Source organism: Sceloporus occidentalis, unplaced genomic scaffold, assembly GCF_023333645.1.
Source record: "Sceloporus occidentalis isolate IW3139 unplaced genomic scaffold, rSceOcc1.0.p SCAF_1, whole genome shotgun sequence".
NCBI lineage: Eukaryota > Metazoa > Chordata > Lepidosauria > Squamata > Phrynosomatidae > Sceloporus > Sceloporus occidentalis.
In genome coordinates this window covers 248,265,378-248,396,850 of record NW_028316981.1, presented here as the reverse complement: position 1 = coordinate 248,396,850, position 131,473 = coordinate 248,265,378, and the positions used below count along the sequence as shown (strand labels likewise).

At 40.4% G+C, this 131,473-nt stretch overlaps 3 protein-coding genes across 4 annotated transcripts; 2 read left to right on the top strand and 1 right to left on the bottom strand.

Annotated features, from left to right (window-relative positions):
- Nucleotides 1-18,149: 18,149 nt before the first annotated feature.
- ALDH7A1 (aldehyde dehydrogenase 7 family member A1) lies at nt 18,150-54,526 on the bottom strand. Its single transcript, XM_089491465.1, has 18 exons — nt 54,347-54,526; nt 51,576-51,629; nt 48,733-48,798; nt 44,796-44,876; nt 43,646-43,769; nt 40,523-40,655; nt 38,992-39,036; nt 37,213-37,290; nt 36,026-36,123; nt 34,072-34,113; nt 32,260-32,354; nt 30,719-30,803; nt 29,903-30,009; nt 26,075-26,191; nt 23,709-23,806; nt 23,453-23,526; nt 20,586-20,661; nt 18,150-18,912 (listed from the first exon to the last, which is right to left on the bottom strand). The coding sequence occupies exons 1-18, from the start codon at nt 54,452-54,454 to the stop codon at nt 18,858-18,860; spliced, it is 1,536 nt and encodes a 511-aa protein (XP_089347591.1). The 5' UTR covers nt 54,455-54,526; the 3' UTR covers nt 18,150-18,857.
- Nucleotides 54,527-64,250: 9,724 nt separating this feature from the next.
- PHAX (phosphorylated adaptor for RNA export) lies at nt 64,251-84,703 on the top strand. Of its 2 annotated transcripts, none has more exons than XM_089491446.1 (5): nt 64,251-64,440; nt 72,579-73,216; nt 78,247-78,367; nt 79,866-79,949; nt 84,377-84,703. In XM_089491446.1, exons 1-5 carry the CDS (start codon nt 64,336-64,338, stop codon nt 84,644-84,646), a joined length of 1,218 nt encoding a protein of 405 aa, XP_089347572.1. In that variant the 5' UTR covers nt 64,251-64,335; the 3' UTR covers nt 84,647-84,703. The 2 variants fall into 2 exon arrangements, with proteins under 2 accessions (XP_089347572.1, XP_089347580.1); XM_089491454.1 differs by lacking the exon at nt 64,251-64,440 and adding an exon at nt 65,120-65,479.
- Nucleotides 84,704-92,628: 7,925 nt separating this feature from the next.
- On the top strand, nt 92,629-101,056 carry SPMIP10 (sperm microtubule inner protein 10). The gene is made up of 3 exons (XM_089512231.1): nt 92,629-92,708; nt 99,545-99,653; nt 100,836-101,056. Exons 1-3 carry the CDS (start codon nt 92,629-92,631, stop codon nt 101,040-101,042), a joined length of 396 nt encoding a protein of 131 aa, XP_089368357.1. The 3' UTR covers nt 101,043-101,056.
- Nucleotides 101,057-131,473: the final 30,417 nt, after the last annotated feature.

The following is a 131,473-nucleotide window of genomic DNA, read 5'->3' as shown; positions in this document are numbered from 1 at the left end:
TTACAACTGCATTTCTGTTAGCTCAAAGGATACACAAGTTCAGCTTGTTGAAGAGCAGTGATTTTTTTTCTCTTCCCATACTAGTGCTTTTGTTAGCCCTCTAAAGCCTTCAACAAGCTCACACAGAAAGGTCTGTTCTAAACTCAACACACATTCAGATGTGTGTCTATCCAGGCAGCTAAACTCATATCCAATCCACACCTTGATATAAATCATTTTTCAACTTTATTGGTGAGACAATTTGAACATCAAACCAATACATTCAGGAGATCAAAGACTTAACTGTAGACGATGAGTAGAAACTTGAGTAAGCCAATATAAGCATTGAACTAAACCACACCAGTAACAATCAGTCAATTCAGGATGACAGGCCCTGAGCAGTTGCTGATGGATCTACTGTGGAGGAAATAAAGGGAGTCTACATGCAGAGACTGTGCAGTAGTGTCAATAGATCTCAGGGCCTTCTTCTCCTTGTGCCAAGGGAGAAGAATCCAAGGACCAGAGTGCTTCTTGAAAAGTGTGTTCATACAGTTAGCCCTCCATATCCAAGGATTCAACCATGGAAAAAAAGTGGGGGGGGGGGGTTAAAATCCAAACAGCAAAACTTAATTTTGCCATTTTATATAAGGAACACATTTTTACTATGTCATTGCATACGATTGGACTTCAACATCCATGGATTTTGGTATCCGTGCAGGGTCCTGGCACTAAACCACAGCAGATACCAAGGGCCCACTGTATGTTTATAATTTCTTCATTTGTTAGATCTGGTGTATTCTGTTCACTGATGGTTCATGCTTAATAGATCATGCTTAATGACATCAACAAGATCACAGGTTTGGGTCCTGAAATCCCAGTGCCTGGGATAGTCTCAACCTGGCAACCCTACTATGGGGCAATATAACAAGTATCACAGTGCTCATTGGAACATTGCAGATGGTGATCTGCATCAGGACCAGCAATCACATGGAGGCAAAGTTTAACTCTGCAATGCTTCTGTGTTTCTGTCAATCTTGGAGGAAGGCTTCCACTGACCCCAATGAGAACGCTTTTCTTGCCAAAGCCAATGGCAGTGGTGCTGTATCAATGGGATCACAGTTGGTGATGCAAAGTTTCAATCTCACTTCCTGATAATACTGCAGCCACACCCACACACACACACCATTTTCTTCATTTCTTAAAATCTAGTGCCACTTCCAGTGGCACATCTAGCATTATATTATATAAAATTATATTCTTGAGATGAGAAACATATTACACTACACTCAGGTACAGCAATCTTCTAGTTTTCCAGCAACTACCCATGGAAGGATCTTTTTAATATCAGTCAAGTTGCAGTACTTTTTATGACATAGCTATAAAAAACATTGAGTACCAAATAATCATGGATTAAATTCATTTGCATTTTATGCAGACTGTGTTTACTTCTTCCAAGAGAAGTCCATCCTGGGCCTGCACTACCTCTGATCTCTTTTTCCAAGCAGGCATTTTGTGTACTGCTTCTTGGATTGGTCTTGTTTCAAAATATTTGACTACTAGCATCTTCTTACTCCCCTTTCTCTTGCTGCAGTATTGTTTACTATTTATAGTATTAATTATCTTAGCTCTTTTTAAGGTCCCTATTACACTACATTGTTATAGCACTATATTCCACTTTAACTGCCATGGCAACATTGTACAGAATCCTGGGATTTGTAGTTGAGGGAGAGGCTTTAAACTTTTCAGACAGAGAGCTCCTTGGGCCGCACTAAACTACCAACCTCAGAATACCACAGAATGTTTCCATGGCAGTTACAGTGGAACATAACACTATAACAGTGTAGTACGGCAGGGCTCTAAGAGACAAATAGGACAAGCAAAAATAAAATGTGATTTTGAACAAGTTCTGTTTGGTACTGATCTCAGTCAGCGCTTCGTAAACAAGTTTGTTGATCTTTGACAATATAGATAGCACAGATGTAGGTCAAGATCATGAAGGCAATTGCCAGCTCCTGTTCTCTTAAATAATAGGATTTGATGAGGTAATTTTCCATTGAGAAGGCATTTTGCCAGTGCTTAGCAGGAGATTGGAAGGCAATAATTTGGTTGTGCTGCCAAGTGAAAAATTAAAAATTAACTCTCTTTGTGCTAGTCACAGATACAAAGAAAATGGTGCTTACCAATATGAAAATGAAAAAATCTGGAGTTCAGACTTAAGCACCACTCTGACCTCAGATAAATGTGGGGAATTGAGCATATACGTATCTCCTACTGTGTCAGGCCATAGCATTACACTAGTTTTGCAGGTGACTTCACCCATTTCTTTTCCCTGTATTAATCTCTTTGTCAGGAAAAAGAGCAGGTCTGTGGCTGAATTTTATTCACACATGACCCTTGAAATCAGTACTCTTTTGCTTCAGACTAGCTCACCAGTCTGCTCAGGCATTTTTGGACATTATAGCTTTAAAACAATCTACCATAATTATAATCCCATTTCATTGTGGAAGCAAAGATACTTTTAAATGGGCATAAATGCTAAACCTCTTTAGAAAAACAGGAGAAAAAAATTAAGAACACTCTAAGAAGCTTTACCTAGAGGTTATGCAGAATTCTTAGCCAAAGATTTGCTTTTATTCTCTCTAGCAATGCCCCCTTCTCCTAAAAAGCCACTATTTTTCCAACTATGCATATTAAAAGATTAAAACTCCCACCATTAACCACAAGTCTGCTACACATGAAGCTATAGCTGTTGTCCTTTGCTTTAGCATCTGGGAGTGGTTGGCAGGTCAGATGTCCACCTCTGTCTTCCATCAGAGTCAGGGCCAACCCAACACAATTTGTTACTGGAGGGGAAGACAAGATGGCATCCATTATTACACTTCCAGAAGCTGAATAATTCCACAATTGAATCTCCATTGAACATAGAGTTTTGAAAAAGTTACTTTGGACTACAGCTTTCTGAATCCCATGGCCAGCAAGCTTTGATTCAACACTAGAAATGAGACATCATTCTCTGTTGCACCCAAAGATAGGAGAATAGCTGACATGATGCAGATCAGCTTGCCTGGAACACACACAACTGTCCTCAGGAGAGGGAAATGTCCAAGGAATGACTCTTTCTGCCCCACCAGCACCACTATGTTGATCAGAATCTGGCACCTGAAGCAAAACCAGCCCTACTAGAAGGGGAAATCTAAAACAGGAGATGGTAAGTGGGCCATCTTCAGAACCTCCCAGTCTTTGGTGGATGGGATTAGCAATGACTAGTAATGATGTTTCATTATATTTTAATGATATTTTAAACTGTGGTTGCTATCCTGCATGGTTAGACATAACTACAATGACAGAGTTATATCACTATAGCCAGATCTAACAGAGTTACATCATTGTAGCTAGATCTGACAATGCCATCCTGCCAGCCCCTACCTTTTCAGCCAGAGTGCACTCCACATGAAAGGTTTTCCAAGGCATGCTAGATTAGGGTACTGGTAAATAGTGATGTAAAGAATCAAAATTCGATAAACAGAGGAAATAGCTGTCATTTGAAGCCTTCTAAAGCTTTTTGAAGAAAAGAAATTATGAGCACTTCTCGATCAACGAGTAAAAATTTTGGTTTTTAATTCGATGGCCAGGATTTGAGTATTTTGCATAAGCAAAGCTACCATTCATATTAGGTTTTTCTAGCAGAGGAATGTTATTTAAACCTCTGCCAAACTTCCTTTTGACATGCTGAGTTTGAAATGCCAGGTAATTAGTGTAAATGTTCGCTTCCTTTGCCTTTTATTTTCATTCAAGAAATCTGTGAAAAATACTTCTCGACAGGGAGAGAAAAAATAACCTTTTGAAAGTGGGACTTTTGAAAAGAATTTTTTTTTTAAATCACATCTAGTTCTCATTGGGAGAGAAGAAAAAAATTGGTTTGTCAACGCGAAGTCGAAGGTTTTCATGGTCAGCATCCATAGTTTTTGGTGGGTTTTTCAGGCAATGTGACCATGTTCTAGAAGAGTTTCTTCCTGATGTTTTGCCAGCATCTGTGGATGGCATCTTGAAGGGGTCCTACCGCAACTGTTTCTCTCAGTGCATCCCACAATTAAGAAAACTCTGCAGACTTCATTTCCCAATCCCCAATGACTTGGAAATCTTTCAGCTGTTCCTCACTGAAAAGGTAGGCCTTTGGAGTCATGTCTAGTCATGTAATGATTGTACATATGAATCCCAATAATTGTGAGGTTGTAAATCCAATTTATGGCTGTGTAACTACTGAACAGGTTGCTAGCCTGTACTTTTTGCTGTTTGGATTTTAACCCCCTCCTCCCCAACAGTGTTTAACGACCAAAATACACCTCCTTAGAGATTATTGCCACCTGAAAAAAACATTTTGGCCCATAAAAAAGTCTTTTGTTGTTATTGTCATCTTGCATTTTGCACTGTATTATATTGCTGCTGCCAGGAGAGAGTTGGATATTGTCAGTTTTTGCTATTTATTGCTATTTTGATTTGTTGTTATTTTTGTTATTATTTGCTATGTATTCTGGGGATTAATTTTAAGTTGTATTGATTTGATATGTTAATTGTTATGCAGTTTTTATTGCTATTATTGTTCTTATTTGCTATGCATTCTTCTTGCTATTTGTTATGATTGTAAATTGTTATGTTATTTTTATTCTATTGTTATTGCTATGTATTTTCCTTACTGTTGTAACCTGTCCAGATTCTTCGTGATTGGATGGGCTTCTCCTTCCTTAGAGGTTTTTAAACAAAGGCTGAATGGCCATCTGTCAGGGATGCTTTGATTTAGATTTCCTGCATGGCAGGGGTTGGACTGGATGGCCCTTGCGGTCTCTTTCAACTCTATGATTCTATGATTCTATGAATCTATAAATAAATTATTATTATTATTATTATTATTATTATTCAGGTGTCTGGGAATCCAAGGGCTACAGGGGCCTCCTCAGAAGGTTACAAGTACCTCAGAAACATGTAACTTCCATCCCTGATGTGAAACATCCTATGACGTCCTGGGAAATTTTCCCTGGAAGTGTCAGCTAGGAGTTTTTACATTTATGCTTGAGCTATTCTTGTTGCTAAAATGTATCACGTGGGTGGTACAGACCTTTTTTTATAATTACTAAGTGATCTGAAAGTCATGTTCAGCAGAGGATATGGATCATTTATATATAGAATTATCATTAGCTGCCAATCCTGCAAAAATACAGAATGTCAGTCCAAGATTAAGTTTTCAGCTTAATTTCTGATCACTAGCCCAGTCAAAGGCCAAGCAGATTGAAAGGTTAGAAGCTGATCATTTTAAAGTTATTTTTCTGTGTTTAAGATGTCTAAAAGTGCAAGAACATCCCTTGTTTTTGAAATTAGGGAAATCTTTTTCTTTTAATGAACAAAGGATTTACCATATGCCCTCAGATAGCTAGTGAATGCCAATGTCCTACTTATTTTGCACTATTCTTAAATTTGCTTTTAAAGTTTGTTAGAGTAGTAAAGGAGGAAAAATCAGTACTAGCTGGAAATGCATCATTCACTGGGGAGGGGGAGACAAAAAAATGCTTTACCAGCAGTTGTTCCACACACACAAGCAACTAGTTATTAATTCATAAACTATGTGCAATATTGCCACAGAGATGTGTCTAGTTAGTAGCATAGTATATATTCCCACAATTGGTGGTTTGAACAGTGCAATTCACATTGCCCCAGTTGGGATAAGCTTGTTCCTGTTTGGACTAGCATGGAACAAGACATGGATCCTTCTGTTGCCCCTGGGTGCTAAATACATAGGATCAGTGTATCCCTTACCTGGAGAATTCACAATACAAATCCTTATTTCTGTGAACATGATTTTAAAAAGATAATTTGTTGTCGTCCTGCTAAAGGAAGAAAATGGAATGCTTAAAGAAAGAAAGAAAGAAAGAAAGAAAGAAAGAAAGAAAGAAAGAAATCAGGCCAAGTTCCTCTGCTGCTTGAGATTAGCAGATAAACCAGTGGATTCAAATTACAAGAAAAGAGCTTTCGACCAAGCAATAGAAAGAAATTCTTTACTGAATGAGCTATTTGACAATGGAATGGACTGCCTTGGAAGGTGGTGGATTCTACAACCTTGAAAGTTCTTAAACAGAAGCTGGGTAAGCATCTTCCAGGAGCACTTCAATTTCATATTCTTTCATGGCTGAAGTTAGTGCCCTGTGTAGCCTCTTGTAACTCCAAGATTCTAGGATTCTATAATTCTAAACTGGCATCTCAGTGATTAAGATGCTATTCAGATACTGTTTTGTGCAAAAGAATTATTAGTTGATACAGCAAATCCTAGGGATACTGATGTCTTTTGACTTTATCGCACCAGCTTGCTGTCCCACCACAATTGCTCAAGTTTAAGAATGGAAGCATACTGGTTTGGTTAACTTTCTTATCACACTTTTTGCCACAATATTGCTTTGGCGATCCATCTGTTTTTTGCACTGCCAAACACTTCCAGGAGGACTGTGAACACACCAGCCAGCTTCAGGAGGCAGTTGGCAACTGAAACCACTACTCCTCCCCCCTCCTGAAGCTGCTTGGGAATTGCAAGGGGGTGGGGGGAAAGGTGCAAAATCACAGCCACTCACACCACATGACTGCCTGTGAAGCACATTGCAGCAGAAGGGACCTACTGCATGAAGGCAGTATTGGAATAGCAACAAGACTAAAAGCCTATTGACAGGTTTTGCCCATCAATGACACGGTGCATTACAGTAATGAATAGAATACAGAGAGCAGAAGGATGGACATAATGTTGTGTGATAAGTACCAGCCAAAGATGCTTTTATCCTGTCGAAATTCTACCTGTCTAGCCTTCTGTGATAAAGTCCATAGAGTGTTCTGGAGACCAGGGTTCAATTCCCAGCTTAGCCACGAAACCCATTAGGTGACTTTGGGCAAGTAAGTCACACTCTCTCAGTATCATGGGAAGACAATGGCAAACCCCCTCTGAACAAATATTGCCAAGAAAACCCCATGATATGTAGGCTTTAGGGTTGCCATAAGTCAGAAATGACTTGAAGGCACATAACAAAAACAAATGCACAACAGAAAAAATTAGCCAACATCTATACCATTGGCCACAATGTTATACTGCCCTTGATTCACACATTACAGTATTGCAGTGGCCAAGGACAGCACTCAAGACTTTCCATTGTCAAGCCTCTTAGTTACTTTTAGATAGTGATAGTGGTATGTGTCCTTAATGCTTAAGGGAGTTTGGGCCATAGACCAGTGGCTTGTAGCATTCTAAATGGTGTGTGTGTGGGGGGGGGGGGGTTATTTCAAGCAAAAAAAAACCCTGCTTTTAGTTGGTTTTTTAATTATCTAAAATATGAATTATTGGCAGGGGAAGCCTGGATGTTTTGAAGATAATGTTCCACGCTGTGGTCTAGTACGGCTTCCAATTTAGTATTGTTTATGGAAAGGCAAAAGGCAAATATTTGGAAAGATGAAATATCGAAAAGCACTCAAACTCAAAGTTATATTTTAAATAGGCAAAAATCACTGTGATGATTTCACGTCTGGTGACTTCATTCCTTCCCATCCCCTCCACATACAGTATTGTTCAAGAAAGCTTATATACTGTCCAGAAAGGAAAGAATGGGGAACAGGCAGTGTGGAAAGCAGGGGAATGGAAATTTGCTCCATAAGAACTGATTTCTACTCACTTATTTTAGACACTAAAGCCAGCCTTTCTCCATTTATCTCCAAAGATTAAATTTCCTCATGATGGCCCTCACATTGTAATTAATATATATATATATATATATATATATATATATATATATATATCCTCAAGTTTCACTTTAAAATACTAATACTAATAATATGCATTAATTTACACATTAAGTCTGAGCAACTGGGGATACCTTTAAGAGAATATTTTATAAAATGTGGCATACCTTTAGAAGAAAAATATTAACCATCCAAAATTGGAACAAACCAAGAGACGCCTGACAAGTGCAGGAACACTAGCACAATCTGCAAAAACTACCTATTGCATGATGTGAGCAAACACACATTTAAAAGGAGAAAGGAGACCTATAGGTTGGTTAAATAATACCGTGTACAGTTCACAGTAGAATATGGTTGTTAGACTGCAATTAAACTGAAACACTATTTTCATCTTACTTGTTGGAGCTGTGTGTATGGGCAGAATGATATTAATCAACTGAGACTTAAACTGAGTGAAGTAGATGTAATTATCAGCAAAAAAAGCAATGTCCCCAGCTGTGTTGGAATGTAAAGGAGCTCATAGAAGTGGAGGTTTGCATTTCACACATCTGCCTTAATGAATGCAAAAGCTGATCTATTGTGACCTCATGAGAAGAAAAAGAGAGAACTGGGGAAAGCACACTCCTCCAGCCGATCAAGGTATTTTTCTTCCCTCTGACCAACAGTGACATCTAAAGGCTACAAAATAATAATAGTCAAAAAATTCACATAGCACACTAGGCTGGTCTTCTTTTCTTCCAGGCCTGCCTTCTATACATACTATAGGTCCCTTTGCTGTTTCTTCTTTTATACAGTATCCTCCACAAAATATTACTACCACCTTCCCCAAACCTAGAGATCTACATGTGTTTAACTGCAGTCCCTATGATCCCCAGCCAACATAGCCATTGACGAGGATAGCTGGGGGCAATGAGGCATAGAGTGCAGGTTATCTGGAAGACACTAGTTTGGGAAAGACTGTGCTGATGTAATTGACTCAGTCCTGTTAAGTTGTAACGCATACAAAGAAGCCAGAAACAGCATTTGCAATGGTTGTCCAGTTTATTCCAGAGCAGCCATTGTGTCTGTCTGTTGCAATTTTTACAAAACAACATCAGATATTCCTGTGGGACCTTAAAACTAATCTTTATTATGGCATCCGTTTTTGTAGCTCAAAGGTAACTTACTGGTTTAGCATGTTTATATTTCTGTCTTTATCTGTCTTTCTAGCACACATATCTATGTACCAAAATGGGTTCATCATTAAATAAATAATAAAATAAAGTTTTTATTTATATCCCGCACCTTCTTTCGATCAGGGCGGCTTACAGTATAAAATTTCAAACAACAATACATACAATAAAATCCAAAATACATCACATATAAACAATAATAAAAAATACAGGCAAAAAAGCCCCAAAGCCCTTCCTCTTGGCCACGAAAGAGGAGGGAGGCCCACAGGATTTTTAATCGGGGAATGCCTGTTGGAACAGGAAGGTCTTCAAATCCTTCCTGAATTGGGCCAGGGTGGTAGTCGAGCGGAGCTCAGTGGGCAGCGTATTCCAAAGGGCTGGGGCAGCAGTGGAAAATGTCCTCCTTGTGGTGGAGGACAATCTAGCCCCAGGCACCTTCAGTAGCTGCTGCCCAGATGTCCTGAGGGTGCGAGGCGGAATGTACGGGGAGAGGCGGTCCTTTAGGTAACCTGGACCCAAGCCATTTAGGGCTTTATAGGTAATAACCAACGCCTTATATTGGGCCCGGAAGCGGATAGGCAACCAATGGAGATCTTTCAATACCGGTGTTATATGGCTGGTCCTGGGAGCACCAGTGACCAGCCGGGCTGCCATGTTCTGAACCATTTGCAGCTTCCGAGTTTGATATAAGGGTTGCCCCATGTAGAGTACATTGCAGAAATCCAATCTCAAGGTTACCAGAGCATGTACAACAGTTTCTAGGTCCCTCTGGGCCAGGTATGGGCGCAGCTGGCGAATCAGCCGAAGCTGATAACAGGTGCTCTTGACCGTCGCATTCACCTGAGCAGTCAGGTGAAGCGACGAGTCAAGAAGCACCCCCAGACTGCGCACGGAGTCCTTCACAGGGAGCGTGACCCCGTTCAGGACAGGTGGAACCACCGCCATTCCTGGACCAGGGGAACCTATAACTAGTACCTCCGTTTTCTCTGGATTCAATTTGAGTCGGTTTTCCCTCATCCAGCCCATTACTGACTCCAGGCACGCCACGAGAGGAGAGACCCCATCCCCAGTCACTGCATCAGTCGGAGACATAGAGAAAATTATTTGGGTGTCATCAGCGTACTGATAACCCCGCGCCCCATGTCTCCGGATGATCTCTCCCAGCGGTTTCATGTAAATGTTAAATAGCATGGGAGACAGAATGGCCCCTTGAGGGACCCCGGTTTTAAGGGGCCTCTCGTCGGAGCACACGTCTCCCAGCTGCACCATCTGGGACCTCCCAGAGAGGTAGGACCGGAACCACTGCAGCGCAGTGCCCCCGATTCCCACCTCTGCCAGGCGTCCCAGAAGGATACCATGGTCTATGGTATCGAAAGCCGCTGAGATGTCCAAGAGCACCAACAGGGACACGCTTCCCCTGTCAATGCCCAGACGGAGATCATCGACCAAGGCGACCATGGCTGTCTCAACCCCGTAGCCCGCCCGGAAGCGGGTTATTAACTTCTATTTGAACATAAAACAAAATTCACTGAGCATTAGCTTAGAGAACCAACATAGTGTAATGGTTTGAGTGTTGGACCAGGACTCAGAGACTAGGGTTTCAGTCATGGAAACACATTGGGTGACAGTGGACAAGTCACAGTCTCTCAGCCACAGAGGAAGGCAAAAGCAACCCCTCTCTGAGCAAATCTTACCAAGAAAATCTTGTGATAGGTTTGGCTTAGAGTCACTGTAAGTTGTTAATGACTTGAAGGCACACAACAGCAACAAAAGCAATACCCTATTCAGTTTAAAACATTAAAAATTTAGCGTATTAAACATTAAAAAATCCAATACAAGCTAAAACATATTAATGCAGCATAAAATATAATGCAGATTTAAAAAAAATAAAAGCTCCATTACACATGTTAAAATCATACCAGAAAAAAATGTCTCCAGTGAATAAACAGTAAATAAGCTAAAATACTTTAAATGCCCAGGAAAACAGAAAGGCCTTAGCATAACATCAAAAGATAATGAAATAGGTAACAGGTATGCAAGCTCTTGCAATGTCAGCATTTCAGAGCTAGATTGCCCTCAAAACAGTCCTACATTCCCTGGCCACCCTCCAAGTCTCAGATTGAGGAAACCCTTCAAGAGCTGCACAGGTTCCTGCACAGAAAAGTAATGGACAATGAGGAAATTTGTGTTCATTTAAAAAAAATGGTCACAACGTATTGAGGTGGTAGCACTGTTAGCACAGAGAACACATTTTAAGATCACCCATGTGGCATGCAAGAAGGATTGCAGCAATGTGCCTTGAGGGTTTCTATATCAGAGGAGAACTAAGCAAACTAGTCTTGCCCCATGTGTTCATGTAAGGATATGACATAAAGTTAGAAAATAATTCAGAGCAGCAGTGTCTGGAGACATTATTTGATGCACAAGAACAGCAAATAAGATTCTGGAAGAATTGTGGTTGTTTGCAGGTGCACACACACAATTACAGTCACACTGAGAGAGTCCTTTGCACACAGAGGGTGGTATTTGTACACTTGCTGCGTGTGCAAGGTTTCTTTCTGTAATTCAGAACTGATACTGTGCTGGGTTCCAAATCATGAGGGTAGCCTCCACAGAAACAGGCAGCTTCCTAATATAAGGGCTCTGCCAGATCAGAGCTTCTAGTCCCGCTCACACGTATAAATGCACACTGCAGACATCCCCTCTCTAAATGTATCAGGAGCTGTTTGGAAAGTAATAGGTCACTTGTGCTCTGCAGGAACTGTTGCTCCAAACATTTTCTGGAATTTTTGCCAGTATCCATAGATTATATTTAAGCAGACCCGAATTCACCATGTTTTGTTCGTTAGTAGTTTAATATGTATTTTATAGTTTGTTATGAGTAGCTGGTATTCCATTTAGATCTCAGTTTCTCAGATTGTATACTGTCATTAATTATGTACATAGCTATACTGTTGGTATTGTCCTTTCAAGTAGTTGTTTTCATCTGTTTGTTTAATCTTTAATTCCTGGCTAGTCCTTTGTGTTGCATGTGGAATTTGTTTTGTTCTGTTAGTGTTTGATGTGGAGTATCTATTTTGTTCTGTTGAGGTTTGTACATTATCCCATGTTTTTGGTACCGTCACAATGGGTTACTATTTTTAGATACGTGTTTAATACATTACTTATTGTTTCAATTATTTGTTCTAGGTCTTTTCATTAGTTACAGTCCTGTTTAGCCTCAGCTCTTGTGTCGGAGTCACCTCCCTCTTATTTTTCTGGGAATGGAATAGTATAGGGCTGGTTACTGAGATCATATACTGTATATATCCATGTATAAGTCTAGAAATTTCAGTCAAAAAATTGACCCCAAAAACTTGATTCGACTTATCCACGGGTCTATGTATGCACTTTACATTAACTCTTATATGAAAAAGGAACCATCCAGTTGGAAGACAAGAGTGTAATGTACAGTATCCTGAAACCACTGATGCCTTCTACTCTTTCATCCATTGACCCTTTAGTGTGAACACAGTTATGTCTGATGGAATTTTGTACATTCTTTGGCATAGGTTTCCTTAGATTCATTCTTCGCATCCTTTTTTAACTTCCACTTATTCACGAGTCATATCAAAATCCATAATTTTGGCTCCAAAACCTACCCTTGAGGTCAACGTATAGTCAAGCAAATGTGCTAACTCCCTTGCTGAAACAGCTTTACTGGCTACCAATGTGTTCGTGGGCACAATTCAAAGTGTTAGTCATGACCTATAAAACCCTATATGGCTTAGGTCCAGACAATCTGAAAATCACTCTCCATATGAGCCTGCCCAAGTCTTCCAATCTTTGGGGAGGTCTTTCTCTCCATCTCACCATACTCCCAGACTCACCTGGTAAGGACACAAGAGAGAGACTTCTTGGTGGCTGCTCCTGGTCTATGGAACATATTACCCAGGATGGTCTGTGCTCCATCCTGCCAGCAGGCAAAGACTTTCCTGTTTAAACAGAACTTCAAACTTGGCTGACCAGTGCAGAGTGGTGTGCAATTACACATGCTGTTTTTAGTATGTAATGTGCATTTTAAGTGTTTTAGTTATTTAATTTTTAATCTTTTAAATGTAGTGTTTTAATGAAATATATCATTTAATGCTTTTATAACTTTTGTACTCTGTATGGTTTTAGATATTCTAATTTATATTTTAAGATGCTTTGAGTCCTTTGAGTCAGGAGAAAAGCAGTATATAAATTAAATCAAACAAACAAAGGAAGACATGACCTCACTCTCTCCGTTAACACCATTATAACCACCCAAGGGGGAAATTGACAACGAACTTAGATGGAAAAGACAAACGTTTGGACAAAATTCATTAGAAATAATTCTTTTTCTTTATCCCCATAACCTTGTACCCTTAAAACACACATCCATGGATCATGAGTACATTCTTACAGAACTCCACAGAAACCTGGCTAGCCCACTGCTTTGTTAAGATAGTCACACACTGGTTGCATGTGATGCTGAATGTTTCATTTTCCTGCATGAAAGCAATATTCACATGCAGCACCGTTTGCACAGATGTTTCTTCACCTGATCACGTATCCCTGCAGATTGGTGAGAACAGAGAGTGGTTAGAAGAAAGCAGCTCCATGAGTAAAGTGGTTTAATTGAAACTCACCATTAACTATGTTTTATCAGTCATATGATTATTTTATACAGTTGGCCCTTCTTATACACGGATTTTTTATACACGGATTCAAGCATACACGGTTTGAAAATGTTCCAAAAAAGTATAAATTTACCTTGATTTCCCATTTTTTATAAGGGACACCATTTTGCTATGTCATTATATTTAATGGGACTTGAGCATACACGGATTTTGTTATATACAGGGGATCTTGGAACCAAACCCCAGCGTATAACAAGGGTCTACTGTACAAGTTGTTATCAAGTAAGTGAGCAAGGAAATCGAAGACTTTAAAGTGTCGGCTTCCACTGACCAAACTCTAAAGCCACCATGAGAGGGGGATGTTTATTTTCAGCCTTTATATTCTTGCAAGGTCACTCTGTAGTAAAACAATACACCGCCAGTAAATGAATTATTGATCATCCGTGTAATTTAACACTCAGGATTCACTGATGTTACACATTCAATGGTAATTAAGTGTATGCAACAGCAGAAGCTACAAACAACAGCTGTATTAAACTGTAAGCAGCTTTTCACAACACATAATACAGTAGCAGCTCTAGGACATTTTTTACAGCTACTCAAACAGGGGTCCTCAGGGAACAATAATCAACTAGCAGCTACTGCATGTTTATAATCTACTCAATAGCCTCTGATAATTAAACTAGAAATTAAGGAACATCAACTTGTTTACAGTATCTCTAAACTTGTCCTTTTTTTTACTAGGTCCTCATAAATACTGCTGCTCTGAATAGCTTATCTGTAACACTGGCATCCATCCCAACATTTACTAAATGTCACATGGGCTGGTTTTGAAATGGCATTTCCAACTAGCATGTGTGTGAAGGCCCAGAAATAGTTCTCAACATTGTCAAACATTGTGGAGACCATTTGGCCCTCTACATGTTCTGGACTTCAATGCCCATAAGTCTCAGTCATCACAGTCAATAACAAATACCAATAATAATAATAATAATAATAATAATAATATCCAACCTTCCTTCCAGTACAGGGAGTAATGGCACCATATCCTGTCTGATGCTGGAAGCTAAGCAGTGTCAGCTCTAGTTAGTACATAGATGGGAACTACCAACAAATACCAGGAGCTGTAGGCTTTATTTCAGAGGAAGGAATTAGCAAAACCACCTGGAGTATTCCTTGCCTAAGGGGATCCTATGAAATAGATGGGATCACCATGCTGAAAGGTGACTTGAAGGCACAGATACACATACACAAAAGGGATTTGTCAGCCAGCCCATACAGAGGGATGAACTCCCACCCCATTTTCTCCAGCTGAAGCCCATCTAAATGACATGGACTACAGTCGCCATCATCCCCAGTTGTTAGCAGGTTGAAGTTAATGGGAGTTGACTTCTGAATACAAAGATAATCTACACTACAGTTACAGCAGTCTGGTCCCACTTTAACCAGTGGTTCCATCCTGTAGAATCCTGGGATCTGAAACTGAAATGCAGCACTAGAGCTTTGTCACAGAAAATTGAGCCCCTTTCAAACTACAAACCCATAAGATAGATAGGATTCCATAAAGTGAAACTGTGAGTTAAAGTAATATCAACCTGTTCTGCAGAGTACAGATACGCCCACAGATATAGAGCTATGGATACACAATCAGATAAAAAACTAGCTTAAAACTGCATTCCTTTCAACTGTTTTAATGTAAAAGGAAGAGTGTTGGCCCTTCACTCTGAAAGATCAGATAATCCTCTGGATAGAATTACAGCTACCCTGTTTGATGTGGCTTAGGAGCACTGTAGAAATGTAGGCAACAAGATTCCATAGCTTCACCTTCGATCCATACACTCAAGCAAAGCAGCTCTAGGAACAGAAAGCAAGCCAGAATCCCTTCTTCGCCAGTTTTTTGCATTCTGGAATATTTCAGTTCAAATATTCGAAATATTTGCATGTATATAATGAGATATTTTGGAGATGGGATCCAAGTCTAAATGTGAAATTTATTTATGAGTCGACCAACTGTATTGTATTGACAGTAATGTATATTTTTATGCTATGTATTTGATATGTATTTATTGTTGAAATTTGCTGACTGCTGTAATCCTGCCTCGATCCGCAGGGCGAGGTGGGAAATAGAAATTATTATTATTATTATTATTATTATTATTATTATTATTATATCTTATACATACATATATTCTGAAGGTAATTTTATACACAATATTTTTAATAATTTTGTACAAGAAAAAGGAACGTTGGTACTTACCTGTGATATGTTCATTTCCAGAAGATAAGGTCCCAGCATCCTGAATAGTGGGTAGCTCCTCCCATTTAGCTCCTATAGCCAGGAAGACAAAAGCTGACAAGGCTATGCCTGGTCCCTCCTATGAGAGCCAGTCACCAGAAAGGCAACAGCCAAACCAAAAAATTGTTTGACTTAAAGCAACAAACTATTAACCAAAACCATAATGGACAGACAGGAGAAACATCAGTAACGATGGCATGGTGTAAGAAGAGAACTTTAAACTCATCTCTCACCAGGTGATATCTGGATACGATGCCAGCACCCAAGGGTGGGCAGGATGCTTAGACTTTATCTGCTGGAAATGAATGTATCACAGGTAAATACCAACATTCATTTTCCCAGGAGACAAGGTCCCATCCTCCTGAATAGTGGGATTTACCAAAGCCCCTCTGAGCTAGGGTGGGATGTGTGACTAGGAGGCAGGGAATCTCGATACCACCTGTTGAAGTACCCATCTTTCAAAAGCCACCTCAGCGGACTGGAAAACGTCTAGCTTGTAATGTCTCACAAAAGTGAAAAGGGACTTCCAGGTGGCTGCTCTGCAGATCTCAGCCAATGATGCAGAGGTGGCCAGGGCTGCCAAAGTCACGGCGCTCCTGGTGGAGTGGTCCACCACTACCTCCGGAGGGGACAGGCCCAGCGCCTCATAGCAAGCCCCAGTGAAGTCTCTAATCCACCTGCTAAGGATAGAGAAGGAGATCTTGGTCCCAAGGGATCTGTGGTTGAAGTAGATGAAGAGGCACTCATCCTCTTGATGTATATTACAATGGCCCTCCTTGCATCTAAGGTATGCCATATCTTCTCCAAATCTTTTTTTGGTTAAGGACAGATGTCCTGGGAGACATGGAAGGCCAAGTTCACCTTGGGGATGGATGGATATGGTCATAGCAGAATGGAATGTGTTGAGGCCCTCCCAAATCGACAGCATGTTCAACTTGGAGATGAGGCACGCCAAGGTGATGGCCATGAGGAACAGGACCTTCCAAGAGAGGTGTTTTAGCGACGCCCCCCTCAGGAGTTCAAAAGGAAAAACTATCAGTGCTTTAAGGACTGTGTGGAGATGCCAGGAAGGGAACCTGTGTCTTGTTGATGGTGCCTTGTTGGTCACTCCCCTCAGGAGCCTCTTGATGTGAGGATGTGATCACAGTCTAACTGCCTTTCTATGAGGAAGGATGGAGGTGATTGCAGCCACTTGTCTCTTGACGGTGTTTGATCTTGACCCCTGGTCGATGCCATCCTGGAGGAACTGGAACAACTCCGAGAGGGAGAAACTGGATAGATTGACTTTCTTGAGCTTGGACCACCTGCTGAAAGTTCTAAAAGTATATTCATAGATCCTGTTTGTCAACAGACTCTGGAGCCAAGATTGATTCAACCACTTGTGGAGAATATCCGCACTTCAACAACATCTGTCGTTCAACCTCCAAGTGCAAAGGTGGAGCCAAGCTGGCCCTTCCCATAGGAGGGAACAGGCGTGGCCTTGTCTGTTTTTGTCTTCCTGCCTATAAGAGCTAAATGGGAGGAGCTACCAACTATTCAGGAGGATGGGACCTTGTCTGCTTGGAAAAAAGTTTGTGTACATTACACCACCAGAAAGCAAAGGTATCACTATCTCAGCCATCCATGTGGAAAATTTTGGTTTTGGGAATATTTTAGATTTCAGAATTCCAGATAAGGGAGATTCAACCTGTATATACACATTTACATCAGAAACCTATAGCATCACTTGCATTTCATGTCCCCTGCTGACACATGACACTGTTGATGAGTGTGGTGTGTGTGAAAATAACCCGCACTTTCCTCCTAGTCCTTACCCTACATTTATCCCAAGATACAGAGATCATAAATTTCACATACATACCAACTGGTATACAGAATAAAGAAGTCTGAAATCCAATCTATATTAGCTTGGATATAAAAGACACATACACATACATGTTAGATCTAATGACAAATGTTTGAGGAAGGATCAGAAACCAGAGTGGCTTGTATGAGATAGTCTAATCAAGCTTTCCAGTGGTCAAAAGTGCTAGCCATGGTTATTCCCCTGCACCCAATACCTTTCTCTGATTTTCACCAACATTAGCATGTGCTGAAGGAAAAAGCAAGCATTTCAAAACAAGGAGGAACATTTTGCCCAGCTGGATTGGAGGAGCTTTCTTGAGATTGCCTCTGCAACCCTATGGTCTTCACATACCTTTTTGAAGCTTTTTACATTATCACACAACTCAACTATTTTTTTAAAAAAAGTCCAGAGAATTTTGTGTGATGAGAATAAAACCCAAACTGCATTGATTTTCAGCTTATCCCAAAGCAGAAATTGTTGTTTTATTGTACATACATTGTGCATACAGCTCTCCTCCATCTACATATACTGAAATATATAGGGGGGGAAAGTTTCGTCTCACACAAGAACATGATCTGGCAATATATGTCACATTTAATCCCAGGAAATTCTGGCCAAATTGAAAATATTTTATGTTTCAATGAACCGGAAGGTTAAAAGTAAAAAAGCAATAAAAAAACAAAAACCACCCAGGCATATCATAAGGTTTAAATTTTATTTCTTTGTTGTATTAATTATTTCCGAAGGCATTTGGCACCATTTTGTTGCCTAACTTTGCAGCAAGTACAAGAGGCATTTCAGAATTTTTCAGATCATAATCTAAGCTTCAGCTAAATATTTTAAAACCCTTCTTCCCCAATGAATACTTGACATGAACTCCCAAGTACACAGTTCTGGATACATTCAGATAGGTATTTTAAAACCCTTCTTCCCCAATGAATACTTGACATGAACTCCCAAGTACACAGTTCTGGATACATTATAGAAATGATAGCAAAGGTCACATAATTGCATTTTCCTGGAAGGGAACATGGTAGCAATTACAATTATCTTCAATGTTAGAAGATCTTCAGGTGCTAAGTCTGCTGGTTCAAATCAACAGGTATTTGGTTCTTAGAGACGCCAAGTTCAACTAAGGTAGCACATTCACAAGGCAATTATTGGAACTTGATCCCTTGGGCAAGAGGCAAATCCTTGCTGTAATTGATTGTACTGAAATATAAACAGAAAAATTAAATAAGCAGATCACAGAAAGTGCCCTACTAGTTAAGACCAAAGGCCTACTTAGTTCAGCATCCACTTTCTACATTGGCCAACCAGGCCTAAAAATGCTTTCACAGAAATCAGAATGCGAGGTACACTGAAACTACTTAAGCTTGTTTCTCAACTCCTAGGAGAACCATAAACATAGTGTGTTTTGACCAAGGGAGTTCCTGCAGTCACTCCAATCCAGATTCCAACCAATCCAGCTGCAGGATCCAGAATCCATGGGAAATAAGGAGTTAAAGGTTAGGCAACTGCATGAGGGCCAGGGGTCAGTTTCCCCCTCCCATCCATGGGTCTCAACAATACACCCAAATACTTCTATTTTCACCCTGTTCACTCCCAAAATAGTGACCACATCACTTTCTGCTGTGATTTTGAGGACTCTGATGAAAAGGCAGGATTCTGGGCAGCCTTCTGCATGAGTCTGAGGTGTTTTTGCACACTTTGAAGGTTCTCTGTGCTGTTTTTGAATAAAAAACACATGAAAATCATGCCCAGTTCCCAATAAACGTGGAAAGCTTGGAGAAGGGGAGCTTTCAGGTATTGGCAGGGGGCTTCAGGGCCACACACATGGTGTCCAGGAACTGCATGTAGTCCATAAACCACCGTCTGCCCACCCCAGATTAGGAATATGTGCAGATATCAGCATGGAAGCAGGAACTTTGATATGGGTCAAGTTTACTGAGAATGCAAAAGAGCCTGTTACGCAGACTGAGCGTTATCATGATTATTGACATGAACTCTGCAACTCTGCAGCACAGGTGTGAAGGCCTGTCTTCAAGAAATGATTAAGCTGAGTGAAAGATGTGAGAGATGACCTTCAGAGAAGAGTGTCAGGGTTTTGGTAAGCTCCTCAATTTGAGCATGTGGGTGAATGCAGAGTGAGGGGCCAGAAAAGGGTTCTATAAGTAGTTTAAAGAACTTGCAACTGCCTGAAACATTATGTTGTAGCAATACAATTCAAAATAAAAATTAACACTGCAAATACAGGTTTGATCCAAAGATGGCAAAAGAAAAGGGGCTTGAAAACATGCTATGCTGAAATCAGCAAGCTGGATCTGGCTCTCAAAGATCCAACAAAGGCATTCAACTTTAGGAAGCTATACAGCAAGAGCTCCCCCTGGTGTTTTGGTATCAAGCCACATACAGAATATTCCACATAATCAACTGTCGATCATCTGACCCGGAATTTCATGGAGACTTTTTAATTATTAACTATTTAGATTATAATCTGGAAGCCCAACTGGAAAAATAATGTCCTAGCTCACTAACAATGAACTTGTCATTAGAAAAACAGAAAAAAGACCTACTCTCAGTAAATGAGGAGCAAACGAGTTTAAAATACACACAAACACACATGTAATATGCCTTGTTTTTACTTTAAAATAGCACCCAGGAGAGTGGAGAAAGAAACCAACATCAATAGCAACTACATCCTGGGACAAAAGGCAACTCAGAAGGGATTTTCAGTAGGACCACAGAGCCCAGGGGAAGGGTCAAGTTCACTCCTTACATGCCATGGTTCCATACCTTATTGGTTTTCCTGGCAGTTGTGATTTTTAAAATAAACAGGGCAATTCAGAGAGTATTTAAATGGACAGAACTCCCTCCCATCTTACCATGTGGATCTTCTCATATATTGCTTCCATGAATCGCTGCCAGACTCCCTTCCACCACCAGTGTGTTTATTGCCACCTTGAAGGGGAAATCAAAATTACATTATAGACTGAAAAACAAAAGGCATCTTGCTAGGTATGTCTCAAAGCAGTTTTAAGTCAGACAGATTGGAAAGATTATACCCCTTCCATTGCTAATGAAGAGTGAATGAGCCTAACATCCACCTCTCTTGAAAATATCTAAGCTCTGTTTTATAGCTATCATGATAGCAAATATTCCATTTTAAAAACATCAAAAAGTTATTACAAAAGGTAAGTCAAGAACAGGAGCACACAGGCTGTATATATTCTGTCTACTTTTTGCACATGATACTAACTCATGGTTTACTACAGTGAGGACAAACAGCAGCAAGTTTCAGGTTTGTCCCCAACACCCTGGCACATCTGTGGAGAAGACCAGAAACTTTTACCTCCCTTTGAGATGAACCACAGTTCAGCATGTTGTCCAAATCCTAAACCATGGTTAATCTAAGACAGCTTCATAATCTGTAGTTTGTCAGGTGGTTTCTGATATGAAAAATGCTCCCAGGTGCTTTTGTAATCCCTTTCCTGGCCAAGCCAGAAAAGCAAGATGCATGGGTATCTGTTCTCTTAGCACTAAAGTGTGGTTCTTCCCTACCTCTCAACCAGCCCATAACGCAACTGCAGAATTCAGTGTGCAGTATAACATTAGAGAAAGATGAAAAAATAAAATTAAAATACTAATATGACTAGAGAACTGGAACAGCTCCCTTATGTACAAAGGTTACAGGATCTGGAGATGTTTTTTGCTTAGGGGAAAAAAAGGTGAGAAGAGACAGAATCAGAGACAGAATCATATCAAATTATGTACAGTGTGAGGAAAGATGGGAGATGCAGGAGAGAGGGGGGAAAGCACTACTTCACACAGCACATTGTTATGCTATAAAATTCATCATTACATGATTTAATAGTCACCATCTGAATGGGCTTGCAAGTGGGAAGACACTATTACACTCATGCCCTGCTTTACTGATACCGATCATGGGTATAAACTGCTAGATTAGTATCTTTGGTCTGATTTAGCATGGCACTCCTTAGACTCTAAAGCAGCAACTTAGGCTCAGTACAGACTGCCATTTTGAGGACGTCTGGGGCCAAAATTAGGGCTCGGGAGAGTGCAGCGTCCACACGCTCTGTGCTCTCCCAGTGCCATTTTGGCACATGCATGCTGAGGACGTGCCTTGTGCGCCATGTCCAAAGAGCGTGGCACACGAGACTTCACTATGCCATACCAGGGTGCTAATGGCGCCTTGGCAGAGACGCGGAAAGGAGCTCCTTTTTGGAGTGGATCATTGTGGTATCCGTGTGGTTGCCATGGCAATGATCTGGGGCAGAAAGGGTTGGCGTCTTGTCATTCCTTCCTGGCCATCTGTACAAGGCCTTAGTTAGCTCTATGAAGACTGGCCCAAAGAACTAAGATGGAGCAGAAAGAATGGAGTCAAAACATAGGAGGCATCAAAGTGACATGGCATAAGGATCTTCATGCAATTAACATGACCCACTGAGTTGACTTGACTAGTAGATAGGAAGAGAATGAAATCATTTGAAAATGTGGTGCTGCAGAAGAGTTCTGCAGATACTGTGGACTGCTAAAAAGACAAATAAATGGGTCCTAGATCAAATCAAGCCTGAACTCTCCCTAGAAGCCAAGATGACTAAACTGAGGCTGTCATAGTTTGGCCACATCATGAGAAGATATGATTCATAAGAAAAAACAATAAAGTTTAATAAGTTAGAAGGCAGCAGGAAAACATGAAACCACATTCTGGATGGCTAGACTCAATCAAAAAAGCCACGGTCATGAGCCTGCAAGATGTTAGCAGAGCTGTTGAGGATAGGATGATTTGATGGACTCTCATTCATAAGGTCACCATATGTCAAAGTTGACTGATGGCAGTTAAGAACAGTAAGACACCATCCCATGGAAACAATATGAAGAAACTAAGATACTTTGAATTTCAAATGGATTTTTTGAAAATATAAATGAACATATGTGTCCATACTTATAATATACATGCATATACAGTTGGCCCTCCTTATCCACGGATTCAAGCATTCATGGCTTGAAAATATATTTTTTAAAAAGTACAAATTTCAAATAGCAAACCTTAATTTTGCCATTTTATGTAAGGTACACTATTTTACTAGACCATTGTATTTAATGGGACTTGAGCATCCACAGATTTGTTATCCACGGGGGGTCCTGGAACCAAACCCCAACAGATAACAAGATCCTACTGTACATATAAGCCAGAAATCTCCTGGAAGCCAAGATGGCAAAACCTAGGATGTCATACTTTGGACACATCATGAGAAGGGAGGACTCATTGGAAAAAACAATAATGCTAAGAAAGGTGGAGGGAAGTAGAAAGAGAAGAAGGCCCATGCTAGATGATGGACAATATTAAGGAGGTCATTGGTTTGAATTTACAGGAACTAAGCAGACTATTGGAGGGCAGGGGTTCTTGGAGATGTCTCATCCACAGGGTTGCCATGGGTCGAAATTGACTCAAGGGCAGTTAACAACAAAACGTGTCCATACATTCCAGGTCCTTATTTCTAGACTACAGCGGTTAATTTACAGAACTCAATCACTTTGGGTCATGCAAAATACATTTGTGGCCCATGGATTACTATTTAGAGAACAGAGTGGTCCCAAAGCATATATAAGTCAGGCATCCTTGAGCTATAAGCATGCTATTTGTGGAGTGCCTGTTTTACCCAAACTATTTAGAAACAATTATTCCTGTAACACTGAAAATTATCATTAGTGCAAGAAATCAACATACCAAAGGCACCTCCAATTTCAGCCCCACTAGTTGGAATATTCACGTTTACAATACCACAGTCTGATCCTTTAGGCCTACGAAGATAGAAAAAAGTGACTACCATATCACAGATTGCCATTTTAAAAAAAGACAAAACACCAAACCTGTCTATTACCTTGAAAGTGACTCGTCTAATTGGGGAAAAATATTCAACTAGTATATAAACATTTATCTAGTATGATTTTTCCACCTTTTCCAAAAAACATAATAACCATACCCAAGCCACCGGAATATTCTGCCCAAATCCTTTGTAAAGATACTGCTAGATAGGCCTTGTTTTACTTCATTGTTCCAAGCAAAGACTTCTTCTTCTGTCTGGAAATAAACACACACAGAACGAAACCAAAATTATATGAACTGAGGGTTGAATATGCCCACCCAAAAGGCATAGATTCCTAAATTTGGGTGTATCAGACATCTTGAAGTCAAACCATTATAATACTATTAATATATTCATTTGCCACTTTTTGAATAATGTTCAAATGATTCAGTTCTACTGATTTACTCTAGTTGGGACTAACAGTTGGACTGAAGGCACCATTTCAAAGGGAAAGTGACTTGTGAAACTGCATTAGTTCTCTCTCCCCAATACAACACCATCAACATTTAATCTTTATTTAATAAAGATTAATAAACATTTAATAAACCCTTCAGCCACCATCTTGAGGGAGAGAGAGGCAGGCGAGCTCCAACTGCCTGCCTGAAGAAGAAAAGCCCTCCCTTCAGCCACCATCTTGAGGGGAGAGAGGCAGGCGAGCTCCAACTGCCTGCCTGAAGAAGAAAAGCCCTCCCTTCAGCCACCATCTTGAGGGGAGAGAGGCAGGCGAGCTCCAACTGCCTGCCTGAAGAAATAAAGCCCTCCCTTCAGCCACCATCTTGAGGGGAGAGAGGCAGGCGAGCTCCAACTGCCTGCCTGAAGAAGAAAAGCCCTCCCTTCAGCCACCATCTTGAGGGGAGAGAGGCAGGCGAGCTCCAACTGCCTGCCTGAAGAAGAAAAGCCCTCCCTTCAGCCACCATCTTGAGGGGAGAGAGGCAGGCGAGCTCCAACTGCCTGCCTGTAAGAAGAAAAGCCCTCCCTTCAGCCACCATCTTGAGGGGAGAGAGGCAGGCTAGCTCCAACTGCCTGCCTGAAGAAGAAAAGCCCTCCCTTCAGCCACCATCTTGAGGGGAGAGAGGCAGGCAAGCTCCAACTGCCTGCCTGTAAGAAGAAAAGCCCTCCCTTCAGCCACCATCTTGGGGGGAGAGAGGCAGGCTAGCTCCAACTGCCTGCCTGAAGAAGAAAAGCCCTCCCTTCAGCCACCATCTTGGGGGGAGAGAGGCAGGCTAGCTCCAACTGCCTGCCTGAAGAAGAAAAGCCCTCCCTTCAGCCACCATCTTGAGGGGAGAGAGGCAGGCGAGCTCCAACTGCCTGCCTGTAAGAAGAAAAGCCCTCCCTTCAGCCACCATCTTGGGGGGAGAGAGGCAGGCTAGCTCCAACTGCCTGCCTGAAGAAGAAAAGCCCTCCCTTCAGCCACCATCTTGGGGGGAGAGAGGCAGGCTAGCTCCAACTGCCTGCCTGAAGAAGAAAAGCCCTCCCTTCAGCCACCATCTTGGGGGGAGAGAGGCAGGCTAGCTCCAACTGCCTGCCTGAAGAAGAAAAGCCCTCCCTTCAGCCACCATCTTGGGGGGAGAGAGGCAGGCTAGCTCCAACTGCCTGCCTGAAGAAGACAAGCCCTCCCTTCAGCCACCATCTTGGGGGGAGAGAGGCAGGCTAGCTCCAACTGCCTGCCTGAAGAAGAAAAGCCCTCCCTTCAGCCACCATCTTGGGGGGAGAGAGGCAGGCTAGCTCCAACTGCCTGCCTGAAGAAGAAAAGCCCTCCCTTCAGCCACCATCTTGGGGGGAGAGAGGCAGGCTAGCTCCAACTGCCTGCCTGAAGAAGAAAAGCCCTCCCTTCAGCCACCATCTTGAGGGGAGAGAGGCAGGCTAGCTCCAACTGCCTGCCTGAAGAAGAAAAGCCCTCCCTTCAGCCACCATCTTGAGGGGAGAGAGGCAGGCGAGCTCCAACTGCCTGCCTGAAGAAGAAAAGCCCTCCCTTCAGCCACCATCTTGAGGGGAGAGAAGCAGGCGAGCTCCAACTGCCTGCCTGAAGAAGAAAAGCCCTCCCTTCAGCCACCATCTTGAGGGGAGAGAAGCAGGCGAGCTCCAACTGCCTGCCTGAAGAAGAAAAGCCCTCCCTTCAGCCACCATCTTGAGGGGAGAGAAGCAGGCGAGCTCCAACTGCCTGCCTGAAGAAGAAAAGCCCTCCCTTCAGCCACCATCTTGAGGGGGAGAGAGGCCTGTTATGTTTGTTTGTTTGTTTGTTTACTTTGTATTGTACTTCCTGTTGTACACCGCTTTGATCTACTTTGGAAAAGCGGTATATAAATAAACATTATTATTATTATTATTATTATTATTATTATTATTATTATTATTTATTCATTTCCCTTTTATATTTCCTTTTATTATACCTCAATGTTTAGAAACATACAATGAAGGCTAACACTCATAAGAGATTCCATTACTATACCTCCTAATATCTCACCTAGAAATTAATTGCTTACCTTAAATTTTAACACATACAAAATAGGAGCAAACGTCTCGGTGTGAACAACAGGTGCATTATGAGGAAGACCAGTCACAATGGCTGGTTCAACATAGTTTCCAGGACGGTCTATTACCTTGAAAGAAACAGGTCAATGAACAGCACCCATTAGTTTTAGTGAGTCAAGCTCTATATAAAAAGATGTTTTCTGCAGAAATGTGATTGCCTGTCTTGGTTGATAAAGAGGTAGCTGTCAGGCAATAAAATCAACACTTCACAGAACTTCCTTCAGTTGGTGCATTCACAGCATAGAAAGTAGAATCCATGATAGGGAGGAAACTGCAACTGTAAACATGATAGCTGGATAGTGACAACGACACTCGCATTTCTATTAATATGGTCCTCCAGAAGGTCTGTCCTCCTTTTATTCTTGGCCCTAAGCATGAAGCCTTCTCGTTTATGGACAAGAAATCCTCTGGAGATGCATATTTTTAAACTAGATTCTGAATAGTTTGGTATGTTTTAGTCTCCCTTAGTGAAAATACTGTGTAGCATATGCCATTTCTACCCCAATCGTATTTTACATGCTCAAATCATTCACATCTTCCAGCTAAGATGAAATATAAATCTTCCATGGTTGTCTTATGAAAAAGCATGCACAGGGTGCAGACTGAACCCATACTAAGCATTGTTCAGTTCTACAAAGTTCTAATATTAGCTCTAACCCATATATTAGAGAGGTGAAGAAGCAGAAAATATTATTATTATTATTATTATTATTATTATTATTATTATTATTATTATTTTAGCCCACCTCTCCCATTCAGATCAAGGTGGGTTCCAGAAAATAGCAAACTTACAATTACATAGTACAGAAATCATAAAAATCTACAATCCCCAACCCGTTCCCAACGTAAATGAACATTCAAAATACACATTCTAAAAACATTCAAATTAGAATAGCAGTTAAATTTAGATTAAAAGGATTAAAAAGACAGGTGAATGATAGGGTAGGTATAGGCAGAGGGGCAGTCTAATTTGGAAATCAATCGGAGAAGGCCTGCCGGAAGAGATCCATCTTGACTGCCTTTTTGAAGGCATCAAGAGTATTAATCTGACGGTTCTTTGGCAGGTCATTCCACGATTTTGGAGCGGCTGATGAAAAGGCCCCAATAGCCTTTTTATAAATGGTTTGTGCTTTAACCCTTCCTCAGCCTACTGCTCCTTTACTGATATCAGTAAACAGGTCTAATCTAGTCAAATCTAACAATCAAAATCCTCTCAGATGAAAACTTAACATCTGTAGAATCACATCGTACAAAGACTATGAGCTTTATCGCATTAGGCTTTAGGGCCGCTCTGAGAACGGCCCGGCAAGAAACGGAACGAGTGGGGGACGGATTTTACCACACACATCCATCCCTCACTCGTTCCATTCCCCCTCTCTTCCCTTCTCATTCCGTTCCAGAGGGAACGCTTTTTGAGAACTGTTCAGAACAGTTCTCAAAAATTTCCCCCTCTGGAACGGATTAAGAAAGGAAGAGAGGGGGAACGGAACGAATGAGGGACGGGTGCGTGCGGTAAAATCCGTCCCCCACTCGTTCCGCACTCGTCCCTGCTCAGAATGGAACGGAAGGAGCCAAATGCGATAAAGTTTGTACAGTCAGCACTTCACTACATCTTTCAGTGGAAATGTTAGGCCTTTTATTTTAAAAAAAGCAACTTCTCTCCCTATTTTAAATATCGGTCAAAAAACTTACTAAAAACCTTTTATTTCTAAAATAGATGTGCTCTAAAAGTTTCAGTGCACCCACCAAATATGTAACAAAACAGCCACTATTAAAATCATTTTAAGTGGTACAGTTAGGACTGGGTCCTTGTCACACAAATAGCTATGAAGAGAATATCAAGGGATAGGAGTAGTGGCAAACAGACCATTGCTAACTGGGCCAGAAGAGGCATGCAAAGGCTAATTAAAAAGTAATGTTTTTAAGTGGTTTGTTGTTTAATGCTTTTTTAATTAACACATTGTTTTATCATTCTAACGTGTAAGCTCAGGTCTCATGTGAGACAAAAACATGATATAAATTAAATTAATTAATAAAATATTAGGCCAAAGCTCTCTGTCACAGTACTTTTTGTTTTTTATCAACATTTTCTAGTCAGAGGGTTTACTGGCCAGACATATACATGCTGGCAAATACAGTGGCGCCTCCGCATACGCGGTCCTTTTATAGGTGGCTTTGAGCATAGGCGCTCAAAGCCGCCGGCGCGCGTGGGGCGGAAGGGGCGGCGCGTCCCATTCAATTGAATGGGCGCGCGCACCCGTTGCGCCTCGCGTGCCGCCGCACACGAGCCCCATTGGAAACAATGGGCTCGAGCATAGGCGGATTTTTTTTATACGCGGAGGGATCCGGAACGGATCCCCCGCGTATAATAAGGTTCCACTGTAAACAAATTTTTAATAAGCCCATTGAGTCCAGGGTCTAAAGTTACCTAGCTGTCCATACACAAGGTGCTGGTGACAGCATCCAAAGCCCTAAATCGTTTGGGATCCTGATACTTTCGGCACCTCTCTCTATATATATATGCCCACATGAAAACTGAGTTCTATGTGTCCAACTAATAGGAGAAATACATTGTGGGAAGGTTTAGGGCCTTCTCTGCAGTGGCACCTCAAGTTGTGGAATGCCATCCCCCGGAAGTCTGATTGGTGGCAATGTTGGCTATCATTTCAGTGTCAAGTTAAAATTCAGCTGTTTATTAGAGTCTTCAGGGCCAAGTGATTTTATTCAGATTGCTTATGTGGTATGTTTACACTATTTTAAATTGTTTTAACCATTTATGAATTGAACTTAGAAGTGATTTAATATATTTTTAGTTTTTTTAAAAATATTATTATTTATTAAGCCTTTATTAAGAAACTATAGGACCCCACATAATTAAACTGCACACAGTTCAAACATAAGGTAGGCTTAAATCTTATTCATTAAAAATAATAAACATATTTCTCCTGCTTATTCCCACATCACTTCTTTTCTTTGTTGTTATAGCCAGACGCTCTTTCTCAAATGACATTGGGTATGTTTGCCTCTTTTCCTGGCTTATCTCAGCACATGGACTGAGTTCACAATTCTCAAGTACAGCTCTAAAACATTCTTAAAACATACTAACACTATCATATCCTATTACTACATTATGGCAGGATGAAAGTATATGTGACTTCTGGCAATTGTTTTACTGTAAGCCTCCCTAAAATCTTCAGATATAGGACAGGATACAATTATTTTTTTAAATAAACAAATAAAATAAATCACTAGATAATTTTGCTTAAACACTGGAACTGTTCAGACAACTTCCCATCTTCTATAGTTCTGTCTGCTTGCACTAAATTGTTAGTATCTATTTGGAAAACATTATGTTTTCAAACTAGTGGATCATTTACAATCAATCTTTCTTCCTTTCTTAAATATCCCCTTCGTGAGCCTAGCTTGTTTTCACTCCTCAGTGGATTTCTATGGCCATCAAAAGTTATTGCTCTGCCCGGGGTATACAAAAGAGATCTTCTGCAAGTGGTAGGATATATAAGCACTATTCTAAACAGGAAGAATGTTTGACACAAGTAGGCATACAAGTGTAAGTCATGAGAAATTGATGTTAGGATAAAAGAGTATCCTGGTGTTATGACAACATCTGTAGCTATCCATCTAAAAACAGGATTAATTTTTTTTACTCATCCTAGGGGGGAAATAGCACTGTTTGATCAACATGTTCTTTTACTTCTTAAGATCACAGCTTTAATTTTGCTTTTTAAACAATCCATAAGAATAGGTATGAGAATAATCACCTTGCCACCATAGACCACAGAGCCACCTTGCTGTTTGGCCAGCCCCAATGCATCACCAAACATCTTTACGGCTTGCTTTGTGTGGAGAGGACCATACAAAGTGTTAGCTGAAAAGGGAGGAAAAAACACCATGTTTGAACAGGACCTAAAAATTATCTTTATAAAAAACCCTTTCCCTATGAGAGTCCTGTTGGACAAGACCAACATCCTTTCCCTTCTAGCATTCTACTTCCAATGGGCAACTACACACCTATGAGAAGCCCACAAGCAACAAATGAGTGTCACAGATCCTACCTACTCATGTTTCCTAATGTGACACGATTTTTTCATATCAATATGCAACTGTTCCATGGTAAACAGAGAAAAAGCTATTTGTTCAGATACGGAGCTGTTTCACAACGTGTGTGTGAATGCACAGCCACAACATGTCCGTATTTGGCAAGCCAGAAGGCAGCAGCACCCCACTCCATCAGCAAACACACTGGATGGATGAAAGCTGCAGCCTGACTGGTGGAGGAGGATGGCTTGAGTATGTGCCAGGCAGCTTGGACAGGAAGAGGAGGGTAGCGAGGTGATCAGGAGGGGGAGGGCAGACTGCATGTGCCCCTCCCTTTTTTCTGCCATTTCTCCTTCCTCTGCCCCCCTCCTCTCCCACTTTCTTCACACTATCTGTCCTGGGGTGGCTGCCTACTTGCCCCCCCCCCCCCCCATGAGAACTTGAGTTACCACACTGGGTTGCCACCAACCCTAGTTGGTGAGTGACCCCTTGGCTAAGCAAAGAACCACCACACTCTTTCCACAAAGACAAGCTCTTACCATCCCATGGATCTCCAATGCGGATTTGTGTATATGCCTTAATAAGTCTTGCTATCACTTCGTCATGGATGCTTTCATGCAAAAACTAAGAAGAAAGGAAAAACATTACCAATCACATCCTTAACAATGTAAACTTCAACTCTGGCATTATCTGAAGATTATTCAAAATGTTTTAAAGTTCAGCTGAAGTACTATTCTTTTCCTGTCATTCACACGGTTAAAGTTGTGGCAAGCAGTCTCTCCCTTCATATTCAGTGAACTGCATATTTTATTCCCCAACCAGGTGATACAAGTTACAATCCATTTTAGGGAGAACAAAATACTTCTGCAATGTCAGTATAAAACTGGCAAATCTTTTAGAAAGCAGTAGGCAGATCTTTAGCAAAGCTTAAAATGTTCCAATTGAGAGCCAGTGTGGTGTAGTGGCTTGAGTGTTCGACCAGGACTCCAGGAGGCTTGGGTTCAAATGAGTGCTTGCCCATGAAAATCCACTGAGGGATCTTGTCAGACTCTCCTAGCCTCAGAGGAATGCAATGGTAAACCCCCTCTGAACAGATCTTGCCAAGAAAATTCTGCCTTAGGTCACCATAAATGGGAACAACTTGAAGGCAAAGAGCAACAACAAAATGACCCAACTGACATAATAAAAGAGTCTATCCTTCCTATATAAGTGTTCTCTTTTACATCTTAATTGGTTTTAGATTGGGTCTGTTGACAATAACTTAAAACACGCTACCTTTGTCACTAACTGGAATAAACAAATGGAATTTTAAAAACAGAGAATGCCATCATTATGATGTAAGGTTTATTCACCAAGTGAAGTTTATGAAGGGTTTGTTCCCTTCAACATACTATTATAACAAATGGTTCAGTTTTAAGTGGCAACTTGTTCAGACAAATACATTGCCTTAGAAATGTACACACAACGAGACTGAAGCAGGAACAGGTTTTAAATACTTTCTCTTATTCTACTCACACTGAACACAAAATAAACATATGAAGAAGGAAAGAAAGTCTTTGAATGAAAACTAAGTGAAAACTGAATGTCCCCAGTCAGATACCATGTGCCTGAACAAACAGGCCAAAATAAAACTGCTTCGGGTCTCTTTGGATGTATGTTGTTTAAATGCCACATGCATCTTAAGAGGCCAGAAGCTGTGCCAAAGCTGTGTTCCAGTCCTTAGGACTGGAGCGTAGCATTGGCGCGGCTTCCAGCCTCTTGGAATGCATACATCATTTAAACAGCATACCTCCAAAGTGACCAGAAGCAGCTTTATTTTGGCTTGTCTATTTGAGCCCTAAGTTTGTGTGTGTGAGGGAAGCTGGAGGTGTGCATAACAAGAGCAGAACTCAGAAAAGCCTGTAGTCATGATTGTTGATGGATTCTGGAAGTTATAGTTTAAAAAAGAACTTCTTCCAAACTGTGCCCAATATCACTGCTACTGCTGATGCAGGTACAGGATACACATGGGTGCTAAGGGGCTGACTATTATCTGAACAGATACTATATAATAAAGAGATGAATTATAACATTTATTTACCAGCCTCCTAGTTGTTGTGCACCGCTGGCCTGCTGTCCCCACAGCTGCAAAGAGAGCAGATGGGATGACCAGGTCCAGGTCAGCATCTTCAAATACTACAAGAAATTCAGCAAAAACAGGTCAGTAACAGAACAGACATAATTTGGACAAAACAGATGCCTTTCCAGAAGACGTCAATCAAGACACATTAGGGAAAGAGGGGAAATTGGCAGCCCTGTTGATGTTAAAAACATTAAACAGCATTTATAGCCAAGAGCAAGACATATTGTATATACTCATGTATAAGTCTAGAAATTTTAATCAAAATATTGACCCAAAAAACCTGGGTCGACTTATCCATGGGTCAATATAAGTATTGCAGAGAGGTAAAAGGCAAGAGCTTAGTCCATCCTGGGAGCACCAAAAAAGCATGGATGCCCTCTACTCTCTCATCCATCCAGCCTTCAGGATAAGCACAAACAGCTATGCCTGCCAGAATTTTCTAAGTTCTTTGACATCATTTTCCTTTGCATCATCCTTTACATCCTTTGTTACATGCCTCTAAATTTACCCTCGACTTATCCACGGGTCATATGAAAACTATTAATTTTGGCCCCAAAACCTGCTCTCGACTTATACATGAGGTCGACTTATAGTTGAGTATATACGGTATGCCATGGACTCTGAGTGTGACATTTGTCAAGCAACAAAATTTTATTTTGACACAAGAAATACAGTTTCCAACAGAGCTGATGAGACAAGTATATAGTAAAGTACAGTTTGGAAAAGGATATAACGCTTCTACACCAAAACATCTCCAAAAAGAAAGAGCATCTGTGCTTAAAATTAGCCTCAAATCATACCAGCAGCATATTAAGATATCAAACTATTTTATAGGTTGCGTCTCCATTATCTGGAATTCCAAAATTTTAAAAATACACTGGTGCCTCGGGTTACGAAATTAATTCGTTCCGCCATTCCTTTCGTAACCCGAAAATTTCGTAACCCGAAAGCACTGGAAAGCCTATAGCTGCACTTTGCAGCATTTGAATTTCGCGCCGAAATGAATTTCGTAACCCGAAAAATATTTCGTAACCCGAAACAGTTTTTGCCAATCCAACTTTTTCGTATCCCGGAAATTTCGTAACCCGATCATTTCGTATCCCGAGGCACCAGTGTACTTGTTTTCATGGGTAGCTGAGATAGGATGGCTGGGACACTTTTGCTTTCTGGTGGTTCAATGTACACAAAATTTGTTTCATACACAAAATTACTTAAAATATTGTATAAAATTACCTTCAGGTGATGTGTATAATGTGTATATGAAACATAGTTTTTTGTGGTTTTTCGGGCTATGTGGCCATGTTCTAGCAGAGTTTCTTTCTGACGTTTCACCAGCATCTGTGGCTGGCATCTTCAGAGAAATCTTCAGTGAGTATATGAAACACATAAATTTTGTGTTTAAACTTGTGTCCCATCTACTGGATATCTCATTATGTACGTATATGCAAATACAGGTATTCCAAAATTTTAAAAAAATTCTGGCATTTCAGATACAGGAGACTCAACCTATACAGTATAAGGTATTACTGCAACCAGTAGAATGTTTACATTGTTCAGGGCAATATATTTTCTTTCCATATACTAGAAGGCCAACACCTGCAGCATCCTGGCTACTCCTCAGTTCCTAACATTTATCTGTAACTAGAATGAACAATAGAGTACATTCTGGCTTCTGTTCTTCACAGCCAATATAAGAATTAAGATACATAATAAAAGCTGGATGAGCAAATATTAGCATCAGGTTTAGCTTATAAAGAAAAAATTAATTACCAAGAATAGCATTGTTTCCTCCAAGCTCCAGCAAACACCTTCCTATTGAAACAGAGGAAAAAGTCAGTCACATGAATACCAGCAAAAAAATTTATTAACAAGGACTTCACCCCCTACCCTAGTGATCATCATGATTTTATTAGGACCATAAAGAAAAGGGAATCTCAACAAATGAAAGCTGCTTACATCATCATCAACATTATCATTGTTGTTAGCATTATTTCTTACCCACCTCTCCCTGTGGATCAAGGCAAGGAAAAACAACAAATTGAACATATAATACAAGCACAGTCAAAAGGGCATATTAAAGCAATACATATTAAAAACATTCAATACAAATGTTCAAATCCATAATTAAAAACCATTTGGATAAGCCTGTCTGAAGAGATTAGTGCTGTTTGAATTTGGACAGCATATGCGAGCATATATTGACTCTCTTCTGTCAGGTGATTACAAAGTCTGGGGATGATTAAAAAAAAAGGTTCTTTGAGTAACAATTGTTAGCCCAGTTCTGGCTGACTGAAGTAACTGTATCGATGAGAACCTGAGTGTAAGAAGCAGATTATATGGAGCACGCAACCCCATAGTTAACCTGGATCCAAACCATACAGGACTTTAAAGACAGCAACCAACACTTCATACCTTGCCCAAATTAACTGGCAGGGAGTGAAGTGATTTTAATATTGGTGTATAGACACTCCTCCATATCCATGAATCCTTTATCCACAGATTCAACCATCCACAGCTTGAAAATATTTTTAAAATATACACATTCCAAAAAGCTATTTTATATAAGGGACACCATTTTACTATACCACTGTATTTAATGGGACTTAAGCATCCACAGACTTTGGTATCCATGGGAAGTTCTGGGAGTCCTGGAACCAAGCCCCAGTGGATACCAAGGGCCCACTATAATATCATCACACTTACATCTACCATAGTACATACTGTATATAGTCCATTGAATACAGTCCATTCAAAAAGAATATAGGTCTGTATTATCAATGGCATGGGCATGTGAAATGGTGCTCTTGAGACGGAACAGTAATAAGAACACACTGAATTGCAGAAACAGCTTGTTGTGATACAGAGGGAAAAGGGAAAAGCTCTCCTCTACCCCTTATTGCAATAATTTCTATTACTTCAGTAGCGTGAGATGCAGCAGCACCAATCCCTTCCCTTATTATCAAGGTACACTAACTTTTAGAATAACTGGGTTAAACTTGGTATGGGAAGGAACTATAGCTTGTGATTCTCCCATACACAATCAGGCATAAGAATTGTATTATGCTAGGCATAAAAATTGTATTAGAGCAAGGAGTTGCCATTTTCTCTTACTCTAGTAAATTTGAAAATTTGTAAATACTGGCCTAAATCCAACAAAATTCTGAAACAATGAATAGCTTGATAGTGTTTAATACTTAAATTTATTTAGTTGTGTTTTAGCATTATAACTTTTTCTGGTTAATATCTGTATCTGTTTTTAATCTTCTTATCTTCATCTTCCTTCAGATTCAATCCTGGGAGAAAAGCAAGACATCATGTCAGATGTACAAAATTAAAGGGGAGCATGAACCTGTTTCTTCTTTCTCCCATGGAATAGAAGGAATCCCTCATTTATTAGAGTGTATGGGGCAGCAACAGCCTCTCTTCCACTTGAGCTTTTTGCAGGAAGTAGCAACAACAAAGTGGAGCTTAAACTTTCTGCAAATGACAGCTTAAGTGCAAATGCCATCCCCACTCTTGAGTTCTCTACAATGCCATGGTGCACTGAGAAGGGAAGAATTAGTAACACAGGCTTGCATTGTAACCCAAGCCAACGTCTGTTGATTCCGACACATAAGCAAACTAAGAATCATCTGTGTGTTTCTCCCTCCTCATTTGTTCTTTAAAGACAGAGTGGAGGGGTGAAAGAGGGAAGGAGACAGACTGGTCACGACAGTTCACTTACCAAATCTTTCCTGAACCATCAGCGCTACTTGCTTGCCCACATTAGTGCTACCCGTGAAAGATAGCAGATCAATCCTTTCATCCTTTGCCATTGCTGTGCTGCACAAGACAAGATAGAAATATTGCCAGCCAGTCAGTCATCAATCAAGTTGAACTGCAGGAAAGCAAAGGAACAGGATCTTATTTTTTACTTTTAAAATCTGTTCCTCTTATGACAGTGAAACACTTAATATTTGGTTCACATTGTATCCTTCAATCATCAACTGTAACATTTTGTTATCTGCTTGGGTAAATGAAACACTTTTTAAAAATATGTACAATCGTCCCTCCTGATTTGAAGCGGATCCGTTCCTGAACATACACACACCCCAGGAATCAGAAAAAATGCAAATACTCAAGTACCTATTGATTACTATAGCCGTGCGCTCCTGTGCGCACACCATTTTGTCCTTCCTAGCTTGCCATCCATGAAGGATCAAAACGCAGACATCAAGTCTGCAAACTGGGAGGGACAAGTTTATTATAATTGATTAGAAGAACCCATATTTTGGAGACCTTGGGATGGAACCATACAAGTTAAGATCACATTGAAGTTGTGAATGCACTAGCAATGGTAAATGTAACTTTGGCAGAAATATGTTGATTTGTTTATCAAAAGAAACAAACAATAGCTGGCAAAAAAACCAGAAAGAAAAATTAAAAGTTGATGGAAGGCAAACACTTCTATTTAGGGGCCAAGCAGAACCTGCTCCTAGATATCTAGAATGGATATTATAATACCTCACTGATGAGGGAAATAGTTTGCAACTGTATATTCATATTCCCTTAATTATATCTACATTGCATAGTTGTGTTACCTGCAGCAATATCTAGATGACAACTTTATAACTTGGGAGGCAGCCCTATTAAATCCTGTAGGATTTACCTCTGAGTCCACATGTCTAAAACTGAACTGTCAACTTCTAGTCAACAACTTCTACTCAACAAATGATTTTCTTTGAATAAAAAAGCTCACAAACTTAAAAAACATTAAATAATGACTCTTCTTATTTTATGAAGTCACTCAACAGTTTGGGCATCAGAAGCAGATTAAAAGCACTGTTAGAAGATTAGCATAGAACAACATGAACTGAACTCTGCCAGACAACATTTCTGAATTCAACATAACATACAAGCTATTGTGCCTACCCAATATCTGCTCCACCACATGCTAGAGAACAGATAGCACCAGGCAGCTTGTTAGCCTCCAAGACCTGGGCAATTATTCTAGAAATAAAACAAAACAAGATTAATTATAAACAATGGTTTTTGCCCTTGGCTAAATTATGAACAGACATACAGCTAATCAGATTTTCCTCCCCAGTTCCACACCTTCTGAAGTCCAGTTTATTTTAGTTTTCTGATAAGACAGGTATTAAAGAAAATATTTTTCTGCAGGAGTCTTCCAGAATCAAAGAGAGCAAACCAGGTAATATCAAGCAGATAATATCTGGAATTCTCCACCAGGATTCAGTTCATAACAGTTCTGATTCAATTCATAGCAGTTGCCTTGGAAAGTATTCTGACAATAGCCTTACTCCAGTTTGGGGCCTGAATAGGATACATAAATGCATGTTAAGGCCCAGACTATGTGCAACCCGATTTTTTATCACTGACAGTGCCAGATTAAGCAACAAGATCTGAAAAGAGGAATCTACTTAATTTAATCTGACTATGAAATGTATTTGTCATGCAACTGGGGAGCTTTTAACAAATGCAAGGCTTCTAAATTTAGGCAATTCCTGGAAGAACATGGGAACAATGGGTGCTGAGGACATATCCAGCACAGGCAAAGATGTTTCAAGAGGGGCCAAAACTGTATGCATAGGGGGCAACACCAATGGACACACAATTTATGTGCATCCACATGCCCTTTTCAGGCATAATGTCCAAGCAGGGCTATTGACTCTCTTATACAAAACAAAACACAACAAAAGAAAAAGAAAAACAGTCACCCCCCACCCCCAAAGACTAAGTATATACAGCAATTTCATAAATCCTTTGCTTTTGCTAGTTAAGAGTACTTATGAGTGTTTACCAAACATCATATTGATATGAGAGCCAGAGTTCCCCACTTCTGACAAGTGACTGAGGGTTGTTTTTGCATGTGGGTTGATGGTTGCTGTTGCTGTTTTGTGGCTGCATCACACACTGCTTTGGTAGCATGAGAAATGAAAAGGTCACATGGGAGAGATAAATCACAAAATATCCTTTGTTGATGTTCTTTCCACAGTTACAGTAGGACTACATATCGGTGCAAGTTTGTACAACACGGATTCACTTACATGGGTTGGAAAAGATATGTTGTTCTCTTTAGGCATTTTTCTAGACCCTCCAGTGTGATTCTATTATATGTTTTTACTGGAGGTTGGCCATACAGTCACTATGGAGGAGCTACAAATGTCTAGAGATAATACTTCATCCTCATTTCAGGTAAGAGAAATAGAATTCCAGATTATACGCGAAAATTATATAATGAGAATTGTTCCAGAATGGATCACTCATAGAATTCACAGTCCTTCTATATTGGGGGAGAATACGGGAACTTGCCATGTGATTGTCATCTCCCATGTATCCCATTCCAAACACTACTAAATGTTTGGGATACAACAAAAGAAAAACATACAAAGAGAAAAAATATGAAGAAAAGGGACAGATTGCCTGGCAATTTCCCTTGCAACCATATGTCTGTCACTCCAACCAAGGCAGGCATATCAACATGGAATTTCCCACATGATATTATGAGACAAGCTCAAGATGCAGTTGCAAGGAAGTGGCAGATAACATCACATGGGCAATATTCCTCAGAGAAAAGGAAGGAAGCAAACATTATCCTAACCCGGCTCTTAAAACAACAAGGACAAAGAAGAACAGGAAAGAGAGGAGTGCATAACTTCTAGTAGAAGTGGGAAGTAAATGGAAACTCACTTTGTAACAGCTACACTAGTGAGAGATGTTGTGGGTGCACCTTTCCTTCAGAAAGAAAAAGGAAAAAAAGTTATTTCTATTCCTAAGAATCAACCTTACAAAGGATTGTTACATATTTTCAGCTACAGAACTACTTTATTTATGGGACAGGTGAAACTAATACAGGTTGAGTCCCCTTTATCCAAAATTCTTGGAACCAGAACTCTTTTGGCTTTTGGGGGCATTTTGGAGTATTTGCATATACCTAATGAGGTATCTTGGATATGGGACCCACATCTAAACATGAAATTTGTTTATGTCCTAATAAGATATTTTTGATATGGGACCCACATCTAAACATGACATTTGTTTATGTCTTGCATATATATAGCATAAGCACAATTTTTACACAATATTTTAATATGTTTGTGCATGAAACAAAGTTTGTGAACACTGAACCATCAGAAAGTAATGTGTCACTATCTCAGCCACTCATGCAGATAATTTTGGAGTACAGTATTTTGAATTTTGGAATTCTGGATAAGGATACAGAATCAACCTGTATAGTAGTGTATTTTTCCCATCTAAATAACATATATGAAGTTTTAGGCATCACTGTACAACTTGCTTACCAGCTCAGCCCTGCATCAACACAGCAGTTCACCAAGCCTGCAAGCAGTGCAGAGAAATGTTCCCGCCTGTTAATTTGTTTCTCTTCACCAGGAGTAGCCAACTGTAACCCTCCAGATGGTTTTTTGGCTATAACTGATAGACCTGATAGGAGTAGTAGGCCATAAAAACATCTGGAGGGCCAAAGTTGTGCACTTCTAAACAAAGGAATATTAGCCATATTTAACACGGGTTTACATGAAGAAAGGCTGCTGCTATTCTCAAACAGACTGAAACTGAAAACACTATCCTAACAGTAATCTTCAGGCAACTGCTCTAAATTACCTGCTATTCAGATTTAAAGATGTTTTACTTTGTCTGCCACTTATAATGTATTAAAACTTTTGGTCATAATTCACAAATCAAAAAAAAATCATCCTCATCTTTTCAGTGTCAGGTATTAGTGAGTACAAAATGAGTACAATTTGCCCTGCAATCCAGCAGTGTCCATCTGACTCCAACAGTAGCCATTTGGTGCTCTCCATGAGAAGTATCAATGCTTACATCTTTCAGATGCTAGCATGAAACAGTAAATGTTAGAGCAATAACCCTGAGTAACAGCTACACTAGTCTGCTAATACTTCTAGATTCAACCTTCCCATGCAGAAGAGTGGGGAAAGAGGTATTAATCCAAATCATATTTAACAACAGTTTACATGAAGAAAGGTGATTCTATTCTCAATGGGACTCAGACCCAAAACCTAACAGAATTATCAATGAAAGAAGCATACTATGAATGTGTCATGACATTCAATGGATAATTCCAGAAATTTTACACATGGCACTCTTTACGTAACTGAAAGCACATGCAGCATTTCCATCTGAAAATAGAGACTACTATAATTTAGTATGATTTACCATGAAGTAAGATATATTTTCTTACCATAGGCAGACATTGCCACAGACCATTGCAATTGCATTGTTCCAGCCATACACTGCTACAGGAAAGTTAAATGCTGAGATGACTCCAACTAATCCCACAGGATTCCATTGCTCTATTAAGGCATGCCCGGGTCCTAAAAACAAATTAGAAGCCCTTTTGGTTTAGCAAACATAGAATTTCATGTCTTTTCATTTATCCATCTCATTTTTCAGTGAGTTCAGAGCATGTACATTATGTAGCATCTAATTTTATGACAAGTCTATGCAACAGGTTAGGCCAAGTCATGGAATCAGTTTATGATAGTCAGTAATAAGAGTGTGGAGATATTCACAGCAAACAGCATAAAAAGCTAATTCAGTGGTTGTTCCTACCCCAGCTATGTTCAAAATTTAGGTCTGATGTCTTGCAAAATACTGTTTGTTTGTTTGTTTGTGGGTTGTTTTAAAGGACAGGAAATATTCACATGCAGTTTTATGTAACCTGACAAGCATTTAAAAGCCTGCATTCTGAGGCACACTTAAGCACAACAATGCATGTTATTTCAAGTTACGATATACAGAGGACCCTTATTATATGCTGGGGTTTGGTTCCAAGATCCCCTGTGTATAACAAAATCCATGTATGCTCAAGTCCAATTAAATATAATGACAAAGCAAAATGGTATCCCTTATAAAAAATGGAAAATCAAGGTTTGATATTTGAAATTTATACTTTTTTGGACATTTTCAAACTGTGTATGCTTGAATCCGTGTATATGAAGGGCCGACTGTATATGAAATTTGACTGTAAACCATGACTTTGTATTTGGTGGGGTTAAGAAATTACTAGGTCTGATGCCATTTTCAACTAGAACAGATACAGTATAAAGCACCTCAGCCTGTTTCTGGGGAAGAATATGTGTGTACTGTCATCTAACCTAAATTCAATAGAAAAAGTAAAAACAATGGGCTGGATTCAGATTACAGTATAAAGTGGACTTTCCACAGCAGGGCTGTGATAGTACAAAAATACTACACCAGGAAGGAAGGCTGCTAATGAATGAGGTAGTCTGTAGTGCAGTAAGCTGAGAGGGAATAGGGATGAGAACCTGGGAAACTTTAGAAGCGGCTTTAAAGAAAGACTCTGCTGGAGATTGTGTAGAACGGGAGAAAAAAGAAGAAAAACAGGATGAGGGAGAAAAAAAAGGGTGTGGAATAGGTGCTGTACGTGATGTTTGTTCCCCATGACTCTGGATGGCACAAGAAGGAAAGGACTGATTGAGAGAGGGGGTACCCTCTGCCACCACTTCCTCCACCTGCTATTGTTGCTGCCGAAATCTCTCTACTACAGGGAAGGAGCAAAGCTGAAGAAGTGAAGAGTGCCCATGGCTTGCAGAGAATTACTCCCCCCTCCCCACCACTTCCTGCCCTCCAGATGATGAGCATCCAAACCAATTGGCACATTCTTTTGCACACGTGGCACACTGTATTGAGCAAGAAGTGCATGGAACAGCAGGAAAGCATATCCATCCATTCACCTACCTCAGGGCTTGGGGTGGGGAGGTGGAGAAGTGGCGGTGGCAGCAGCAACAATAAATTTATTTATATACCGCCTTTCCAAAAAGATCAAATTGGTTTAAAAAATTAAATAAAAATACATAATACATAAACAATTTACATAAACAAATAAATAAAATACCTAAACAGTACATACCACATACAAACTAAAATTCCATCCCTCATCCCTAAACTAAAATACACCCATCATTAAACATTAAACAAAATTACACAAACAAAGCATTAAATAAATTAAATTTACAAACATAACATAGTACCAAGAGAAAAGAGAAAAGAAAAAAATATGAATAAAACAAAATACAGTACAAGGCATAATAACATATAATCAACAACAATAACCGACTCTACCCTAGGGAGAAAAAAAATGTTACCAAGTACATAAAATGCATAAATAATTTACATAAGCAAATGCATAATAATACATAACCTATACTAACTAAAATTCCATCCCTCAACCCTTGACTAAAATACAATCATTAAACATTAAATATTATAAGTATTTTAGTTTAATTCTGTTTTAGTATTGGGAATGGAGGGGTAGGTCTAGGGTTTGATTTTTTAAAAACTCTATTGTAACCTGATGTATATTACTGTTGTAACCCACTCGGATTCTTCGTGATTGGGCGGGCTAGAAATAAGTCTTTATTATTATTATTATATTATTATTAAAAATAAAAATAGAGGTATTTTCGTTTCTCTCAGTCTGAATTCTAGGAGCCTTCTGGCCTCAGCTTCTCTTGCCCCCTCAATCTCTTCTGCTTGCAGGTTTTATAGCAGAGCAGAAGGCAGGGCTGGTGGTAAGTGCTGGTCTCAGGAGGCTTCTGGCCTCAACAACAGGAGGCAGATGATGTGGCAAGCAGGTATTCCTTCCCACAATCAATCCTTTCTTTTCACCTCAATCCTCGCCTTCCTTCAAAGCCACAGGGAACAAACAGGGTCAAGTATAGGATCTAGTCTGCAATCCACTTTCTCCCTCACCCTTCTTTTCTTCTTCTTTCTCCCCTTCTGTGTGCTCCTCAACCAAGCATGCTGGGACACTCTGCTTCCACCTTAAAATCAGCTTCCAAACTTTCATGAGTGCCTCCAAGTACAGCCGAATACCCCTCCCAACCGCCCTTCCTAGCATTAGGAGGGGAACAAGAAGGTGGCCAACAAGACTTGTTGTATGCATAATACACTGACAGAACAAAAAATGGTGCAGAGTAAAAAAACAACAACAGTGTGGGGTTGCAAAAGCATCATGCAAAGTGCCATCTTTTCATTCAGTCTGAGTACAGTACTGTAGTAGCTGCAACCACTGGACTACTTCTTTGATGCTTTTAAATTATACATAACCAAAGCCCATTAATTCTACACGTGGTCCAAAGAGTGGCCCACACATTGAATATACAGTACTAGGTAGTGATTCAGAGTAGTCAAAAGAGCAGGTCAAAAAACAAAGTGTTGAAACATGGTGGACCCCTGTATGTAGGTTCAAATTATGATACAGCCACAATTTCAGATCTGTGCCAAACTATTTTGGCAACAACCAGTATATATTGATATGAAGGGAAAGATACAGACTTACTTTCCGAAGGTAACACAGGCCCACCAATCATTCGGGATAAGCCAACAGCATAGTCACACACATCCACATACTCCTGCACTTCACCAACACCCTCAACAAAGATCTTTCCCATCTCTAAAGAAACCTGAAAGTATTAAAAGATTTGTATATAGTACTGTGCATTTATAAGGAGAAAAATTGCTTAGTAGTATATAAAGAATAACAGGACACTGCTAAAATGCCTTAAAGACAAATATAAAAAGGAAAAACAGAGACCAGTTAACTTGTTTCACTGTTCAGAAAAGCAGAAAGCAGATAATAAATATTTTAGATGCTCTAATGTGCTGTTCAATTTTTATGTTATTATTTATATGGTGCTTTCCCATAACATATTCAGGTCAAAAGTTGTCAATGTTTTGGACAATATTAACAAGTCAGAAATTAATTCAGTAATAATCATAACACAGCAATAACCTAAGAAACTATCTTTTAATATATTTACAATTAGGAATAAATCTCTCCAACTATTTCCTATCTTCTATTTCTTTTGATGTAATGCAATCTGATTTTTGATTTCCCTCCCCCCTCTGGTTTATAGCCTTTCACACCTCTTTCACCCACCCTTTAAACAAGCTCACAAAAGCAATCACATGTGGTACACATGTTGGTGTGTGAAGAAGGTACACTGCAATATACTATGGGAGATTTGAGGGTGGACAATTTATAGTAAATTAAAATGGACTTCTGACATCCAAAAATTTAACAACAGCCAACAATAAAATTACTACCCATCCATCCTAAACTGTACTTCTGAAATGAGGAAAGCCTGGATTAACCAGAAGTACATTAATGTGTGGAAGGAATGTGTGCTCTATTCAGTATTCTTTAGTTATAAGGGCTTATATTATACTGGATCTGAAGTCTTTCTATTCTTGGCATACATGATTGCCACCCAGATCTGCATAAATGTTCATATGACCAATAAAAGTTCTAAAGCAAGAAAGAAAAGATATGTTTTCATTCAGTTTTAACACACCTTGGCAATTATTATTTTTTTGTTTCTTTAAAGAAGAGGATGATGATGATGACGACGACAATGATGACTGCATTTTAGTACTGACTATAATATTTAGCCAGGCTAATGGACACTCTTGGGGGGGGGGGAACTTACCAAATTTCCCAGGACTTTGATTTTGTTTCTCAAGGCATCACCAATTTGTCTTACTATTTCACCTCTTTTGGGAGCAGGAACCTGTACAAAGTGAGCAAATAATGTTGTTGTTTTTAAAATCCAAGTCTTATGAAACAGTGTTTTGCATTAAAAACATATAAAATATTTTGACACTTTTCCAATAGCAAACTGTACCAATGTCAGGAATTGCATAGGCAACATGCCTGCAATATAGTGTTGGGAATTAGGTGTGATGGATTGATTATACATGAGAAATGGTATTGGCAAGTTGGGGTCATCTCAGAAGCAGGTGCTGAGATAATACTGGAAGGGAGGCAAGCATGAGCCAAGCCTGTTCAAGGTCGTTTCTGTGAAAATAAATATCAAATTGTAATAACAAAGAAGGGTCCGGTATGGGAAAGAGAGGAGAAATGTGTTTATTAATTATAACAAATAGAAATTAAGCCTGCCTGAGTTGTTTAATTCGGCACTTGGGCAGTTTTGGTAACTAGTCACCAATATTTGCATTTAGATAGTTTAAAGGCTAGACCTGTTGACCATGAGGTAACTGAATAGTTAAGTAAAATAACAGGAAAAACAATAACTGTGGAAGAAACTCTATCACTTTTTTTCATTAGTTACCAAGGAAAGTTAGGGACTGCATTATAAAGAGCTGTTCCCAATTCTTCTGGAAACAGCAAGAGCTGAGATTATCAGAACTTGGAAAAATGCACCAGGACTTTCATTTCATAGATAATGACTATGGTCAGTTACACCTGGAACAAAATTAGCCAGCCATTTTCATTCTCTGACAACATGAGAAATATATTACAACAACTCTGTAGCAACCTGGTACCAAGAACTGAATATTGAAAAAGGACCTCAAACCAATCAATTGGATTTTTAGCACATAATGTATGTTCATGAAAGTATTTGATATATTTTTTATAATTGTTAATCAGAGGGGGATTAGGAATTAGGGATTGACTTGTCATTGTTGAATTCTAAAAACAAAAAAGATCTGAACAAAAATACAGTAGTAGTCAGTGTAATAATACCAATGCTGTTTTTAGAACATAAATAGTTGTTTGTTTGTTTGTTTGTTTTGAAAATCTATCTTGTATTGTTGTACTGTGGTAACTGTTGTAGAATAAGATTCAGACTGAATCATAGAATCATAGAATTATAGAATCATAGAGTTGGAAGAAACCGCACGGGCCATCCCATCCAACCCCCTGCCATGCAGGAAATCCAAATCAAAGCATCCCCGACAGATGGCCATCCAGCCTCTGCTTAAAGACCTCCAAAGAAGGAGACTCCACTACACTCCAAGGGAGTGTGTTCCACTGTCAAACAGCCCTTACTGTCAGGAAGTTCTTCCTAATGTTGAGGCAGAATCTCTGAGAAGGAGTCTATTAAGTAAAAGTTGTTTGATAGCACCATCACTCAAAAACAATTCCCCCAAAACACAGAAAGGACATGATGTGCAGCAGATAATGGTGTCTTGCAAGGGAGAAGAAGCAAAGGAAGAACATTGAAAGCAAGCAAAAGAGCAAATGCCAGGCAAGAAGGCCAAGGGGATAGTGGTCTTAACTGGCTGTTCAAAGTGAAAACAAGATATGACTGGAGATAGGGTGGTACTGGTTGATAGTGTTCTTTCAAAAACAATATTTAGGAAAGTTTTGCAGATGTCACAAGGACTTACCTAGTGGCAGGCACATCACAGTAGAAGATAGAACAGTTCCTTTTGGACTACAACTCCCATGGTGTCAAGAGACTCTAAGAACTGTAGCTTCAAAAGTAACTTATACGAGTTAAGAGGGACCACAGCTTTCAATGATATCTAGGTACCTAGTTTTTCACAGAGGTATTAAACCTGCATCCTAATTATACCACTACAAGCTGGGACAATGAGTGTGTGTGTGTGTGTGTGTGTGTGTGTGTGTGTGTACAAAACAAAACCAAAAATTCCCTCCAAAAAGAAAGTTCTCATGCCATGGAAATTAATTAACTATAATCTGGCTCCCCAACATCTAGCTTTGTCAAGTGGCAGGATTTTCCTTCCATGGAAGATTATCCAAACAAGCCAACATGTAGTCAGGTAACATGACAACCAGCATGGTGTAGTGGTTTGAGTATTGGACTGCAACCCTGGGGCCAAGGGTTCAAATCCCTGCTTGACCATGGTAACTCACTGGGTGGCCCTGAGCAAGTCACACACTCTCAGCCTCAAAGGAAGCCAAGGCAACCCCCACTGGACAAATCTTGACAAGAAAATCCCATGACAGATTCATCTTATGGTTGCCATAAGTCAGGAAAAAACTGACACAGAACCACCAGCACAACATGGCAGTAGCTATGGGCAATGAATCATAGAACTGGAAAAGACCACAAGAGCCATCCAGCCCAAACTCTTGCCATGCTGGAATACACAATTAAAGCAGATGGAATAAGAGGAGTTCTCTTATACTCTGTCTGTCCTCCCAGTCATTTCTGTCATCCAGAGCCCTAGCAGAACCCTCATGCAGTTCCTTGTTGGCTGTCCCTACAGTCTTGTTCAGTGATGGGTTGGAATTTTATTTCATTTTTTTAACCAAACAGGGGAAAAAATTCAAATTTAGGAGAAAACAAAACTGAGATTTAGTAATCTCTATTCCCCTCCCTATTCTCTTCATCCATTCAACCAGTTCCCTCTAATGACATTTCATTTTTTTACAAGCTTATACAATATTGAAGTTTCAGTGTTTCATCCATTTGTAGAGGGGAAAGACTGTGGCTGAAAGTTCAAGACAGAAAGTTCAAGACAAAGTGTGGATTCATGAAACCTGAGTTGTAACCAAACATGATACACAAAAGTATACATTTTTGCGACATGGTATGTAAATAAAACCAGGAGCAGCTTTACATGAGTCTTAACTCTCTTCTCAGACTTAATAGATTAGGGGCAATTAGTTCTCCATTCAACAGACTTCGTATCTTCTCCAAGGATAAGATAGTACCTGAAGTATCTTTGCATGACAAAAAGGAAAATTCCTTAAGCCTTCGGGACACTCACGTAGATGTCTGCTCTTGGTACAGGAGCCAAAATTTGATAAGAAATGAATATAGCTCTAAAGCAATGGTTCTAAGCCTTTGGGCCTCCAGATGTTTTGGACTTCTGTCCCCAGAAGTCCTAGTCAGTATGCTGATTGTTCTGAAATTCTGGGAGTTGAAGTCTCAAAAATCTAGAGGACCAAAGGTTGAGAACCACTGCTCTAAAGGATAAGTATCATTATTACCACATTTGTAGACTGTAGCAATCTATACACCAGTGTCAATTCTCAAAAGATCACATACGGTATATTTTCAAGACAAACATCTTAGACAATGTCACTTTTTCAAAATGAACCAACCTTCTATTTACTATTTTCTAGCTTCTAAAATTAATGTGCGACGTGCATTGAAATTAGAAACTGGAGGATTTCTTCATTTGAACTTTTCTGCATAAAGTGTATTCCTATTTCTACATGATCAATCACATTTGTTGGGCCAGCTGTATCATATTTTGGGGTTTCTTTTGGCTGAAGCCTCATGCTCATTCATGCAGGAGCAAACTCCACTGAATACAATGAGGCTTACTTTAAAATAAATATGTATGTGTAAGGTCAGGCTACTTGGCTTTAAGACACTATATGGGAACAACACTAAACCTCAAGAAATGTATTTCAGGCTATGACTGACAAGCTTTTCCAGTTCAAATGTTTTGAAGGTTTCAATAATCAGACATAGTTAAATTGAAAAAAAATATGTATCTATAGAGTAAGTTAAAACAAAAGGATTAGAAATATCATTCAAGAAAACAAGTTTAATAAATTTATGGTCCACTGAAGAACGCCCACCTACCCTAGGTGTTAGGGAATGTATGATATTTGAAAAATAATGAAGTGACTTAACTTACCTCTGCCCATACTTGCCAAGCCTCTTTAGCTTTCTTTACTGTTTCTTTGTAGTCTTCCAAACTGGCCTAAAAGAATTATTTTATAAAAAAATAAAATTTATACTTAATTGATAATAGTACTGTATCTACAGACCATAACAAGACAAAAATAATCCAACCAATATGATGCACCAGAAAATCTCAATTTTGTTGGCACATACATAATGTGAGACAGACATGTCCTACAGACATGGTGCTAGATGTTTTCCAGATAAAGGAAGTAGAACACTTTTGCATGCCAGACATTTACAACTGATCCCTTGCATTTCTAGATAACGTTGGGGAAGCCCCCTATCTGAAAAACAATGCTAATCTGGCCCAATGATTTGATTTGGTGTAACTCAGCATTCTATGTTCCTGAACTTGAATTCTCACAACATCCTACCTCAAGTATTTGAAACTTTTTAGATGAGCCATTAAAAAGAAAAGATACACAGTCCTAGTGATCTCACTAATTACTGGTTCTGTCAGACCTGCAAAGTATTTACAAATAATACACTATTTTATAGCTCTGGAAGATTTTAAAAGCTTGTGCTGTGGTTTGTGACCTTTCAGTTAGCCTAGCAACATTTGGTCTTTATATGGATCTTGGATTTTCCCTGAGGCTCAACAAACCTTTTTCTATAACTTGAAGAAAACCACATTCAGCCGTTGTTAGCCTGGCTAAACATGACTCATTATGGCACTGACAGGTCCTCACAATCTGAAGGAATACAGGGAGCACACAATTCCCTTGTTGCAACAGCTCCATTTGTTGCCCGTCCATTTCGGGGCACAATTCTAAGTGCTGGTTTTGAACTATAAAGCCCTACAGCTTGGGTACAGGTTATTTGAAGGACCATATTTTCCTTTATGAGCCTGATGGAGTGCTAAGATCATCTGGAGAGGCCCTTCTCTCTGTCCCACTATCCTCCCAGTCTCATTTGATGGGAACAAGGGAAAAGGACTTCTTCATGGCTGCTTCCAAGTTCTGGAAGTCATTCCCTAAAGAGGCCAGGCCACTCCCTGCTCTCCTTTCGGCAGCAAGTAAAAATATTTTTGTGCCATCAGGCTTTTTCGAACTAAAGAGAACTGGGCTTTTAAACGCTATACAATTCAGATGTCAAGGTTTGTATGTAGTTTTTAATACATCTTAATACAGTGCACCCTGAAAGCCGCGCGACGGAGACAAAATGGCTCAAGCATACGCGCTATTTGCTTTACGTGCAAGGGGGGTCCGGAACGGATCCCCACATAAAGCAAGGGCGCACTGTATTTTAAATGTGTAAGTTTTTTTTACTGTTTAATTGTTTTTCTGAACTTTATGTCTACATTTTAATGCTTTTGTATTATTTTTATCCAGTACTGTTTTAAATGTGTTTTTAGCCACCTTGAGTCCCTTTATCAGGAGAAAGGTGGAATATAAATAAATAAAATAATAATAAAATTAATAATACATAAAACATTCCTGGAAGGGGGGTACAGCATTAGGACAATGGTGCTAACATTTTTCACAATGTTAAAAGCTGTTCCTGCCCACTACATAGAAATAGACACAAATTACAGTAATAGATTCAGATGAATGTATTGCAATGTATTCATTTATTTATACTTTCTCTTTTTCTTAAGTCACATTACCAACCAAAATACAAGTTAAAAACACAAATAAAAATATATGAACAAGTTATTTTTAAAATGTAATGTGTCTATTGCTTTAGAACATTTAGAACATATTCATTAAAAATCAAAAGATAAAAAATAATACAGTTGGCCCTCCACATTTGTGGATTCGGTATTTGTGGTTTTGATTAATATGTTCTCTCTAGGAATCTCTAGGTCCTCCAGCGTAACTCTGCCAGAAGTTGACCACAGAGCCATGCTGGAGAACCTAGAACTTCCTAGAGAAAACACTTCGTTAGGCATTTGTAGGTCTTCCAGCAAGATTTGCCCGTAAAAGTGAGCTAATGAAAGGTGCCTTATCCTATACAGAAAGTCAACTGCAATGGCATGTTCCAGCTGAAAGAGACTGGGAGCTCAGTCCCATGGAGACTTACAGCTCTTCCAGAGAAATAGAGCAGTTTGACACCATTTTAACTGTCTTGGCCCTTTCTTGTAGAATTCTGGAATTTCTAGTTCAGTGAGGTATTCAGCCTAGTCTGCAAGAAAGATCTGGTGCCTCATCAACCACAAATCCCAATATTCTGTAGGCTAGAATCATAGCAGTTAAAATGTGCGAAACTACTTTATTTCTGCAGTGTAGATTCACCCTTACACAAGCCCAGTTCCTCACAGCATCAGACTGTATGGGGACATTGAAGACTGAATTTGCAGTGAAGCTGTGTATTGCTGGCCTGCTAGTCCATTATATCCTGACATGCAGAATAAACTTATGTTTATACAATACTGGACAAACTGTCAGTATAACACTGAGCTGACTGCACATGAAATCCTAAATTGTTTAACTGACTCTTCAGACATTAAAACAAAAATAGAGGGCATGGAGTACAGTATATATGTTTCAGTCAACCAAAGTGTAAGAAACTTTTGAAATGCTTCTTTTCCCATGCCTTTGATTTTACTATAGTAAAAAAAAATCATGCTAGTAATGTATTTAATTGATGCACTCAAGAGAGCACCACTATTTCAAACCATCAGAGAAAAGAAGAACAATAATGTTTCCAACTTGCAACATTCAGCCAACTCCTGTATTTTTCCACTCTAATTATCTTTCTTAACATCCTAAATTTAGCCTTTGGCAATTTAAGGATATGGCTAAGCTTTTCCCACAAGGCATTTAGTTAAGAAAGACAGAGGAAAAGCCTTACCTGTCGAACTCTGGCTATCGGTTGATCATTTGCAGGGCAATATGTTGTCACCACCTAAAACAAAAACATTTTGGTCTCATTATGCCACTAGGAATATTTGAAAGAATATGGCTCAAGAGTCAATATATATTGAGGAAAGGTAATAGTCTGCTTGTTTGGCCATACATCCCGATATAGACATGTGTATCTTGATCCACACCCAAAGCACCCAACTGTGCAGTCACACAGGCGGGTTACATACTGCCATTTGGGACGTCCCCAGGATGTCCCAGTTTAAAAAAGGGGCATCTCTTCTAGACGCCCCTACTCCTGTTACGGACTCTGTCCGTAACAAATGGTGGCGGCCGTTCCACATGGCCGCCGCCATCTTGACATAGCAGATGCTGTGCGTCTGCACATCGCGCAGCGCTTATGACGTCGCAGGAAGAAGCTCCATTTTGGAGCTTCTTTTTTGCTCCGCGAGGGAGTCGCGCGGTTTGGCTGCTGCGGCTCCCTCGCGGAGCAAACAGCAGCGCCAGCAGACCGCCGCAAAGTGGCGGTCTGTAAAGCACCATAGTTACAAGCTTTTATACATGGATCTTTAGCAGACTAAACAAAATAGTTAGCAGTGGGGATAGAAGGGGCACATGCTCTGATAGACTGATGCACATGGAACTTTACAAATTATGCAATTTGAATGAAATGCAGTCATTCTGCTCCATTCTGCCCTGTTCAGCCAGCATTTGGAATCTAGTTTCCCATTCTGGGTGCCAAGCAAGTTTCTATGAGTAATGATTGAAAGCGGCAGTAATGCCTAACCCAAATAAGAAAATAGTAAAGGATGAGATGAGATTAGATTGCATATATCTGAAAGGGTGCCATCAAAAAGTTGGAAAAGACTGATTCTCTCTTATTCCAAACAGTAGAACTAGAGTCAAAGGTTGGAAATTGCAGAATAGTAGATTTTGGCTAAATATTAAGAGAAGTCTCCTCTTGCTCTCCAAAAATTTCACAAAAATTTGATGGCCATCCATTACGTCTATGGTAGTGGGATTCGACATTTTGAGTCTCACAGTAAGTATGGGGCCAGACTGGATAACTTTTCATAATCCTTTTAACTCTAGAAACACAGAAGAGCTAGGAGACAGCAGGCCTGGTTTGGATCAGCCAATTTCTCCCCTAAATTCACTGGCTAGCTATGTGCAAGTTATTTCTTCACTCCCAGCGACTTGAGTGCAAAATGGCAATATTGGTGACTTTTGATTATCAAGTTGGGACACAGATGCCTCAACCAGACTATCAAAGTAAATCACAGTGCATATCTAAAGTATTTTTCATAAGACTGTGTATGTTGAGCACACATTTTAATATCACTGGGTAAACAAAAGTTGGGGGAGAGGGCAAAAGAAAAGCAGTAACTTTGAAGGACAAAGACCACTGGCTGAGCTTCAGGATAGATGAATGATTAAACAGAGATATACCCCTTTTCTGCCAATTATGAGCTCATGTGCAGCAACAGGACATGGATACAGAAGAGGAAAAAGAAGGCACTGCTCCTTCCTAAATAAGATTTCTTCCCAGTCCCCATGAAATTTACATTTAAGTCCCCAAATTTTAACATTGCAGTAAACTTCAGTTGAACAATTAGAAAAACAGAGACAGATAGTCATGTTAAAGAGCCGGTGTGGTGTGGTGGTTTGAGTGCTAGATTGCAACTTTGGAGATCAGGGTTCAAATCCTGGCTTGGCCATGTAGACTTGGTCTAGTTCCTCAGTTCACTCCATGCATCTGAGGAGTCTACGAAAGCTGATGCCGCAACTTCCTTTGCACAGTTATTCTCAAAGGTGCTGTGAGATCCCTTTGCATTCAAAAATATAGTTTATAGACTCCAAAAGAAGAGGAAGGCAAAGCAACCAAAGGGAACGCAAACACCAAAAACAGAAGGGTTCTGGCTGTTAACCATTTTCATTGTCTCCCTCTGCAATTCCAAAAATGTGGGCACTGAGAAAAAACGTTCAAGGGGAGGAGGGCTTCTTATCTGAGGGCAAATTTAAGATTTAGATTGAGAACCAGTGTGGCATAACAGTTTGACCATTGGACTATGGCTCTGGAGACCAGGGTTCAAATCCCTTCTCAGCCATGGAAACCTCTTGGGTGATTCTGGGCAAGTCACACTCTCTCAGCCTCAGGGGATAAACAATAAAGAGAGACAATAAATAAATAAATACAAATAAAGGGTTTCAACCCCCCTCCTCTGGCTGATACCACTTTAGCTGCCATGGCTCAATGCTATGGAATTCTGGAAACTGTAGCTTTGTGAAGAGACGTTTAGCCTTCTCTGGTTCCCAGTATAACTGTTCCCAGAATTCCACAGCACTGAGGCATGGCAGTTAAAGCCGTAGCAACCTGGATTATTTCTGCACTGTGGATGAAACCTCTCTCTCTCTCTCTCTCTCTCTCTCTCTCTCTCTCTCTGTAAATGCAAATGTAAGTCCAAATGCATCTGAGGAAGTAGAGTGAATGAAAGCTCATGCTTCCAACTTCTTTCTTTCAGTCAGTCTGAAAGGTGACACAAGATTATATTATTATTATTATTATTAATATTAATATTATTATATCCAAATGCATCTGAGGAAGTAGAGTGAAGTCTATGAAAGCTCATGCTGCCAACTCTTTTCTTTCAGTGAGTCTCAGAGGTGCCACGAGGCCTCCCTCCCTCTCTCTCCAGCATTTCCATTCTTTCTCTCTCTCTGTCTGTCTGCCTGCGATCGTGGGGCCTGGGTCTGGCCTACCTCTCCTCTCCCTCCCCAGGAGCCATTGTAGACGCCCTCGTTCTCCTCCCGGAGCCCCAGCTCCTTCAGCCAGGCGTAGGGGGCCTGGTTCACCAGCAGCGAGGACATGGAGGCGGCGGGGGGGCTGCCCAAGGCTGGCCTCCTGCTGCTGCTGCTGCTGCTCCGGAGCCAGGCGCCTGCCCTCCTCCTCCTCCTCCTCAGGGCTTGCAGGCTCAGCTGGAGCAGCAGCATCGCGAGGGAAGGCAAGGAAGGAAGGGGCCGAGTGCCCGCCGGAGCCCAGGGAGGCAGAGGAAAAGGAGGAGCAGGACAGAGAGTCCCGCCCCTAAGTTCAGGCAGACATACAGGGGAGCAGACGCCTTGCAGGAATAGGCATCCCTTTTTGATACCGCTTTAACTGCTACTGCTCCCTGCTGCTAGGGAATTCTGGGAAGAACCAGAGCTGAGCCTAAAGGAAGGAGGAGACTTCAGCCTGGGAAAGCTCCTGCTGCCAATTTCTTTCTTTCAGTCACTCTCAAAGGTGACACAGGGTCGCTCTACATTATTATTATTATTATTATTATTATTATTATTATATCCAGATGGATCTGTAGAAGTAGACTCTAGCCTAGGAAAGCTCCTGCTGCCAATTTCTTTTAGTCACTCTCAAAGATGCTACAAAATCTCTATTTATTATAGAGAACTCTAGTGCCACAAGAGACTACAAATCCCATAATTCCAACCATATCAGTTAAAGGGTTATCAAATTGCATTATTTCTGCAGTGTAGATGCAGCCTAAGTCTACAAAAGCTTCTGCTATGATTTACTCTGTCCGATAATCATCTTGCTATTTTTGTTGGTCTGAATATATTACAAACATGGATTGTTTGTAAGTTTCCCATGGACTGTCAGAGCTGTTGGCCCACAGAGAGGGAGAAACACAGAGAGAGAGAAAGCATCTTCTCAGCTGAGTTTACAACTCTGAGTTTGTACAGCTAAGCTTTAAACATAAATACTAGCCATTAAGACAAGAAAATAACAGCAGAAAACAACACAACAGGAATCAACATACTGTATTTAAAATAGTTTTAAAACTTGATAAGTCACTTGATTCTTTTTCTTGCCACACACCCATCAGACAGCCTCTGCGGGATGGAGGCACAATCCTGGCATAACGCTTTCTGAATCACAAAATGTATGTACCTGTCGACTATCAAGCTTGTAGTGTAAAAAGAGTAGATGGAGGGTGTCAACCCAATCCAGTAGCTATCTTCAATGGGAACAATACAGGACAATAAAGCAACATGTACAGGCTCCCTACTAGGGAATTCTGGGAATTGTATTTGATTGTGGCACTTTCTAGATATGACTCTCTTTGATGTATTAAGGACAGGGATGTACTGAATCTCTTAAACCTAAATTAGACATTCAACAAAATCAGGCAGACACTACAACAGTAACATGTTAGCAGGTTAAGAAATCTTGCATCTCAAAAAGCTGTGTGATGGAGACTGCAACAAAAGCTTCTTCATGACAGGGTCTTCTCCTTTTTTAACATGCAGCTTTGTTTTATTTTAGATACAACATAGGCCTGGGACAGACCGCCCAAAAAGGGCAGCCTGCTGGCGGCCTACTTTCCTCCAGAGGGTATTTGCAGCCGCCAAACCGCTCAGCTTCCCTCTGGACGAAAAAGAACTTGGGAAAAGCGGGTTCATTTTAAGCCACAGGGCGAATGTAATGAGTGCAGAAAGCAATGTGCGGACGACATGCATCAATTACACCACAATGGCGGTGCCCATGTACACAGGGCACCACCATTGTAACACCGCCACGGCGTATTAGGCTTAGGGACCATGCAGTTTGCCGCGCATTCCCTAAGCCTAAAATCAGCACCGGTGCGCCACTTGTTGGCACTTTGTACCGTGCCATAACTCCCAAAGAGCTAGAAGGCAAAGCTTTGCCATCTGATGCTGCTGAATCTGCAAATGGGCCTTCCTACTGAAGCTGTGCTTTAAAATGAAACATAGGAGGATGTAAGTCTACGCACCCACCATGGTGCCACAGAAAGCTGCATCCTTAAACAATACCATGACACATGTGTGGATCCACTTGCAATAATGCTCAGTGCATTCACTTCATTATATATACCCTAGGGATTCAATTTATGGATCAAAATGGAATCAGGAAAGAACAAGGGCTTATTTTAAACGCCAGTTTGTCAAATGTGCCTTGAAAGGCTGTTTTAGAATTAAATTCAGCTAAATTCAACTCTCCATTTAGTTTAATTTTTAGGATATCTGAAAACTTCAGTATTGGTTTACTAATAAATATCCTAAATAAAGAAATATTCCAATGTAAATAATTTTTGAACTTCTACAACACAAATTATACTAGAGAAACCAGATACAGTCAATCTTTGGAACCACTGTTTTTAATGCAATCATAATTTCTGCCAAATGTTAACAGATACTAAGGGAACAGAATGGAAATGGATAGGCGGCACAGATAATTTTCATAAAATCTGTTAAAAATCTGCGAACAAAATTTGTTTCAGTTATGCTGAGATTTCAAATCATTTAAAAAATTTATATCCACTTCTTTAAGAAAGGTTGTTTTTTTTACTATGTCCCATCTCTCTTGAACCAGTTCAGGTGGTTCCACTTGCCTGGTTCCACTGACCCTTAGACCTAGTCTTATTCCTAAAAGGTTAATTTAGTCCGTAAGATCAAGCGGATTCCAGCTGGCTGTAAGTTTCTGATGCAGTTGGCACTTCCACTACTCCAGAGGTGGATCACGTAAGGACATAAACTTAAAGAGCAGCTTCTGTTTTCACTTAATTAAGAGACTTTTGTGACCACAGCTGCCATGGTCTTCCATTCACTGACACAATGAACACCTAGAAAGCCAAAAGCAGTCCAGGCACTGAACCTTTGAAACTGACAAGATGCCTCACAGAGATTATGAACTCAGGTGACCCTATAGAAACTTCAGAGGGACTTTGTTCACAAGTTCTGACTTTGACATCTTGCAAAGAGACAATGAAGTCTGAGAGGTAGCATAGGGCATTCCAGCTTTCCTGCTAGAAAGCGGTAGCATTTCCTTTTGCTCTGCACTAGATGCCTAAGTCGCGATCCTAGTGGTAATGAATGTGCAATAAGTATATAGTATCATGGTAATTTTACATGGAAAACAGTGCTCTAATAACTAAGCTGGCATACACACTGTTTTAAAGGCTGTTTATAGTATTTTTACATGGAAAACAGTATTTTCTGCACATAAAATGCTGCACAAAATTCTGCACATGGTGTTTGGGCATAAAATAGAATTTTCTCTATGTGAATATTTCCTACACAGAAAGTTTTCTTTTCTGCACAAAATTGTCAAGTGTGAATTTTGTGCAGAGTAAGGGGATGTTCCCACTTAAGATTTGAAACGATTTAAAATATAATGTTTTTAATAGATCCGATTCAAAATAACCCTGGTCTTATCCCGCTTTCCGAATCGCTTTTATTCTTCGTTCCCATCTGGTTATTTAAATCGAAGTTTTTACCTGCAAGCGTTCCTACTTGGCATGAAATCGGTGTTTAAATAAAGCGATTCTTCTCCTCCATACCTTATTTGGAGCTGTCAATCAATAGTACGTCAGAATGACGTAACGTTAATCCGGAATATTTGGAAGCGATTTATCTTTTGGCATCGTTTCCATTTCATTGACAGCCAGGGAAAATCCCTTCAGAGAGCACAGAGATCAATGGGAGAGGCTTCTGGCAAAAAGCGAAGCTCTTTCCAGAGGAACTATGGGATAGGTTTTGGAGGGCAGCATCCTGTCTCCCAAGACAGCCAGGGAGAATCCCTTCAGAGAGCACAGAGATCAATGAAGGAGGCTGCTGGCAAAAAGCGAAGCTCTTTCCAGAGGAACTATGGGATAGGTTTTGGAGGGCAGCATCCTGTCTCCCAAGACAGCCAGGGAGAATCCCTTCAGAGAGCACAGAGATCAATGAAGGAGGCTGCTGGAAAAGCAGGGAGGGAGCACTCTTCCCAAAGATTCTCTTTCCAGGGTTGGAGGAGAAGGCAGATTCCATTTGAGAAATGGAGGGAGAAAGGCTCTATCCCCCCCCCCCCCCCATTGATCAGAGCCCTTCCTTGCCTGGGCGAGATCAGATGCCTCCTCGCGAGGAGCCTTCCCTTCCCTGTCTGGGCGAGATCAGAGCCCAAGCGGGCAGGGAATGCCTCTTCGAGAGGAGCCTTCCCTTCCTGCCTCTCCTCCGTTAGAAATGGGCTCTCCCCACACAGAGGGGAGGTTGCAATCCACCGGCAGATGCAGGCGCTTGAGCAGCCGGGACTTCAGGCGCTTAAAGCGCTGAAGAGATTAAGCACCTGTAAACCATTAAAATAAAAAATAAAAATAATCCTTATCTCTTATTGAAAGACCACAGCGGACAAAGGGGTGAGGGAAGCAAAAATGGCAACAGCCATGACGGATGGGGACAGAAAGGGCAACTCCCCCAAGGCCAGCCCCATCGCACTCGGCTCCTCCCATCCATCTAACCCGATTTCAAAGGTTGTCGTTCCTATTTAAATGCTCCGGTTCCTAACTCGAATCAAGGGAAAAACGAAGGTCAGACCCTTCATCTTTTTTAACGCGCGTTAAATGATGAAAAATCGATTCAAAATTTTAAACCGCTCTACGATTCGATTTGTAGTGGGGACGATTGCGGGTTGCTCTAGAACCGTTCTAGGTTTAAATCGGATCCTAATAGGAATGCCACTCCTTGGATTCGATTCAGAACGCGGGGTTTCACCTAATGGGAACATCCCCTAAGTCCTAAACTGTGAATAGCGTCCCAAAACTGTAGTTTACATTTAATTTCTCACAGTGTGATGAAAATTACTAAAATTACTCATTGCTTTCTTTAGGAACAAAATTAGTGAAGTATTGCATTGCTAAGAGGCATTTACTGCAACCTGTAGATACTATAGGTATGAATAAAGCACTACATGAATCTGATAATGCACTTTCTTCCTTTCATGTAACAAACACCAGGAAAAATCTCAGTCAATGGATTGGATCTAGAGTATTAGCAAGACCTGTCTGTTGTAACTAAGTTATATCCCACTGATTTCAATGTCCCTACTCCTAGGTCTGACTCAGGAACCAAACAGACAGGCCAAAATAAAGCTGCTTTGGGTCACTTTGTAGGTATGCTGTTTAAATGACACACATCTTAAGAAGCCAGAAGCTGCACTCCTGTCCTGAGGACTTAAACATGGCTTTGGTGTGGCTTCCAGCCTCTCAAGATGTGTGTGTCATTTAAACAGCATATCTCCAAAGTGACCCAAAGCAGCTTTATTTAGGCCTGTCTGTTCAGGCCCAACATTTGTATCTGAGTCACATGTTAAACTGCAACTCCCAGCAGCCCTAGCCAGTGGTATTGGTAGCACACCCTGAATACCCCACATTATTTTGGGGTACAAATATTTTGTCATATTTTGTTATAATAGCAGTTACGAGAAGCCAAAAAGCATGAACCTGGAAAGGTCATGACGACCTTTAAGTGAACTCTCGTGAGAGGTCACATATACCTGAAGGCATGTGTAATGAGCCCATGTAATCTAATGGCTATGAGTATTGCTGCTTCCCAAACCCCAGTCATGTGTATTTCCTCTTGAAGATCAAAGACAAAGAAGTCTCTCAGCCTAAAGTAGTGAGCCAAACTCTCTGCTAGCCCCCATTGTATTTTCCAAAACCACATCCTATCCCCAACTCTGTGGTTGTTCTGATCTTAATGACTGAATCAATGGCTGGTTACAAACTGGCACTTGGGACGTCCACAGGACGTCCCATTTTAAAAAAGGGGCGTCTCTTCTAGATGCCCCTGGGTCTAATACGGACTCTGTCCATACAATATGGCGCCGGCCATTCCACACGGCCGGCGCCATCTTTATGTATCGCAGAAAGAAGCTCCATTTTGGAGCTTCTTTTTTGCTCCGCAAGGGAGCCGCGCGGTGTGGCTGCGACGGCTCCCTTACGGAGCAAACGGCGGTGGCAGCAGACCGCCTCAAAGCGGCAGTCTATAACCCACCAATATCACCGCCATCAGCCAAAAATCATAGAGTTGGAAGATACCATAAGGGCGATCGAGTCCAACCCCATTCTGCCATGCAGGAACTCTCAATCAAAGCATCCCCGACAGACAGTCTCTTTAAAGACTTCCAAGGAGGGAGAGTGTGTTCCACTGTCAAACAGCTCTTACTGTCAGGAAATTGTTCCTAATGTTGAGGTGGAATCACTTTTCCTGTATCTTGCATCCATTGTTCCAGGTCCTAGTTTCTGGAGCAGCAAAAAACAAGTTTGCTCCATCTTCAACATGGCATCCCTTCAAATATTTGTCTCTTCTCCAAACTAAAGATACTCAGCTCCCTAAGTCTTTCCTCATAAGGCATGGTTTCCAGACCTTCCACCATTTTGGTCATCCGCCTCTGAACACGTTCCATCTTATCAACATACTTTTTGAAATGTGGTGCCCAGAACTGGACACAGTATTCCAGGTGGGGCCTGACCAAAGCAGAATAAAGTGGCACTATTCCTTTGATCTAGACAATATACTTCTGTTGATGCAGCCTTTTTAGCTGCCGCATCACACTGTTGACTCATGTTCAACTTCTGGTCTACTAGGATTCCTAGATGCCTTTCACATGTAGTCTTGTTAAGCCAGAGGAAATAATTTACATGTTAATATGCCTGTTGGTCTGTTCTTAAATGACAAGGCCTCAGGGTGTCCATTGAATTAGTGATCCACTGCCTGCAGGGTCGGGGCTTTCCTCTCAACCCAGAGTCAAACAGAGTGTGTGTGTGTGTGTGTGTGTATACTTCACTCATTTCCATGCCACCATTCTCTGAAGATGCCAGCCACAGATGCAGGCAAAACATCAGAAATAAATTCTTCCAGAACATGGCCACATAGACCAAAAAACCCACAAAAAACTATGGATGTCAGCAGTGAAAGCCTTCAACTTCACACTGGTAATTTTATATATTAAAAAAGGGAGAGAGATATCAGATTAGTCTGCCATAACTTGTCTTTGAGAAACCCAGAATGAGGTTTATGAATTATGACTAACATTGTCATAATTTTTTTTCACTCCTGTGTGATTTTTAACATATTTGCCTGATGAAGAAGCCAGTGGAGATTTGAAAGCTTCCAACATGTATTTTGTGCACCTTGGTCGGCCAATGAAGGTATCACTGTTCTGTGGGTTTGGGGATGTTGTACTTTGCTACATGGCCAACACAGTTGGTTTGTTGTTGTTGTTTGCATTCAAGTCATTTCTGACTTATGGTGATGCTAAGGCAAACCTGTCACAGGGTTTTCTTGGCAAAGTTTGTTCATTGCCATCCTCTGAGACTGAGAAATTGTGACTTGACAAGGTCAGTTTTCATGGCCAGGATTCGGACACTGGTCTCCAGTCTTACTCCAGTGCTCAAACCACTGTGACATGCTGTCTCCCAGCCAACACAGTTAGTAGTTGTTGTTGTTGTTGTTGTTGTTATCCACCCTCGAGTTGATCTCAACCCATGGCGACCCTGTTGATGAGCCATCTCCAAGACTCCCTATCCTCCACTGCTCTGCTCAGGTCCTGCAAATTCATACCCATGACCTCCTTAATAGAGTCCATCCATCTAACATGTGTCCTTCCTCTGTTTCTGTTTCCCTCCACCTTTCCTAACATTATTGTTTTTTTCCAGTGAGTCATGCATCTTCATGATGTGGCCGAAGTAGGACAGTCTCAGTTTGGTCATCTTGGCTTCCAGAGAGATTTCTGGTTTGATTTGTTTTGTTTATATACCGCTATTCCAAAGATCATAGCGGTGAACAGGAAGTAAGCTAATTAGCAAGTAAGCTAATTTGCCCCCAACAGTCTGGGTACTCATTTTAGCGACCTCGGAAGGATGCAAGCCTGAGTCGAGCTTGGGCCCTTTTGCTGGTCTTGAACTCGCAACCTTGTGGTTTTGAGTAAATGGCTGCAGTACAGGCATTTAACCACTGCGCCACCAGGGCTCCTTGATCTGCTCTATGACCTATGTCCTTTTGGCTATCCATGGGAACCTCAGTACTCTTCTCCAGCACCACATCTCAAATGAATTAATTATCTTCCTATCCACTTGTTTCTCTCATATCTGCATGGTAATAATGAATAAAATGGCTTGTGTGATCCTAACTTTCGTGCTCAGTTGTATGGCTTTACATTTTAGGATATTTTCTAGTTTTGTCATACCTGCCCTCCCCATTCTTAAGGCCAAAATAAAGCTGCTTCAGGTCACTTGGAGGTATGCTTTTTAAATGATGCATGCGTCCTAAGAGTCCAACAGCCGCACCAAAGCCACACTACAGTCCTAACGACTGGTATGCAGCTTTGATGCAGCTTCAGGCCTCTTATGATGCATGCATCATTTAAAAAGCATACCTCCAAGTGACCTGAAGCAGCTTTATTTTGGCCTCTCTGTATGGGCCCTGTGTCTTCTTATGATTTCCTGACTGCAATCCTCATTCTAATTAATATTTGATCCTAGCTATGAAAATTCTTTTACTATTTCTATTTACTCATTGATGACTAGGTTGAATCTGTGTAAATTTTCTGTGGCCCCTGAACATTTCTAAAATTGGGACTAGATTGGCTTGTTTTACCTCAAAAACACCTAAAGTTTTCCTTATGCAAAAGCATGGAGACTTGTTGCAGAATTCAGTGGAGTTTATCACACGGGTGGAATTTCTCTTAATTTCGAGTGAAAAGAAAGTGGGGCCAGAATGCATTCACGTGAATTCACTAGTTCAGCAAATTTACGTGAATTGCGTTCGAACTGACTTCCCATTGCCCAAAAATAGCTTGCCATTGCCCGAAATTGCGTGTGGTAGTCTATCACGCAATAAGGTGAAACCCCATGATTGCATTCGGACTGACTTCTCATTGCCCAACATTGCGTGTGGTAGTCTATCACACAATAATGTTAAACCCCATGATTGCGTTCAGATTGCCATTGGATTATACTTCCAATTTCCCTTGTCAGATAAAGTCCAGTGTCCTCTGCTTAACAAAGGACCTCACAAAAGATGGAGACATACTGTACTGCAAAGGAAGTATCTTTTTGGTGTTGCAAATGGATGTTACATTTCCTGGACTTTGCTATGAGGCCAAGAAGAGGAGCAAGTGTCATCATGCAAGAGATACCCTTCCATACTATTTGAAATGAGAATAGAAAGAAGTAAAATGCAGGCCGATGGCTAACATTTTCAACTTTTTTTCCTCCTACAAATAAAAGCCCATCAGTGATGCCTTCATTAGCCAACCAAAATGCACAATATACTTGTGCAAGCTTTCAAAGCTCCATGGGCTTCTTCTTCGTCAGGCAAGATGTTACAAGCCAAACAGGAAAAAGAAAAACAAACAAACAATTGGAGATGTTAGTCCAGATGCCTCCATATTGTTGTTGTTGTTGTTGTTTTCTTCTCTTGTTTGGTTTTGCCTGATGAAGAAACCAGTGAAGCTTCGAAAGCTTGCAACATGCATATTGTGTATTTTGGGTTGTCCCATTAAAAATGTCACTGTTTGGTGGGTTTTGTGATATCAGTTACCCCTGGATATGTTTTCTGAGGCTGCATCCACACTGGAGAAATAATAACCCGGTTTAGCTGCGCTTTAACTGTGTCTGGCTCTTTGCTATGGAATTCTGGGAGCTGTAGTTTGTTGTGGGGCCCAGCGCTCCAATCCGGGTTATTATTTCTCTACTGTGGATGCAACCTAAATGTTTGTAGCCCAGGGGAAAAGAAACCATTCCTGAGGTAAAAACTCCAACTCCCAAGATGCATCGCGGGGGAAGCACCGCCCGCCGCGCCTTTTCCCGGCAGAGAGCATGATGGGTACTGTAGTTCCCTGAGGGACTTTGTGGAAGGTGTTTCCCGCCTCCTTCCTCCCTTCCTTCCCTCGCTGCCGCCTCGGACTGAGGGGCCGGAAAATGGCGCTGGAGGCTCGCGGGATGGAGCAGGACGTGGAGGAGGGAGAGGTCTCCGGCTCTGACTGCGAAATGCCCGCCTCAGCCGCCTCCAGGAGCCCCCAGCAGGTCAGGCCTCCTCGGGCCCTCGGGCACCGAAGGCGGAGAAGAGGGAGGCCTGGGCGCTCAGGAAGGAAAGGGCAAGGACGTAGCCGGGGGTCGGAACCCCCCCGTCAGGCCCTGGGGGCGTTCAAGCGCCTTCCTCCCCCTCCCCTCCATTAAAACCAAGGCGAGGGAACAGAGGAAAGACAATACAAAAGTTCCCCTTTTCCCTCTGCTCCATGGCTTTAATGGAGGGGGGAGGAAGGAGCTTGAACGCCAGTTGCATTTGCAAGCTCAGAGAGAGAGGGAGAGAGAGAGTCCCTGTGACTCCTTTCGCTTCCTTCAGAGTCCGGCTTCCACTCCTCCCCCTCCCCCTTCCTCCCTTGTGGAGAAGGAAGAAGAAGGGAAGGAAGGGAGAATAAGAGGGAGGGAGAACTGAAGAAAAGAAGGAAAAGAAAGGAAGAAGAGGAAGGGGAGAAAGGAAGAAAGAAAGAAAGAAAAAAGGAAGGAAGGAAGCTTCTAAAAGGAAATATAAAAGAAAGAAAAGGTGACTTCTAACTTTTAGCTGTTATATCCATGTACAATATAGTATAATAATAATAATAATAATAATAATAATATCCCTTACCCAAAATGCTGAGGACTAGATGTATTTTGGAGTTTTTCAGATTTTGGTATATTTATATACAGTATTATGTCTAAAGGGATATTATACTGGGAGATGGGATCCATGTATGTCTCATATGCATCTCATAGACATAGACTGAAGGTAATTTAATGCACAATATTTTTAAAATAATGTTGTGCTTCTGCATACTGAGCTTCAGCAAAACCCTGAGACCACTATGCCACCTTGTATAATTCAATAATTCAGTAATTGATCTAAACCTTCAGGATTTCCAAGTTTCCTTGAGTTGGGGGTCAGACCAGATGCTCTCAGGGTCAGTTTGGGGTTTCGGAAGTCCAGAGAAAGGAGACTCAGACTCTACTCTGGACATTTCTCCTGAGAATGGACTCATGTTTTCAAAAACAGTCATTTCTGGATTTTTGCAACAACAAAAAAGAGGTGGGTCTGTGATGCAAAAAGGCAAGAGGCTTCCTTCCAGCCTTGTTTTTTCTCTTTTTTAAAAGACAAAGAGAATAAAATACAGTTAGCTGGCCCTTTTTCAGCATGTCAATGGGGATGCTTTGATGGAGAGTTCCTGCATGGCAGAATGGGGTTGGACTGGATCAGGGCCCTTCGTGGGGTCTCTTCTAACTCTATGATTCCATGATTCTGTAGCACTCTGAGCCTACTGTGATTTTAATAGTTTTTAAATGTATAAAGGTATAAAGTCTTATAATGTAAGCCATGCACTGATGGACTATTGCACTATAATTTTTTATTGATTGATTTTATACCCTGCCTTTCTCCCAAAATAGGATTCTCTTAAAGGGGTTTGTTTAATATAAAAAGAAAGGAACCTATAATGGCTTGGAATTAAAAATTATGATAGATAGATAGATAGATAGATAGATAGATAGTCTTAGAATTAAAAGCTGTGTGTGTGTGTGTGTCTCAAAATTAAAAATCCCTCTTGGAAGTGGGAATGAAATGTTGTGTGGATGCAGCCTGGGTTCGTAGCTCAGCTCAGATGTTGGAATACAGTGTCTCAAAGCATGAGCAGAGTGTCTCTGAGCATGAACAGAGTGGCTGCCGCTCATTGCTCGAGCAGCTGCACTTTGCTTTATCGAGCTGAATTTATCTGATGTAAACACCTTCAGAGGAAGGACTCAGTTTGCATCTGCACTGAAAAAATAATCCAGTTTGATGCCACTTTAACTGCCCTTGGCTCCATGTTGTGAAATGCTGGGATTTGTAGTTTGTTGTGGCACCTGACAGATGACTCAACTACAGTTCCCAAGATTCCATTGCACGAAGCCATAACGGAAGTTAAAGTGCCATCAAGGTGTCGAGGGTAAACACTCGACCCTCTTTTTGTGTCTTGGGGGGGGGGCTCTTAGCCTCTCAAAATGGTGGCACTTAGTCTTGACCCCCCCTTCCCAAAATCCTGGCTACGTCCTTGGAAAGGGAATCATTGGGAGTTACTTGAACATAGGGAATCATTGCGGATTTTTGCTCATAGGGATACATTGGATAATACTTGCCCTGATAGGGATACATCGGGGATTCTTGCCCATAGGGATACATTGGGGAATACTTGCTCATAGGGATACATCGGGGAATGTTTGCCCATAGGGATACATTGGGGATTCTTGCCCATAGGGATACATTGGGGAATACTTGCCCATAGGGAAATATTGGGGAATACTTGCTCATAGGGATACATCGGGGAATGTTTGCCTATAGGGAATCATTGGGGATTCTTGCCCATAGGGATACATTGGGGATTCTTGCCCATAGGGATACATTGGGGATTCTTGCCCATAGGGATACATTGGGGATTCTTGCTCATAGGGAATCATTGGGGATTCTTGCTCATAGGGAATCATTGGGGATTCTTGCCCATAGGGATACATTGGGGATTCTTGCTCATAGGGAATCATTGGGGATTCTTGCCCATAGGGAAACACTGGGGATGACTTGCCCATAGAGAATCATTAGAGAATACATGTTCATAGTGAATCACTGGGGATTACTTGCCCATGGGGAAACATAGGAAACATCTCCAAAGTTTCCCTATGGACAAGCATTATCATCGTATGTCCCTCTCTTTTCTCGTTCTACTGCACGCCTGGCTGTGTCTGCTCTTGGGAATTAACACAATTTGATACCGCTTTAATGCTCATGGCGCCATCCTCTGGAATTGTAGTTTGCCGTGGCGCCAGAGCTCTCTTGACAGAGAAAGCCATTCTTAATAGTACTATCATAATCATCATCATTACTGTTTTTTAATTGTATTTTTACCCCTGTCTTCAGAAATGCTCTCAGCAGTCTTCAAAATGGTAATTAAAATCCAAAACAGACTGCCAAAATAATCCAGTTTGAGCCCGTTTTAAATGCCCAGGCTCGGTGCTAGGCAATACTGGGAATTGTAGTTTATTGAGGGGCCAAAGCTCTGTGACAGAGAAGTCTGAATCACTCACAAAACTACAGCTCCTAGAATTGCCAAGCATTTGAGCTAGGGCTGTTAAAGTGGGCTCAAACTGGATTGTTTCTCTAGTGTGTTTTGGACCCAGCCCTCAGGCTTACAGTCTAAAAACAGGATGCACAAGGAAAGCGGATGGCACTCAGGGATGTTGAAGTCTCTTAAATATTGTACCTCACAAAAACACACATTCCGGAATTCCATAGCCTTCAGCCATGCCAGTTAAAGCGGTGTCAACATGGATTAATACTGCAGCATAGGGAAGAATTAGGGTGCTTCTGCACTGTAGGAATGTTGCAGTTTGACTTTACTTTAACTGCTGTGGCTCCATTCTACAGAAACATGGGATTTGTAGTTTGGTGAAGTACCAGCACATAGCCAGAGAAGGCTAAACATTTTGTAAAACTACAAATCCTAGGATTCCACAGCACTTAAAGTGGTGTCAGATTGCCTCATTTTTACAGTGTAGGTGCACTGACACTACTTTAACTGTCATGACTCGGTGCTATGGAATCCTGGGATTTGTAGTTTGCTGTGGCTCCAGAGCTCTCTGACAGAGAGGGCTAAACACCTCACAGAACTACACATCTCAGAATTCCATAGCATTGAGCTATGCCAGTTAAAGTGGTGTCAAACTGCATTAATTCTGCTGTGTGGACGAATGAGAGGAGCTGCCCAAAACACTGCCTGATATACTGTACCAACAGCTCTTAAAGTTGGCACCCAGGAGCCCCTCTTAGGCTGTCAGCCTGGAGCTCTTAACTGTTGGCAGAACTTGGGATAAGCTTCTCATTTGCCAATTCAGGCTGATAAATGTTCTCATCTGATACTGGAACCTGAGCTTTTTAAGTGTAGTCTCTGGGTAATTGAATAGACAGGTCGAATCCATAAGAGATTATAAATTCACACAAAAACATGTTCATTCTGCCCAGGTATGGCAGGATGCTATCACCTGTACTCTGGATTTAACAAGATTCTTGTACCTGAGTATGATTCAGGTACAGAGATGCTCACAAACATCTGAGTGGGCATGAATACATTTTGAAGGCATGTTGACTGCAACACGTGAGCACCCCACAATATTGCACAGTGGAATTCAAGGTTTCAGCCAGGCGTGGCCCTTTATGTTAACAGCTGTTTTATAGTGTGTGTTTTTGTCTATAGCCCGCTTACTCAGGTGCTTGGATCTGCAATTTCAGTCATAAATGCAATGCATGTAGTTGATGGTGGGATTGTGGACCCATGGGGGAAGGATGTTAAATGGAGAAAGAATTGACAGTGGCACTTTTATTGTTAACTCTGGCTAGCCACAAAACTGTTGTTGATGACACAAATACTTTGGCTGTAAACATACCATTTAAAACATGGCTCATAAGAATCCATTGTCCGATTCCAGCCGCTGGTGAGATGCTGGAACTTCCTAAGCAGTTGTAATTCATCACATATTCTATTTAATCTCTCTTTAAAGATATTGCTTGCTTTATAAAAGTTATTTTAAGGTTAGTGATGAAGTGTTGAAGGAGGTTAAAGTGTCCCCCCCCCCCAGATCCCCCCCCCCCCATATTGCCATTTGTGGTGTCAGATATGTTTCAGTTATGTATTTTACGTAGGGATTGGCCTGTTTGTCATGCGTAGCAGTGCTTCTCAGGCTATCTGATGCAGCGGTCTTGCAGTCTGTCCGTCCGTCCCTGTATGCCAGGGGCCAATACAGTTTTTGTGCTTATTGACTACAGCTGTTTCTTTCTTTCCTGGAAGTTCTGTAGGGACTGGCACCAGTTCAGGGACTACCATTTCATTTAGCACTTGGATACACAATGCAGAAGGGAGGTACTCAGTGACAGTGGCATGAATCACATTGGAAGATAAATGGGTGCATGAACTCCTACTGTTGTGGATGATACCATTAGCCCCTGTAACATGGGTTTCCATGGTAGATATATTAACAGAGTTGGGTTTGTTAGTGGGCCTGATCCTTTTGTCTGTATCCTTGTGTGCTCTGTTCTGCTAGTGAGTAGTTGGTTCTTACACAGATGTACTGTACACCCACTGCAGCCTGTGGCCTCTGACTATGCTCAGTCTTTATTTTAGCTGCTTTGGGATCTTCCTCTTAGGGTTTTCCTGTGCTAAATTATTTCTGCACTTCTGCATACCATGTTTTCCCCAAAGCCTTACTGTCCCCATGTGTATAGCTATATAATGATCCATTCTTGGAAGATAAATTTGCTATTTATTCATTACTATATATACCCATGTATAAATCTAGACATTTTAGTAAAAAAAAACAGACCCAAAAACCTGAGTAGGCTTATCCATGGATCGGTGTAAGCTTTAACTCTTATAAGAAAAAATAGGAGCCATCTTCTTTCTGTGAGTAGAGTGGCCAAAGGTGATTGCTTAGTCCATCCTGGGGACACCTAAAAGAAACACCAATCACCTTTACTTTCTCATCCATCCAGCTTATAGGGCAGGCCTGCACAACATATGACATAGGGGCTGCATGCGGCTTGCCAAAAGATTTGGGGCAGCCCATGAGGATGTGGAATGACTTGAAGGTTTGCCCATCACTTGACCTCCTCGCGAGGAGAGGGCTATGCAGAGGAGGAAGGTTGAACACTCATCCTGCAAGGTTCCTCTGCTGCCCATGGATACTTCCCTGGTAAAATATGGCAGCTGCACCTCCATTGGGGGCAATGGGCTAAAAGTGGCTCACAAGAAAGGAAAACTTAAGGAAATCTACACATACCATATATATTCAACTTATAGTCAAGAAATTTATGCCCCACAATGGGCTCCAAAATCCTGGGTAGACTTATACACGGGGCAGTATGGTAATACAGAGAGGATCCAAAGGGGACCCGTTCCAGATCGCTCCACAGATACCCAAAACACTGGGATCCAAGTCCTCTTGTCCCTAATGGTTGTGCAGGGTCTCAGAGTGGTTCACACAGAAGTCTACCCAGGATTTTGGGGCATATATTTCTCAACTGTTAAGTTGAATATATATGGTATGTGTAGATTTCCTTAAGTTTTCTTTTTTCTCTCTCTCTCAAAAAATAGAATCTGTCCAAGATGGATTGACTTAGTCTTGTTAATAATAGTTAATACAAAACAAACATTAACTGTAATAGCTAAAATGGGCATTGTTTTTATTAGAAAGTCAGGGCAGACAGGTCTTCCAGAGACCTGTCTGCACTGTAGCTTTTGGCCAGTGTAAATTGCTATAAAATTATCTTTGAGGTAGATGACTGTAAATGGGAAAGATTTTGTAGTGTATTCCGTCTCATAACACTCATTAAAAATATATCCGTGTTCACATTATATTAACATTATAATTATAATACATTAGCATATTTGCATTCAAGGTATTTGCTATACATTAGAGGGTTACAATAAGTTCATTGACTTTCGTATATACTCAACTATAAGTTGACCTCATGTATAAGTCTAGGGCAGGTTTTGGGACCACAATTATGTATTTCAATATGACTCATGAATAAGTCACGGGTAAAAAACTTAGGGGCATGTAATGAAGGAAGTAAAGGTCAGATTTTGGGGGGTCAATTTTTTAATCTAAATTTCTAAACTTTACATGAGTATATACAGTAGTTCCCATCCAAATGGAATAGGATGATAGAATTGCTCTGTTAATCTCCAGGTTACTATTTTTGCTAGATTTTTATACACATTTCAGGAAAGGAAATATTCTGTGATAGAAAAAAATCAAAGATGATGATTTTGTCTTGCCTTCACCATATTTTATGAAGTATGTGATGCTGAGACCTGTAGTTGTAATAGAACTCAAGAAGTAGGATTCTGCTAAAACGTGTTTGCAGTGTCTTACACTATCAGATATCCTTTAAACTCAGAGCAGTTAAATATTTCATAATGTGGCCAAGATAGTCTGAAAGTGGTATTCTGTTGCTGATCTGTAACCAAAGAAAAGGGGAATGTGTAATGTGTATCTCAACCATTACTGCAATAATATTCAAAAACATACAGTTTGCTTATATGTTTAGCCTTCCTGTGGATACCAGAAATAAGCTATATTTTTGAAGCACTCCAGTCATCAAAGAACAGCAACAACCTCTCTTATATTGCAGTAGTCACTTATATATTCTGCAATACTTTAGGAACATGTAAGTATCAAGAGACAATAAATCTTCACCAACCCGAATAAAAATTTTGATTTTATTTTAAATTAGAGAGTAAGATTTTAAATATTTTAAATTGAAATAAAATTCAGCTGAAAACTATTCAGTATTTCTCTAAAGATAAACTTGTTTGTAGCAAAAGCTAAATTGATAGGGAAAAATATTTGATGTAAGGTTAGTTAAGCATTTTAGATAGCCTAGCTGGCATGTTTAGACTTCAGGACAAGTTAGAATTCTGCATTCCAGCTTCCAAAAAATGCCAGTACTGATAAAATGTAGCTAAACAAGCCATGGCCCTTCCATTTGTGGGCTGTGGAAGAGCATGGGGCTGCTATCTCAAATGGACATTCTTCTCTCTAACTCCTACTGTAACAGACTGTTTGCTAGAACAAGAATAGTTTTAGCTCCCATTCTGCTTGGAGCTCTTTTATTGGGCAAGGGTCTGTCTCTTGCCTCCTCCTACAGGAGATTATCACATTTGTTTCGCTGCTGGGATAGACCCAGGATGTGACTTTCTTAAGGCGGATCTTATCACATTCACCCATCACCAGGTAGTTTGCAGCCTGTATGCAACCCAGGCTCCTCTTGCAGCTTTTCAAGAACAGGATTTTCTCATTCTTGAAAAGATGTGGGACAAGCCTGGAGAAGCCCGGGTTGAATATGGGCTGCATACTGCCTGGTGATGGGTGAATGCAATAAGATCGGCCTTTGAAAAGTTACATCCTCGGTGTATCCCTGCAGCGAAGCTAATGTGATAATCTCCTCAGGCTGAGATGATGAAGAAGGAAATTCTGTCCTCTGGTTTGCCTCATTGTATTTTGCTAAATATTAGTAGGTTCCGAGCCCCCAGAGGGTGGTAATGAATACATATGAACAGAGCTTCTTCTTCTTTTTTTAAATAGTGTTTGCTGTTTTTAAATTTCAGAAACAACATGACAGCAACAATTCAGCCAGATCTTTCCCAAGCAGCATTTTACCCTGTGCACCAAGTGTCCCCTATCGAACAACCCAAAGTGTGGACTCGAGTGATGAGAGCTTCTCTGACTCTGATGAAGACAGTTGTCTCTGGAAACGAAAGCGACAGAAGTGTTCTAACCTTCCTCCTCTTAAACCAGATCCTTTGCTATTTAGCTCAAACCCCCAGAAACAGGGTAATCTAGGTGGTAAAAAGATTAACAACATCTGGGCTGAAGTGCTTCAAGAGCAGAATCAAGATGCAGTGGCCTCAGAACTTGGGATTCTAGGGATGGAGGGAACCATTGACAGAAGTCGGGCATCAGAGACTTATAACTATCTGTTGGCAAAAAAGCTCATGAAAGAATCTGAGACAGAAATGGCCAAGACATTAGACAAAGAATTGGATGAATATATGCAGGATGACAAAAAGACACTCTCAAAAGAGGATGGGGAAGAGGAAGAAGAGGCAAATGGGCAAGGTCTTTTGAAAAGAAAAAGACCAGTTAAGGAAAGACTGGGCACAAGACAAGAAATGAATTATAAAGGAAGATATGAAATTACTGAAGATGATCCTGAGGAAAAAGTAGCAGATGAAATTGCCTTCCGGTAAGAGTTTGATCTTTTTACCTAATACAACTTGGCCTTTTGCCTAGATTTCCAGTAGAAGCCACTTAAAAGCAGTTTGCAGAATAATACAGGTTTAACAAGGTCTGAACATTATGCAGTCCAGTCCTCTGCAGTACTACATCAGAAACCCTAGAACTCCAATGAAATTCAGATGTGCACTGAAAGGTTGTCTTGTTCATTAGTTTTGTAGCTGTTGTTGCTTCCCTGTTTTATAGTTTTGGAATAAAAACTGTAATTGAAATACCTGCAGCTTAAATAACTATCTTTCTTGGCATAATAAGCCTCATAAAGAGGGAAGTGTAGTAGTGCATGCTGCCTGATTGTTCCACTGCAAGTAGAGGCAGCTAAAAAACCTTTATCCATAACAGTGCGCCCACGTTATACGTGGCTTTGAGCGTATGTGCACGGGGCAGCACGTCCCATTCAGATGAATGGGCTCAAGCATAGGCAGAATTCGCCTTACATGGGGGGGGGGGTCCGGAACGGATCCCCCACATAAGGCGAGGGTCCGTTATATTTGTGACATGTGAACCAGGAACTCTAATCTATCTCTCTTCAGACAAGTGTTATAACCAAAAGCAAGCCATGTCGTATGACATTAACTTTTTGGAGGTAAGACAAACCATAATTCCTGGTTCACACATAATGAATGAACCATGGACAGCAGGATAACTTAGCTGCTTCCATTTGCAAGACAAACCATGCAAGAGCAATTAAGCATTATCTATAAGCAGCCCACTGTTTTGTTAATGCTCAGAATTCTTTAGAATGGCTAGTGTTTCTTCCCCTTCCCCAGACTTCTGCCCTAAATAATTGTGTGTGGCTTCTACTAAGAAAGCTGAAGGAAAACATGAAATGAAATGGATTATCAGTAAGATTTTTTTTAAAATGATAGCAAAGCTGGTTGTTATGATTTCTGTCCTTAAATAAAATGTGATTGCTGTGAGATCTCTCTCTCTCTTTAATAATATCAGAAGTTAAAGATAACACTTTATTTCTGTCTGTTTCTGTTTTCTGCTGTGGCTTTTAGTAGTTACATTTGCTAAGGCTTGAATGTATATAGACTGCAAAAGAAAAAAGTTTAAACCACCCCTTTGGAGGAAGTGGAGTACTGTAGTTTTTGTAGTTAATGTTGTTTTTCTCTTTGTCATGGGGCTACAGCTATCCCATGAATGCTATAGGACAAGTCACAGTGCCTTGACAGTGTATTCACTCGTTCTAACTTTTCCACATTTGTTCTGTTGAAACCTGGAATTGAAATAGATTTAACTTGTATTGTTAGCACATGATAGACACAAAATGCTTGGCACTATGAAGATTCAAAATAATGCTATTGTAGCACAAACGTTAACAAAACTAAACTGAAACTTGTTGGTTGCGCATGTATCCACCTACTTTGATGTATCATACATAAATAAACTGAAGGCATCCCACTGTCTCAAAGTCACCTAAATAGTTGAATGGAGTATCCCTGTGGGCAGTTCCAATGCCACATGGTCTCAGATTAAATGCAAGCTCCAGAATTTGTTGGAAAACATACCTAAACAGCATCAAGCAGACTAAGGAGGCATCAAGAAGTTCCAAACTATGAATTTCCCACACAGCACCATCAAGTCTTATTACACAGTGGAAAATAATAATAATAAATAATAAAAATTTTATTTCTATACCACCCTTCTATACAATCAGGGCGGTGTACAACATCATAAAAACAACACAGTACATTAATTACAGTTAAAATTACAGCATATAAATAATCAAGCCAGCTTGCCACTGCTGGCCTGGGGGGGGGGGATGAGCTAATTGGGGCTAGTATCGGGGAATGCTGACTTAAACAGAAAAGTTTTAAGCCCCTTTTTAAACTGGGCCAGGGAGGTGGCCGAGCGGAGCTCGAAGGGCAGAGAATTCCAGAGGGTCGGGGCCAAGATGGAAAACACTCTCCTGGACGTGGAGACTAGTCTGGCCCCTGGGACCCTCAATAACTGCTGCCCAGATGTTCTGAGAGCGCGGGGCAGATTGTATGGGGAGAGGCGGTCCTCAAGGTATCCTGGGCCCAAGCCATTTAGGGCTTTATAGGTAATAACCAGCACCTTGTATTGCGCCCGGAAGCGAATCGGCAGCCAGTGCTGATCCTTAAGCACTGGTGTTATATGGCTGGCTCTGGGTATGCCAGTAACCAGCCTTGCTGCCATATTCTGGACTAATTGCAGCTTCTGGGTATGGTACAAGGGCTGCCCCATGTAGAGCGCATTGCAGAAATCCAAGCGAGAGGTTACCAGAGCATGTACTACAGTTTCAAGGTGCCTCCGGTCCAGGAAGGGATGCAGCTGGCGAATCAGCCGGAGCTGATAACAGGTGCTCCTGACCGTCGCATCCACCTGAGCTGTAAGGTGGAGGGACGAATCAAGGAGCACCCCCAGACTGCGTACCGAGTCCTTCACGGGAAGCGTGATCCCGTTCAGGACAGGTGGAACCACCGTCATTTCCAGGCCAGGGGAACCTATCACGAGCACCTCCGTTTTCTCTGGATTCAGACTGAGTCGGTTTTCCTTCATCCAGCCCATTACCGACTCCAGACAGGCCACGAGAGGAGAGACGCCATCCCCAGTCACTGCATCAGTCGGAGACATAGACAAAACTATTTGGGTGTCATCAGCGTACTGATAACCCCGCGCCCCATGTCTCCGGATGATCTCTCCCAGCGGTTTCCTGTAAATGTTGAAAAGCATGGGAGACAGAATGGCTCCTTGAGGGACCCCAGATGTAAGGGCCCTCTTATCGGAGCACACGTCTCCCAGCTGCACCATCTGGAACCTCCCAGAGAGGTAGGATCGGAACCACTGGAGCGCAGTGCCCCCGATTCCCACCTCTGTCAGGCGCTCCAGAAGGATACCATGGTCTATGGTATCGAAAGCCGCTGAGATGTCCAAGAGAACCAACAGGGACACGCTTCCCCTGTCAATGCCCAGACGGAGATTATCGACCAAGGCGACCATGGCAGTCTCAACCTCGTAACCCGCCCGAAAGCCGGTTTGAAATGGGTCCAGATAATCCGTTTCATCCAAGATCGATTGAAGCTGGATTGCAACCGCCCTCTCGATCACCTTCCCCAAAAATGGCAGCAGCGAGACTGGCCGATAATTATTATACATCAGGGGGTCAAGGGAGGGCTTTTTTAACAGCGGTTTTACTATGGCCAATTTTAAGCTGGATGGAAATTGCCCGTCCCTCAAAGATGTATTTATAATCCGGTGTAACAATGAAGTTACCACCGGTCCCCCCTGAGCTGCTAACCATGAGGGACAGGGATCGAGAGAGCAGGTTGTTTTCCGAACACTTCCAAGGATCTTGTCCACATCATCGGTACTAACCAACTCAAACTGATCCAGTTTAATAGAGTCCACGGAGACTCTGGACACCTCTACTCTGGATTCTGCCCTAATGCCGGCTTTAAGACCTTCGCTTATCCGAGAGGTTTTATCCGCGAAGAAGTTGTTAAATTGGTTGCAGCAGGCCTTAGAAGGTTCAAGGATCTGGTTCGGGGCAGGAGGGAGCTGAGTTAGCTCCCTGACTACCCTGAACAACTCTGCTGGACGCGACTCCGCGGACGCAATACGAGCATTAACTGTAGAGTACGAAAAAGTATGGCTCAGCTGAAACTCTGCCTAAAGAAGGCCATCCACAAAAATTTAGTGAGTTGGCAAAGAAGCTATTGGTCAGAGAAGCATATGAGAAAACAATCATTACTATGAAACAGACCCATTTGGAATTTGCAAAAAGATGTGGGAGATATTAAAAAAAACCATGTGGACAAAGGTTCTTTGACCTGACCAGATGAGGCAAAAATTGAACTTTTGCCCTTGTTACAAAATACTTACTGTGTGATGCACCAGAGCTCTCTGACAGAGAAGGTTAAATGTCTCACAAAACTATACTTCCCAGGATTCCCTAGCATTGAGCCAGGGCAACTAAAGCTGTCTCAAACTGGATTATTTCTGCAGAATGTTTTGGACCTTAGTGGCTGTTCTCCAACAGTCTATTCAGTCTGAAGGAATTTTCCAAAGAAAAATTGACAAAATGGCAGGGTTCTGGTGCACAAAGCTGATACAGGCTTAGCCAACAAGATTTGCAACTATAATTGCTGCCATAAGTCTTTTTACCAACCGCCTTGAATCCCATTGCAGGAGAAAAGCGGGATATAAATCTTTAAATAAATAAATAAATACATACATACATACATACATACATACATACATACCAAGTGCTGCCTCAGAGGCATAAATATTCATGCAACCATGTGTCAGGTTGTTTCTGTGTACTCAGCTTTTGTGCCACAGTAAAATGTTTTGCATCTTCACAGTGTACATACATGAAGTGGTAACTGCCAATTAAATCAATTTCAGTTCCAGATCATAGCACAACAAAATGTGGAGAAGTCAAAGCAGGGAGGAGGAAATATTGTGTCCATTATGCATCCTGCCTTTTTAAATTCCAAAGGATAAGAAAACATGCACTTGCTAAATCATTTAAGTTTGAAAGCAAGAAGTTCCAGTTGGTATGCAACCATCACCACACTGCTTATACCGTAATTTGATAGCTTACCATACTCAGTTGTGGGTATAGGCACATTTTCAAAATCAACTTACTTTTCCATTTGCTCTGAAATAATTGTCTTTTAAAACTCTACTTATTTATCTAAGACTCATAACTGCCTTGGATCCCATTTGGGAGAAAGGGAGGATATAAGTGCAATAAATAAATAAATAAATAGAGATTAATCTGCTATTATTTGAAAGTGCATTCTGAATCTTATGAAGAATGCATAAGATTTTAGTCTTGCTTTGTCCTCTCCGTAAAATTTAGTTGAATATCATGCTGCTAGTAGTGAACAAATGTCAGATAATAGCAATAATATTAACTGTAGATAAATTTATAAGTAAAAATGTTTCTTCACTTAAGCTGGTTGCAAAATCCAAGGATTTAGACTTTGATAGAACTTTTTTTTTTAGGCTTTGTGAACCTAAGAAGGATTTGATTGTACGGGTAGTGAAAATCATTGGGAAAAAGAAGTCTATAGAACTGCTGATGGAAACTGCTGAAGTGGAACAAAACGGAGGACTTTTAATAGTGGTAAGAAGCAATTGACCATGTAGCTTATTAGGGTAGTAGGCTAAAGCTAATATTATTTAGGCAGGAGAGAGATCGGTCCCCCGCACTAGGCCATCTTGCTTGTTGCTGTTTCTTTGAGTCACACTTCATTAGCCCCTGCTGACTAGCCAATCACCACCCCCATTTCTCTTATTTGCCAATCATTTGGGTCCTTGAGAAGGTGTGGGGTTGATCTCTCTTGACAGCCTTCACCTATAGCTGTAACAACTTGGAATATTTAGATTAATATTCAAGGTAACCCTGTATTGTGTTAAACTGCACCTGATATCCATCTGTGCTAGGATAGTAAAGGTGGTTAATTGGCCAAGTCAGATATTGTCTGGTCAAATTATCTTAAATAAGCCCTGAGGCCAGTGATGATTGAAAAGTAGGCTTGCTGCCTATTCACATTAATATTTAAAAAACAAAACAAAAACCTGGTCCTAATAAAAGGAAGTTCTTTACTTTTATTTTTTCCTCTTTTTTTTGGCTTATAGACCACGTGGCTACTTCATTTTGTTTTTCAATTTGCTGCTCTTTCCAGTTGCAGTTAATCTGTTTTTACTTGTTTTAATTTCCTATTTAAAATATATAACTATAGACTGGGCTAGTTTTTCTTTGTGTTATTAACAGTTGAATTATTATTACTAAAGTATTAACATTTAAACAGTACAAATGTTGCTTAACATTTTAGTGAGTATCCATTAAAACTAGCATAATGCTAATAATATCTGTTTGCACATAACATAAATATCTGACGTGTGAACAATTAAAGAAACATAGGGTCTCAGCAGACTACCCCTTTGGAGCTACCTGCAGCCGCCCCTTTCCTTGCCAGATCGGGGCTGTGGCAACGCCGAGGCACCAATCTGGCCTTTCTGCAAAAAGTGACTCCTTTTCACTCTGCGGAAAGGTCACCTTTGCCGCCTCCGTGGCAATTTCCAGCACTCCTTTTGGCATGTGTCATCTGCACACATCGCCAAAGGAGCACCGTGACACCACCCACCATGCAATCGGGCACGCTGCATGATGCCAGCATCAAGGTAGCATGTGGTCTTGCGGATGCCACGCCCCCACTCTGCCCTGAGGCCAGCATATAACTCCAGTCTGTACAGCCTGATAGTGAATCAACATTCAACAGAGGGCAGAAATGTAATTAATAGGTATAACAGAGGCATAGACAGAGAGACTTCTTTGTTACACCTCTGCTCCTTTATACATTTCCAGCCATTTTTAAAAAATTAGGGAGACAGGCTATATGGAGACAAATCCAGGCTTTCACTCAGCAGATTCTACTGTCAATCTTTCAATGAATATGGAACCTTGTAAATCACATTTTTCCCGTAGAGATTCCTGAAATTTTCGTCCCAAAAGTTATCTGTATGCCTTCAGAGAAATATTTAAATAAATATATAAGAGCAATTGCATATTTAATCTGTTCACTCTTAGCTTTAAGAAATTTTATTTTTCTGTTGTGCAGAATGGTACAAGAAGAAGAACACCAGGAGGAGTTTATTTAAATTTGCTGAAAAACACACCCAGCATAACAGGAGAACAAATCAAGGTAAGTAGTCCATGCATTATGTAGCATTTTCTGCATACACTTCTTTTTACTTTATTTCATCTTCTGTAGTTAATTGACGCCCATGAAAAGGCATAGGTTATTACAAATATAATTATACCAGATATTCTCATAGTGTTTCATTTTTAACATTTGTGCTGTGGCATACTATGTTATGATGGTTCAGAATTTCAGGATAAACAGTTTCATGTCCACTGTATTTGATTTAACCTATTGTCATCACCTAATATTTTTGATTCTTTGCATACCAGAACACTTAAACATAAAAACTTCATGAGTGAAATTATCATTTCCTAGTCATTAAATGCTTTACATTGTATTCCATCCTCTTTCAAACAATGCCCCAAGGAATACATAGTGATTATGGTTATTAGAGCTGTCATGTTCGCAGTATGAAAGGCTTCTTTTTTATATTGTAGACATGAAGTCCCAGTTCTAGTAGAGCAGCCAGTTCCTTTGGAGTCAGTTCAGACTTCATTTTCTTAACTCACTTGGGTTCTTCTCACAGAGACTGAATGGAAATAGATATCTGCTCCTAGAACTTGGTATGGTATTAATGGGTGCTGGGAGAATGTAGGCACCATGCAGTTTTATCTCCCATTTTATTGATTTGTTGAACTGAAAATGGGTTTGGTAATTTGAGGGGGGTGCGATTGAATAACCCTTGAGAGTGTGCCACCTTTTATAGTCAGTCTCAGCCTGCCTTGTCTTGAATTCAGCAGCACTGCAGACAAGAAGGTTCCTCTTTGAAAAGACTGCTTCTGAACTAAGCCTGGCCCACTCACATGTGGCTAGGAGACTTCATTGCATCTTTTTTTCTTCATGTGGCCAATTAATAGTGTATTTCATGGAACATCAAGTTTCTAAAACCATTTTTGAAAATCCCTGCTATTGATAATGTGACACTCAGATTTTTTTTAGACCAGTTATTTGGGATGAATACCTCCTGCAAGTGAGTAAAGGAAACAATGTAATATAAAACATGAACGTGTAGCAGTGGCATTGTTGAAATGTATTTGTAATGATTATGTGACTGAATACAGAGGTCACAAGTGCAGTAGTTGCTAGGGGGAAATATGTAACATTTCAAATACCATTAAAGTCTTCCCAGAATTGCATATGAAAGAGGAACACAGATTTTAGTGGTGAAACACTTGTCCATGTACATGACATATTTGAGCAAATAATGCAGTTGAAAGACAAGTGTAGATTATTTTTCCAAAATGGGAAATGAACATGATTGTAAAGATGCATCTACATCTTTAAAGAGACATTGGTTCAACAGGTTGCTGATTAAGATAAAGAGTTTAGACAATGGGCTTCAGGAAAACATATAGCTTGTCAGCACTTTAGTTTATGTAAGATATAAAGAGCCAGTGTGGTGTAGGGGTTTGAGTGACCAACTATGTCTCTGGAGACCAGGGTTCAGTCATGTAAACACACGGGGTGACTGTGGGTAAGTTACACTTTTGCAGCCTCAAAGGCTGGCAATGGCAAGCCCTCTCTGAAGAAACTTACCAAGAAAACTCTATGATAGGTTCACCTTAGGGTTGCCATAAGTTAAGAACAACTTGAAGGTACACAATACAGTAACAATTCAAGATACTTTTTTTCCAATTTATGTGTAGCACGTCACATTATTCTCACTGTACCAGAGTTGAAATTAATGTTTGAAAATTGTGTTCTTCAACATCACAAGAATTACTAGTAGGATTAGTTGTGATTTCAGTTGACTGTACAATTAGAAGAGGTTTAGACTTCACACTGAAAAAACTCATTCCACGATTTTTTAAAGTGTATTTTACTAAACCCGATACTGTAAATTCCATTCTTAAATGATTCAGAACTAAACATCTGTGAACTTTTCCATCTGTCACCAGGGGGGTAGTAGAATTCAGAGATATGGTCATGTTAGTCTGGAATATCAGTGTGCAAAGGGATCTTGTAGCACCTTTTGAGACTACCTGAGTGAAATATGTTGTAGCATTAGCTTTTGTAGACCTTAGGACGAAGCACATGGCCAATAAAGAGTGGCCTCTGGCTGCAATCACACCAGGACCATGGCAACCGCACAGCACATTTCCAAAATGAGCCACTGCTGCAGTCCCAAGTCAACCACCGCCAGGAGTCGGACTATTTCCACTGTTTTTTGATCCAGTGCAAAGGATCCAACTGCAGTGTCGGAGTGGCTTCTGGCTACTTTGGGGGAGTGCGTCATTTGAATGCTATACCACCACAGTGGCTAAAACTTGCTTTATTTGGCCCATATGTTTTGGCCTTAGTCAGGGGCAAAACAGATAGCAGGTAAGGGGCAGTTCTGCAATGCCCTTTGCTTTCTGGATCAGGGCCATGGTTCCGATTCAGCATTTTTCCAGGCCAAAAAGAAGCAGAAAAATGCCACTTGTTTTTGGCCCAGAAAAGGAGTGTCCTTGCCACAGCCACGCGGCTCTTCCCCCCATTTCTTTGACACAGCATGTCTAAACACTGTGCCAAAGAAACATTGTGATGCTACCCACCATCTGGTCGGGCAGACAGTGTGTTGATACTACTTTAGGGGTGGAGTTGGGCAGGGGCATGCAGGCAGGCAGTCACCACGCCCCCACACTGCCCTGACGCCGGCCCTTTTGGTTAGTCTGTACAGCCTGTCAGTCTATGAAAGCTAATGCTGCAACAACTTTTGCTCAGTCTCAAAAGGTCCCTTTGCAGACTGGCTGTGACCACTTGTCCATTATGGTTTTCCTATCATATGCATTCCCTTGACACAATGTACTGTGGCACTTTTGGAGTTTATTGGCATGTTTCCACGTTTTCTCTTGCCATGATGGTTGTGGTGCTGTTGGCTGTTAGAAATGATAAAAACAAGTCTTCCTTATCTTGGAGGTGAAGAGTTTAATGGGAATCATCCTGGCAGTTGATTCCTGCCAATTTCATTGTCCAGGGTCAGGATGAAGGCTGGGAATTTTTGGTTGCTGCTTTGCCAAGGCACCTTGGTCTGCAACAAGTAAAAGAATAAACTTACAGCTCTTTTGCCAGCAGGAAAGAATGTTTAAAAGCTTCTTTGGCCTTTCTACTATGTGGGGAGCCTTGCATCTCAGCTGTATGGTAGCCAAGGAAAGCAAAGTGCCATCTCAGAGGTGGCTCCCAATCTGTTTTGTTCTACACAAAAGTGCTCATACAACTGCAGGTACTTAACTTTAAAGCACCAAAGAGCATGGAGCTGAAGTAACTGAAGGCACACCTATTATTAGGCACACCTGAAAACAATCACCTCTGTAATAGATGAGGATGATAAATAATGTGTTTTCTTGGTGAAGATGCCCTGTGCCTTCCTTCTTGCTGTCATATAAATACCAAGGATTTTTTTTTTTAATTTCCTCAGGCTTTAAAATTCTGATACGTTGTAATTGTATGTGTGGTATTTTTGTACCTGCACTGAGAATGTAACATTGATAAATGGCCTATAAATGTGTGTCTTGGGTACATTTTACTAAATAAACATAGACCATGGCTCTAAGTCTGTAGAGCGATCTGTGTGTGAAGCAGAGCTGCTTTAGAGGTTTATGAGTCTTTCACTTCCCAGCTTTGTGCCTATATCATTTAAATATTAAAAGGCAGGGGGGAATAATTTCTGTACAGCTCTGTTTCAGATATATAGTATGGGCTTACCAGAAACCTAAACAGCCTTCTCTCTTTAAAGGGCAAGTTGCTCTTTAAGGCTGGGAGAAACCATGGGGACTTCTGGGCATATTTCTTACCACATGTACCACTAGTGCCAGTTGGACACTCTGAAATACTCTTATTTATTTTAAAAGGGCAGTAAAATGCCTGTTATTATTATTAGTATTAACTTTTATTTATAAAGCGCTGTAAATTTACACAGCGCTGTACATACAATCTTTCTCATGTCTAACATTATTATGCTTCACTTTCAAAATAAGGACAGTTATACCTATGAAATGCCAGTCTGCAGTTTTTAAAAGCAAATTAGAATAAAAAATTGCCCCTCTCAGAATACTCCATTTACTAAATATTATTTTAGCAGTAAATCAGTACAAGTATAATGTTAAGAAAATAATTCTGATCCATACCTAATTTAATGTCGTGGTAATAGCTCTCAGTGTTTATAGCCTTTTTCTTTTTGTATAAAAAAACCTGCATGCCTTTAATTGGCAAATATACAACTGTTTAAAAGAGAGCATCCCTTTCACTTTGGGAAATGGAATATTTGATTTTATAATATTCTGTAGCAATTTTTTAAAAGATATGGTATTCTTCAAAAAAAAGTGTTTCTACATCTTAAAGTTTTTATCTTTAGAATAAAGGTTAACTGAGGCAAGTAATAGTTTCTGAAAGAGTGACTTACCCATTATTCCTTAGCACTTCATGAGGTATTAAAATTCTCTTTGAAGGAAATCTTCTATATTGAAAACCAAAAGGAGTGTGAGAACAAAAAAGCTGCAAAGAAGAGGCGAATTCAAGTCCTGGGGAAAAAGATGAAGAAAGCTATTAAAGGACTCAACCTTCAAGAATATGATGATGCCTCTCGAGAGACTTTTGCTAGCGATACAAATGAAGCTCTGGCTTCTCTGGATGACTTGCAGGAAGGACACAGTGAAATGAAATTGGATCCAGAGGATGCTATTGAGATAGACAACACTCATGATTTAGATATCTTTTAATGTACTGAGTACTTGGAAGACCTTAATTTTGTGACACATTAAATTGCAGTTTTTCTATTTTGGCTATTCTTTTTTCTTCTTCTCATTATTGGAATAATACACATTATGTCAATCAATTATTTGCTGAAGAGGGCATTATATTTCTCACAGTGCTAATACTTTAGTTTTCATGGCTTTTAGAGCTCCCTCCTTTGTTGTATAATTTCTGTTCTCTCTCAGCATCATCTTAGCCCTTGTTCGCTCACCTCAGGGTTAAAACTGAGTGCTCTCTAGTACTCCTGTGTAAGGCTTACTGTAATTGTATGTAGACATTTTTCATTTAACCAAAGGTAATACTCAACACAGTGACGTATATTCAAAATGTATTCTGGCAAGGAAATGTTTAGTAGGACCATGGCCTTGGTTAATGGTAAGTTTGGGGACATAGTTTGATATATTTGGGAACATTGGTCCATGGTGAGAACTGGTATTCCATGTGCTTATAAATTAAACTGTATCTTTTGATTGAGCTTTAAGAATGGAAAGGAATATAGGGTAGTTTGTGTTGTTGTTGTTTTAAAAAACCAACCCACTGGATGCCCATCACGGTAAAACAAGGACATTTTCAATAAGGATTTTTAGGAGTATTGGGATTTTTCCTATTCCCATGGTAATGAGAGACCCTTGTTATTTTTTTTCTTATAAATGTGATTCAGCAAATCTACAGAACTCTAATCACACCTTCTAATATTCTTGGACCGTTAGTATTTTCAAAACACTTTTTAATAAATTATTGCAGTGAGTAGGACAGCTAGGAATCTTGCACTGTTCTTTTAGTTAACTACTGTTTATGCCCAGTTTTTGTGCTAATGCTGTAGATTGCATCAAATTATGTCTTTAAATACTACTGAAATAAGTCACAGTTAAGTGCAGTGGATTGGATTCAGATTTAGGCATACTTGAAATAGACTGTCTGAAAACAAAGGGGCATATGTCTGTCCTAACTTAACCTAAGTTCCATTAATTTCAGTGGGTCTATTCAAAATGTGACTGTGTCCAATCCAACCCTATGAATGTAAGTATAGGATTCCAGTTTCAGTGGGCCAAATCCACATTCTTGTTTATCTTTTTAAAAACGTATAGGTTGTTCTTTCCAAAATAAAAATCTTTATTGTTTCATTATCTTGGGAAATGTTATGGGTTTATACTTTAGCTTGATTAGGCAGTGGAGATGTAAACGATAGCAAAGGTGTGGGCATGCCATCTAATATAATTTTTCTGTGCTGATCCCTTGGGATCATTCTCATCTGTATATTGATTTTAATATCCAACTGCAACTGGGCTGTTGAGGTTTAAGCTGTGGTTCTTGGATACAGTCCAAGAGTCTACAATCAGATACACACCAGTGATCTGCCAAATTCAGGTCCCTATAGTTGTTGGAATACAGCTCAAAAATCCCTAGCAATTCGCTGTGCTAACAGAATATAGAAGTTGGTCAATCAATACCAGAGGACTTTTTTTTACTGAAAGTTAGTGGCACTACATTGTCTTCATTGTAAGTGCATTGTAAGTGGTGTTCAGACAACAGTAATATAGCAACAAAAGATTGTCATGACCAACCATTTTGAAACTACAAATGTCGTTAGGGATAGAACAGTGAGATATCTAATGATCTCACAGGCTGCTTCAAACAGGATATTCTGTGTACAAACTGCTGATTTATTTTGGAATTTCTTTCAAAAATATTGGAATAAATATTCAGTTCAAAATGTGAAAAGAACAACTGATCTTTCAAGGTGGTAAAATATTGCTTAATGTATATTGTGAAGGGGCTACAGTTTTATGTGAAATCAAATTATTTGAAAGATTTAGTGTTGCATTGTTAATAGCGGATCATCTTTCTGCAGTCATCTTGGTAAGATTGTTTCCTGTCAACACAGAAACTCTTGCTTTTAATATCAGGAGGGCCCACAGCCCTTAGATAGAAACATATCCTATTGAATGTAATGGATCTCCTGTGTGTACATACATAGGAGTGCATTGTTAGCCAAGAAATCTGTCTAATATTTAGGTTACTGCCTTCAGCTAATTTCTCTGGTGTGCTTTTCAATAACCCATATTATAAACAAGCCATATGCTGCCTGTGACTGGATATTTTTTTTTCCACATTTTTCCCCATATTTCCTTTTTTAAAAAAAAATTATTACTCTAAACTGTATTCTTCAGACTGGTTTTATTTTTCATCACACTCTAAAATAATTCTAATCAATAGTTCTGAATGTGGGATCTGGCTGTAAAATGCATCCAGTATTTTTCTATCCCATAATGTCAAATGATCTTATAAGAGGGAATGAAAAGTTAAATGTCTTGCAGTACATTTACCTGGAACATAATAATATATGTGCAAGTATAATTGCACACATCTGGTTTAATTTTCAGTTGTAGACTACAAAATAAATAAAGATGCTTAGTTGAAAAATCTTTGCTTACTGAATTTCTTAAAACATTTCTAAGGATTTCTAATATGGCCTTACAAACAAAATTAACAGAATTGGGAGTGAAATATACTGTCCATAATTTGGGATATTAGTAAAATTTAATAAACATTAATATTATGTTCATAAAGTCTTTACTGTGTAGACGTTTCACATGGCAGTATGAATTTTTTGTATACATGGCTGCTCACTACAGACACAGGAAGCACAGTTATAGCTGTTATTGTGACAAAAAATGGCACTGAGCACAAATGTTTCAACACTGTTAAAAACATTTGATCATTTTACTGCCTTTGGCAGAGTTTTATTTTCCCAACTCCTGTAGTTTCCCTTTATTACCTTGCAGTCTTTTTGTTACAGCATGTGTGCTCAGAAACCTAGCAGTAAAAATTCCCTTTACACTTAGAAAGGAACCGTACTGCCTTGAATTCCTTTAATCCTTCTTTAAACTATTACTCTGATATTTAAACGTGTCTGTGGGAAGAAATAAATATTGATAAAGGTGATGGCCAGAGGTCTCTGCCAGTAGGACTGATCCATATTGTCTTTCTGTTTGTTCATGTTCACTGCACACTTTTAATCTCACATTTTTTCATTCTTGAACATGAGCTCTTGGGGGCTGGAGAAATATAGAAGTGTCTGATGACTGTGTGCCTTCAAGTCATTTCCAACTTATGGCAAGTGTAGTACCTGCTCAGCCATGAAAATCCAAGGGGTGACCTTGGCTTGGTCAAGTCACACACTTTCAGCCTGCAAGGAAGAAAAAAGCAAAAAACCCTGAACAAATTTTCTCAAGAAAACCATGTGATAGGTTTGCCTTAGGGGTGCCATAAGTCAGAAACAACTTGAAAGCATATAACAACAAATATAAACCTATCACAAGGGGGTTTTTTGGGCTGAGTGTTATTGGAGTTTTATCTTTTAAAAAAAATCTGCAATACTTTTCATATTATAACAAAAGAATGCACTGTGATAGGAAGCAGGGAGGAGATCCTGTTAATTACCTCTACATTAGACATGGGATCATGTAGTCCTCCAGATGTTGTTGGACTAGAACTCCCAATATTCCTCATTAACATCTAGACTGGCTAGAACTCTCCTGGGTAACAGTTGGTCAAACACAGTGTCGTGTGTGTATATGTGCCTTCAACTCTCCTGTCCACTTATGGTGACCCCATGAATTTCATAGATTATTGTTAGGCAAGGAATCATTAGAGATTATTTTGCCAGTTTCTTCTGAAATATAGCCTACAGTACTTGAATCATAGAATCACAGAGTTGGAAGACATCACAAGCTCTTTCTGTCATGAACTTCTTCCTATTGTTTAAGCAAAATCTCTTTTCCTGTAGCTTGAATCCATTGCTCCATGTCCTACACTCTGAAGCAGCAGTAAAGAAGCTTGCTCCATCCTCAATATGGCATACTTTCAAATATTTAAACAGGGCTAGCATGTCACCTCTTAACCAGGCTAAAGAGCTTCCTAAGCCACTCCTCATATGGCATAGTTTCCAGACTTTTCACCCTTTTAATCACCCTCCTATCAACACGCTCCAGCTTGTCCACATCCTTGTTGACCAGGAAAAAAACACACTATTCCAGGGGAGATCTGACAAAAGCAAAATAGAATGGTACTATTACTCCACTTAATCTAGACCAGCGATCCCCAAATTTTGGTGGAGCACTACTTGCTTTTCTCTTGGGTAAGAACGCTAGCACCACCACCACCAATTGTTATTTTGTGATATCAGGTTTATTGTTCATGCAGCAGCAATCCAGCCAACGACATCTTCTTCAGCTATACCCAGGTCACCACTGCCTCTTCCTCCTTTGCCACCACTTCACTGGGTAAACACAGCAGTGGCAGTGGCCCAGACCTGCTCTCTCTCTCACCTGCACCAGCATTACAACAAAAGGAAGTCTGGCTGACTGGATCATAGAATCATAGAAGCATGGAGTTGGATGAGACCACAAGGGCCATCAAGTCCAACCCCTTGCCATGCAGGAAATAACAATCAAAGCACGCCCAACAGTATGCAAAGGAATCTTGTAGCACCCTGAGACCAACTAAAAGAAAGAGATTGGCAGCATGAACCTTCATGGCCTTGAGCCCAATTCATCATATGCATGATAGACCTTGTCACAATAGGTCTACCAAGCCGGGGACCAGTTGAATGACAAGCCCATCAGCAGGCTTTTTGACTTAAAATGCAACTATTTAGACTAGCCAACAGGTAATTGTAGTGAAGAAGTTGCAGAGCAACAGCAAACACATCCTACTGGAGTGATAGGCAGGACAAGACTGGCCTTCTAGGGTTAGATCCACCCACGTGGGGTCACCAGAAGGTCTCTCTCTTTACTTCCTGCCTATTGGAGTGAGTGGGAGGAGCATAACCCAAACTACAGGATGTGGGGCTCTTATCTACTGGGAAAAGATTACAGTCATATTTCCAGATTATTGACTCCCATTGTGGGAGAAAGGCAGGATAGAAATCCTATAAATAAATAAATATTGTACATTGAAGAATCAGGATGCTAGGTTGTTGCTCCCAGAGTGACCAGGTGAAAAGGGAACAGCAACAGAGCTGCCAGTTGAGCAGTGACCAGAAGCTTCTTGTTCATGCTAAATGGGTCCTAGAGCATATCAAGCCCAAAATCTCCCTGGAAACCAAGGCCCCATGCAGACTGGCATCAAAGATCTGGAAGGAACTGGGCTGATTCGGATGCCCCTCCCCCGAATCTCTCCATTAGCAAGTGCCCACTACAAACGAGGGGCATTTTAAATCAAATGCATTCTGTGCCTGCTGCCAAGGGTGCCTGCTGTCAATCAAGCGATCATCATGGTGATGTTTTGCAGGGGAATTGGAGTGTCCTCCCCCCTCCTTTTTTTTAAAGAGCCATGCACAAAATGCCCCAAGTGTCAATTTTTTAAAAACCTCTTTTTTGTGTGTTGTGTGTATGTGTGGGCATTTGGGTCAGATCTGCCCCTGTCCCCATTTTCAGTCCCATGCAAGCTAATGCATCCCCCACTCCTTGTCCCCCAGAATGCCTCTTACACATGTAGTAATAATAATGATGATAATAATAATAATAATAATAATAATAAATTCCTCACCTCAGAAATGCCAGAAAAGGATGCAATTGCCATGCATTCTTTTTTTTTTCTATTTTTTTGCTTTTAAAAGCATTCAGGGCTGCCTCTGAATTCAGTAGCAAAAGCATGTATCGTTTTGTCTAATTGACAAGAGCAAAAAATGTAACATTGATTGTAAGTCTAGCCTTTTACAACATTTGTAACATTCCCCTTTGCTGGAAGCGGGCAGATGAAAGGGACAGTGCACAAACTGCTAGCCCTGCTCTATCTGCCTCAAGAAAACAAATCATGCGCATATTTGGTCAAAAATTATTTTTTAAAAATATGAAAAGGGGAGGTGCCTGATGTGAGCTCCGTTCGTGCCCTGCCTTTGACCTGACCTGACCTGACCCTTTTCCTCCTGCTAAAGGAGCTTTGCCATTGCCTTCCAGTGAGGCTGAGAGAGTGTGACCTGTCAGTTCCAACTAAAGTAGACCCATGGAATCAATTGGGAATAAAATGGAAATGCAGCGCAGGCATTCCTATAATAATAATAATAATAATAATAATAATCCAGGAGCAACAGGAAAGTAGAACAAGCAAGCACCCAAAAAATAATGCGCATAAATTGTCAAAAGAGGCTGATTTCCCTACATCCCCCAGCTTGGACCCACAGCCCTATTTCCCTGGGCAATCCTCCTTCCTTCCGACCCTCACCTCCCTTTGAGCTTTCTCCACCACCCCCCACCTCCCTCTGACAATAAGCAGCCTGATTTCCCTACATGCCCCAGCGTAGCCCCGCAACCCAATTCCCCCTGGAAATCCTCCTCCTCCTCCTCCTTCCTTCAGACCCTCTCCTTCCTCGGGGATGCCCACTGACCCTTTCCCCCAACTCCTTCATCCTCATCCTCCTCCTGCTCCATTTTAGGATCCCCTCCATGGCTCCCTTCCTCCCACGGCCCCTTTCTCCTCCTCCTCCTCTTCCTCCTACTCCTCCTCCTTCATCATTTTCTCCACCCCCACCTCTCTCTGATAGCCCTCTGCAGCTCAAAAGTCACCCCAGATTTCCCCCTTTCCTCCTGTCACCCTTTGCATCCAGCGATTCCCCTTTTTTCGGCTCTTTCCTCCTCCTCCTCCTCCTCCTCCTCCTCCTCCTCCTCCTCCTCCTCCTCCTCCTCCTCCTCCTCCTCCCCCTCCCTTCTGATGATGAGAGGGAATGCTCTGACCTCTGCCCGTCCCCTGACCCTAATCCTCCCTAATTTGCCCCGATCATGATCGAGGGCAAGTTCAAATTTCGCGCAACCCGAGTCTTTTGGGAAAAGATGGATTTTAGCCTGAATCTGGATACCTCGGTGTATGGGGCATTTCCTTGTGCAAGCCCCGACATGGATTGTGATGGATTCGGATCCAATATGAACTTCATGTGCAAGAATCACTTTCAAACCCAGGTTTTTGTTTTTTTGTAGTCTGAATGGCCCCCAAGATGACAAAACTGAGACTGTCATACTTTGGACACATCATGAGAAGGCACAACTCACTGAGAAAAAAAGCAGTGCTAGGAAAGGTGGAGGGAAGGAGAAAGAGAGGAAGCTAAATGGATGTACTCTATTAAGGAGAACACTGGTGTGGGTTTGCAGGAATTAATCATAGCAGTGGAGTACAGAAGGTCTTGGAGATGTGTCTCATCCATAGGGTCGCCATGGGTTGAGATCAACTTGAGGGCAATTAAGAACAAAACCTGGTAGTAATTGGCAGTCTCCCATCTAAATCCTAACCAGGGCTGACCCTGCTTAGCTTTCAAAAGCAGAGAGGATCTGGTGCCTTTAAAGTATTTAGAGAGGCCTGTAATTCCTATCCCTACACTACACACACATTAACACTCACTCTTGTGTTTTGTTTTGTTTTAAAAAGAACCTACTACAAAATAACATCCATATATGATCGCAGTGCTAGACATTGCACCCAAGAGTGGGAACCATGCAGCCTTCCAGTAGTTGTTGGATGCAGCTCCTAGCATTCTTCACCATTAGCTGTGTTGGCTGAGGCTATTAGTGCTACATGACTCCCACTCTGGGCATAGCCAAAGCATTACATACACAGGAGTAGTTTAATGTAAGGAGGTCCTGATGAAGTGTTTGAAACTCTGCAAGAAAATTATAGCCCAATACATTTGTCTTTCATCCTGACTTCCTCCAGTCATCATTCTAGGGATGGTATGGAATGCTGCATCCATCTTTTTTTAAAAAAATAATATAATAATAATGTTCAAATACATCTGCCTCCTTACTCTGATTATATATTTCCATCTGCTTTTTCTTTCCTGTTGTACCTTTTGAGTCATCAGCCTGACAATGGTAGACGCATCATAATCCCCCATCTAGGTAAAGGTGCCAAGTTTTTTGATTGCTCTCAGACAGCCCAGTGCAGCACTGGCAGCATGAGTAACCCAAAAGCTACACCGCCAGTGGAGCCCAAAAGTAATGTGGTTTCTAAAGGAGTCAATACTAATCTGAGAGGGTAAGAGAGAAACACAAGGGCAAATGGGTTTTATTGTTATGTTTTCCTTTTTTCTTCAGCAATTTTCTCTTGAAGAATTACCTTTCAGTGAGTATGAATTAATTTATATAGGGCTATTGACACAGAGAGCCAGTGTGGTATAGCAATTTGAGCATATGACTCTGAAAACCAGGATTCAAATCCTTACTCAGCCATAGAAACCCATTGGATAACCTTGGGTGAGTCACGCTCTCTCAGCCTCAAAGGCAAGCCCCCCCCCCTGAACAAATCTTGTCAAGAAAAACTCATTAAGGTTACCATAGGTCATCATGAATCACAAACAACTTGAAGGCACACAACAACAACTTTGGCATAGATTAAGGCAAAGTTAAATTTGCAAGGAACTAGTTTGCAGTAAATTCTGATATTTCATGACCTCCCAACTAGGTCAGTTTGAGATGATATGAACATCTTGACTATGCTCATTTAACCATGATGACCATTCATAGATCTATGTCAATGTTTGGGTGTGTAAATGAGCCCTAAGATGATCAAGACATAAGGCTTTCTGTTTATAGTATGCCAGACTTGTAGAAGCAAGCTACATAACATAGGGCAGCATGGAACGAAGCTATGATCTTTCCCCATTTCACAGTACCCCCAGAAAGGGGAGGAGTGCTCAACCCTTACCCTGCCAGCAGCATTCCCCCAAAACCTCTCCTTTTCCATCTTTAACTTCCCATTCCAAAATATTTAGATTTCAGATCTCTGTTTGAAAGAGATATATGGTTCTAAAACTGTAGTTAAAAGTAATGAAAGAGATGGATGAGTTTCAGGAGGAAAGGAGAACCCCACAATCCCACCTCCAGCTCACAATCCCCCTTCTCAAGCACATCTTAAAAGACTAACATACTGATGTGTTTCCATGGTCTGTAATCCATTTCAGGGAATATATGGAAGAGTAGACAATAAGGCCAAGGGGAAATTAAATGCACAGTACTGACAGTAACATTCACACTCCATTGGGGCTTTTGTTACATTGCTCGCAATGTAAGATATTCCTAGCTTCTAGAGTTCCAGAAATTCTAGAAGCAAGGAAAGGGAGTATTCTTATCATCCTGAACTGTTGTATTATTCCATTGAAACTTCTGGATCTGAAATTTTTTTCAGCAATAGGTTTTCTGAGCTAGATAATGAAGAACATTCTGAAATGCAATTGTTCTGCTACTAATTTTTTTTAACAATTTAGAAATTCAGGTCAATAATAACAATATTCCCTTTTGTAGCTTTTGGAGTTTCTGGTTTGTCTGTTAATCTTTTTCAAATTTGTGCAAACCCCATCCCTTCAAGGTGGCTTACTTTTCCTGAAATTACATGTATGTTACTGTATGTCCTAACTGCATGCAGGACAAAACATAAAAGTATATGTAAAAGAAGCTTCATTGACCCATTTTTAAAAAAAACAAACAGTGAAACATCAAATGTATGAGTTTCTGAACTGCAACTCCCAGTAGCCCTAGCCAGCACAGCCTGTATGCTGGGGTTTGTAGTTCAACGTTGGGAGCTTTACACAATTCCCACCACTGATGCCTATGATTACAGCTCTAATTTGAATTCTACAAAAACTGAGAAAAAATAGAAAATAGAAAAAATAGAAATTACTGAAGAAATTTACAACTTCTCTCCATTTTGGCCACTGAAAGTAAAGCTGGCTCAACATTTTTATGGGAGCCTTAGAGATGCAAATCAGATTTGCTTGGGCAAATCATTTAGGGAAATATTTATTCATGTATCAATTCAAAGAAGGTACACTTCATTTAGTGTGAGTTCTAATAGTTAGTGTGAGTTCTGTTCATTGTAAAGAAAGTTCTACACATTTGTGGTTCTACCTTAGCAAGGAAGAGAGCAGCAACTGAGAGGGTGATATTGATGGAGATCCTCCATCAGGTTGTGTAGCATCAGTCTCCACATGAGGAGTTACTTACTGAGTGTGGTACTCAAAAACTCAAACATCATGTTCAATAGCAACATTGTGCAACTGAATGCACACTCAAATATGCAACCAAATGCACCTGTGTGCACAAACATGGGTATCTGCATATGCACGTGCAAGAGTACTGCATGTACAACTCCATTTCTTCAACTTTTATCTATTTGTTTTCTAAACAGTATTGGTGTATTGACCTGTATATAAGTTGATCCAGGATTTTAAGATCAATTTTGGGGCATAAATTTCTTGACTTATAGTTGAGTATATACGGTTATTTACCAACTTAAAGCAAACTCTAAGGCTACATAGTTTTTTGTGGGGTTTTCAAGCTATGTGGCCTTTTAGAAGAGTTTATTTCTATTCCCCCAATTCTATGCAAGATAATTGGTGGAATAGGAATAAACTCTTCTAGAACATGGCCACATAGCCCAAAAACCCCACAAAAAACTAGATGCTGGCCATGAAAGCCTTCAACTTCTAAGGCTACAACCTGGGAGTAAACCTCAGTGAGCTCAACGTAGTTTAATTTAGAGGAGACATGTATAGGAGTGTACATTAACTGTGACTGTTCCCACGGAGGAAAAAAAATCAGATTATGTTATCTATCAAAATAATCTTTTAATAAAAAAAAACCTCAACAAAGCATTTTTAAAAAATAAATACCTCCTCTGGGCATAAAGAAAAATATGGCAGCTAGTGTGTTAACTGCTCCTCACTGCTGCCATCCTATGGACTAATAAGAGAGAGTGTGTTCCCAATTCAGAAGAAGAGTTGTAGCCAAAGCTTGTTGTCCTCAGTTGCAGCTGGTGGCTTCTGTGATAGAATATATGGTGAACTTGCTCTGTTTTCTATCTGAGTTTAGAGGCAATCTCCAATGGGATGATCATAATGCCCCAAATAGGTTCAGCACCCAAGGTAGCTCCTTTAAACTACAGAATAAAACCCAGTGCAGAGTAACTCAACCTCTGGCATAGGAACTACCAGCTGCCACCAAGCCTTTCTGTTATGCGGCCAGGTAAGTGTCCTTGGGGGAGAGGAAGACCCCTGGAATCCCCTTGTTCAGATCCCCCCCCCACACACACACACACAATTGTAAGCCTCTATATTACAAATGTGAAAGTTCTCCTGCTTTTGAAAACAAAGAGCCATATTTCTGGGACAGACTGGGAGCCTGAAAATCATTCCACCCCCCACCCCCCCAAACTGGGCAAACCAGAGTTTAGCAAAGTAGAATTGGAGATTTGTAGTCTAAAAATTGCATTTCCAAATTCCTGTCAAACATATCTGCTCTGGAGCTGCTGTACTTGCTGTATTTTACTTCCCATTGGTCCTAATGGGAGATCGATTCTGGAGAGGGAAAATGAATCCTCTAAAATGAGGGGAAATGGGATTTACTTCTGAGTAAACATGTATGGGATTGCACAGTAAGTTAAAGCTAAGTATCACATGTCACTACTACACAAAGAATTTCACATGAAAAGTTGTTTGAATGGAGGAAAACTAATAAGATCACTGTAAAGCCATCATTTTATTCCATTTCCAGCCATTTTCTCAGATCTGACAAGGAAATACAGGTTTTGCCTTTTGAGATTTATAAATATTTCAAAATGGAAACATTGAAGAGAATAAATTATGTGATTAAATAGGAAGGTTGTTAATTTATAGTATGGCTTGCTGACTAAAAATATTACTTATAACTGTGTGGCTTTTGTTAGGGAATTAAAGGCATTAGAATAGGATATTGTTTAAAGGTATACGTTTTTACAAATTTATCACTCTTGTCCTTCCAGAAAAGAGCTATAGAAATGGATTGCAGATGTGATAAAAATATATATATATAAAGGATCATGACATACCACTGAATTCATACTTAATGCATCTACAAACTGTCACATCTATCAAGACCAACATATGCTTAAGCCCAGTTGGAAGCAATGGACGTAGTCGTATTTCGATTATATCGATTACAAATTGGTATAAATTATATTAGTCATTGCTGCATCCCGTTGATTTCAATATGCCTACAATAAGCATGCCAATGTCTGAGCCAGGCCAGAGACAAGTTATCAATGCCTGAATGTCCAGTTCATTTTATTGGGACTTCCCTATAACAAACCTGCTCTTGACCCTTGTTGACCACTTCTTTCTGTACAATTGCAAGTGGTGCAAAATATGCAAGCATCCACAGTGGATCTGTGGAACACAAAATGCTACAATATTGCTGTGATATAGAAATAGAGAAGACTTGGCATGCATATCTACAAGATTTCATAAAGGAAGGACTCCTCCTTCCTCATTTTCTGATTATCTTAAATCAGGAGACAGGATCTAGGTTAGCTTCAGTGTGTAGGCTTCAGCCCTGAATAAAATGCCCTCTGTTTAAACTGGTGGCTTCTCCCTGGCTTACCTGGCACCAGAGGCACTTAAAGGGAAGCTGAACGGGGGTTCCTACCATCATTTCCCACTTGAAACGTCTGACATAGGATTACTCCTGAGTATAGTGGGAAATTTAAATGGCTGCTTGCAGACCCATTTGGGTAGCATGACAAGCCACAACATGCATGAGTGCTGGTGCTCCCTTTGCCAGGGTGATGGGGCCATGTCAGCATTATGCCAGGTATTCATGCTAGACTTGGGTGTGAAAATGTATTTATGATTGTTTTACTACATTAGTATTAATTTCAGTGTCATAATCAGCATCAGCATTTAATAACAACAGCAAATGTTGTTGTTAGTACTATCACTACTATTATTAAATTACGTCTCTGGACTAAATTGGATAGCAGACTGGGTAAAACTTGGAAACCAAAATAGGTTAAAATTAGAGGGGTTCAACAATAGATTTGGTTGGCACGCTTATATGTGTTATGAAAAAGCCAAAGTTCATAAAGAATTTCTGCACCACATGATTAGGAAAGTGTTATTAACAACGTGGGAGAAAATAAAAAAGAAGATCTATAGAAAATTACCCCAATGGACATCAACGCAAGAAGCTTTTTTCGGAAGATGGATATTAACTGATAAATGGCTAAACTACAAAGATTTACTAAACAAAAATAAAGACGGCAGCTATCAAATGAAAACACTGGAAGAATTAACTCTTATAGACATGAAGATGAACTGGTTCTTACACACACAATTAAGAGAACGCTATAAAATGGACATAAAGCTGCATGGAATTGAAGGTGATATGGAGGAATTTGATAAAATATTACTGGGAGAAGAAAAAAAAGAGTATCTAAATTATGCCAATTTCTATCAAAAGTTGACCAAGAGAAAGAAATAATATCAGATGCAATGATTAAATGGGCTACTGACTGCGGGCACACTATAGAAATAGAAGGTTGGGAACAGGCCAGAAAGAAGACTAAGGAGTTTACATATTCGCAAAGTCTAAGGGAAAATCATTGGAAGATGGAGAATCGCTGGTACCTAACTCCTAGCAGACTGGCAATGATTGATAATAAAAGGTCTAACAAATGTTGGAAGTGTAACGCGGCAAAAGGAACCTGGTACCACATGTGGTGGCGGTGCCCCAAATTGAAAATCTATTGGAAAAAGATCCATACAACAATCGAGAATATGTTAAATATAAAATTTGAACTTAAACCAGAACTATACCTTTTAAACATGACAAATAAGCTGCCAATAGATATAGAAAAAGCACAAGGAAGAATAATGTTGTATATGATAACAGCAGCTAGGCTACTTATAGCACAACTTTGGAAAGATAACAACATTCCAAGTATAGATTTGTGGCTTCAAAAACTTATGGATATGGCAGAAATGGATAAGCTTACAGCATATATAAAATTTAAAAACATGGACAGGATAGAAAAGGATTGGTATCCAGTACAACAATTTTGGGAAGCTAGGTGGTTAAACGAAGAGGTACATTGATAGCTTTGAAATAACGGTATTACAGATGTATTGTAAACATTTAATGATTAATTAAGGTTGCAGATTCCAGATGGATAAAGGGAAAAAGAATTATGAAATCAAAGGAAAATCCGACAAGTAGTTTAAATTAGCCACAATTGAGAAATATGGGTTAAGGAAGTATTTGAAATTACAATATGGAGATAAACTTAAAGGACTAGATGTATTATAAAACACTATGATTCATGTACAGAACAGAATGAGGTATTTCCTTTTTTGTGTTTGCGGTATGCGCTTCTTTTATGTATATAAAAACGAGAATAAAAATATTTATTAAAAAAAAATTACGTCTCTGGAGACCAGGGTTTGATCCTCCCCAGCATAAACCCCCCCAATGTGTGACCTTGGAAAAGTCATACTCTCTTAGTCCTCCAAGGCTTCCTGACAGGCTAATGTGCCTTTCTAGCCTCACATCGAGAGTATTTTATTGAAAAACTTGAGACCAAAACAGATGGCCGTAAAGGGGTGGCTTAATGCCACCCCTTCAAGTGCCAGATCAGGGTTGCAGCAACCGCACACCACAGCCCTGATCCAGCATTTTTCTGATCCAAAAAGAAGTGGCAAAATGCTGCCCCTTTTGGGGGTGGAAAAAGGGTGCCCTTCCCGCTGCAGTGGCTGTTTCCCCACATTTCTGTAGTCCAGTGCATAGAAATGCTGCACCTCAGTGACACCACCTGCTGTGTGGTCAGCAGGATGGCATGATGCCAGCTTGGGGGCAGCATTGGGGCGTGCAGCGTGCATATGCCACACCATCCCAAAGCTGGCATTTTTTGCCAGTCTGCTTTGCCCGTTGATTTATCTTACCTGGTATGGAAAGGAAGGAGTAGACTTGAATGTAAATAATTGTTTTTGTTTTTGTTGTATTTAAAGAAGTTTACAAAAACAACATTCATGATTTTGTGGGATTTTTATTCTGTTGTGTCACCAGGCTTATTCACTGCCATTTGCCAAGATTTTCATACAGACATGGGATGATTCCAAAGCATTATGTGATGCCCTGGAAGCAAGACATGACATACCGGAAAATAAATTTAAAGGTAGGGAATCTGGGAAGACATTTCCTTCTGATAATGCTGTGCAACAGAGGCCTTACTTAGGAAAGACAAAGTATTTACTGCATGTTATGGAATTTGCTAGCAGTTTTTCTTTCTTTATTTCTGTGGTTCACTCAGCCCCTGTTCTTCCTGATGTCTTGTATTTCCCACATAGCCATGGTCAGTTATTCTGGGAACTGAAGCCCTAAAAAGCTGGAAGAACAATGCTTGAGAACCACAGCTGTTTTAGATTTCCATCATTTACACTAGGTTAGAGAGCTATTTCTTCAAACCCTCCAACATTTCACAGATGAAAACCAGGACACATGTTGCCAAGAAGCATCACAGTGTGGTCAAGATGGCAAGTTATTAATGAGGAAGAACACATGAGCTAGGAGAGGATGCAGCAGTTTGTTCTTGCCTCATGCTACAGAGAAGGGCAAAAATTTCTGCCCTGATGTGTGAAATAACTACCTTTGCACTTTGAACTCTGTTTGCAGAAACTGAGGTAAGCTGAGGACAAAGGAAAGGTGGGAGGAGGAGAGAGGAAACAGGGATAATTTAAAAGCAGCTGAAAAAATTGGACGACAGAAGATTAATCTGTCTCTGCCAAATCAGAACAGTCGCAAGATATGTTTCTTTTCTCTTTCTCCCTTTCTTTCTCCAGGCCTTTCTGGTGGCAGTGACCAGGGCCAATATCATTAGTCTCTCTTTATTCTGGCACACTTTCTCTCTCAAATCACCTTTTTTCCTCATCCTTATCCCCACTCTCACCACCCAGAAGGTGCAAACAGATGGACCAGTTACTCTTGCCAGAGTTCTGGAACAGAACTTGGAAAAATTAATTTTTTCACTACAATTCCCACAATCTCCAAACTCACAGAGCTAGTGGCTTTCCTCACCCAACCTCTGTTCTTGATTGCTTGAAAATTAGGCCATTGGCTGCATGAAATTATGCTGAGGGGCTTAGGTTACTCACCCTGGCTTCACATATATCTTTCATAGTACCTTTTTGTAGTTCATAATTTTATCATTGTATAGTAGTGTACTGTAGTATGATAACTGAGTAATCTGGATATATTCATTATTATCTTGAATCTCTTTTATAATTATTGATCATGGGGTCACTACTGGCAGAACTGTATAGCACAGTATCAGAATAACAACTTGAATCCCCTTCCTTAGCATGCTGACAACGCTGGGATTTATACTGGTTCCCCTGAAGACACTTTGTTTTTGGACAAAAGCGAGAGGCACTGCCACGGAGAGGATCGGAAGAAACTTCTGCAGAAAGTGCCAGAGAAAATGGCAATTCAAGACATTCCCATTTACTCCCATCTCTCCCGATACCACAAGTCCATCGTGTCATATGGCTTCAGGATCAAACTCTGAGTCATTTTTCTCCAGCTGGGATTTGCATCAGCCATGAATTAAACTGTGCTGCAAGTGAAACAGAATGGGATCTTTTCATTCTTTTCCTAGCCAGGTGAATCCCTCAAGTCTGCCAATCTATTTTTTCTATCAAGCTAATCATTTGAGAGTTGATCTAAACAGAAACAGAACCACCACCCCCCCCCCCAAAGTTTGAAGCTTGGGTTTTTATTGATTTAAGAATGGGGGCATTATATTGGATTCTTATCTAAAAGTGGCAAAGTTCAGGGGTTCAGTTTTAGGGGCCATTCAGACTACCTTTTACTCCAGAATAGATTCCAGATTAACCACAGGAAGTTCATATTGGCCCTGATCCTTCCGCAAGCGAAAACGAGGATTTCACACCCGTTCAGGGGCAAATGCCCCTTGGCATGGGTCTTTTGAAAGCAGAGTAAAAGCTGTATCTTTTGAGAAAAAACAGGTCCAGCAAATATGAACTTGTCCCCGATCATGATTGGGTCAAGTTCAGGGGAGAGATTTAGGTCAGAGGGAGGACGGAGGGTGGAACATGCCTCCCCTTCATCGAGGCGGAGGAGGAAGAAGAAGAAGAAGGAGCCGGGGGAAAGAAGAGGGCCATGAAGGGCAGAATCAAAAGGAGGAGGAAGAAGGAGCAGGGCGAAGGGTCAAGTTCAGGGAAGGGAATTAGGTCAGAGGGAGGGCAGGGAACGGAACATGCCTTTTTTGTATTTTTATTTTGACACACTATGCGAATACTTTTCTACACGTAGATACATATATAGATATAATGTGTGTGCTTGTGCTACATTTCCTTTTCATTAGCTTGCTCCCAGCATGGCACCTCACTTTGCAAGAGGCTTTTTTTCTAAATTATTTTTTATATGTGAATGCTATAATGCAAATGTTACAAATGTTTCTCTTTCAATTTGGCAAATTGATACAGTTGCTTTTGCTACTCTATGTGTCAGTAAGGAATTCTGAGGTGTCTGAGGGAAAGCAAAGGATGCAGAGATGGCATTCTGAGGTGAAGAATTTATTATTATTGTTGTTGTTGTTGTTGTATGTGTATGAGGCATTCTGGGGTCGCAAGGAGGGAGGATGCAGAGGTGGCATTAGATTGCATTTTGGGGTTGAAAACAGAGGCAGAGGAAGATCCATAATCTGTAGTGACCCAAATACACAAAACACATACACACACACTTGGAGGTTTTTAAATTTGACAAAATATGTGCATGTTGCCACCAGTTTGTTTTTTTTAAAAAAAGGAGGGGGCGAAGCACCCATCTGGTTGCCCAATTGCTGTAGGAAACGTCACCTTTGACAAAAGCAGAACTGAATTTGATTGACAGCAAAGGAGCCTTCTTTTAAACCGGTACCTGCAAATGTGAACTCTCCGCAAAGAGCTGCAATGGCATTCAGGGTTAAATTACCCCGATTAAGACACTTGCTTTGGGAGAGATTCAGGAGGGGACTGTTTTCCCCCTTATTATAGAAGACTTATCTACATTTTAAAAATTTTTAAAAAAAACATCCTTACCCTGAATTGGTGGTAATCTAGACACATCAAGTTCTGAGCAATTCATGGTATATGTGGAGATTTTAGGCATCTGAGGGGTTATTTCTTGGAAAGTTCAAGGGGGAAAGAATCACAGCTTTCTCCAGATTTTCTTGGAAAATTCAGACGTGCACCAAGTGTGGTTGGCAGATTTGCATTGGTGGCTGAGAAGCAACCAAGGCTGTGTGGGTGGGATGCCAGAACCATTCCCACCAGGAAATGATAAGTCCTCAAGAGACATCTGGAAGATTTTATTGATGTAAGCACCACTTTTTAAAAAACTGTAGTTTCGTATTGTTTGTTAATCTAGATTGTTAATGTATTATCTGTTTTATAATTTTTACAGGGTTATTGTTGTACTTCAATGAGATAACTAGTCTAAGCACAGTATATTATTTTTATCTTCACCACCTTGAGTCTCCATATTGGGAGAAAGGTGGGATATAAGAAAATAAAATAATAATAATAATAATAATAATAATAATAATAATAAATATAATAATAAAAATCATCATCATAATCTTATGACTTTTTAGATTGTACTCCATTGGCAGACTCTGTGTTGATTTTATGATGTCTGTAAAGTGCCATCTAGATTTATGGCACTATATAAATAAAGATTACTGACAACAACAACAACAACAACAACAACAACTCTGTAAATGTTTCTGCCATTAGAAAACAAATTGGATCCAACCTAATGAGATCAATGCCTATTACAGTGTATTTACACACACAGTTACAGCTGTTTGATTCCAGTTTAATTTCCATTCCAGGATTCCATAATTATGGAATTCTAAGATTCGTTGTTCATTGAGGAGCTGAGAGTTCTCTACTGGACAGCTGTGATCTTGTAGTCCATGCAGACTCATCAGAGCATGATAGCAGAAAAGTCAGTGTACCTCCCTAAACTACAAATCCCAGGATTGCATAGGACTAAGCCTTGACAATTAAAATTGTACTATAGGATTGTGTGGTGGTTTGAGCATTGGACTACCACTCTGGAGAACAGGATTTGAATACCTTCTTGGCCATGAAAACTCCCTGGGTAACCTTGGGCATGTCACATTATCTTGGCTTCAGAGGAAGGCAATGGCAAACCACTTCTGAACAAATCTTATCAAGAAAACCCTGTGAAAAGTTTGCCTTAGGGTCACCATGAGTCAAAAATGACTTGAAGGCATGCAACAAAATAAACAATAACAACACTGCTATAACTGTACAGAATGAGTATAGGAATTAGTATAATTCATTCAGAGTTGATGTGGTTAAGAATCTTATTACACTGGCCAGATAGTTTTGTAAAAAATGCCTTTGTTTGCATGTTTCACGCTCCCTTACCACTCACCATATTAGGTATGGTATATGGGTGTTTTGGCCTACATCTGGCAGGCCAAAGTTTCTCCACCTCAGCCTACTGAGTTGTATGGGTTCTCCTTTGAATATCCTAAATGTCATACAGATGTTAATGATTATTTCTACAATGCTTTACTAAACTGCTCAAAAAGCATGTGCAGGGAGCATTTAATGGGAACATTTTCGATTACAAAAACAATTAAGCACCTGTCTTGGCTCTACTATGTCATAATTAAATGTAAAATACATTACTTATGTGTAGTAAAAGTATGCATATGCAAACGTGATATAAATACTGTATATGCTTTTGTGCAGTGGTGTTACAAAATGGCTGTGGTCCTTGCCTCTCTTACAGTTATAATATAAGTTGAACTCTGGTTTTCAGCCAACCTGAACAGAACTAAAGAATATATAGAAAAAGGTAATTGTCTTCAACCAGAAAGGAACTCTGGCTTAATCCAATAGCAAATTCTATTTGTTATTTGGTGGCGCAGTGGTTAAATGCCTGTACTGCAGCCATTCACTCAAAACCACAAGGTTGCGAGTTCAAGACCAGTAAAAGGGCCCAAGCTGGACTCAGGCTTGCATCCTTCCAAGGTCGCTAAAATGAGTACCCAGACTGTTGGGGGAAAATTAGCTTGCTTGCTAATTAGCTTACTTGCTGTTCACCGCTATGATCTTTGGAATAGCGGTATATAAATAAAACAAATTATTATTAATTTATTATTAAATGTGGTAGACCTATTGATTCAGTGGCAGTTCGGTAAGTAAACATTTATATAAGTGTCCTTTTCTGGCTCATTCTTTTCACAAATAGTTGGACTTTAACTAAGGCGGGTTATAGACCGCCGCTTTGAGGCAGTCTGCCGCCGCCGCCGCCATTTGCTCTGTAAGGGAGCCGTCGCAGCCACACCACGCGGCTCCCTTACGGAGCAAAAAAGAAGCTCCAAAATGGAGCTTCTTTCTGCGGCGCCTCTGTGACGTCGCGAGGCGCCAGGGGCACATTCACGACGTCACAGGCGCCGCAACATGTTCGGACGCACAGCGTCCAATACATAAAGATGGCGCCGGCTGTGTGGAACGGCCGGCGCCATATTGTACGGACAGAGTCCGTATTAGACCCAGGGGCGTCTAGAAGAGACGCCCCTTTTTTAAAATGGGACGTCCTGTGGATGTCCCAAGTGCCGGTTTGTAACCGGCCTTAGTTTACTTTATAATAACCATGCTTACCTATTCCAGGTTGGAAAAACATGGGGCAATCAATAACCAGTTTCTGTCTTCTAATATTCAGAAAGTTTTTTTAAAATCCCCATGAGGGGCTCTGCCACAGAATAGCACTAAAATGATTCAGAGTCACAAGTGCTCCAAAAAGAAGGCATAAAGATATATTTGTACTTTGGTCTACTAAGACTGTTCTTATACCACCAAACAGATGAAAACCAGGATGTGTGTCCAAGCAACACCAAAGTGTGGTCAAGATGGCACAAGTTATTAATGAGGAAGAACACACAAACTAGGAGCAGCTACAGCAGATTGCTTCTGTCTGAGCCTATTGGGAAGGGCAAGACTGTGCCCCCTCCTCTCCCTGTGTTGAATCAAGTACAGCCAGCCCTTCTTCCCTGATGTAGCCCTCCCCTCTCTTACTGTATGTGTTGAAGTATCTCAAGCTAGCTAGATTTTGTAATTTGTAATTTGTAATTGCTACTGCAATTTTAATGTAATGTATTTGTTGTTTTTATTGTGTTTTATATTGTATTGCTATACTGTATTGGCATGTGTATGTAACCCGCCTTGATCACAGGAAAGGCGGGCTAGAAATAAATAAATATATTATTATTATTATTATTATTATTATTATTATTTATTCTTATACACAGATTTTTTATACATGGATTCAAGCATACATGTTTTGAACATATTCAAAAAAAGTATACATTTCAAATATCAAACCTTGATTTTCCATTTTTTATAAGGGACACCATTTTGCTATGTCATATTTAATGGGAATTGAGCATACACGGATTTTGTTATACACGGGGGATCTTGGAACCAAACCTCAGCGTATAACAAGGGTCCACTGTATAATCTACTTTTCCACTTTGAACAAAGGCTGCATCCGTACTGCAGAAATAATCCAGTTTAACCCCATTTAGCTGCCCTGGCTCAATACTAAGAAATTGTGGGAATGGTAGATTTGTAAGACATTTAGCCTTCTCTGTTGGAGAGCTCTGGGGCCACAATAAACAACAGTTGCCAGAATTCCATAGCATGGAGCCAGGGCAGTTAAAGTGGGGTCAAACTGGATTATTTCTGCAGTGCAATAACTAAAGAAAGCTAAAGACAAAGAGGGAAAGTGGAAGGAGGAGAGAGAAACTGGAACAGTATAAAAACAGCAGAAAAAGTGGGACAACAGGGGCTTAATGGAGACTGTCCCTGCCAAATTGGGACAGCTGCAAGACATGAGTTCCTTGGTTTTGCAATGTAGCCTTTTAACACACTTGAAATTGTGCAATAAAAGGTTACTTTGCAAAACTAAGGCTCACTGTGTTTCCGTCTTAGAACCGGAGATTATTCATATGCACCAGCAGAAGGTGGGAGAGGCAAACACACCCCATTTCACTTTGTCCAAAATTGCCAGATTATTTCAGAGAGGGTTCTGCCCCACCACAGCCTAATTTTGCAGGAGATCAAGATCCTCCTGCCCCCTATCCAAGGCCCATAGGTTACATAACAGCCTTTAGAATCATAAATTAGAATTAATCATTACTTCTAAATATTTCCTTACAATTCAACAAACAAATTGTGAAATCGTATGCATATCTATTCAAAATTATGAATATGCTCCACATATATTCACTTAATCCCAAGGAAGCGTTTACAGAATTGCTAGCTCATATATAAATAAAATACAAGTTTTGAAAAGGGAGAATCCTTTTCATTTAAAATGTTATACTCACATGTTGCAGAAGGCATCATTTGGAAGGAGCACTCTCTAACATGCAGCAGCAGCAGGAGGGAGACTGACTCCTATAATGACCCTTTCACACAATTACAGCAATATAATTCTAATTTCACTGCCTGGCTGCATCCTATGCAATCGTGGGATTTGCAGTTTGGTGAGGCACTAGATCTCTCTGGCCGAGAATTCTAAATACACCTCCCTGAGCTACAAATCCATGTAGTCTGTAGGATGGAGATACAGCAGTCAAAATGCAGTCACAGTGCTTCAACTATGTAGTGTGAAAGGGCCCTAAAATGATGCATGCATACAAACATACAATAAAAACACATCCCTGCAAAGACACTGCAGTGACGTCTACCATCACAACACGGCCAGTGCAAATCCTGCAACTGTGACACTTTGTAGCTTTCTTTAGAAGTTTTGCATTCTTTTGTAGTACCAATAAGACCAGATGGTAGCCAACCAACCTTTGGACAGTGATTCCACAAGCAGTTTGCAAAACAGGTCAAAATGATTTATTAAACCATGTACTAAAACTTTATGTTTAAAAGATGATATAATTACAACTTGAAGCTTTAGACAGTTACTGTTTTCACTGATAATCTCCCACCAACATAGCCAGTGGCCACACTAACTGGGGGATTCTGGGAGTTATGGTCTATAAAAGTAACTTGCCCATACTCTGGTTGAACAATTACCTCCATCTTACTGAGTTATGTTCCAATATAAGAGATGTCCACTGTGTATGTATCCAACATGATCTAGAAAAACAAACACAAATTGAAATGGACATCTTCCTCACAATGCAGAAAAATCATAGACAGTCTGTGCTTTCCTATTACGAGATGTGAGATAACACGGACTCAGTATTTTTAACTAGTTATTAAAGGAACAAGCCACATAGACATGTGTTCAGAGCTAAGAAAAGTTATCTTTTTGGGACTGCATCTCCCAGAACTCTGGGCAATTTGGGAAACTGTTCCAAAAAAGTAAATTTTTCAGGTTCTGTTTAAATGATTAACTCTGCCTTACTCAGTGATTTGATTACATTCTAAAAAAGGAGCATCCATTATGAGAATTCAGTATGATCTATAGTAAGATTAATTATATTACCTTTAATAAAATTCAATTCAATCCAACATAAAGTAGAAAGTGGCCTCTGAGCTGTATGAGTGTTCATATACTACTGAAAATCAATCTACAATGTTCATATACTGCAAACTGCAAAACCTCAAATGTCATGCATAATAGAAGTGAATACTTAAACTGTGACATTATGCAAAGTACAATGAAATAATAGAAATGAAAGGAGCATTTCCAGTCCACCTCTGATTGCATTTATATGCATAAGATTCTTCAGTTTGTCAGTGTTTTCAAAACACACTGTCTTATGTTTTTGGAACTGACCGGCTTGCACTGAGTGACAGCCTTTTCAGATAAGCCTTTATCATCTTTTAAAACATTACAGAAATACTAGATGTTTTTAATATGATATAATCTTTTTTAAAAAATAGTTGGGGAAGCAAAACAATAAAAAATTGTAATAAAGGGAAACCAAAACATCCCACCAGAGGGCAGTCCAACATTTTGTCTTGCCAGATAAGCATTTCTCTCTCCTCTCCCTCCCTTTCTCTCTCTGTGTTAAATAAAATGTTAGAATGCATTGTTTTGCTGTGAATGCTAATTTTTTTTCCTCAAAGAATCACACACAAGAAACATTTAAAGCGAGTGGAACTGCATCAAGATGGCTAGAAATAAACTGGCTATAAAACCACAGGACAGCCTCACAATAACATTAAGATTGCCTACAGTGATGATACTTAATGCTCTTATTAAGATACATTGACTACTTCATTCTCTTCTTGGCCATGAAACAGGGTATTACAATACAGAGGCCTTTGATCTGAAAAAACCTTTGATCTCTCCTTATATTCGTAGACATTAATGGAAAGAACCAGAACACTGGCCAGAAAAGCCATTGGTTGTTTTAAATTCATAGTTAATAATAACAAACACTCTGGTAATTATGACCTTGAAATGGAAGAGGGATGAGGCAAAACTGCAAGCAGAAATTCAATTTGCTTATTTTAATATTTCATATATAGCTTTTGAAAACAAGCGCATTATTGCATGTAGATGATAAACCTTACTTATACTCTGGGGCCTCAGTACTAGGCCTCAGTAAATCAAATATGCAGATGACACTTCATATAATTAATTCTTAACCAGATGTGCAGAGGCATTGGTATTCTTTCCAAGATCAAGGCCAAGGAGGAGTCAGTGCGCTGACCTAAAAACAATCTAGAAGAAATAATAATAGGATCACAGGCAGGATCATGTTGGAAAATTAAAGAGCCAAGAAGAACGACCAGAAAGGTTATGCCCCAAGCGTGATTAGAGAAAAAGTAAGAAAGAGGTTAAGGTGGAACATTCTGAACTGAAAAGCAGATGGATCACAAATTGGAGCCAATATGAAACTTGAAAGAGAAGCAGCTGACAGGTTTGTCGATGTGGGAAAAGAAGGAAAAATTTCAGGTATTTGAAGACTGTAGTGCTGATACTCACTGTTTGTCATGATGATAGTAGGTAGTATTTTGGTGAGGCACAAAACTCATATCCCCCTGACAACTATAATTTTCTACTCACCTTCACTCCCACTTTTCTGTTTTTCACAAATAAGGTGTTGTCCTCTAATATCTCCAAACTGGAGGAAAGGTTTTGAGACTTGGAAACAATTGCCATGAAGAGATGACTGTAAACTGAATTTTAATTGCAGGGTGAGAGAAGATCTCTGCAAAAGGGTAAATAGAAAACATTCTGCAGAAAAATGAGTTTGGTTTTGCTGAGTGTAATGATGCAAAAATTGCTCATTATGTAATGTATATTGTACCTTGAAAACTAACTTTACCTACTATAGCTATATAGTGTGTGTGTGTGTGTGTGTATACCATTCTCTCTCTCTCTCTCTCTCTCTCTCTCTATATATATATATATATATATATATATATAGCTGTATAGCTATATAAAAGAGATGAAAAATGAATGACACGTGGAATGCAGAAACATATGAAGATAAACCCCAAATTCTAGAAAGTGAGGTTGAAGTGGCATTAAGAAAAATTGGAAAAAATAAGTCACAAGGAACAAATGATATTCCAGTTGAACTGTAGTGCCAACAAATATGGAAAACAAAACACTGGCCAGTGGACTGGAAATGCTCAATATATAAGCCCATCCACAAAAAAGGAGATAGAAAACATGCAGCAACTATAGGACCATAGCACTAATTTCCCATGAAAGTAAATTATGCTTAAAATACTGCAGCACAGACTCCAGTCCCATATGGAGATAGAAATCTCAAAGGTGCAAGCAGGGTTCAGGAAAGGTAGAGGCACTAGGAACCACATTGCAAACATAGGATGACTAATGGAGTGCACTAAGAACTTCCAAAAGAAAATCAGTATGTGCTTTATAGACTACAGCACAGCCTTTGATTGCATCAATCATGAAAAGCTATGAAATGCTCTTAAGAAAATGGGAGTGGCACTACATTTAATAGTCCTGATGAGAAATCTGTACCTAGGACAAGAGGCTACTGTTAGAACAGAATATGGAGAAATAGAATGGTTCCCAATTGGCAACGGGGTCAGGCAAGGCTGCATTTTATTATCCTACTTGTTCAATTTGCATGCAGAAAACATCTTATGAAGAGCAGATTTAGCAGACAGAGCAGTGAAGATAGGAGGAAGGAACATTAGCAATCTAAGGGGCGGTACAGACTGGCATTTAAATGCTGCCTCTTTTTGCTGTGCAACCAAATGAAGTGGTAACACTGAGCAGCAAAAAAGGAGCTGCCTAGAGCTCCTACGAGATTTATATATATATATATATATATATATATATATATATATATATCCTGCTCTCTTCTATGCCAATATTCTCTGAAGATGCCAGCCACAGATGCTGGCGAAATGTCAGAAATAAAGTCTTCTAGAACATGGCCATATAGCCCAAAAAAACCCACAAAAAACTATGGATGCCAGCCATGAAAGCCTTCAACTTCAGAACCAAACAATGACTTCGTAAACAAGTCAAGCGTGAAATACTCCTAGAAGCCAACTTGATGATCAAATTCAGGATGATGTACTTTGACCACATCATTTAAAAAAAAAAAAAAAAGCTCTGGCCACATCATGAAAAGACACAACTCATTAGAAAATACGATAATGCTGGGAAAGGTTGAGGGTAGCTGCCCTGAGTCCAAGTTTTTGGGAAATGGTGGGATATAAATATAATAATAATAATAATAATAATAATAATAATAATAATGGTAGAAAGAGGGGAAGACCACATGATTGATGGCTAGACTCGATTAGAGACATATTGGGCATGAGTCTGCAAAACTTAAGCAGAACAGTGGAAGACAGGCAGACATGGAGATCCACAGGGTCACCATGAGTCGAGGTTGACTGGAGGGCAGTTAACAACAACAACAACAAACTATATCACACAGTTTCAGAGATTGTTCTTTGTTATTGTTGTTGTTGTTAATTGCCCTCAAGCTGGCCTCAACTCACGGCAAATGAGACATCTCTAAGCAACCACCCCCTAATGGTTAACTGCTTTGCTCTGCTCAGGTCCTGCAGGCTCAGGGCTGTGGTCTCCTTAGTTGAGTCTATCCATCTGGTATGTGGTCTTCCTCTCTTTGTACTACCCTCTCTATAAAAAGTATAAAATGGCAAGAGCCAAAGGGGTTCAGAACCAGTCAATGTCAGAAGATTTAAGACAAAAATCTGAAGACTGGATGAAGCTGCTAAAGGGCAACAAGAAGATCAAGAAGATTAAATCACTTCTAAGAAGGGCTACAGAAGAAAAGTTGAAGAAAACACCTTTGGGAGCAGCAGAACATGAGTATAAGTCATTCATTCAGGTCTAAAGAGGTGGCTGATGAACCAGCAGGAGACATCAGAGAGACATCAGGGAACCTGTGAAAACAAAGCCAGAGTAAAGATGGACTATCCAGCCTTCAGAGCATTGCCTGGTGAGGTGACTGTTGGTGGATCAGGTTTAGAGAACTGAATCATGGTTAATTAGATAATAAAACTTAAACCTTTTCACAGCTAAAATTGTATTTATGTTACTTAAGTAGTATTTTAAGAGATCCAGGTAAAGCACAGTATAAGGTGTTGGTCATTACCTATAAAGCCCTGCATGGCTTGGGTCCAGCTTACCTGAGGGAACGCCTCCTCCCATGCAATCCTTCCCACACTCTCAGGTCCTCTGGGAAGAATCTCTTGCAGTCTAAGAAAGCCAGACTGGTAACAACTACCCAGAGGACGTTTTCTGTTACCACTCCAAAAGTCTGGAATGACCTGCCGGAGGAGATCCGCCTTATAACATCTTTGGAGGCCTTTAAGAAGGCAATAAAAATGGATCTCTTCCAGCAGGCATTCCCAAATTGACCTCCTCAGAATGTTCACTCTCCAGTTCGGAACTGTCGTTTTTAATGGTATTTTATGGTGGGAGGGAGATAGGGAATTGGATTTTATATGTTTTGCTTTGTTTTTCCTTGTAGTTTGTTGTATTTTATTTTTATTGTTCTTATGTTTGTTGTTACCCACCTCAATCCAATACAGGGAGAGGCAGGATACAAATAAATATTATTATTATTATTAATGTTAAACAACAGAGAATGGCCAACAACATTTTGAGGACAGGCAAGCTTTTAAAAGATGGCTGGGAAAAGCAGGTTGAAGTTCCATTGATTTCACAGTGATCACAGCCCAATAATGTTTACAATGTGTTGAACTGGAAGTTAGGCACTGGATGGCATTTTCCTTGTCCTTCCACTGAGTGTCACTGTAACACTTAGAAGGACGCTGTAAAACCACTATTTCTTTTAGTACGTCAATCTTTTAAAAGATAGTAATTCTAATGTGTTCTAAAATCAGTTCTGAGGTCCTATTTCCCATAACACACCAGAAATAACAGCCTCCACCACAGAGATTGGAAATAAAAAGTTACAAAATTATCTGTAACTACAGTAGTTGATATAGTTAAATATTTTCCATACCTTGGCTCAATCATTAATCAGGATGGCAACTGAAATCAAGAAATCAGAAGACTAGCTAGCTGCCTTTCTCTAGCTGTACCCAAGGTAGCTCACAAAAGATGCTTCTTTTAAAAAAAAAGGACCATTTTGAAAGCAAGTTAAACATATAAAACCATTAAACATATTACAAAAACAAACACCCCAATAAGAAGCATCCCTGGGTAAAATTACATATTAAAAACCTGGTTAAAGAAAAAAAGGTTTTGCCTGCTGGCAAAAGGAGAGCAGAGAGTGGGCCAGCCTAGCTTTTCCTGGAAGGAAGTTCCAAAGGGTAGAAGCAGCCACTGAGAAGGCTCTCTCTCATGTCCTCATCAAGCAAGCCTGTGATTGTAGCAGAACTGAGAGAAAGCCTTCCCCTAAAGATCTTACGAGTTCTGGCAGTCAAGAGTAGGACCTGGAAGGACAACTATGAAGGAACTAGACAATATACTGAAGTGTAAAGATATATCACTGAAAACTAAAGTTAGGATTGTTCATGCTATCATACTTCCAATTTCTATGTATGTTTGTGCAAGCTGGAAAGCAAAGAAAGTTGATAGGAAGAAAATCAACTCATTCAAGATGTGGTGCTGGAGGAGAGTTCTGTGATTACAGTGAACTACAAGAAGACAAATAAGTGAGGCCTGGAGCAAATCAAGATGACTGAACTGAGACTATTATACTTTGGGCATATCATGAGAAGACATGATTCACTAGAAAAAACAACAATGCTTGGTAAGGTAGAAGAAAAGAGGAAGACCATATTCCAGATGGATAGACTCAATCAAGAAATCCATGACCCTGAGTCTGCAAGACCTGAGCAGAGCTATTGATGACAGGGTGACTTGGAGGCCTGTCATTCATAGGGTTGCCATAAGTGCTTCAAACTGAGAGCAGTTAACAACAAAGTTACTATTGGTGGATAACCAATGTATAATGATGTGTCTTAATATGGTACTATTTTAATTCTATTTTAATACAGCGGGCCCTCCCCTTATGCCAGGATCTATTCCGGATCCCCCCGCATAAGGGGAAATCAGTGTATGCTTGCACCCAGGGACGTAGCTAGGATTTTAGGAAGGTGGGGGTCCAGACTAAGTGCCACCATTATAATGGGCCTTGGGTGCGGCGGCGCAGCAGCACACACCATTTTTCTAATGGAAGGGGGGCCGGACCCCAAGAACCCCCCCCCCCTTGGCTACGTCCCTGTTGCACCCCATTGGAAATAATGGGGCACGTGTTTGCGGCTTGGGGCAGCGCACATGCCACAGGCGCACATGCCATTGCTTTAATGGCAGTGCAGCTTCTGCGTAAGCTGGAGGCTGCATATAATGCACCCGCATATGGCACAGGTGCACTGTACTTTTGTATGTTTTTAATTGTATTGTTTTTTTTAAATTTATAATCTGCCTTGTGTCCCAATTTTGGGTAAAAAGTGGGATATAAATAAATATGATGGTGGTGGTGGTGGTGGGGGTGACGACGACGATGATGATGCTGTCACACTGCAAAAGCAATGTAACAACTAAGAGTGAAGTTACTTTGCTGTTGTAAAAGTAACAATTACTGGTTACTTTCAAGAGCACTTTTCCAAGTTTTATGCAATTCTCTTGCCAGCCTTCATGTTTTTCTCTCTGTGTCAAACAAAGGAAAAGTAATGGGTAAATTAATGGTGAGTACAACAAGCAATGTAACAAATTACTCTTCAACTATGCAATGAACAACAGGAAATGGGTTGCTTGTAACAAGTTATGGGAATGAAGAACCTTTAGGAAGTAATTTTGTAGGTTCTGATCCTCTGATTAAATTCAAGAGTACCATTATCATTGTGATGGAACCCTTATCCCATAGTTCCAATGCTAGGGCTTCTTTTACTCACTTTGTCCCTTTCACCTCAAGATCTGGTACTTGGGCCTCAAGGTGGCTGCTGTTCTGGACAAGTGGCTGTTTTGATCAGTAAGTTCAGTGATTCCAGTTCTCCAGTAATGCATAACCAGTTCTCCCTTTCACTTTTTAAATAAAAACACTTAGAGTTATTTGTAGATGGAAGAAGTGGAATTTTTCCAAGGTCCATTGGAGGCATGTGTGACCCCTGGGTGATAGGATGTTGCCTACTCTGTTATATGGCTCACTATGCGGGGTTTCGCCAGTGAAGTGAATGTCAGTAAGGCAGAATAAAAAGTGAAAGCCATTTAAATAGCCTTTCCCAACACATCTGGTCTCCTGAAATGATGGACTATAATGTTTACCAGAACCTCCCCCTCAGGCAGTGTGACCACATTGCATGGGGTGATGGGTGTTGTAATTCAGCACATCGGCAGAGTGCCACATTGAAAAAGGCTGCAAACTGCCAATGGCCTTACTAGCTGGGGCACATGGGGAATGGCAGTCCAAAAATATAACTTTTCCAAGCTCTTGTTGTATGCCTTCAAGTTGTTTCTGACTTAGAATGATCGTAAGGTAATCCACTTACAGAGTTTTCTTGACAAGATTTTCCACATGGGTTTATCATTGCATTTCTCTGAGGCCGAGAGAGCATGTTTTGCCCAAAGTCACCCAGTGGGTTTCCATTGCTGAGCAAGGGATTCAAAGTCTACAGAGTCCTAGTCCAACACCTAAAATACTACACCACACTGGCTCAACTTAAGTTTCATGAGATCAAGTGTGTACATGTTTAAAACTCCAATTATCAGTTTTGTTCAGATGAATAGGCAGTTGTGGACCTAGAAGGAGGAACTGTTCCTGTGAACAGAAAGAGTAGGAATTAATAGCACTTCTCTCTCCCCCCCCTCCCCCCATGCATACGGATGTTCAAGACTAAAATTCAGCTAAAATCTTATGTGTTTGGACAAGATAAATTGTCTTTGTGTAGATAAGGTTGCAACGAGAGTGACAGATGTTATTCTTGGAAGGAATGGAGTTCTGAAGGAGAGGTGACTTTCATGTCAGCTATTGTTATGTGTATGATTCACCCCCAAAGAATGCTAACAAAACCCTAAGCTAGAGGATAAACAAATTAGCCCATGTATCTTTTGATTCCTCAGGTGAGTCCATTGCACAATTGCCTGTCAGTTATCCAGGAAGCTGGGAAAAGATCCAAGGTTAATCCATTTCTGTGGAGTGACACTATGTTCCTGCTGAAACATGTCATCCCAGTTCAATAAGAAACTAGTTGTTAAGAATAGAAATGCAATGTTTCCTTTTCCATTTGCGGTCAATTTCCATTTGCTGATGAGATTATCTGGGAGGAGTAAGAAAAGTGAAGACAACAACCTCTACCTTTTGCTCCTGACTCCTTAGACAAAGTTTACTGAATGCAAGTGTTTTGAATCATGTCCCAGATGTGTACATTCTCTTCAGGGAGAGCCATAAATACAGATTACTGATTTGAGGGCATAGATGTAAAGAAGATCTCTTTTAACATTCAGTAACATTTTGTTAATGTACATTACCAGCTTGTTTTCCTCACCTTCTGAAGAATTTGACACCGAACAGTATCCTTGAAAACAAACAGCAACCTTGTTTCTCTTATTTTAAAACAAACGTACATTGTATACGGACACATGTTGTCTGCAAATTCCTTAGTATCCTGTTGGATAGTCTGGGAGATTCCTCATATACCTGTGTTTTTGGATGTCATCTTTGTTTCAGTGTTTATCTGTTAGAAACATATCCTCCATTCAGTCTGCACACAGAGTCCTATACCCTCTTGCCTTGACCAGAGTAGGCCCATTCAGTCAGTGGGATTGAATGGTTCTCTGTAGTTGGAATTAGAGAGCCAACATGGTATAGTGGTTTAAATTTTGAACAGGGTACAAATCCCCACTCAGCCATAGAAATCCACTGAGTGATGTGAAATCAAAGTCCATAGATTTTTTTTATTTTTATTTTTTTGGTTGGTTGGTTGGTTGGTTGGTTGGTTTTTTGAGCTACGAAGCTGTGTTCTAGAAGAGTTTATTTCTGATGTTTCGCCAGCAGCTGTGGCTGGCATCTTCAGAGAAAGTGAGTGTGATCTTGGGCAAGTCTTATACTCCCAACCTCATAGGAAGGTACAGGCAAACCTTCTCTGAACAAATTTTGTAAAACACAAAAACAAAAAATAAACCTAAAGCATGATTGGTTCACTGTAGGATTGCCATAAATCAGAAACTATTTGAAGGCACATGGTAAAGTTGGGATTAAGCAACAGGATGCCAGTCATAGTAAATCATTCTCTGCCATCTTCCCAAGCACCTTTTTAACTCACACACAAATCTTTGCTCCCTACAGAGACAAAGAATTGTTGTTGTTAACTGCCCTCAAGCCAACCTCAACTCATGGCAACCCCTTGGATGAGACCTCTCCAAGGCCCTGCTGTCCTCCACTGCTCTGCTCAGGCTGTGCAGGCTCAGGCCTGTGGCCTCTCTGACTGAGTCCAGCCATCTGGATAGTGATCTCCCTCTCTTTCTACTGCCCTTTACCCTTCCTAGCATTATTGTATTTTCTTGTGATTCATGCCTTCTCATGATGTGGCCAAAATACAACAGCATTAGTCGGGTCATCCTGGCTTCCAGGTGGATTTCAGCGCGATCTGTTCAGTTTGATCTGTTTGGATAGAAAGTACAATTTTAGGAGAATTGCACAATTTGAGATGCAGTGAGTTTGAAGTACAGGAACTCCTAATGTCAGTTTTCATGCCCAGAGAAAAGCCAAACAACAAACCAGTTCTAGCAGTTTTCAGTTTCACCAAGAGTTGAGACTTAATGGGCCCTTCAAGGCCAACCCATTCTAAACTACTTTGCATAATAACAGGGGTTGTTGTTGTGTGCCTTCAAGTCATTTCTGACTTATAGCAACTCGAAGGCAGATCTAGTATATGGGATTTTCTTGTCAAGATTTGTTCAGAGGGGATTGCCACTGCCTTCCTCTGAGGTTAAGAGCGTGTGACTTGCTCAAGGTCACCTAGCAGATTTCATGGCCAAGCAAGGTTTTGAATCCTGGCTCCCAGAGTTAAATACTCAAACCACTACACCACACTGGCTTGATAACAGGGAGAGCTCACAAAAATATATTCTTGCTGAGAAACTCTTTTCACTCACGCCCAGGTTTTTGAGAATTGCAGTTAATTTCAGAACAAAAAGAGAAACCAGATGTCACTGATACTACAAGTCAAAAAGTCTCAGCACTCCAGCTCTTTGAACCTTGGCTCCATCTTACTATTGAAAAGAATATTTATGCAAAACTATAAAGTATAAGTATAAAGTCCAAATAACATGAAAGGCAGCATGGCATAGTGGTTTGAGTGTTGAACTATGACTCTGGAGACCAAAGTTCAATTCCAATTTGGACATGAAACCCATTGGGTGACCTTGAGCAAGTCACATGCACTCAGTCCAGGGGAAGGCAGTGGCAAACCTCCTCTGAACAAATCTTGCCAGGAAAACATCATGATGGGTTTGCCTTTGGGTTGCCATAAGTCAGAAAGAACTTGAAGGCACACAACAACAACAACAACCATTCATAAAGAAAGATGCCTTTTTAAAGGCGTTAACCAAAGTGGCTAAATAAAGCATTCTGAATCCTGGAAGTGAAGGCCTGGCAAATACTATTTGCTCCATATGGAGAGATATGTCAGATCTAGGGTTGACTGATAAAATGTTTTTGCCCAACGCAAAGGTACTCCACCCCCATTCCATGCAGAAAAGCAAAGAAGACTTGCTCTTAAATCTTGTTTCAGCATGAATAATAGGAAAGTATTCACTAGGTCAGGTAGCACACACCACAACGGCCAAAATGTGGGGGTTACCCTGCTGTGTCTCAACAGCAGGCCCAGGAGAGCTCAGTGCATGGATAAATGCCACATATACGAGACAATCATTGATTCCTGAGACTGGAAGAACTATCAAGATTTATAATAATTATGCTGGTAAGTAAGTTTACTAGGTTACTAGGAAAGCAATGTCTATATTGCAATACCTGAATGCTACTGATGCAGGTAGTATAAACTACAATAGAAACATTAGCAGTTGCCAGTAGATAACACATCAGTGTCCCATTGAACTCCAAACTGTCTGTGCTGACTGTCAGCAGTTTTCTAAGTTACAGAGCATGGATCTCAACTTGCTCTATCAGAAATTGCCAGCAACTGAACCTTAAACTTTTTGCATGTAGTGCATGTGCTCTGTCATGGAAGAAGTATTTTAGTCTTTGCTTGGCATTTCTCACTTTCAGAGTATCACTAAGATCTTGGATTTTATGCAGGTTTTACACACACTAAGCAGCAGCAAGGACAAACTTATAAACTTTAGACCAAATAAACACCTAGGCATGGATGCATTCCCAAGTTGAAAAAATTGTAACATGGCTGCAAAAATCTAGAGGACATTGTACATGATGGGGAGCACACTGTGCAAATATAGATGTACATATAAGAACCTGAATTGCATTAGATGCATCCCAAACCTCTGGGTTTAAGGATAAACATTCCCTAAGAAAAGGGAGAAGAAGACCACACCAATGAAAATACTGGGAGATTAATAAAAGAAAATGTTGATTGATTTATTGTCTGTATTGGGAAATAAATTCTATTAAACCTCACATTCTTTTCCTCTTATCCTGTTCAAGCTCATAAATCTATTCTAGCTGGCACAGAAACAAGAGAATACAATGAAAGTCTAATTTTATATCTGAGCAGATTATACACCTCAGAACAAGCTCAGCAAAAACAAGCTCAGCTCATCATCAGGTTATACATACTTGTACATACTTGCTTGAGTCATGCACAGCATTCACAATATGTACTGTTAATGCCACAAAGTCCTTTATGTTAACAAACATTAAGAAGTCTCTAAATTAGCTACCTGCAAGCCAGTCTCCCAGAAAATACACCCACCACACATACCAGGATGATATGTAACCCTTTGTGCCACATCAAATTGTATTCTTTGCCAGGAGGAGTTCATTTGTAGACTTCCAACATTCTTTTGGCACTAGCAAGGGCTGACTACAATGTATTTTAATAATTCAATTAAAATCAAAATTAAACTGTGCCATGGCAGAAAGCAGATATATTGAAGGTATATTTCATTTTTAGATCCAGCATTAGGAAAACCAGGCAAACATTTGCATAATTGTGCTACAAACAATCAAGACTAAAAGTCTGAAGATTATGTAGAAACAATTTAAGAAGAATTCAGACAGATTTACAGAGTGCCACCCAGATTATATTGGGGCAGGCTGCACCCGCCCCTTTCCCCGGTGTATCGGGGTCTCAGTGGCTAGACCGGCAGCCGCTGAGGCCCCGATCCGCCGCTTTTCAGGCTGCGGGGAAGCAGCAAAAGGCCACTTCCCCGCAGCCTGAAAAGGGGTGTCCCTGGGGCTTCAAGCCCCAAGGACACCCCGTGGCGGCGGGGAGGAGGAGAAAGGGGCCGCTTGCCCCTTTCTCCTTTGGTCCGCTGGGCGCAGCCGTCTGAAGGAGCACCTTCCTGCTCCGCGCTAAGGGAGCTCCTTCCTGGTCTGCGCTAAGGGCGCACTAGGCGCCCTGGCGCGGAGCAAGGACGTCACATCCGCGCTGCCCCGTATAGAGGCAGCGCGGCCATGACGTCCTCATGGCGGCAGCCATGTGGAACGGCTGCTGCCATTTTGTGCGCGCAGAGCACGCGCTAGGGTTAGGGGGTGCGGAAGCACCGCCCCTTTCTAACCCTAGTACGCGCTCCGCGCATACTTTCATGCCCGTCTGTAACGGGCCATAGTGATATCTATCTATCTATAAATCTATCTATCTATGCACACATACACACCCTTTTTATTGATTATATAAAATCAATTTTAAAAACATTCCATCCAACAATATCCAACCATAACAGGTATAATATAACCCCTTATAACAACCTCCCCATAACAACTGAATAAACATAACATATTGAACATTTAAAACATGTGAAACACAGATCGACATCCTACCTAACAGTTCATGGTTCTAGATTATTCCTTAATTGCCTATCCCTTCATGTTCATTTTTATGTTCTTCTCCATTCACTGCAAATATTCTTGTTCCTCTATTATATATAATCTCATATCTTTATAAAAGCTTATACTCCAACATTTCTACCCCATCATGACATCTTTAATCTTGAAACCCTGCAGTTGCTAGCTCCCCACAGCTTTGAGTAAAAAAAAATTATCAAAATGTTTCAGTCCTTCTTGAAGTTCATCCAGTGAACCTTCTTTCATCAGTCTGGCCAGAATTTATCCTTTTTGGCCATCTTGTCGATTTTCAAGAACCAATCTTTAATTATGTTGCTTTTGTCTTACTGGTTCCTGTTTTTCTGTTCTTACTCAAGTCTCAGAGGAAGGAAAATAAAGCAGAGGCATTTACTTTTTGGTGAAGTCATATGAGGTAAAGCAAAGCAATACAGAGCAAAGCCACAGCATAAGGCAGGGCCGCACATAATCTTGGATAGCATTCTGCTGAAGTTGCTGGGTGGAATTTTCTCTCACAAAGAGCACTGTTGACATAGCATGGTGCAGCAGAAACTTTCTGAAGTCTTGCCAGTCTGGTTCTGCTCTTATTAGCCCTGCCCCTTCCAAGGACCTGCCAGTGCACTCGATGGGCCATTGCCTTCTTATACAACCTCTGACTCTTACGACATGTGGGCTTATGGGGGTTTAGCAGAAGCAGGTCAAATGTGCCCATGGAGTCCAGCAGAGCCATTGGCTTGGAATGTTCCAGTTTAAGGGTTGGTGACTCCTTAGGCAATGGCTCCTTCCTGTCCAGTTTTGCCCATAGCTTGGGTAGGCTGAGGCCAGAGTTCATGGGACCTCCAAGCTGTGACACAGTCATTGTTTTCAGAAAACTGATATAATGGAGCATTAAAGTCACAACGGCCCGTTACAAAGGGCACCCTAGGATGGACTCAGTCCGTGCTAGGGTTAGAAAGGGGCGTCTCTTCCAGATGCCCCTAACCCTAGCACGGACTGAGTCCGTAACAAATGGCGTCGGCCGTTCCACATGGCCGCCGCCATTTTGACGTAATGGACGCTCTGCGTCCGCACGGCACGCAGTGGAAGTGACGCCACAAGTACGCGACTAACGCCTCGCGGCATCTCTTCCGGGCTGCAAGAAGGAGTGCAATTTTCACGCTCCTTCTTTGCTGCATCTGGGAACCGCGCCATTTGGCTGCTGCGATTCTTGGATGCAGCAATCGGCGGCGGCGGCAGCAGACCACCGCAATCCGGCAGTCTGTAACGCACCAATATTAGGTGACTGTACTCATTGGTGATAAACATGTTTTGTGAGACAACCGGAAAAAAAGTTCCTCTTTTAATGTTAGCTGTACAAATGGAAAGGTAGCCCTGAATATGTGCTGATGCAAAGAACATGACACGTGAAACACATCCTCCCTCCATTTCCCATTCATTCTCTCTCTCTCTCTCTCTCTCTCTCTCTCTCTCTCTCTCTCTGGTCTAATCATTTCATTTATTCATTTCACTCTAAGGAGGGCAACTGCTTAATCTGGACTATAAAGGAGATCTATTAATAATGTAATAGATTGACAGTGTAATCTTACACATCTCTACTCAATAGTGGATTACTAAAATAATTAGGACATATTCTCAGGTATGCGCATACTGTACTGCAGCCCAATAATGGAAAAAAAAAAAATCAGCACCAATGACCTCCTATCTTACTGCTGAAGAGTTGAAGCAAAGTATAGTTTCTGCTTTAATTTAAATGGTTTGCTTTGCTTTATTTATAAGAATAGTAGGGTGGATAATGTTCTATATTTCTAAGTCTATGCAAAATGAGAAAGAATTAATTTGCTATGGCTTCCAAATCAGTGGAGTTAATCTTTTCAATATGATTCTGAAAGCACAGCTAGGCAGCTTCAAAATGGTTCATTAGAGATATGCCACAACAATGGAAATTCTTAATTATATTTTTTGTGTTCTAAAGGAAGAACTAAAAATGGGAAATTTGGAAAAACCAACATTTGAAATACACAGTATTAAAGTTAAAATTAAAATTGAATTATCTGTAGCTCAGATTTACTGCTGTACATCTGTAGTCAACATTGTATTCCTGCATATAATGCCAGAAGAATTGGTATTTTCTTTGTCTGTGCCTCCTGCTACATCCTCCCATAGGAATTAGGCAAAGATCTGAGCCAGAGAGTTTCCTAACCTTCTGAAGCAGGTTTTTAAAATGCATAGGTAGCTACAGAAGATTAGGAGAATTGTCAGTTCTGGTAGAAACAGTGAATTCTGTTGACAGCCACAACTGGAAACATCACTGGATTCTGGCTTACGTATCTTCTTTAACAAGGAATTCACCAGCAATAGCAACAATATTTTAAGCTACAGCAAGACCAGGTGGTGGCAGATACCAAGTCTCTTCCCACATCTATACAGTGGGCCCTTGCTATCTGCTGGGGTTTGGTTCCAGGACCCCTCCATAGATACCAAAATCCATGGATGCTCAAGTCCCATTAAATACAATGGTGTAGTAAAATGGTGTCCCTTGTATAAAATGGCAAAGTCAAGGCTTTCTTTTTGGAGTTCACATATTTTTAAAATATTTTCTAGCTGTGAATAGTTGGATCCCTGGATAAGGAATCTGTAGATAAGGAGGGCGAGCTGTACCACATGTTCTAATGTGGTATATGCCATCCTCCGACAGCAATACCCCTCTGTATAGGGCAGATAGGGCAATATCTGTGCAAGAGAATAAATGGACACAAACATGTTAGTGTTGACTGAATTCAAAGTACATGGAAACTAATGTCAAAACACTTAAATCTTCCAAGATATACAGTTGTCACTGATCTCAGAATGGTTGTTGTAGAATAAAGGAATTTCAAGGGAAGATTGGAATGAAAAACAGCTGAATTTGAATATATTTAGCACATCTGATCTATCAGAAGAAATTTGAACAGAGATAATGGCTTCTTAACATGTTACATATATTAATAGGTTGGTTTTCTTTACAGTTGTGTATATAACAAAAACAAAACATTAAAAAAAGGCAGAATGTATTGCTCCAGATGTCATTGAACAGTTACTGCCACAAGCCCTACCCAGTATTACCAATGTGGAAGGATCATGGGTGTTGCAGTTCAACAATAACTCCCTAGAGAAATCCATGGTTCCCATCCCTCTTTTACCAACTCAGAGGCAACTAAAAGCCTAGTAGAGCTGTGCATGGCCTCAGAGATACCAGAGATTTGTGCTTAACCAGTCCTTTACAGTTTTTTCATCTGTGTTACTATTGCTATTTTCTGTACTTCATAACTCTTTCATCCCATCCCTCACAAGTCTGAGGCTTGAATGTTCAATTTCATCAGTGCATCTGAGGAAGTGGAATTCAATTCACAAAAGCTCATGCTAAAATAAATCTGTTAATCTTAAAGGTGCCAGAAGAAACTTTTTCTTCTCTTCCCTCCTACACTAACTTCTTTATATATTTAAACAGACTGACGTGGTTATGTCTTTATCTCACATGGGCCACTGAAATTATCTAAAGCAGACAGTCTTATCACACAAAGCAGTGGTTCTCAAACTTTGGTCCTGCAGATCTTTAGGACATTAGTTCTCAAACTCCTAGACCACTGGGCAAGTTGGCTGGGTTTCTAAAAGTCCAAAACAAATGAGGACCAATGTTGGAGAACCGCTGATGCAGAGGAATGATGGAGAAGAGAATGTGCTAAATTCTTTCCCTTCTCTCCAACATAGAGGATTGTCCATATGGTGATCCATGCTGGATTTGCATCTACCGCCACACAGATGGCACACTTCATTGTGGCAAGGATTGGATACACATGCCCTCCACAAGAGAGGTGGTTGGCTCTTTCAAAGAGTCCATTTCTAGATCTGAACCAGACTCTTGCATTCAGCGTCTTATTGTAGCTTTGTTGTGTGTTTAGTTTTGTCTGTTCAAATGGCTTTGTATGTTTGTTTCTCTCTCTTTTTTTTTAACTTTTCCTTCCTCCCCTTCTTCCCCCACTCCAGTTTCTTTATCTTCAATTATATATTATTTTGATTGTAGATTAGATTGTTTGTGTTAAAATTAATTTGAAAAATTAATCTCAGAAGACTGCTGTGTAAACAGTTCTGGCTACTTGGTTTGGATCTGGACTCACATTGACTCAAAAGAGTCAGAGGTAACCCCACAGTTGGTGGGCTTCCGAGGGGGCAATGCTTCTGGGGCCTTTTCCTGAGGAAAAGGATGGGACGGCATGGTGAGGAGGAGTGTGCATGGCTTCCCTAAGTGCTGCCTTGTCCTTTTCCATCCCTTTTCTCATGAGGAAAAGGACAGGAGGTGGGGGCAGGGGCTATCTTAGTATGTAGGCTATTTTCTATTTTTCTTAATAAATGTATTTATTGCCTGGGGTCTTCATAGTAAGTAGTGATATAGCTGATGCTGGATCTCCCATATCATTTTACCCACTCCTGCATAGCCAAGTTGAGTGTTTCTTCAAATTAATTTAGATAGATTGCAACTGCTAGTGGAAGCTCTACCAGCCCCACAAATTTAGGGTCTAGTAGTAACGTGTGTGTGTGTTAAAACAGCTATCTTCCTAAACTCAAAAAAGACTAAAAACCACCAGCATAAATAATATAATTGACTAAGCCAGTTCCAAATGTGTCCTGAGTTAGGATCAAAATATATATTTTATCACCCCTTTGGCCCTTCAGTATTCCTGCTCCATATACCTTTTTTACTGAGGGAAAAAATACAAAATTATTATTCTTTTTAATGCTTATTGCAGTGTTCTACTTTAACTGTGGAAAGACATAGTTATTAGTCCCCTCCCCCATTTCTTCTCCCATAACAGTGTTTTGTTAACTGCCCTAGAGTTGACCCCAACTCATGGCAACTCTGTGGATGAGACATCTCATGCGGCATGCCTTCCCATATTGCTGCCAAAGTATGACAGCCTCAATTTGATCATCCTGATTTCCAAAGAGATTTCAGGCTTGATCTGTTAATGGACCCATTTGTTTGTCTTTTTGGCTGTCCATGGTATCTTGAGCACTCTTCTCTAGACCACATCTCAAATGAACTGATATTCTTCTTATCCACTTTCTTCTCTGTTCCTCTCTCGCCTCTGTACAGGGTGATGGGGAGTAAAATGGCTTGGATGATTCTAACGTTAGTGTTCATCTGTATATCTTTACTCTTTAGAATTTTGTTTACTTTTTGCATGGCTGTCCTTCCCATTCCTAATCTGCTTCTGATTTCTTGACTGCAGCCTCCACTCTTATCAGTGTTTGATCCTAGGTACAGGAACTCTTTAATGGTTTTGATTTCTAGATTGAATTAATAACTGTGTTAAACAATTCCAATTCCAACCTAATCCAAAAAATTCCAATTCCAATCTTCTTTATACTTTTCCAAGGATTTATTATCCGACATAATTGTTAACTTGTCATTTTGGCTGTTTCATATATTTTTAAAAACCATTATTCTTCTAATGGTATTTCTGAACTTTTCTATTTTCCATTTCTTTGCATATGCTTTTCCATTTCTTTGCATATATGATTTACCTATATTTTTTAATATCACTGAAAAAGCGATAGCAACTCTTTTCAGAATTTCTTAAAAAGTTGCAGTCCATTACTCTAGGAAATTATCCTGTTAGAAAGTGCCCTTAGCCATAAATTTTGCAGCTGCAAAATATGCAGAAGGCTATTAAGGACAGGTGCTGCTGCTTTGTTAGATGTGCCTGATTGCATTTGCACTCACTGTTAAAAAGCTGCATTAACTTTATGTCCCTCTTAATTAAAAAGCAAATCACTTTTAGAAAAAGTGTATCATCAGACTCAGAAGGCTAGCACTAATGTGAAGCAGGGAGCTAACAGCCTGTAAGACTAAATTAAGAATATACTAGGGATTAACATATCCATTTTTAATTAAAAGATTATAGTCTTGTGAGACTACAATGCACTGTTAAAGTTACAGGATGACATTTGGAAGAAAATAGCAATATGCAAATATATTGTAAAAATATTTTTAATGTTAACAAATGCACAGGCACACATACAAGTAGCTTCAAATATAACCTCAGAGTACTATATGAAAGTGAATATCTAGGTCTTAGAGCAACCAGGAAACTACAGATAAACATTGTAAAATAATAAGTCACTTATTATATGGTAGCGCCAACCACTGCATAGTTATGTCTGAAGTCTGGTTTCTATGTTTCCCCCCCATACAGAAAAATAAAGGTAGATACTGTACTTCTTTCTTTGGGGTAACAAATTTATTATGCCTATAGTCCACTGTTGCTGAGGTTTTTCCTCTCAATCCTGCCTTCTTCTGAAAGCTTGGGAGTTTCATTCCTTTTATCTAAATGGGCAATGTAGAGAGGAAGTTCTCAGCTGAAATTCGCATCCCACTTCAGGTAGGGACAGCTTTTGGTGAACATAATGTGGTTAGGGACAGCTTCCTGGGGAAAGCCTTGAACACAGCTCATCAACATCTTATGGAGGACATGGAGAGAGGGAAAAGGTGAGCTTGTGTTTTTAAAGTCATAGATGGTTGTTTGGTGGAGCTGTTTCAAGGCTTGCTTGTGTGTTTTTGTCTGTTCTGCACCATGTTCTCTCCCCGAATGCACGGTCTAAGACAGTGATTCCCAAAGTGGGTGGTACATCCCCTAGGGGTCAGTAGAAGGATCCAAAAGGGAATGATGGCAAAAGGAGGCAGCAGGGGTGGTGGTGAGGGAAAAATGGGCTGGGGGGGGGGGCTTCAGTTAAAGTATTGATGCACAAGAAAGACAAGGGGATCTATCTACCTTTAGAACCATGGCAAGGATGAGGGTTGCACGAAGCTTCTTTTCAGGGTCCCTTAAAACCACCATGAAGCCTCACTTCATGTGGTAGTGTCTGCTGCTCTTCATCTGCCTGCACAAGCTCACTCCCTTAACTGTGTCTTTCACTAGTATTGTGGAGGGCGGGGGGGAACTCTTGAAAGGTTTGGGCACAGGGCATCATTTCTGTAGCTTGGAGTGGCACCATTTTGGAACAGACTGACTGGAGCAAGGAATTAAGAGCACATGGTGGTGGGGAAGAAGTGGCAGCAAAAAGGAGCTTTCAAATTTGAGAAAGGAGACTTTATTATATGGAGGAAAATCGAGGGATTCAAAAGGCATTATCCAGGGAAAGCTGCACAATTGCAGCTAAAATTATTTTTAAAATATTGTATAAAATTACCTTCAGGCTGTGGAAATAAGGTGATATGAAACATTGCCATCAGAGAGGGCTTATTCCAGGAATAACCAGGGAATAACCAGCAACAAATCATTCACAGGATTTGAAAGCTCCAGTCAGTCTGTTCCAAAATGGTGCTCCCATGTGATAAAGTCCAATGCTTATACTTTGTGAGCTTTGCCAGGACTTGGCTGGCAGGTTGGAACTGCACTTTCTTTCATCAGACAGGTTGAGAGAAGAAATGAACAGATGAAAATACTTCTGCCAGTTCCCATAAGAAGGAAAGATGTATGGTTGTGATAGGTGGTTCCCTGATGAGAGGAACAGAAGCAATAGTGTGCCGACCTGATAAGAAATTTTGAGAGGTGTGCTATCCCAAAGGTTGAAGATCCATGATGTAACAGAGAGCCTGATAAGATTCATCAAGCCCATCAACTGTTACTCCTTCTTTCTGAACCACGTGGGAACAAGATACAGCAAGATAGTGGTTGCAACATAATGCACAGACCATGGGAAATAAGCAAGGTGAATTTGAACTCTTAACACAAGAAAGGAGATATTATTTAATAGACATCACTGAAACCTGGTGGTATGAGACTCATGATTGTAATGTAATGATGTGACAGTATGATCTATTCCAGAGAAATAGACTAACAGGAAAGGAAGAGAAAGAGTATTACAGATCAAGGATATGTACACCTGTGAGGAAATCCATGACTGAAACTATGGAAAACAGGTTGAGAGCATGTAAATTAAATTAAAAGGGAAAGGAAACAACACTTAATTCATGGGGAGGGGGAGTCCCTAATATAGACCCATCCAAGCCAGATTGAAGACTGCTGTAGATATAGGACAGACAGACCAAACATTCAAAGAACAGAGATGTGGTAATAATGAGAGTCTTCAACTTTCTTATTTGTTTGAAGTCAAACTATGCCAAGAATGTAAGTAAGGTCCAACAAATTCCTCACTTTCTTTGCCAACATTTTTGCTGTACAGAAGGTGGCAGAAGCAACAAAAGGATCAACATATTTAGTGAATCATGCTATGTTTGACTCCAAGGGCTCTATCATACTAGGCTCTTCTCCCACAAAAATACTGTTTTTCCCCCTTCTAAAACACTATGCAGGTGGGATTGCTCTCTTTCCCTTTGTAACTTTCTGGAATTGCAATCTTCATTTGCTCTAAAACACACAGGATTTGTGACTGTCCACCCAGTAGCTCCTCCAAGACATTAGCCAGCTCTTTCTATGATGCATGCACACATACATGCACACACAGAGATGTTTCCCCACAGAAATATAAATGAAAACAGGCTTATGAAAAGACCTTTCCCCCCCCTCATGTGTGTGTGTGTGTGTGTGTGTATGAGGGGGAGTGTCTTGATTCAGGATAGATCAGACTAAACTAGCTTTCAACTGCAAGCTATCAATCAAGTCTGAAATGCTAAGAACAGGCAGAACAGGATTAATGAAATAAAATCTTTTTTAACTGTAAAACTTTTTTTCTCTTTTCCACTTATATTTTCAGAACCAAGGTACTTCATTGGAAAAGGAGATGGGGAGGAGGACAGGAAGTCAGCACAATTTTGCCTTCCCGGTGTCTCTGACAAGCCCCAGGGAGGAGGAGTCATTTTTCTTCTATATGGAAAAAAAAGTTTCAAAGGAAATCAAATTGAAATGTCTGCCCCTTCCCACCTGATCATGAAGGCACCTAAGCCACATCCAAAGCATGTCCACTGACCACTCCCATATTGGCTAAAACTGGCATTAAAACAGAATTGAACTATCACAGTGGAAATCACAGCAGAACAGTAGTGTGAAAGGAGGTCATTCATGGATTTTTGTGTTAATTAAAAAATGTTTTCCAAACAGTCTCCCACCAGGAGAACAACAGAAGAGGAACAATGTAATGTGATAAAACCCAACTGAAGATGCTATTTTCTTGGTGCAATTGCAACTTACCTGCCTAGTGTGATAAACCCTTGCTGCTTGTATTGGGGAAGGATTGTCTTTTGAATAGCAGGCATCTTACCCAAGAGAGGACATAACCAAAGTATCTGAGGAGAGCAAAGGGGAGATACTGTAGTCTAACTGAGTCAAGCGATTAATAGAGGGCTGAATTTGTGCTTTGCAGAATAGCAACCTAGACTTCTTTCTATATCAGGATTTCTCTAAAACCTGTCTCTAGTCTCCAGTAACATCTTAAGCAATTGTGTGCTTGGTCTTCCCTAACAAGAACAAAAAGAATTAGAAGCTTTGGTAAATTCTTTTTTTTTCCCACCTGGACTAAGCAGCTCGAAATTTTGATTGCTTTTAGAAAATCCCTGAACTCTTTCAGCAGTACAGAGTTTGCTTCTACTCACTAAGTGGCAAGGAAAATAAGCAGAAGGAAAGGCTGGATGAATACTATGCTGGATGGAGAAAGAGATCATGCTGAAAAATGGGATTTAAACTAGATTCAATTTAAAAAAAAAAAAAACCACAAATGCGGGAAGTTTATCAGACGATGTCACTGTTAAAATGAAATAACAATGTCACTGTGAAAGTGAAATAACATGAAGTTAAACCAGAGGTGAAGCACAGAAAAAATGAAGTTCTCTCTAGTGTGAAAGAGACAGAGGAGAGAGGACAATAAGCAATAGTCTTTCCTTAGAAAAGAGTTGGGTGTTTGTTTTTTTCTTTTAGAAGGTTTATATTACACCTCCTATAAATCCTCAGTATTGAATCTGAAGTCCAAAAGCTAAAGGCTCCCTACTTCTGCTAAAGAAGAAGCCACTGGCAAACTGGAATGAGAAAAGACAAATGAAAGTATTAATATTTGTGGCTGTTGATTTAAAAAATACTAATTAAGGGATGCCTTTCTATAAACAAGTCTTGGATCAGTGCAATGTTTGTAAACATAGATTGGAACAGGCAACATGGAGCCCTTTGGATGCTGTTGACTGCAGCTGCCATCAGCCCAAGCCAACATAAACAAATGCAAACAATGCTGGGAGTCTAACAATATCTGAGGGCCACACTTTGCTCACTCCTGGCACAGATGCACCATCTAAACATCAAAGACCCAAAAGCACTAGGCTACAGTGTTACTTCATCCATCTGTGGAGGTGGTTCCTGAGAATAAAACTGACAGAATCCTGATCAACCTCATGGACCCTGAGATATTGCTGGGTTCCATCTCCTATGCTGTTTAATATCTACATGGAGCTGTTAGATGTGGCCATTAGATGTTTTGGGGAATACTGATCAGATGCAGTTCTGTTTCCCCTTGTTTGTGGGGTC

Bases quoted from the DNA above. Each gene is read 5' to 3' on its own strand.
- ALDH7A1 (XM_089491465.1), bottom strand. From the start codon at position 54,454: ATGTCCTCGCTGCTGGTGAACCAGGCCCCCTACGCCTGGCTGAAGGAG. The intron at 37,291-38,991 runs GTGAGTTTCCAT...TTTTATTTCTAG, and splicing joins ACTAGTGTAGCTGTTACAAA to AATAATTGCCCAGGTCTTGG. The intron at 18,913-20,585 runs GTAAGATGGGAG...TTTATATTTCAG, and splicing joins TATATGAGAAGATCCACATG to TACAATCAATTACAGCAAGG.
- PHAX (XM_089491446.1), top strand. From the start codon at position 64,336: ATGGCGCTGGAGGCTCGCGGGATGGAGCAGGACGTGGAGGAGGGAGAG. The intron at 64,441-72,578 runs GTCAGGCCTCCT...TTTAAATTTCAG, and splicing joins CCTCCAGGAGCCCCCAGCAG to AAACAACATGACAGCAACAA. The intron at 73,217-78,246 runs GTAAGAGTTTGA...TTTTTTTTTTAG, and splicing joins GCAGATGAAATTGCCTTCCG to GCTTTGTGAACCTAAGAAGG.
- SPMIP10 (XM_089512231.1), top strand. From the start codon at position 92,629: ATGAGTAACCCAAAAGCTACACCGCCAGTGGAGCCCAAAAGTAATGTG. The intron at 92,709-99,544 runs GTAAGAGAGAAA...TTGTGTCACCAG, and splicing joins GTCAATACTAATCTGAGAGG to GCTTATTCACTGCCATTTGC. The intron at 99,654-100,835 runs GTAGGGAATCTG...CCCCTTCCTTAG, and splicing joins ACCGGAAAATAAATTTAAAG to CATGCTGACAACGCTGGGAT.